The following is a 144179-nucleotide window of genomic DNA, read 5'->3' as shown; positions in this document are numbered from 1 at the left end:
TATAGATCTTACATGTCTGTCTTCAGTTTATAGGGACTTAACCTGCTCTCTAAAATTATTTTATTTTAATATTTAATAAATGTTTTTACTCAGACCAGTTTTAGGTTTGCAAATAGCAAAAGCTACAGTATCTTTAAGAGTTTCTCAGTAAAATCTCAACTCTGGAAATTAACTTTAAACAGTCCCGGTTTTGAAGAGATATCATACATAAAAATAAACATTTAATGTCATTACTTTTGAGTTTCACATACTGTACATATTATTGTCAAATCCTGTTGAAAACCTGAACAGTATTTCATTAAACTTCAAAATTTGACAGGACCAAGGCATTTTTTGCTCAAGAATTGTGGAAATCACCCAGCTAAATCTCAGACCCAGACCTCTTGAAGAGATTAAAACCAATGTGAATTGAGGGAGACAGCTTTGTAAAGGATGCCTGTTAAATAAACAAGTATTTTGAGAGCTAGGTAGTTAATTAAATGAACTAACAGCAGAAGAAAAGGTGAGAGAATATCAATAAAAGACAAAAACAACTATTAAAAACATGTAGGTTCCTAGTCAGAAGAAACAATTTATGTGAATTACATGGACTGGGACTGAAGGTTCAGACAAATTAGGGCAAAAAGGTGACCAGGGAAGTTTGGATTTGGGGACACTATGGTTATAATGTTCACAGACTAATGAGTGTGGATTATAATTTGAGGATATTAAAACAGCATAGTAGTGTCCTGCTGTATATAACATAAGAAGAATAAGAATGTATGAATAAACACAAGAATAAAAATAACATAAACTATTTTATTTTCTAAATGTATAAAGTGAAAAAAATCCCTTTTAAATATCTCCTTGGTAAAATCTTGTGTGGGGAGTAGTAATTACAAATGCAAAGCTACAAAACTGTAGAATTTTAATTTACCTCTCACTACTGAAATTACTTGTATTTTGCATATTTCTGTCAACAGACCTCCCCGCAACCTGTACACTGTAGAAGAACACTGGTATTCAGAGTTTGTTCTCATGGTTCGAGGTATCCCTGTCTGTCCAGTAACATGATGATGGCAGTTTTCAGTGTGGGAGGTAAATTTACTGCAATTCATTTGTCAACATTGTAAACTGTGGAAGAATAAAGTAAGGTCAAGTGCTATTATCATTGACTATATAGTGTTTTGTATGTTTTCCTATGATGAAGGGGTAATGAGCAGCACAAGTTAATATGGTTATTGCCAATAATGTGTTACTTTGTTCCACATTTTCAGCAGTGAAAGTATGTAAATTTATTCTTGACTATCATCTACAGTAATGTGTCTTGAATGAAATGAAACTTTAGAATATTTGCCTTGTGTCCTCTGGGAAATTGCTAAAGAATACTTTAGTGACATTCAACATACCTTTGTGAATTGATTATGCATACCAGCTGAGGATGTGAGGATTTGGTGAGAATCTTCCTTGCATTTCTCCTAGTGCTTTCAAGAATAACACTTAAAATGTTATCCTTTTTTTGTTTTCCTTAAAACATTTTCCTTCCTTGTATCCAAAAGGAAGTTGCTAAAGAATGTAGATTTTTTTCAAGGTAAAATTGTATTAGAAATTTCTTTTAAAAAAGACAGACATGGGAAACTAGAAATGCAGGTAAAAGACCTTGGATTTTCTCCACCACTACCAATGAAAATTATAACAATTCTATAAGAACTAAATATAGGTGTACAAACAGAATAGCTGATAAAATACAAGTTTTGGCAACAACGTTAGGATCTCAGACTTTCTAGTAAATTACAATGCAAGAAAAAGTCATTCAGAAAAATCATGTAATACTGTTATTTTAAGATGAAAACAGTAAAATAATTCAACATCATCACAAAGTTAATCATTTCTAATTTTTTACTTCATTCATTTAAAACCAGAAAATGGGAATAAGTTTCTTTATTCTCAATGGTTGAACTCCAGAGGCAAAATACAGTATGCACAATAGAGAATCTTCCTGGTTAGTCAGATTTCTCTGTGCTGGATTTCTTTTATAATCACCGCATCCCAAATCCTTCAACATATGAATACTGCCATTATTTTCTCAATATTAAAAAGGATAAATAAATTGTTATGCACAAGTTGTTATCCTGTCTCAGTACTGAATGTCATCTTAAAAATAATTTGCATTGCCATAGCTCCAAGGTTAGAGTTCTTAATCTACAATAATCATCCTGACAAGACAAACTTCACAAAAAGCCAAAAGTCCTCTGACACGTGCCTTAGCCTAATCTACAAAACTGAAATCACTCAATGTTGCAGATACACTTGATTCTTTCTATCCTTAGCACTGAATCACTCAGGTTTTGGTAGTAATTTTATTAAATTAATTAAAATTCTTTAAGCCTCAACGGCAGCATCTGTAAATGCAAATGGAGTGATATCAAATCTTCTCTTTATGCTCTTTATAATCATACTCTTTAGGGGGGCAAAGCAAGGCTGTCCTTTATCTCCCTTGTTGTCTTCATTATTTGCCAAAGCGTATTTGAAGTAGCTTTGGCAAATAATTTGTCAGATCAGTAGTGATCTGGGAATTTAAATGGGATTAATCTTAATAAAAAAAATAAAAAATAGCCAAATTAAAAAAAAACTTTCTAACTCCAGTTTCTGCTGCCATATGACATGAACCCACCAAAAATACATGTTGGATGTTAATTGGAATTGTATTCTTGTGTTCTTTAAAAGGTTCTTATATGTGTTAACAATATAATGTGTTAAAAAAAGGCAGGTGAATACATTTTAGATGAACACATCTCTCACGATGGAGCCCCATTCAGGTTGATATGACATCAGTCAAAATCGCTGTATCAGTGACACCTACTGGCTTTTATCTCAGATAAATAATTATCCGGATTGCATGTGAGTGCTCCACAAAATGCTGTCAAAGCTTTCATCTCACAGATTTTTTTTGGAAAAGTATGAGAATACATTTAGAAACTCAACATAACTACATGAACAGATTATTATGCATACCAGCTGAAGTTAGGTGTATTGTGTCAAAATTGTCTTTGCTTTTCTCTGTGTGCATTCAACAGAGAAACAATATGATACTGTAGCGTACAATAAGTCGTTTCAGATTCATTTAAGACTTGTGATGGTTTATTAATTCTAGGGCTGTTTTCCTTAGGTCGTAAGAAATATCTAATAACAGCAACTGTGCTGAATTTTTTCACTTAGTTTGAAACACTGGATTTCTTAGTACTAGCCTTTGGGGACAACATAATCAGTTTAATAAAATACAAAACCACTCAATCTGTAAAACAAATTAGAATAATAAAAGCTACAAAATGCAAAAGCACTATTGAGATGTCCCTAAAAGCTACATGTCAAGTAGGAGCCATTAATGATACTCAGAGGACTGAAAATTACCATCTCGGATATGTCTAAACCAGTAAACTGGTAAACAAGCCTGCTGTTATCAGTGTGGATGATTTGAATCAACAAGGGTGAAAAGATATGGATACTCTGTGCATTAGTGTTAATAGGAATAGATTATGGGGGGATATTTGTGATGTGACCTTCAGTGCACTAATTGAAATAGTATTCAGAGTCAGCAGTGGAGTAATCAAGTTAAACACAGAATCATAAATCATCATGAATAGTGCTGTCACAACTCAGCCATTAGCACCCTGTTTTTTTCTGGGCCGCCTCATGAAAATATCTGCCACACCGATCTGTAGGTTAATAGGAACAGAAATGGCATTTAAAGTCTATTTGGATCAAATCTACTCTGAGGTTGAAAGTGTTACTTTGTTAATTTGCAGGTAATTTGAATTGATGTAGTTAGGGTTAGAGACAGTACAGCTGAGCCCCTACAGCAAAACAAAAGCTCTGAAAGAAGGGATATCTTAGCACAAACATGGTCCATTCTGTTTGGTTTTAATTTAAAAGGTAACTGTGGAGAAGATAGCTGAATGGTCGTAACAAATGCTTTGAAGTGATTGCACAGTGATGAAAATCACCTCTGGCTGCAGATGTCAGCCATGCTACTGTGGGCCTTCAAAATGCTGGCGCATCTGAAATGGAAGACAAAACAATAGAGCGGTATCTAGCTCACTCCTGCCAGAGTACAGTTCAATCTTTCACACATGCAAAAACTTTCAACAATATAAAAAGTAAGTATGCTATTTTAAACACCCTCATAAAAAGTTACTTTAAACCTTACTGTATAAAAAATATGCTCATCCCCTCTCTGGAAAAAAAAAACATTTTGAAAAGAGACATAGTTGTACTGATCATTAGTTTCAGCTTCAAAAACAAATTTAGACTACCAATGAATCCATGGGTATGTTTGTAAATACCGTACCATAAATGCTTTCAAAACTTTAAACTTGTTACTAAATCATATACTGTACAGAATGCATTATTAATATATTCAGATCCTTCTACAGTTTTGTTGATTTAAAGCTTGCAGGTATGACACATTGAAGTAGCAATTCATATGTCATGTACATAATGTATTTGGAACATTCAAAGCAAAAAACAAAAAGAAACAAGGAAATAGATAAGTATGAAAGAAAAATGTGATGATTGTATACAAACACTTTACTGTGGCAAAATCTAAATAAATTTAGATGAACAAAATTATTTGTCAGCTCGTTTCACAATTATTAGATTCTGACTGAACAACTGAACTGTGATTTACACCTTTAAAGGTTTCAGTTTGATAATTCAGATTTTGTATAAAGTCTAAACTGTGACAAGACAACCCCACATTAACTTTATAAAGCCAATGCAGTTAGTCTATCTGTGGATGGGACTATACTTAAGCTTCAGTCAAAATTGAAAAACTTGGGGGTGATATTTGATTCAGGATTAACATTTGACCCACATGTGCAACATATTGTCACAACATCTTTCTTTGACCTCAGAAGTATCGCTAGACTACTGTATATCCTATGTTGTCCCTAAATGTTGCTGAAAAGTTTGTCAACACATTTGTCTCCTCCTGAATTGACAACTGTAATGCCCTACTGGCAGGGGTTTCCACATTGAAAAAAACTATGTCCAGATTTCGGCAGCTAGAATCCTGACCTGATCTTGTGCAAACGATCACATTACTCCTATCCTGGAGTCCTTGCACTGGCTTCCTGTCAGGTTTCTTGTAGACTTCAAAATCCTCATGCTCACCTACTATATAAAGCTCGGCATGACTTGGCACCACAGTACCTGTCTGCTCCCCACCTCACAACCTTCGCTCTTCTAATTCTGGTCTCCTATCTGTCCCCCAAGCCCGTGTACAATCTATGGGTGACATGGGCTTCTCTTGTTATGCCCCAAAGCTCAGGAACTCTATTCCGTGTATTCACAATGTCACCTTCCCTAAGATCTTTCAAATCTGGACTCAAAATCTTTTTTTATAAGGGCCTTTACTTGATTGGCTCTGTTATCTACCCCTTTGCTCCTACTGTATTCCATGCCCCCATCTAATATCTTCTCTTATTGTATATTTTCTTTGTATATACTGTATATTGTGTATTTTTTTTCTTTTTTGTTGTCATTCTGTAAAGCATTTAAATTTTTTTAAAGAAGCCATTTTTTATTACATTTTATCACATTCTCAGATTATTGTTTTACACAATTTGTTTAAACGTGCTATTTAAAAATACATTTTATTATTATTTATTAGAAATCATTTTGTAATTTCACAAAATAGGATATCAAAGGAAGGTTTAAAATATTTTTGCAATGCTTTTAAATGTGGTGATTTCCACAAAAAAAATCTATTGTTTTTACTTAATATTTGGTGTTGAAAAATCAGTACTATTGCCATGATGACTTAACCAAACACTTCATAATAATGCATGTTATAAATGTGGTTCAGAAATAAATTGGTAAAACTTTTTTAATTAAACAATGTAAAAGCAGAGTAGCATAATGCTTAAACCATCTCCCACTGGTTTGGTGTTGATAGACTTACAGTAGTAATTGACTAATAGACTTTTCTTATTTTTTGTATTACTCCAACTTAAAACATATTTAATTTCTAGCTTTAGGCTAAGTAACTCAGTGATAATTGATTTGTCATATGGCTTTGCAAAAATAAACACAAAGGAATTTCACACACAGAATGCCAGTTAGAACATGTTATTGGAGACATAATTTCCTTAATTACCAAACATCTCTTAATACATATACTGTACCATCTTTCAAAGTGAAGCACCTCTTTCACTGTATTACACCTTTTAAACGCCAATGTTTACCCAAGGCTTAAAGCAGTGAACTATGTCAGCATGCGAGCTACAACTACGCAAGTAGAGGTTGATTCCACTTTAAAAAGAAACAGGAGAAAGACACAATGCAATGCTTCAGCTGCAGAGTGGCCCTCAGGTATAAAGGAGAGAGCCGAAGAGCGAAGAGCGAAGAGCGAGGAGCGAGGAGCGAGGTAGGAGCTCCAAAGGGCAACCAATACCAGGCAAAGAGCAAGGGGTTTTGGTTGGTTTAAATATTGTTAGAGGAGGAAGGTGCACTGATTGATGGAGGGTCGTGGTTGGCTGATTGGCAGGAGCGGTGTCGTTTGGAAGAAGTGCTCGGGGCTGGAGCGCAATTAGTGCGAGTGTGCTTCCGTGTGGGAATCTGGTTGGATGAGGGCGTGAAGAAAGTTCTGGGTAAGGAATTCCAAGGGGAGAAAATGTGTAAATGAAAAGATAAGAAAGAGAAAGCAGTCGAGCACCTCATTCTATGTGAGTTCTTTCACACAAGTAAGTTATGAATATTTACATTTCCAGAGTACTAATCCTAGTTTAGTATGATACTGATGATGAGCTGATGCAGGTTGAAACTGCAGGACATGGTTGCTGGAACTGAAGTAATATGCATAAAGCAGAATTAGAATTGTCTTTATTATTTTGTCTAATGTTGTAATCTGGTCAGAACTAATTAATGTGTGTACACCCCATAATACCCCATTCATAATAATGCTCAATGGCATTTCTTAGAAGATATATATGCAGTTAATGAAATATTTTATGTATGTTTTGCAAAACATTCCAAAAACATGTTCAAACATTTTTTTAAGTTTTCTGTTTTGTAGCCTAAGAGAACCAAAACATGTATTCATTCGCACTAATTCAGTAACTCTCATTAATGATAATTTCTCGTCCTCTTTTCATGTGCTAAATTTCTGTGTATTTTAATGACAACTAAAGACTAGTCCAAAAACATCTTTCCCCTCCTAGATTCAGCGGTACATTTGCAGATTTCAATTTGTACATTTCAATTTGTAAGAATTATGACTAATATTCTCTCTAACAAAATTAACCATTCCAAATTGAGATGGATGGTATTTTTACATATCTAAACAATATTTTGAAAATATTTTGCAAATGTATGTATTGTATTTATTTTTAAGTTTTTGAATGTGCTGTCAAATATCTTTATCAGGTGCTGTTGTCTATGTTAAAAGTTTTTTTTTTTCTCTGGGGTATGTAAGGAGTGAAAGTAACAAAATGACACAAGTATAATACTTGGCTGTAACACATGGTTGTTGGAATTTGAGAGGAATAAAATCAAAGTATATGTACAGGCAAGCTCCTTAATTTCATGTAAGAAGACTTCAAAGCACAACAATGAAGGCCACACATGACTTGCAGCCAAGAATTACTGAGTCTGCCAAACACCCATTTCATCCACAGCGCATATTAACAGCTATTTCCAAAGTCTTCTGTGGATCACAGAAACACTTCTTGGACATCACAGGATTAGTGCCAGTATTGTTCAGCTTCCGCTATGTGAAGGAGAAATTCATGATTATCAGCCTCTTCAATGACCATGTCTTGCTCAAGGGCATGTCCAGGCTCAACTTTAATGGGATAACTGATTTGTTCATTGGAATCAGATTTGATTTGGTGATGTGCTATTCTCTAATGAATCCAAATTTAATTCTTATCAAGTATTTCTTGGACATCATCAAATTCATGCTCTTTGAAGGCAATCCCAACCCTAGCAAAATTTGAGTGGGAGTTCAGCCAAGACTGAATGTCAGATTTGAATTTTGATTAATTTAGTGAGGCAAGCAAGAGTGATATTTTATTGGAGATAAAATTAAGTGTGAATAAATTGACTTAAGAATGACTAAGGTACATCTACATTTGGATGTACATCATAATGGATTCATGCTGAACATTAAATCAGAAATAATCATGAGATATGAACTCACTGAATTAATATTTTTAAATTGTAAAATAATTTTTCAGTGTTCTTAATGATATTCATCATGTATTACCCATTGTAAAATAAGGAAATGCAGAAATATACATCTGGCCCCAAAGTCATAATTCCACTTTTTGAAATGTAGTTCCACTGAATACATAAGGATCCCTTCTATGTACCATTAAAATGGAACTCTTAAGATCATTGTCCTGGCATAGTCTAGTCTCCAGATGATGTATTTCTTCAGAGTTTGCATTTGTGCAGATCTGAACATTGCGATTTTGGGTGTGTTCAGAAACCTTGGACACACCCAGTTGCACGTGGAAGATTGTCATTACACTTCCTTAGCTAATGATAACCTCTTGTTACCTACAGTATCTATTTTGATGCAGTTGTCAACCATTATTAAGTTACAAGCAAGGCAGGTAGTGTCAGGAACAGTTCTTTCCAGGCCCTATGCGGACGACACGATCCGGAATAGTGAGGACACAATAGGGAAAAATAGTCATGCAGGAGAAGGGTCTGGAGACGGGGGGCGTGTCCGAGGAGTGCAGGTGTCCAGGGGGAGTGAATCCAAGGCGAACAATCCAAGCGTATATCCAAAGGGGAAATCCAAAACGGGAGGCAGAGTCCAAGACCAGGGGATCCATCCAAAGTAATTAAAAACCAGAACCGGGTCGGGACCTGCAGGGCAGGGAATCAGGAACAGGAAACTAAAACCATAATGGAGCCAGACGTGGCAAGACCCCGGGCTCTCACGAAACGGGATTCAATGAGAAGCGTCGGGGTGACGCCTGCGTCTGGCTTTTAAGGTGGGGCGAGAACTAAAACAGGTGCAGGTAATGGGGCAGAACAAGGAAGGGTTGGAGCGCCCTTAAGAGGGGGAGTAGCGATCGTGACAAGTAGACCTTGGCTTTTCGTTAAATGGCTCAAGCCCACATTTAAACCCAGATGACCCCTTTGTAATTGTAATGTTACATTTACAGTTCCACCAATACATCCACCAATCAATGATGAAATTCAACAGGTTTTCTATCTCTTTACAAGAGGTCCTCTTTAAGTCCTCACTAATCCATGTTTTACCGGGGGTAGCATAACATTGTTGTCCTCAAACTGAGAAAAGAAATATGCACTTACTTTTCCATGAGTACAGATGCAAAGGAGTAAGCTTGTAATGTCAATGTCCTTGTACCTACAGAAACTACCAAGTTGAATGGACAGGCTCTGTCCTATGAACGTTAGTCCTATGAATACCACACTGGTATTTTGAATCAACCAATTGCCCACAATGGTTTATCCCAGAGTCTAACTTGATTGAACCTATTGTATGTAATCTGGAAAATCTTATACATGTTACAAATTGCTGAACCTTCTAAAATTATTTTAGTCTGCAATTACTTATAGAAATAAATCTAGAAAAACACTATATTGCATGTTTCTGTGTATATTGGATGACAGATGAATTTCAAATGTAGCTGAGCAAGAAATAAATTCACATGAAATGGTTGAAACCTACTGTATATATCATTCTACACACTGAGCTTTGTACATTGCTAAGGAACTAAGTGATGCAAAAATCAATCGTGACCAGAAAAAAAGCTTTGAAATATTCTGCTTTATGGTTAGTTAAGGAGGAGAACTAATGGATACAAGCTTCTTGAAGCTATGTCACACTACAGGATATATCAAGCTAACCCATATTTCCCATGATAGGCTTTATTACATTCTCAGATTATTGTTTTACACAATTTTCATTTGGGAATTTCAAAGCAATAGCATTTCAAGAAGAAATAAAAACTTAACAAAACATGCTGTTGATATGGGAACGTCCTTGGAAAAACTACGATACATGGGTCTAATCTTCCTCTAATATATATTAAATCATTTAATTGAGATTTAATGCTACACTGCTAGAGCATTATGTCTGGTTTGAAAGACCATTAACCTGAATATTTGACAGCCTCATCTACCTTAACTGTAGTGAGATTAATGCTAATCAGTTTCTGCAAAGATACAGTAGCTGATATAGTTTACATCCTGTGTTAGATGCAAAGTTTTTTACCTGGCAAAATACTACTTCTTATTTAATTAGCATGTTGTTTCAAAGAAGACAGGGATGTTTTTGTTCTTATAATTGTGTAATGCTTTCAATTTTACTTGAAACGCCATGAAATTACATGTAATAATATTAATTTATCAAGCTCACACCTGAAGAGGGCTTCACGGCCGAAACGTGTTTTCTTTCTTCTCTATCAGCATGGAATAAACATATTACTTGTTCCTTTGCATAATATTTATAAGTATTAAATATAAAAATACATGAGGATAGATAGAATTAAATACGAGGCACTGTTTCCTTTGATTATTTCTGTTTTGTCAAGGATGGAATCTTCATTACAATTAGTGCAATCAAGGTATCAAGATGCACTGCTCTTTGAATTGCAATAAACTAAGAAAAAATGCTACGAATAGTAAGCTTGCGTCAATGAAATGTCTTTCACACTACAATACCCCAAAAAACTTCCCGTCTAAGCAATGATAAGAGGCTGTTCCTGAATGCTTACACGGCATTAATCAAATACCAGGTCTAATTAAAGGAGCTTTGCACAAAGCTTTTTCTAAATGTTGCTCAGGTATTGCAATAATTTCTGATCACCCAAGCCTGGAAGACAAATAATTAGAACTGCCAGAGCATTCTGATGAGTGATGTCAGCATCTCCAAGTGACCTTCCCTCTACTAATTAATTTTCATCTTAAGAAAAGAGACCCTGTTGTTGCACATTATTAATTGAGTTCACTAAAAGATGCGCCTGATTAATTTTTGTTGATAATACTTGTCATTCTAGGCAGCGGTTGTAATCATTTTATGGGTTTTTATTTTAATCTTTTTCAAAGTTGTTCTAAGTCTGAAGCGATGTGATTAACTTACGCGCAGGTAGAATGTAGCTGCAAGGAAAGCGAGTTCCTATTGTGGCATTGCTGCTTTTTTCCCTTGAAAAACAAGCACTCCAGTTGCATATAGACAAACTACACTAGCAGCTAAAATACAAAATATACTGTATTTGCCTCCTAATGATAATAAACTGAGAAAAATGCTCTATTTGTTTCCTGTATTTTCCAAAAGAATTAATAACAGTGGTATTTTCATATAGATCATTGGTTTAGTGTAAGAAATATAATCAGTAACACAATTTTTAGTTTTTTCAATGTTTTTAATGTTTTATTGGACTTCCATTAACTATAATGACTGCAGAACACTTTTTTAAGGCTTACACATGATTTATGATATGAATATTTGTTTTTTAAAGTCTTGTTTACTGTTACTGTTACCACTGTTTACTGGTGGTATTATGGAGCTGTGCCTAGCCTGCCACTTTGTGTTTGGATTCTGGGTTTGAGTCTGGACTGGGGCACCTTCTGTGGGGAATCTGCATGTTAGGGTGGGTTTCTCTGAGTGCTCCAGTTGTCTCTCACTGGCTATTTTCTAAAGACAGGTTAGCATGCTAAGTTAATTGGTCCCTTAATTGTCCCTGTGAGCTCAGGCTTGTGGCCCGTCACAGTATAATTAACTCCAACTCTAGCCACAAAGTCATCCAGCCTTGTGCCCTGTACGTGCTCTGTACTGTTCCAACCCATACCAGGAATACATACCAGTCAATGAATGATTGAGAAGATTAATTGGATGCCTATCATGGAACCAGAGAAGTCTCAAGTCTCTCATTCAAAAGGTGTATTTCTCTTCAATTTTCAAAAACCAAATATCACAACAAACCAAATACACTTTAAAATTCACTTTCATATATATGAAATTTCCATTTTTAAATGATATATTTTCACTTTATAAAATACTTAAGTCTTTGAGCCTGAAGTCAAACGAGAATTTAGAAATCACATCAATTTGTACTCAATTTCAATATGTTATTTCTTTCCCCAATTTGTGTGTGAATTAATACTTTTCAAGCTTGTTCTTATACTGTAAATATGGAAAAAGTTGGAAAAGATCAAAAAACATCAGTGGCAATCACTTATGAAGTTGTGGCTCTGCTGGGCTCTGAACATGACAGTGTTTAGTTTTAACGCTGTATCAGCTGATTTAGTCATAGACATAGACAGTACTGATTGACATCAGTACTTTAATACAAGGCATTGAAGTTTCAGCAACAGAGTAGTATTATGTTTCATTCCTCATGAATGAATCCATTTAGAACTCCTAAAATCAGTAATCCACAGGATGTTTTTGATAAGTGTCTTATTTTCTGACTTTTACAGAACACAACAATGCTTCATGTGAATAAAGATGCATTTACATCATGTGCAGATCAAAACCATTTATATTTGATCATTTGGAAAGTATTTTTGTAAGTTCATTATGCTATACATTTGCATTTCTTTTAATGTTAAATGAAGAGGTGTTTCTGAGTTTGGGAATTTTCCACCTACTTTATCCTTTCCAAAAGAAGAAAAGAGTACTCAACAAAGACCTTTGAGGGTGTGTAAAACATACCATCTTTAAGTACCATGGCGATAAGGCCCTCTTGAATGATATTATTAATGTTTCAGTTCCATGATAAGAAATACAAATGATGATAGATAAGTCCCAGTAATCTTTTCTTGTGAAATGTTAAAGAATAGTGGAAGATAATCATAATTAAGTATACCTATAGCACAAAACCAAGTGTTTGACTGGTGTAATAGGCAAATACTGAGCATGAATTCTGTCAGTGTGTATAAATGCTTGCTGAACGTCGCACAGTACATTATGGCCTTCTAAGTGACTGTATTCCCAATATAGTGCTTTTCAATTCTACTCTTGGAGACACCCTGTGTCATCTGGGTTTCCTTTCAGCAGATCTCTTGATTATAAGCTAAACACTTACATTGGATTCTAAACTTTGACTTTAACTTTTTGTTTGCAAAGAGTTCTGTTTTTCTCTCTCAAACACTGGAGAAGTTATAAATTAGGTCATTATTATAGAGAGTATGGGGTTTTCAGACTCCTCTTATTAGATAAATTATTTCAGTGAACACCACATGTGCAAAACCCAGCAAACTCTTGGGAGTGCTTCATGCTGTGTACTTTCTACACATTATGCAATTTATAGCCTGTTGAGACTGTTTATACAGCTGTAGGAGAGCAAAAATAACTAAATATTTTGAGCATAAATTGAACAGAGAGCTGTAGGTTAATGGCCTAGGCACCATGGCTAAGCTCACATGAATAAACATAAAAAATTGCCATTGTCATAGTCATTGTCATGCAACTATGACGTAGTGTGCACAAATTATGTACACAAAACATGACTTGGGAATGTAACATGTCTGGAAAGCCTGGCTCAAGCCCTTTCTCCTGCTTAGAAGACATACAATCCAATATGCATTGAGATATCTCAAAAGCTGCACCACAATATTTTAACTGTAAAGATATTTCAAACATCGAGAAGCTCTACCCAGAAACCAAGTCTGTACCACTTAAAGCTCTGAGCTTTGAAACAACTGAGTAGCTCCTCCTGACCAAAAACACAAACAGAACCCTGTTTTCTCTTCTGTCATTTGCTGTGCTGCAGTTTCATGCATGTGTACTGTAGGTTAACTGGTGTGAGAGATGTGAGAGATTAAAAAAAAATAAAAAGAGTTCAATGCAGGGCCCAGTGAGTAAGTGAGAACCCAGCTGAGAACAGACAGGATTGCCCAAGTACCAGGGCCTGGAATGGGAGAGAGAAGTTTACATATTGGCAAAATGTTTCTTTGTGCAAGTTATTCACAGCTTGTCCCAATTTGTTCTGTTAGCAGTGAAGAAAAACATGTAGAAAAAAATAACTTACATTTTCCATGCAAAATTATTCACATTTTTTAACAAAACAGATTGCCCAATGTCCATAGTCTTGTATCTTGTGATAAGATCATTTCAGCATGTTGTACGTAAAGCCCATTAAGCATTAATAATATAGGGAACAGTCCTCTTAATCACTCAAAAGAGATTCATGGTGATTTGTGAAATGCAAGTTGTCATCGAGCGGGTATAAATACATTGCTTAATGAGTACATTGGCAATTCTTCCACATTGTCCTTGACACTTTAAAATAATGTGAATGGCTCAGCTCATCATATTGTTATGAAACAATATTAATTGGACCATAATTATTTTAGGCAAATTGTTGATTTTTTTCTATTAATATATCACATGCTGATTTGACATGTTCTGCCTAATAAAGTGCAGCTTAAGATAAAAATAAGACCCATGATTCATACTAATTAGTGAATCATTTGATCTTTTCTAAAAAATAAAATGCCCATAGCTAAAAGCCCATAAAGAATGAACTGTATTTAATTCAGAGTCCTAAAACTCTATTTTTAACATTGTTTAATGAATACTAATGTGATTTCCCATAATTTTTCAAATGAAAAGTATAATTTGACTTTTATTTGTCTCCTATTCTTGCATTTGAAGAGGATGTTTTTTACTTTCCGTTATTTTACTGACAGGTGTTGCCTGCAGTTTTCAATCAATTTTCAGATTATACAGCACTGTCTCACGGCAAACATCAATTTAAAGCCACATAACTTTTGTCTAGTTTCCCTGGAGGATTAGTTTTATGTGAGTGATGTGCACATTTTGTGGAAAACCTTGTGAGCAAGGTATGACTGGCCCAAATAAATGGCTCCAGAGAAGATCTGTTTTACTCTTGTTTCTACACATTCTTAAGCTCCAAACATGAAATTCATATTTATGTTTTACATGTTTTACTTTAAACTGTTTATTGACTCTCACTGTTTCTTCAAGAACAGAGCAGAAGGTCCATTAATATAGGGTGTGCCTAGACTATCATTTGGACATAAGGATGTGTTTGTAGGCTGAATCTCCCAAAGTTAAAAATACTGTATAACCCTTGATCCACATATTTTAGGGGTATGTAGCACAGACCTCTAAGATTCTGTTTCATACATGGCAATCTGAGATATATTAATACTATAAGTACTGTACTAATACTAATACTACAAATCTATATCAAAGTATTAAAATGCATGATGCAATTCAGAAATTGCAGGCTTATGGCATCTACTTAATGCTTCAGACACAATGTCATCTAACTAACAACCATTTCCTCATGAAAATGTTAATTGTGCAAATAATCCAGACTTTCTCTGATTTTTCTGTAAAAACAGCTGGAAACAGCTTTTACATTTTAAACCTTTTCATACTTTTAGTGCATGAATATATTTTTTTTTCAGATAACAAATTTTATGACTTCTGCAAAACAAAGCAAACAAAAATGCAGCATACAATATTTACAGTGCTCTTAGTTTGATAAGAGCTGAAGACTGATACTGTACAAAGACACTTAGTTGAGGTGGGGAACTGCGTCAACATGCATGGGCAGCAAAGGAACAAGTAAAGGTTTATTTCTGCTGAAAAGAGAAGAAAAGAAACACAACGTTTCAGCTATGGAGCCTTCTTCGGGTGTGTGAAGGAGGACACACCCGAGAAGGCTCCACAGCTGAAATGTTGTGTTTCCTTTCTTGTCTTTTCAGCAGGAATAAACCTTTATTTGTTCCAACAACACTTAGGACATATATAAATAATATTGTGTGTGAAATTCTTTAATACCTATTAATTCCGAAAAATGCCTATTTCTTATACTATGAAGTAGACATTTAAAATTTATAAAGATGCAAAATGTATTTGAATCAAATGTTATTTTTACACCTAAAAAACTGAAAATGCTCAGATATGAATGTACTAAAATAACAGTGAAATCTAAACAGTTTTCAAGTTGAGAGACATTGAAATCACTTCAATGAACAATAAATGGTAATTAGTCATAGAATTTAACGTTTACAGTATTTATTCATACATACAGTACCTGACTAAGCAGAGGTGAAACGCTAAAAAGGCTAGTCAGTTAATTGCATCTATAATGTAGCTCTCCTGTGCATCTCAGGTTATTATGAACATGTGAAAACTGCAAATTTCATTTTAATTAAAAGCTCATCTGTTAAGAGGGTCACATTTTATTTTCTACAGCCAACTTCAAGGACCATTAAATTCATTATTGAGGCTGAATACTACATTCAACAAAACAGAATACATTTCATAGTTGTCTTTATCTAGAGTGCAGTGCATAATGTACACAGCAGTAAGTAGAAACATTTACCAAAGGAAACAGAATTCCTTCCCTGTGATTGAATATTGTGAATATTGTAACATTTAAATCATAAGGTAGCCCTTTTTAATCTTTCAAAAGCTTATTTTTGAAGGTAAAAATATAAATTATTTGAAGCTGCATTCACAGACACTTTTATATAAAGAAACTTATAATCAGGGTATAGGGTGTCTGTAACAGTAGCATAAAACAACAACAAAACAAACGGTAAATACATTATTAATTAAGCACTTGAATGTTGAACGGTGCTAAGGCATTTTGGTGCTGCTTGACAGACAGGAAGTAGTAGCATAAGAACATATTCAGTGAGTGTTAGTCACAGACCTGTATGGTACAGTATATATTTGGGCGATGTGGTGGCTCTGTGGCTAACAATCTGCGCCTGTTATATACTTTCTTATATACTTAGGGGTCACTACTATATAGTCTACATGTATTACTGAGTATTTATTTATTTAATTTCACCTTTATTTAATCAAGGGAAAATGAACAATGTTTTTAGGGTGGAGTCTAGGAATCTCCAGCATTCTTGCACTGGACAACAGCAAAACATGTTTCAAAATGAAAGAGTAAGACCCACAAGGAAGTGTCAGAACAATTAAACATTTCTAAATCAGCAAAATGGATGTAAAGAGAGAAACGTTAGAAACAGCATCTTATCATAATTGGAATAATATTGTTTTGTAAGCTCAGGCTTGCACAATCTAGGGTTATTTCAGGAGAAAATACTTTTAACTACAGTGACATTTTAAAACAGCAACCCTTTCATGCAAAAACAGCAAACCATTGAGAATATGACTATTGAGAAGTTTGTGCACATGACATTAACAGTAATAATCTTAGTGAACTAAGAGCTTCAACATTAAACTATCACATGAATTAGTATCAAAATTAAGATCTCTGAGGATTGTATCTTAGAGCTGTTAACCAACAATAAGCAAGCTGATCCAACATCAGAGGGTTTTCCATACATATCTCATAATTATATCTCTTGAAGAGAGATGCTTGGCATTGTATAATTTACACTTTGGATTACCTTGAGACTTATGATTTATCTGTATTTTACAAGACCTTATCTGTGTCTATATCTATATTCTGTATAGCTAAAAATCTTATTAGCTTTCCGTACGACTTGGTCATGAATGGATTTTCTTTTGTGACTTTCTATGAAGTCTTTCCTAAGTCTTGCCCCAGGAACTCCATGGCTGAGTAGCAAATTCTTATCAGTATAATGATTCTTTTTATGCACTGGCATAGAGAATTAACTTTCTTTTAACACAGCTTTGATCAACTTGTTTTATAGAAGAAATATCACCACTTAAAATGCTGAGCTATATCAATATAAAATGTACAGTATCCTTATAAATTAAAACATTCTTAATAATATAAGCATGCCATTTTCAGGAACATAGCTACAACAAAACCACATAGTATTAAACAATACTAATGTCCAGAGATAACTTCAATCATTATAATTTGTGACACATGGGATTGAAAATCATATTGATAATCTTTGATGTCTTAGTACTTTAATTATAAAACACTCTTTATTGCCTTTATTATTGTTTTGCAGAATGTAACATGAACTCTCTGTAAAGGTCTTTTCACATGTAATAAAAACAAAACATGTGCTCCAAATGCAGTGGGTCAATTGCCACTAATTTTTGGATTTAGCAAGGAGCTGTGTGTTAATCATGGGATTATTCTCAGTTACTACTCTAGTTTCAGTTTGTTGAATTGACCTACTAAAAACAATGCATAAAGACAAGAAAAAAGTTGTAGTTTTAATATAGAAGCGAGTGTTAGGAATTTTGATTTTACTGGTTGGACAGGACAGTCAGTAGAGACTTGCTTTTCACTTTGGAACATAGCTTCACCTTTAAGAACACATTATGAATTCAATCACCTTTAACTAAAAAATAACAGAAGCAATAAATTAACAATGAATGTAGCACAGCACACACTTTTGGAAAATTCTGTAAATAAGAAAGGATCACAAGACATTGCAAAATCTTGTTTGAGGAAGACAGTGATGAGCTATAACTGAGAATATGCATACAGTATACTGTATACAGTGAGGTGAAAAAGTAAGAATACCCTCTTAAGATTTTATGGTTTAACATATTTAGACATATTTGACCTTTGCCAAGTCCTCACCAAGTCATAGATAAAACAAACCTCATTTGACAAATAATACACAAAAAATGTACTTTGTCATTATTTATTTTAAAACTCAGCTAGCATTTGATATCTTTGCATGTTTTAAGCTTGATACAACACTTGGCCTGTAAAAACCAAAATACACAGGAAAGTCTGCATTACAAGCTTTTCAGTAACTGAGCATGGATACATTACTGAGACGTTCATTGGACTTGCAGTTTGTCTCTTCAGCTGATGAATGATCTTATGGTTTGCACTGTCTGTACCCAAAAATTCTGCACTGGAGAAATGCTGGAAGAGTGCCCTTATTTTCCTGTTCTCAGACTATATCTTCCTTGCCATTTATAGCAGGCATTACTGTATAAGCTTGTAGGTCAATTTTTGAGATTTCTTTGTGTACAATTTATTGCACTTAACTGGTGCACAGTATTCCCTCGAAGCTGTGCACTTGTGCGCTCGCACACAGGTTATGAAATCAGCGCACATAGGAAAGTGAACTGTGCAAAAAAAATTAAATATAATCATAATAAAACAAACACGATCGTCAATAGAAAAATGCTTAATTGACCACATGAGACTGGCTGCAAGAGGCCCAACTTGGCTGTGTGCGTTATTATTGCTACTCGATAATCGATATCTACAGGTATGATCTCGTAGTCTCGTACCTCCCTGCTCACGCTTGCTCAACACTCAACACTCAGTCTCAATGACTGTCCCGGTCCCGGTCTTTTGGATCTCTGCTTCTATGAGAACACCTATATTAACAAATAATAATTTCAAGTTTACAATTTAACATTGTAAACTTGTGCGCACAAGTTTTTGTCACTGGGGAAAAAAGTTGCACAACTTTTTTTGCGCACACAGGCCATTAAAAATATGAGTGGACTTTGCTGGTTCAGTATGTGTTTAGCAATTTAAATGAAAGATATTTAATTTTTTCCCCACATTTTTTAAAGAATTGTCACTCTTTAGTTGTATCAAACTTTTTTTTTCTAGAAAAACCTTCTACTATTGAACATATAAATGTTTAATCTCTATTAAGTACTATAAATGGTTACATTATAAAAAATAAGTTTCTAAATGTTTTGCTTTGGTAAAAAGATAAATGTGTTTTTGACATAATCTTTAAATATTTTTTTCAATTAATGGATTCATTTTTTTGCATACACATAGCAAAGTAGTTTTGTTATATTTCTGGAAATATGTAATTTGTGGAAATAATTTAAATTAAATGTCATTAAATGTTTTACATTATTATAGTGTTATAGTGTTATAGAATTATAGTGTTGTTTGTTTTATGTATTTTATTTCATTTCAGCCATACATTTCAGATGGTGCTAAAATAAATTGCAAATCATGTTTATATATTTACTCTTAAACTGAATTTACTAGGACTAGGAAATACAGAATTATATTTTAATTCTTCCTCCAGCAAAGTGTGTAAAATTAAGAAAAATTAAGAAATATTCAGTACATTTAAAAAGGGAGAAATTAGTGGCTTGTAAATTGAGGGTTTTGCACCTCTGAAGTGGCAAATTCAAGCCAAAGGCTTCATCATGTGATTTTCTAAATTTACAGTTTTATGTATTTCCTTCAAGCTTGAGTTAATATTTTCTTAAAAGACACCCATTTTCTGAGATAATTTTTGTGCCTTCTATTTTTTATAAACATTAAGAGCAAACAAGATTTGTAATTATAATATCAAGTCAGTTTTTTATGTTCTCTGAACATTGTGGTCTTAAAAGAAATGTCTTGATTGCCCAGACAGTTTGATGCTGTGCAAATATGTCATGCATCAGTTTCTCTGAGTGCTGAATTCCCTGTGCTTACAGCTATTCACATTCCCATTTCAAATACTTCCTGTGTGAGACATCATTTAGACATTACCAAAAAGAAGCATTTTTTGAATGTTACGCTTGAATAAAACATTAAGTGACATAATAAGTTTATGGGATCAATCTGAAAATCTGAAATGGCAATCAAATTCCACTTTGAAACAATTTGTTAAGAATAAGGAGCACACTATTATTAGAGCCAAGATTTACTCTGCAATTTCTGTCATTCAAAGTCAGTCTGCCTGTTGAAAAAAAAGGAAAAAGAAACATGCCTATACAGAAAATCCTTGTAAATCTCTTGAAAGCTTTTAAACCAGTCAGTCAAGCTTAGGATGAAGTAATTTAGGGAATCATAGCACTGAGGCTTTGGGGCCTCACTGTGCACGGGTAATAAATGTAAATGATGTAGCTGTATGTAAAAAATGCAGTGAGGAAGTGGTTAAGTGTTTAAAATGGCTATAGGACTGCTGTGATTGCTGAACAAGAGGTGAAATAGTGGACACGTTTTTGTGCTAGTCAGTGTTGAGGAGTAACTATAACCATGGTTTTTGCTTTAATTAAGTTTGGTAACTGGTTTTTGCATAAAAAAGCAACCTCATTTTAATAAAGAGCTATTGATAATGCATAAAGTACTGTATGAATCAGAACGCCCTTTACTAATTCAATTAAATCCATTAGAAATATTTGTCCAAGGTTATGGTGATTATATATGTAATATTAATTCACTGTATATGAGCTAAACGAAATAAATATTAATGCATCTCCCTTTGCCTACAACAAGTGTCAGGTGTTAGTGAACTAATATTACACATATTATACATAAATTAGAATTTTAGAAATTATCATGCTGAGCAGGATTTAAATAACCATAACCCCCGAATTTTAAGAGACATGCTAAGAATATATCCGAGAACTTCGTATAGTTTAAAGCACCTGAGGTTTTTATTCTCTGGCACAGCTCTGGTGAAAGAATAATAAATTATTATTAGCAATAACAATAAGACATTCTAACTAACACACAAAATAAAACATACATCCAAACCAAAGAGAAAAACCCAGACTTCTAATCTAGTATTAAGAAATCCTATATAATGGCCAAAGTCATAAAATAAAAGAATAAACCTGCATCCTAAATAAAACAAAATACAACTCAAAGCTAAAGCTGAAGAAGATCACTTTATTGGCCATATACAATTTCGTGCATTAGGAATTTGTCTTTTTGCATACCCCAGCTTGCTCTCCATGAGACACACAGACAGGGAGAGAAGTCTTGGGTCAGAGCACAGGGTCAGTCATTTATACAGTACCCCTGGAATAGTTGAGGGTAAGGGCCTTGCTCAGGGGCCCTACGGAGTAGGATTCCTCTGCCGGCTGCAGGATACGAACCAGCAACCTTCCAGCCACAGGTGCAGATCCTGAGCCACAGAGCCACCACATCGGTCTTCTTAACATCTGAATGTTCTAAAATGAATGGGAATCAATGTCCCTATTCTAAAAATGCATCCACTATCAGGAGAGAACATTTTTAACCTGGGGATTTTTTATAAAGGAAATCAGAGCTTCCTAAAATAACAGAACAGCAAGCTCTCTTAAAGCAGGTTCTAATTCTTAGCTAGGATCTAGTCTTTAAGGTGGTTTTGAATGAGGTGCGCTCACCTTAATCTCCTCTCTCTGTTTATTTCCTCCTTCCCCTTCTTGTGTGTGGCTCTATCTTATTTCCTTGCTTCATTCTACCTGTTTTCAATCCAGTGTCCCTGGACTGTTGTTCACTGTTAATGATTTTCCAAGAACATAATTAAGGTAAACTAGACAATTCCTTTTGATCAATGTCTCTCAGACCCCTACAGCTCAGCAAACACCTCATCTTCCATCCATTGTTTCTACTTGTTGCTTTGAAGCCTGGGAAATGCAAATGTTGATTTTTATGACCATTGTAGCATCTGCAACAATATACAATACTGTGATGTCCTTAACATCCTAATCACAGTCAGGAATTGCAATTTATGTACAGTATGTCTATATGAATTTACTGAAAGCTTCCATTAGCTTTTCCAATAGTTTTTTACTATTTATAACTCTGATAATTGTTTATACAGCTAAATTCTGGCAAGAAGAAACCAAGCTTGTCTTTTAGCAGTTTTTAATTCATATTGATCAAATCTTTAAGAACCTGAAAACCCAAGGCAAAAAATACAGGGCTGTTGTAGCTAATTAAATTTACCAATCATATCTAATTGTATTACCACCTTGTTAACGTAATTTGTTGTTCTCTACAAATCTATAGAGCTACTTTTTGTACCACAAAATACCGACTTATCAGGATTAAGTATAAAAAGTAAAATACTTAAAAAAGGAAGAACATTGAGAGAGTAGAGCAGAAAAAACGACAAAGTTGAATGCTTTTACAAACTCGTATGAATTATTATCATAATTTTATTAGAATAGTTGCACTGGACATGTTTTATGCTAAACTAATATAATTTAAGACTCACAAAGCTAAATTTATATGTGGGTCTGCTTTCTCTAACATTTAGTTATAACATTAAATGTTAATACTACTGTAATTTCTAGTTCAGTAGTTTGGCTAGATCCTGGTGAATATGACAGAGGGATGAAAGGTGTAGAGGGGATTTGGCGTGACTCGCCTAGCTGAGGGAATGCAGTCTAGCTGTGAGGACAGGCTGCCCAAACCCCCCTCTCCATAGTGAGGACTGAGCTGGGGAGCTGCTGCGAGGGTGTAGGTGGGGAGGCAGGGGGGATGCATAGAGAGAGAGATACACAGAGAGAAGTCCTGGGTAGGAGACATATATGTAGGGGAGCAAAAGTCTACCCTTCCTCCTGCAATTCTGCTATAAAGTCCATTAGTAACAATAATCATGATATGTAAGACATATGATGATATAAACCTTTTAAGGTAAAGTGCATTATTGAAAATAAGACCTGGCTATCACTTACCAAGTAGGAAATTATAACTGCTGGAAGTCGTGTTTTTTTGTGAAAAAATGTTTTTTTTTATTATTTGAAGAGAATACAAAAATACTGTCCAGCAAAAATCAAAGACAATGTACTGCATGTAGTCAAACAATCGACCCAACAAAACACCTCTTCAAAACACCCTTCAGTGGTTCCTCTCCACCATGTTCCATCCAAAGGACTTCAGAAATTAACTCAGCTGACAAAGGTAGAGGTAGATTGTATGTATAGAATAGCATGTAACTAGAATGTATGCCTTGAATGAAATAAAACGTAACAAGTACTTGACCTTGTCAGCTGCAGCACCTCCATCACTTCCCTTCAACTGCCATGATACAGAGTGGAGAAACCTCCATATGAAAATAATGTAACAAATAGGTTACAGATTTTAAACGCAAGAACTAATTACAATTTTTGGAGTAACTTGTATTGTAACTGATTATATTGGCAAAAGTTGGCAACGTGACTACTGGTTATGATTCTTTAAGCAATATGAAATACAAGTCTAATCTAATGTTATATGTAAATGAGATGGGTACCAGTTAGCTTGGAGCAAAGATCTACAGAGAAATTCACAAACATTTAGATTAAATGTTGGATCTGAAAGAAAATCTTCAAGACAGACTCACAAGGAGCAGAGGCAAAAAGTGAACCAAAGGGGGAAACCAAACATCAAAGGGCCAGGTAATTAAATACATTTTTCTACATAGAAAGAATAAAATACAAGAAATTTACTGCATTAACATCAATTATAATGTTACTGAAATCACTAACAGAGAGTGAAGATGACAAAGTCGTTAATAGATGTTCAGCATTAGGAAGAGACAGGAAAGATAGAAAAGGTGGTAATGGAGCACTATACATCAAAAACAGCATTTGGGTATGTTAATCTAGATGAATGCAGGGTCTCAGTGCCTATAAGGATCAGATTGTATAAAGAAACATTCTAAAACCATAATGCTTAGAGTACAACACAGATCAAATTCATTTATTAATTATACTGCAGTTGTATAATGGAAATCAGAGATGTACAGTATGTGTAAAGGAATTAGTTGTTATCATAGGAGAGGTGAATTTTCCTCACTTAGATTGAGGGAAAAAAAAATGTCTGCAACTGAAATGGTAGTCATGGTTCACAATGTCAATGTGTCAGAGCTCCTACTGCCACGGATGTCGGAAAGGCATGCCGTGGAATGGCAGGAGAGCGAAAAAAGACTCTATGCGTAGCGGCAAGACGGGGGGTAGCCCGGGCTCAGCTGGTCAGACAATGTCAGGTAGAAACCTGTGCCCTTAGGCTGCGGAGAGGACGACCTGGTGCTAGGCGGGTCTCAAGACATCCAAACCCTCAATGCTGAGCCAGGAGGAAAGGGTGACCCGGAAATATATAAACCCAGACAAAGATACACCGGAAGGGAAGCAAAGCACAAGAACTAGGGACAGGACAGAGTAGGAGCACCCTCTAACTGTAGAGGACGTGACACCTACTAGAGCCAATGCCTGTATTGATCTAGTGTTTTCAAAAAATCAATACAGAGCGAGGAAAACACTCTGAGGTGAGAGAACCTTTCGGGATCTGTGATACTTTGAAGTCAATATTATATACACTTTCAGTAGTTTTCTTGATATTTTAAGACAAGAAAAGATACCATTTAGAATTACAAAACAGAGGGCAAGGAGTAACTGAGCATCATCTAAAACTTTGGTTGTTTTTGTTTTTCTATTCTCTGGCACACCTCTAATAATAGATTAATAAGCAGGCCCACAGGACAAAAAATATTTATTAACAATAAATAACACATCTGTACAGTACATCACACTATACAGAGATGTACAACAACACCACCTTGAGACAATTGAGAAATTGAGAAAAATGGAATCCACCCAGGACCACATCTCTCTTCCCAAACATGGATGTTCACAATGAATGAGAGCCAGTTTACCTATTAGAACACTAAAATATGAGAAAACATGTTTAGGATTCCACAGTGAAGAAATTCAGAATGTCCTAAAATAAAGAAGACATCGAACTCTCCTGTTGTAGAGCTCAGATTATCTAGAAAGAATCTGGTTCACTGCTTGGTTCAAAAAAGGATCTCTTCCAGTCACATCTTTGGAGATGGGTGTTGAGTAGGGCAATCAATCTTGGCAGTGAAAACTTCAGCTGCCACCCAGTCACAGCAATATTGTGAACAGGTTTGATTACTATGATATAAAAAAGATAGTGGGTCCTGACTGAAGTTTTCAAAACCCAAAGGCATTGATCGCCTACCTACTAAAAACTGAATAAACTAGCTAGACCACATGACCTCTTCTCATTAGTCTTTCCTTCAAATAGTCTATCCTTCAAATAGCTTAATTTTTTAACTTTTTCCTTATTTTTTGACAAGAAGTTTACTCATGAGCACACCTTCACCTTTATATACTGTATAGTCTGCCAATCTTGTATTTAGCCACTGTGGATTTACTGCTGAGAATTTTCCGTTTAACTTATTCAGAAGGATCCAGTTTCCAGCGGAGACAGACTATGTGGAACTCTAAATTCAGTAACACACTTGCTTAATCATATTAAAAAAATTAACTTCCTGATGTATACTGTATACTGAGCATAAAATGGAACCTATCAACTATTTTTTATAATAAAGTACATGGACTTTGGATATTGATTAAATGTTTTGGGCATCAAAATTTTGATTAGTTGTTGTCTCATGACAGATCGTGACGCTCTCATATAGTGTAACTCTGATAAGTTGATTATCCTTTTTAATGTCAAGCAAAAATCTAAGATAGGGTTCTTAACCTGTTTTGGCTGAAACCCAGGTTAGGTTTTGGAGACGGATTCATTACTCACGGAATTAATTGAAAGGAATACATTTTCTTTTAATTACTTTAGTATCTACAAATGTATTATTAATAGTAACAATTAGGTACTTGTTCAAAACAATAATAAAATATGGCTACTAACTAGTTTATTAGTTGGTAGTATATAACAGTTTTGCAAAACCACAAGTATTAGAAACCCAGAACAAAACTAAAACAGTTATTGATATATTAATGTGAACCTTGACTTTGCACAAGCTGTTGTTCAAAATGTGGCTGTGCATTTAAAAGGCTGTATCTTTTTTCATGTTTTGGCTGCAGTCAGCTTCAAGTTTATTTTTTGTGACTACAAGTGCTGAAAAACCTGTTTCATACAAGTAATTTGTAAAAAAGGAGTAAAACTTTAAGAGCCTCGTTTCACGTTTTTTTTCCCACTCTGGTCAAAAACACACTTAGCCATTCTGTTTGTTTTTCAGAATTGTAGCGTGATGTCTCATCATTTTGTACATTGATAGGCTATTCCTAAAAGCCAGCAATTCTTCGATTCTTCGATCAGCCAATTTTTCTATATCGTGTATAATGGCCTGCAAACCCAGCTGTATTTAGTCGGAAATATGTCTTAATGTTACAAACATTTGACTCAGGAATACTTGATTAACAGGAGTAATAACTGATGTCTAAAATACTGTAGATGTATTATACTGTATGTCATCCTTCATGCTAATTACTTTCCACTAAAGGGAGTGCAACATTATTCGTTTATTCTTCTTAATGAAGATAATACTGTCATGAAGATGCTGTTGTGTTCCTAAACGTTTATTTTTAAACCAAGTTGAAAAACATTTTTGTCAAAGTTTTTTTAAATGTTTTTCATTAGTATTTATTTCATAATAATGCAATGTTATCTCGGAATAACGCAATAATATGTTTCTTCTCCTTGGCACTAAAAGACTTCTATAAAAACATACTAACTGTACATATGAGGACATTTCAATTCATATTATTATAATTCTAATTTTAGTATAGGATTGTGGAGACCTGCCCTAAACGGCACAGTGACCCAATTCTGGGTCGCGATCCATGGGTTAAGAACTCCTCATCTAAGACAAGCACAGAAAGTAACCAATATGCGCTGCATATCAGGAGAAAAACACCTTTCTGTTATTTTACTGTAGGTATGACAGTGGCAGTGCACTCTTATTCTCCATCTGGAGTATTGACAGACAGCAAACAGGGCAATATGTTGAAGTGAGATGCAATACATTCATGATAGGCCACAATCTGAGAGACCACGAATGGGACAAAATATCAAAATCATCTTAAACTGGTGTAAAGCAGTCATTGTAAATGTAAAATATATTGCCTTTCAACAGTGTATGGCCTCTCATTTCTTACTGTAGACCCCCCCGGTAGACCCCCCCGGTTGACCAGCCGAGTTGATGAGAAATCTTCATCACGAGAATTAATTTACCTTTAATCTTGTCTGTTCAATAAAAACTTTGGTGCTATAAAGTTATTTTCCTGGTAATACCTTTGTGAATGTGTTGTAGTTATACAGTATGTGATGTGTTTTTACATGCTTATTACATGTGGAATACGTACTGTATATGTAATGAAGTGAAATGAAAAGGCCCCACTGACTACAAATGAAGCAAACAGCAACAAATAACAGACAAGCCTGAAGTTTAATCAGTTAAATACACAACGTTAATTTAACAGTGCGCACTGGGGGCAGAGTGCTTCTCTCTGCATCTGCATTTTTATCTAGAAAAGCTGATTGTTCAGATTTGCAACAGTTAGGGAAATTTGGTTTTGAATAAAAACAGTTATCAATCATTTGTTTTTTGATTGCCAGCACATTGGGCAGCACTGTAAATAGATATGTTTCGTCTTGACAAACCAGTGAGACTGCTGTCAGCTTCCTTAAAAATTAAAGTGGCTATTAATTATGTACACATACTGTACTTCTCTCTTCTGAAAAAAAGGAAATTACTTGCTAATTCTTCTGAATCCTTTATTTTCACAACATTTTGCAACCATGTCACCTTTATGTCAAAAACTGTCTATCCTGACAAGTGTTAGGATGTCTAAAAATAATATATATATAATTATTTTAATTTTTTTATTTATCAAATATTTGCTATTATTTTTATTTCAATTTTCTGCATTAAAAAGCCATGGATATGTTCATAGAAAATGTTCAGTGGCCATCACAAAAGAGTATAAAGTTCTTTTCACTGGTTTTATGATAGTTTTTGTCTGTGTCATGAGCTAAACTGAAGAATCAGAAGCATCAAAAATATTTTATAAGAGGAAAAACAATGAATAGTTGAAGGGCTTTTTTATTTCAGGATTTGACCATGTTCATATGAATCAATCTCTGTTAATTTAATCTAAATACAGAATTACACTCATCATTGATCATTTCCTGGAACACTTTATTTATTTTAAATAAATTAAGCTGTACCCATTATTTTTACAGGATATCAGTAATGTAAAATGAAGAGCTGTCAGGAGATTAGATGCAGCATTGTTGTTGCACAGGTAAGGAGCACTTGGATGTAGAAATAATGTATTTTAGTATGATGAAATAATATTATTTATCCTAGACATTCCTTTCTTTTTCTCTTTATATGTATTTCTTTTCTTACATACACTTTCATTCCTACATGTTAAAAGAGAAACATGACACACAGATTACAACTTTGGTAACTTGTTTAAAGACACACTTTTCAGGCTGTAATTAAATGAACTGCACTTAATTTCTCAATAGTATTAATATATTTATTTAATAATGAAATTCAAAATATTGACCCTAATCATTTTTCAAGTATAAATGACCATCAGTTGATTTTAATTTTATTTTATCTAATTGAAATTATCATGAGTTTGGATACATTTCTTTTGGACAGTCTCCATGCTAACGTTGGCTTAGTAATTACAGTTCTGTTGTCTCTAAATCATATGTCTAATTTATATATTTCCTTGTGAAGCAGTTTGTTTGTTTGTTTGTTTGTTTGTTTGTTTTGAGTTGAGTAAGAACATCACAGTGTTTTAACTGTTGAGTCAAAAGAGGGCACTGGGGGCATGGAGTTCTCACCATGCCATCTGGAGGAGCCAGAAGAGCCCTGGGCAACACGAAGAGCAAACCGAGAGCAAACGGCTCATCCATTCCCAAATGCCTATACATGTACTTCAGTGCTAGAAGCATGAGGAGTGAAGCAAGAGCAAGATTAACAGCGAACTACGACATTATAGGAGTAACAGCAGCATGGCTGAGCGTGGGTTACTGGGATGAACACGAAAGCAATGGTCACACAGGTTTGTAGAAACACAGGCACTACAGAAGAGGTGGGGCTCAGCGACTGTATATTTAAAACAGTCAGGGTACAATCTTTGTGGGTTAAACTGGAAAAAAAATAACAATTGTGACATCATAGGCGGATGTCTTGGTGAATGCTATAGGTCACCTAATGACAGCCGCACACATACCTTACTGTGTGATGAGATCAGGAAGGCATGTAGCAAAGGTGATGTTATGTTACTGGGAAATTTAAACTTTCCACACATTAATTGGGGTAGTGTGATGGGGGATACAGAAGTTAAAACTGAGTTAAAACTGACGTAGTTGAAAGTTCTTAGCCAAGTCTGCAAAAGCACAGACTAGGAATAATTCTCTCATTGACCTTATAGATGTCTTTTTAACCGTTTTATATGTTTTTGTCTTTTCTTCTACTGTATGTCCACATCAGGACAATGTGAAGAAGTACTAAAAGCCAGCAAAATGCTTGTGTATGAAGCCCAAAGCATAGAATTTAAATTTGTTGACATCATTCTCAAGCTTTCCAAAGCACTAGTAAGAATACTCACCTAAAATAGTGTTCAGTTTTGGTCTCCATACCACAAAACTGATGTAGTCTTAGAAAAAGTGATATCAGGGAATTGTTATATACTGTACAGTCTGGCTAAGGAGGCTAATTCCCTCCAAAAAGGAGAATGAGAGAATTAAATACTTGTCCAGTATAGAAGAGCATAAATGGTTAACCCTGGGGACTTCTTCACACTCAGACGTGAAACAAGGACACTGGATAACAATTGTTAACTGAAAGGGAATTAATTTGGGATGAAAACTCTTCTCTACAATTGAAACAGTGGGTATCCAGAACAAATGTCTCAACCAGGTGGCCAAGGATAAAACTCTGAGCTCATTTTAAAATATTGCCGGATGACATTGGTTTTAATTTAATTACTGAACTGCCAAACAAGCAAGATGGGCTGAATGCCCTCCCCATGTTGACTATAAAAAACTGATAGGAAGGTTTAAGTCAATCTGTGTGTTTATACAGTAGTTTCAGAAATGCATATATTTTGTTCTTCGGAGGCATTGTTTTGTAGGGTGTAATTTCCGAATACAGTATTAAATGCTTAATTGGTACCTTTAAAAAGCTTGTTTGATGTACTTGACAAAAGTAGCAGTTAGTAAAATTAATGTTATTGACATCGGAAATGATTGGCATTTCAAGTATTAAGTAAAAGCTTTAGACTTGCATTGATACTTTTAGTGACAGATTAGAGATGTCATGCCAACCTTTTATTTAATCCTTCACAATGCTTTTATATTTACAAAATAATTTCCTCATTTAACACTTAACTTAAGCTTCCTTTCACTGAACAGTGCCATTTTTGAGTCAGTTTATGCCACATAAAGCAGAGTCGTCCACAATCTCTTCAACCGACAGTCAGTTAAAACTAAGCTAACTAAACAACACACACTCCCTATACGATATATGGTGTCTTCCATCAAAGAACAAGGGTAGGATTGCTAAAACGGTAAAAAAAAATCACAAAGAAATACATCCAAGAATCAGATGTTTGAGTATTTAAGTATAAAACGCTTTGGCTTAAAACGCTTGCTTAAGAGGTAGCCTCGTGGCATTAGGACATGGAGGCTGTGCCCCTTCCTCAGAGAGAAGAGTTCACCAAGGGGCAGCTACAAAGGTGGAGATGGGGTGGAGGAGGGATGAATGTGGAAAAATGTGCTCAAGACTTACTGTATATCCTACATATAACAAAAGCTGGTTATGATTGCAGTATTAAACAGCTGGATGAGATTGGTCTGTCTGTTGCTATCCTTCCTGAATGTCAATTAAGAACGCCCACTTTCACCTCCTTCAGGAGTACAAATGTCAGATGCTCTCAGATAATTCAAATTATCCAAATTTCTTTGAAGGTTCTGAAATATGATCACCATACTGTCCTGAATTGCTATGAATTGATTCCATCAATGGAGTTTGAACATATGAAATGATAAAGAATATGAAATGTTAATGGAGTATATAAAATCGTATTTAAAGAAAAAGAATTTACAAAGTGTGTGAAAACCTGCAATAATCTTTGACATTGCTTACTTGTAAGGAAAACTGCAAGTGAATTAATAATTCTTTTGTTACCTTCTGAGGACTTTGATCCCCTTGATCAACTTGAAACTTGAGACTGGGATCTCTGGCTCTGTGATCATGCAATGAAAACTTGTCTAGTGGTTCAAGTTTAAGCTTGTTACCTGTAGATATTGTCAAGGACATGCTTGTGTCAAGGTAGAGAAGAATGATCTCCCTCAAGCAGTGGGGTGATAGTTCAGTACTTGTCAAGCACAGGTAGGCCAGCTAGGAGATGATAAGCAGGCTGAAAAGCTCTTGTACTGAATGGTCAGCGCTTCTTACATATTGATTATAATTAGGACACTTACATTTAAATCATGAAGGTCATATTCTTCAAACATGTTGAACAGAACCTACTTATATAAACGTTATATAAACTACACTACAATATTGCTAAAATAAAATAGTTGCCTCTTTTAAACTCTATTATTTAACATGTAAATGTAACATTTTTTTTTCTACTTGAAAAGTTCTGTTCAGTAGTTTTCCTTCAGGAGCATTGGATATGTTCTCACTAACTAACTGTAAAAGAGCATTATTCAATGAATTCATCTTCACTATTTGTGTTACATATTTAATGTGATTTTTGCCCTTGCAGCTATATGCGTCTTGCTGTGATAGAACACAGATTCTCACGAAGATTAGGGCTGCATAAATATTTTTTTACATTTATTAGGAACAAAAAATATCTATATGAAAAAAACTATCATCCACCCAAAGGTTGATTTAAAATCTTTGATTCTGTCTTTATTAACAATTTAACGTCCATGTTCTATCGAACAATAATGTATAGTTTTACCATTGTCCACTAAAAGCAACGTTATCTCTTTGCACTAACGATTGTTATCTTTTATAGCATTTCTAGAAGAAAATTATAGCTTCCAGTTTAATATTCCAATAACTATTCATAACTATAATAAATAAAACATAAAATAAAAAATAATAAATACAAATATTGATATTATTTTTATAGCTCACGATCCCTGTTTAGAATAAAATAATTAATGTTGTTTCTTGATGCAGGAAGTGACAATTTTCTTGACCATAAAAAGAGTATAATCCAGTAGGCATTATTCTCGTTAAAACATCTGTACATGTAGATTTAAAAAAATCACTGTCAACTTTCTCTGTCAATTTTCCAGCTCTGTTTCCATTTGAACAAAGCAACCTCTGATTGTGAGGTTTGTACTGGTTCAGTTTTAGCCTCTCTATTTAACACAGAGTAAGTTGAGGAAGAGTTACTAATTTTTCATTGTCAAATCATTGTCAGGCTTTTCTCCCTCTCTTTTGTGCAGCAGATGGAAACTTAATTTCTTTTAATTCCTCTTGGCATGCAAAATTCAATGTGTCCTGTAATTTTATGTATCTACATTATTTTTCTTTAGAAAATGACAAATATTCCAGGTTTTGCTTTCCCCATTGTGACCATTTTATTGTAAATCTGCTTTACTGAATAAGTTAATGAGATATACTGTACAAGTGTTTTAGATGTTGTTTTCATGAGCTGTCCAAAACTTTCTTACAGAAAAGTCATATATTGAGCTGGCCCATTCAAAGAAGCATTGATATACCGAGAGGTTTCTTCATCTTTCTTTCTGGGAAAACAAATTCAAACTAAGAAAAAAACATCTGGAACTTTTACAACTGACAGGTACTGTAGCTACAGTATCACCATGTCACCACCTACTGCATGTTCTGCAATTAAATTATCTGAAAGGGAAATGTACTTATTAAACAGTACTGAAAATTTGCACCTGGAACCACACATGGATTAAAAACAACCATTTTTATCTGATGAAAAACACATTTTACTCGACAGTGATGAACAGAATAAACATGTAGAATTGCAGAAATGAACTCTGGCCCCTAGCGACATGAAGTTCTTGTTTTACAGCCTCATTTAAAGGTCAAATTCTCTCTGTCTCATTGTAAGATATATTTTCTCTTGATTAACAGGTATTAAGCCATATATTATTTCATTGTTTAGGAAACTAGATTAAAAAGACAAAAGAAAAAAATGTCTGTTATCGTTAAATAATGACACTCCTCATCAAAGAGGCAAACCTGAGTATGAAATGGCATCTGTTGCTAAAAGGGGTGTTGTGCTGAAATCATGAACATAGCTGGAAGGGCAAATGAAAAGCAGAAGTGTGTTAATCAGATACTGTAAAGGGCTTTAGGCCATTGTGTTGCATTTCAATTGTAACATTTTATATAAAGAACAATAGCTTTCTTTAGAGTTCCTTATTTCTGTTATACAGAAATAATCTTTAATAGATAAATTAAGTTGTCAAAACAAATATTTAACCATGCGGCCAGTAGTGACAAAGGTAAAGGTGCTATTTTGTTAGCTAAAAGCACAGAACTATGCTGTTTTGTATTTATTGTGGGCAAAGTTAATAGAAAAGAAATGGAACACTGATATTTTTTGCCTTTTTTAATGAAGAATTACTTTATTTGTATACCTGTGAGATTATACCTTAAATGTACCTTATTTCTGAAACAGCAACTCAACAATAAATGAACAGATAATGAATTAGTGTCAGTTTGTCATAGTTTGTCTCATCCGCTTGTAAGAGATATGTACATATATATATGTAGCTTAAAACAAATAAAGTAAGAGCAATGAAAATGCCAGCAGACTTTCATATGAATTCAAGACTTCAGATTCCTAGATAACTAAGGCACATTTGTCCTGTTTTTAAAAGAAATTGTTTCTGTCTTTCAGCACCATCCACTGGACAATAGTTGCAATCACAATCTTTCACCATGAGTGATGCTTTACATTCAACATAATAACTTCATGCACCAATTATGTGTGACACAATGATTTTATCATGCCATTTACTCTCTCCGCCGTTAAATCAAAGTCAACTGGGTCTGTAACTGGATTCGATAATTCACAGAGCACAAGAGCAAGCTGGTAGCACATGCTGGAGAGTCTAATGTTCTCACTGCCTTCAGTTTGGGGTTGGTTGTAACTACATTCTACGTATTTCCTATCAAGCAGTTACTGTGCATAATTAGATATCAGCCCCATTTTCAGTCACAATATGTCAATCTTCATGTCTAATTGTTGATAAAGCATTATTGAATGGTTTTATTTAGGTGTTTTTTTTTCCAGGTAGCAAAGACATCACATTTAACCTCTCAACACAAATTGCATGAGTGATTGGAAACACTTGAATTATGCTGAGCTGAATTATAGTACAAAAGAGAAGTACAAAATTTTAAAAGTATTGTTAGTAGGTGTTATAGTTACACCCTTGTCGTACTTTTTTCTAATCTTAAAGGCATGAAATAAAGTGAATAAACTAAATGTAGCAACCTCAAAAGTGTCCCAGTTCTTGCCTTTTATAACAAGAACATGTGTGGCTGGTGTATAAATACCAGCATAGAGTCAATGTTGGGAGCAGTTGTTATTGAAAACACACCTGGCAGCAATATGGGAGGCATTTTTATTAATTTTTATTTTGAAACAACTGTCTGTATTTAGAAGAATTACATTACTTAACAATCACCTCATGTACAAGGTATGTGTCATTCAAATATCTGAGGAGAATTTTGAAATTTATGGGAATATTTGATGACCTTTATGAAACATAATGCATAATATACAATATTGCTTAATACAGTATATCGCTACTGCACGAAAAATGAAGTTAAATTGGGAACAACTGAGGTTCTCCAAACAGATCACTAGAATATCACATTAACCACACATTTTTATGGAACGCAGTTCACAGGATTTTAAGTCACTTTCAGCCTTGCAGCTGTACTTTGAAGGTTTTACAGATGCATCTCAGGGGACATCAATGAAACATTTTCGAGTGTCAATTTTTTTTGTAATTATCAAAAACACTGCCTTTAGAATATTGAATGTATGCAAGGTCTTTTAGCCATTCTGAAATCTTCTGGCACACAATGTATTATAAAAACAACACCTGCAAATACAATCTTGATTTTGACTTCAGAATTAGAACATAAAGGTGATATGGAAAACCTATTTCAGGAGCCACTTATGAAATAAACAATGGCCGTGTGAAATGATCTAATATTTGTTTCAGTATCCTCAATCCTTCGAGGAAGAAGATAAAAATTTTGCATGGGGAATTGTGTTCCCAAAATAACAATCACAAAATCTTTTCTAAACAACACAATCAATGCTGTCCTGCCTTCCCCATTGTTTAACTTTCTTGTCCATATCTAAGATATCTCTGTGCATGTGCTTATCTTTGACCTTCAGATTGTAGCTTTGTCGCTGCTTCCTTTTAGATCACAGATGACCTTCAAAGAGATATCATTAAACCCTGACCCACTTGATGATCTGCTCATGTGGAATGCATATGCTGAATTGCAGTGGCTTTCACAGTAGGGGTGAAGTGAAGTACTTACAAAAATTCAAGTTGACACGCTTTATCAAATGTGGAAAGATGAAGACAAAACAGCTGCTATTGCTGTCGTAAGCAATCTGCCCGTGATTGAATAAAAGTGTCAAGAAAAGGGCTGCTTGATGGTCTTTTGTTCTCTCCCATCCAGCTTGATGTTAGTTTGAGCTGTCAGGAAGGAATCACAGCTGTGTGATTTATCAATACACTAAGTGACCTTGTAGTTCTGCTGGTGGTGTATTAGAAGACAGCGCCCCCAAATGAAAGACAAGCTAACTACTTGGAAAATGTCTCTTTAGGAAATTCTTGTGTATGGGGAATTTAACAAGTAGAGACTCACGTTCACAAACTTAAAAATGAATTCATATAAATTAATTTAACCTATAATCAGGTCCTTAGAGCAAAAAGATTGTGGTCAACAATCTTAAAAATTTGTTTTCCAAAAGGCCCCAAACAAATTGTGTATTGGAGAGGAACAAGGAGAAAGACATTTATAGAAGTGAATGGGTGATATGTGTGAGAGAACAGAGTGGTTATTGAAATTTCTGGATAATTACTGGCTGTACAGTTTAATGACATAAAAGGTGAAAGTCTGTGATCCCAGTACACAACCACAGCTGGACTGAAGGACAGAGAGATATTACAAACAAATATCTCTCTGTCCTTCATTGAAACTCATATAAATAAGATGTATTTATTTAAACCAATTATTCTATTTTTATTCATAACTATTATTTTAGATACAGTATATTAGAAAATATATGTGATTTTTGTTAACACTAACATATCACTATCATTTTAAATGCCTGTATTCAGAACTGAACGTACTAGAAATATACAAAATCTATTTTAGAGGTTGAAGAGGTGAAATGATTAGATTGTAACATCTAATGCTGCGTCACAACTCTCACTTTCAATATAAACCTTTAGAAGGAACAAAAGGGCACATACTGTAGAGCCTAGAAGTACAACACACCTCAGGATCTAACAGCCGTAGGAATAAGAAACACTTAAAAATTAGAACTACTTAAAATTTTCAGGCTGTCGAAAAACTTTTCCTGGACCTCCATAAAGCTCCGACTAATGTAATCAATGTTAGTGAAAGACGAAATCCGTCAGAGAGTGAGTCCCTCAAATCCCCATGAACTGAATTCGCATTCATCAAGTATCACAGACCCAACTATTCTAAGGGTTTTGGTAACTCCGTGATTATGCTGGTAGTATGGTGTACCAGAGAGAGCCTTGAACGAGATGCCAGTCCAGAGCAAGGCATACAGGCACACAGAGGCAGTTCAGAGACTCCGGCAACCTCATCAGTGTAACTTGGGAAGGCAGGAGAAAACGGGAAACTTTAGAGAAGACCAAAGAGAACATGAAGAAAGCATATGAATGTTCCTTAAGAGTGGATATTTTTAATAATCAATACTATGATGTATTCAAAATACATTTCTTTGGATCATATTAATTTACATCTAAAATGTAAAGAAATTTACAGTTTGAAAATTGAATCATAGTACCAATTTACAGTGTGCTGGACATTGAATATTAAATATACATATACAGAATTCCAATTTCAAATATTTCAAATATTTTCTTTCTGTTTTCCATAAATACTTCCTTATCTCTATGGGGATGGTTTAGGTGTATAGAACATAATTGATCTTATTTTAATCAAATCTAAACAAACTTTAATATTTAAATATTCATAAACCATTCATAGATTAACTATTAAATATTACATTAAGATGTTGATTTTCACCAGGTAGTCTGTGATACCCCCACAAATAACCTCATTCTGCTTAGTCTAATTGCTTTCTATTTATGCCAACATTAACATTCAACTCTTATTTAGACATTACTGAGTGAAATTAAGTATTTGGTGAAGAATATAAAATAATGAGGCATAAGTTCACCTGTTTAAAACATAATTGCTTCAAAACATAATAATTTATGTACAAATACATTAATTACTACATACAGGTATACAACATATTGTTTGTATGTGCAATAAATATATGAAGACAAAATTTAAAAAAAAAACTTTCATGTTGCTTTAGTGTACATAAATATTCCAAACATTTTCAAAGTCCAATCAATACATAATGACTTCAGGGATTTCACATAATTACAAATAGCTTGTAGGTATATCCTGCGAATTCCCAGAGTTAGTAAATTATATTTGCCCTACAGTCCCAATTTATTTTATCTGACCAATGGTTTTAATCTTGAAAGTCTAATGCCTTCTAATGGGATATCTGGCATTTTCTTTTAACTTTGTGAATTCTGTACATTCTGGAATTTTGAACCAGTTCTCCTCAGAAACTTTAAAAATCAATGAAAAAGATTAATAATACAAATGTGAGCAACTGCATTGCTGTTAGGTAACATTGAAAACCCTGGCATTAACTTAGAACTTAGCTTAGAAATTCATGGATAGCCTTACATAATGTGCGCTGGTAGTTTTAAACTAAAAAGATTAACATTTTTGTGAAATAGGTGAGCATAACAAACTGTAAAGCAAAAGCTTTACAGTTGTAAAGCAAAAATAAAGCAAAAATAAGACTACAATTTAACAAATTACCATGTTTGTAAGCTTCTAGCTTGGCTTATGAAACTGGCCTAATATTAGGTTTGGAAAATTCATTACATTTAATATCTTAGTTTATTATACCTTATTAAGCTTATTTTCCTTTAATGAATGCAATTACTGATTGTTGTCCAAGTAAGATATAGATATGTAACTCAATATTTTATGTTATGTTACCTTTTTACAAGTTTTTGTCCTGTTGAAGTTTGAGTCAAGTTTTTTTCAAGATATGACATCTCTTAATCCAATCTAATTGATATAAAGATATGATATGAAGCTTCATAAAACAACTAAGGTACATAGATTTAAACATGCTGCATAGGAAATTATTTCTAGCAACACTGCTTAAATATTCTCTTTTAAAGATACCTTTGTTGTTATAAGCTGCACCAATGAAACCTAATTAATTTCCCCAGTTTCTTGCAAAGAATGCAGAACACGTACTAATAAAAATTGCCTTTAAAATATCCCATTGATTGGCAGGCCTGCTTTTCAAGGGACGTTGATCTCTTTAATCCTGAAGGTGCCCCTTTGTTTGGACTTCATTGACTTCAGAACCATGAACAAAACCCCAGCTGATTTTCATTAAAAACTCAAGCATCTGATCAAAAAGCATTTAATATTTAGATAATAGTCTTGAACATGTAGTTTCTTTTGTTTATTAGATCTGATATTCAGTGTGGAATTAATAAAAAAACTTCAAAGGCTCTGGGTTTCAGTACTGAATTATTTTTCTTTTTGAAAAAATTCATGCATTTTATTGTTTCTATCAATACTTCCTCAGATAATGGTACAATAGTAAGGAACCAATGAAAACAAAGACTGGCACGTTTTCATTTTCTAGAATGCTAGAAAATATTTCAATTTATTTCAGACTTGTTGCCTAACAAGATTATTATTGTAAAATGCTAGCAGAGTCAGTACTCTATATTTTAATGTCAGAGTTCTGTATATTTACTGTTTGATTCAGTAGTAGCTTTTACTAACAGTACATTAGAGAAGTTTGTTTCAAAATGAAAGGTATTTGAAATAAGAGCATACTCTAAGTGTGTTTCCAAAATAATCACATCACTGGCAGAGTTTCATTACAGTATGAAAGGCTATTCAGAGTTATCCAAATGATCAAAGTAAAAAGGAGTTCACCGAGCGTTTTTTCAGTGATTACAGTATGCATACAGGTTGCCTACTGATGAAAGATAGTTTTAGACTTCCTACATCGCATGAATTGTCAGGATTTTACAAGTCATACTCCAAGAAAAATAACCTGCTGCCCAAAGACAGCCATAAAGAAAATGTATAAAGCTGGTTAGAAAACAGTTGTACTAAGTGGGAGAAAATAAAGTCAGTGGAACATGAAAGAGATGTATCAAAATATTTGTTTTTAAAGCAGTGGAAATGTTGTGATGCGGTGGTCAATGAAGTTAATCCTATTTATACAGCACAATGAGATCAAATTTGTCCTTATGAGATTGAAAGATTGATCTTATATAACTTACACGTTTAATAATATGAAATACATTTATAGTAATTCCATCTGTTGTAAAAATTATTTTGTCCCAATAAAACAGAATTGTGATATATTTCACAAAACTTGTTTTGGCTTATTGGATAATTTAAGACTCCATAAACATGTGATTAATATTAACTATAACCAAAAAGTTACACCAAAGAATCTTTAATACATTTCATTTATCACATTTATTAGGATTTACCTGGACTACTAAACATTAACTTTGTTATGATTTTATCATACTCTTATCCAAATCAGTCAATATTTAGTCAGCAACTTTAGTCCAACTTTTATGCCAGCAACACATGGATTTAAAATATTTGAAGCAGATCATACCTCAGTTACAGAGTATCATGAATAAGGCAGTGAAGTGTCGATGAACTTTGTTCACCAGTAGCACAAACAGAAAACAGAACTGGACCAAGAATTGAACCTTGAAGGTCTTGCATACGGCCATTGACACAGTTTTAACTAAATTAAATGTATTAGTAAGATAAGAACCCGAACAAAACATTACCTGGAAATCCCACAAATATTTCAGGGGTATCAATTAAAAAGAATGATTGATATTGTCAAAACATTGTCCATCCAGGAGAATGTATACTGATGGCAAACAGGTCTTAACAGGACAATAACAAAGCTTTTGCCACCTGAATCCGAACTATGCATCCGCTTTCTAACAGCTTTATCCAGTACAGGGTCACAGGAAAGCCAGAGCCTGTCCTGGAAATCACCTGAAGCAAAGTGCGGTACATGTAATATTTTAGTGTTTGGTGTTAACACTCCTGGCTGTGAAAATGACAGCTCTGGTTGTAAGGTCAAGGCTGACAAAAACCCCCTCACGTGTGAGGAATGAACTAGGGAGGCAGCCGCAATAGTGAGGATGCGGTGGAGGGAGGGGGGCTGGAAAAGATGTGCACACAGAGGTGATCTGCAGATGAAGTATTTATGCAGAAGAGAGCAGAAGTGCGATACTACCAAATGACCTCCCAGTCTTGTGTTTAACAGCTCTATTTAGTACTAGTACCAACTGGATTACAAGTTTGACAAGGTGAAATATGAAAAATTTCAAAAAACTTTTGCACAAAAAAATCATGTATAGCTAATAAAATATAAACATTCATGTAAATAAAAACCTGGGGCCCTTTGTTACCCCAGACTTATTTTTAGAATTTCCAGTTTATCTTTCTTGGAGGGTAAATTTAAAACACTTGTATTCCATGTAATGCATAAGATAAAATATTCAGGGTTGGGTGAATTGGTGTACAGTATATTCTCACTCCTTCACAGAGATTTACCATGTAATAGACACATGTAAGATATTAGAAACTCCTGAGGGAAAGAGCTGCTGCTCTCAGTCACCTGACCAGTGACTGGGAGACAATTGGTCAGGTGACAGCTTAAAAAGCAGGAAAATGAGGTTCGTTGCGTCAGTCAGTTGGAGAGATATCTGCCCTCTGGAGGCAAAATTTACGAGTTTGGAGAGTTTGGAAATTTTTTGAAGAGTCTCAGGGAGGAGCTGGGTTTTGAAAAGAGTCTGGAACAAACCTAGCTCTTTGAAGTCTGTAAGCAGCAAAGTTGCCTGGCAAAATAATCAGGTATTGAAGAAGTCAGGAGCTCAAAAAACATCCAGGCTCTTGTTTGATTGATGTTTTTTTTCTTTGCACTGTAAATAAATTGCAGTGTTTTTGTTTTTAAACTAATGGCCGTGTATTGGTGTATCTGTTGTCCTGGACCTGCCTGTTTTAAAAGATCCTTATGGCACACCCAGTGGGATGTGACAATATCCATTGCAACCACATCCTCTTAAAACACACCATACCACTGAAAGATGTTCTTTATAATTATAACTGAATGTATTATAAGCATTTTAACAAAATTTCAAAACCTTATTAAAATGGTACCATGAATATACATTATTCTCTTCTGTTACCATAAAACCAGCCATTAACCATGAAATTTAATTTGTAATTCTAGATTATTTGGTCTCAGACATGCCAAGTGTTGAACATTATTGAAATCTGAAGTAAAACATGAAAAACAAAAGTAAAGAAAAAATGCTTATTGAGCATCAATACTCCAATATTCAAAGCATTACATCTATAGAGAATGCTTTCTTTTTGTGTAATACAAAATAAACATGTTACTTAATACCATTATCGATGTAGTCAAAGGATCTGTAGAGAAAAATTGCACTTTCATGAAAAATACAAAGCCAATATTAATCTTAATTTGTCTGTGTTAAATTGTGACTGTGAGGGTAAAATATTCATGGAAAAGTCAATACTGCATTGTAATTTCACATGACACTAATGAAATGACACAAATGACAATTTATTTTTGTTTACTTGTCTGCCCTTTAATGGATTGATAAATTTTATTAGAATAGAAAACAAGAACAGTGCATACTAGGCATATTTTGTAAAACAATTCTGATTGATTTTTCCTCTGCATTCCTTGGGTAAAAGAGAACAATAATCAATCTCTTTAGACTGATTTTGTCCTCATATTGTTTTAATAACCCCTTCATTTTTAGTAGGTAAGCATATCTCTTAGACACAGTAACAAATCAGAAAAGAGTGAAAGGTTGAATTTACTACATCTTACAAAACAGTTTACATACTATTCCTTTCAGGATAAATTTTAAGTGATAAGCCAAGGATTTATAACACAAGTAATCTGTTGCCATTGGGAACCTATTATATTATTCAAGTACGAAAAGAGTTGTATTCTAAGGATCTAAAGTATCTTTGGAAAAGAATAATCTAGTTTTCTTTTTTCCATAGTTCGAGTGTTTGTTTTGTAATTGTTTTCTCCTTTGTCTTTGTAATGCAGCAGGATTCTCTTTTATTGTTTCTGAGTGTGCAGAGCTCTTCAGAAAACTTAATACCACTTGAGAAGATAATGTTGTGGCTAAGAGCTCATTAATGTGTTATTCAACTGCTAAATAAAATAGATGTGGGGAAAAAGCCCTACCAACAACAGAAACTCTGCTTTGCTTTCAGCATTGTATGAATGCTTCCATATGTGCAGTACATACAATGTTAATGACAAAAACAATGTTTTTCTCTGTATCCCATCATAAGAATAGTGTCACATGTTCGCAGCTTCCATGATTACCAATAAAGTGCAAATTTTTAAAAAGACAGGTTACAAATGAGAGGAGGCCATTGGGCTCATCTAGTCATTTCAGTAGTTGGTAGCTACTGTAATTGATGCAACGATCTCATGCAGCTGTATCCTTAAAGAAACTAGAGTATCAGCTTCAACAAGATGGTTGGGCAGCCACACCCCCACAGCCCACTGGACCAATCTTTCTTGTGAGGAGGATATTTACAATAATTACACCACTGAAAAGTTTTAATAGTATAAATAGTAATTCCAGGATTTTCTCAAATTTTCTTCCACTCTGTTGTTAAAAGTCACTTAATCTTCAAAATATTTTACGACCACAGTGCATTTTGCTTGTACCCTCAGAAGCTAGTACTTCTTGAGCTTTCTTGTTCTGTCAATCCCTTGAAGATCTTCCAACATTACAAAACTGAAATCTTTAAAAAAATCAAAGGTTTGCATGTAATCTTCACAGTCGCATTATACAATATTCACCCAAAGCCAGTTTTATCTGTATACTGTATGTTTTAACTGTAGCATGTTTAAATCAAATGACATGACAGATATTTTGGCTTTATTCCTGTGGTGTTAAATCACATTTCAGGCTAATTGGCAGCTATTATTCTGAATTATAAACATGTAGCTTTAACAAGCTGCCTTGTAAGGCCGTGTATAACAATTTGCTATTCGTTGTCTGTTAGAGAAGGGTTGTGACGAGCATTCAGATACAGTATGCCCTTGCTATAAAGATTTTTTGATAGAATTTTGAGAGGCACAAAGGAAAAAAGAATAAAAAGAATAAAAGTTCTAGTTTCCAAGATTTCTGTTTTAATTAGTGATTTCCAAAAAATAGATTTATTACCAGTTACACAGTGAATATGTATAAAAATATGTCAGTATGTAGTGGTATTAAGTGAGAAGGAAATCAGTGGGAGAACAGGGGTGTTAAGTCATGTTAAACAGTAGGCAGACAATTTAACTTCATGTTAAAAAACATGAGGTCAATTTGCAGACTGCAGGGTGCATTTTTGTGATTTTTCTTGTTTTATCTTGTGTGTACACAGTTCAGGTGAGGTTAACTACACCACACATGTATATATTTGCATTTTGATATTTATTTACATAAACCAAATAGCTTCCAAGAAATACCAGAAAAAAAAAACTATTATTTGTAATAGAATTTGATATGACAGGAAATTGCATTATATTGATAATGGGCACTTTATAGTCCTGCTACCTACAACCAGGACCCTAAGGTTCATGTGCATTCCATGGAAGATCAGCGATGGAGAGGTCAAGTTTCCCCTGTCTGTTTTATTATTTCAGTTTTTACTTTTTTTTTAAACAAGGCACAGATTGTTTGAGGCAGAAAACACCTGTAAGGTGCAAGCCACAGAACAACTCACTTTGACAGACTCCCTCGTTTTAGTCAAAAGGCAATTATTTCTACATATGATAGGGGACTGTCAGCTTCAAACAGACAACATTCTTCAGGCAGATTAGCCCAAATTATGTTTTATTATGTTGGCTTGCTTGGGTGGATTGAACTCTATCTAGTCCCTGCACCAGCGGAATTCAAGACAAGGCTATCACAGTAATGTTTGTGGCATGTTTGGAGTTCCTATGATATTGAGCTCCCTTTATGAAAGAGCTTCAAAAAGTCTAAGATAAAAAGTCAGCTCAATGCTGATGCTGGCTATCATTCAGCAATGATATCCATTTTATCACTGTTTTTGTGCCTGTAGAGAGATTAAATTAAACAGTCTGAACAAATGCATTACATGTGATATTACTCAATATCAAACTGAAGCAGAGGCAAGGAGCCCAGCACAGTTTAAGGATCAAAGGAACAAGAGAGAAAAGGAAGAAATATTAGAAGAGAAAAAATATAATCACCTCAATAACGAAGCAAGGCATTTTCATTTAGAATGCTTTGTACTCTAATAATAGCTTAGAAAATTTAAACTGATGAATGCATCTCAAGTTAATTAAATTGTTTTTATTAAATTAACACATTATACAGAGCAGTGTTCTCCCTAGAGTAAGCTTGGCCTCATCTGGAGATATTCTGCAAACAAACAGGAATCACTTTCCATAACAATAATGTATTTATAGTATTCAACAAGTTAAGATTACAAATATTAAGTATTTTAACAAAATAAGTATTTTTATCAAATTTGATGAATTTGCTAGGTCATCAAAACCAATGTAGTCAAAGAAAATCTTGTCAAACTGTCCTTTGGTTTCAGCAATAAGGACAAGTGATATTTAAAGTAAAAGACCATAAATATCACTAACATAATATTACAGTTTTTACGTGAACTGTAATAAATGTGCAGTCTTATATAGAAGAAAAATGCAATAATTCAAAAATGTTATGCTTACTACATTTTAACAAAAAAATAGGTTAAAAACTAAATGCTTGTGTGAACACAATAATCCATATAATTTCTTGATAAATATACTTCACAAGAAAAGCAGGTTTCCTGACCAGCTTTCTGGGTCACTCTTTAAAAGTCAAGAATCTGTCAATAAGAAGCTAATTGCCTCACTAATAGAAAGAGTAAACGGCATAAAATAGCAGCACAAAAATTCAGATAAAAGGGAGGCAAATGTCCCAATCTAATAACATACATGCATGCATAAGAGGAGATGATTTGACCATTAAGTGAATCTAAAATTGCACCTCATGATTTATTGATGTAGCAGTTTGGAGTTAATCTTCTGGCTGGGAATCCTGTTCTACATTCACACAACTCCTTCTGTATCCTCTAGGATTTTTAATTCATCTCCTTTGATCCAGACTAAAGAAATTTAGTTGTCTGGACATGTAAAATGTCTGTATAGACCTATCCCTGAAGACCAAGACATAATTTCTGTTGCCCTTCTTTTAACTCGAAGGCTATTGTTTTGTGGTATGGTGAGCAAAACTGAACACAGTATTCTTAAATGAGGTCTTACTAAAGTGATCTAAACCTTACGAACAGCTCCCCAGGAATCCACACTTCCTTGAGAACATAGACAAATCTATACGTACAACCTTATCACTCTTATTAGCTTCCTGCAACTCCTAATTACTCATAAAATATGCTTAATGTACTGTATGTCCTGACTTGCTATATGACTTGCTATACTTGCCACATAAGCACCTATCACTGCTAAAATCAATTTGCGTGATTGCACGACATGACTGTCTTTCTGCAATTCCCTCTAGAACAAATTTGAATTTATTGTACATATATTAAAGCGGTTTTTAATTATATTAGCATTTCTTTTTAAGATGGAAAACAGGACCCTGCCAAAATGCTTGAAACTGAAATCACATCAAGCGTATCAATAAATCAGAAATCGGTTATGAAACAACCCATGGTGGGATGAATCATGAATCAAAACATCTGCAGTAACAAAAACAAAGTAACAAAAACCAATAGGAAACCTACAAAACATCAACTTTGGGAACAACCCCTTTACAATGGGATCTGGGTTTTCTGCTCATACATTGGGAACTCTTACCTGATTGAAGGGAACTTTAATGCAGTTTTGCATTTTAATGAAGGGAACATATTGCAGCCTATAATGGCACACAGCAATTTTAGGCTAAGATCACAAAGTTTCATATTTTCACAAGCACAACAACAACGGTCCATTTGACAAGTCAGCAAAAGACCAATTAAAATGCAAGAATGGTCAAGGCAATTAATTTACCTGTCAAAATTATAATCGCTGATCTGAGGAATGCTGCGTTTTGCCAGAGAGATCTGAATGGAGTCAGATGCCAAGTATGTAAGATGTCAAAAAAGACAGAGGAAAACACTTAGGAGACAGATGCTGATAAGTCAAAGCTAAAAAAGTTTGTATGTTTTCATGTAGCCACAGGATGGCATATAGGGTACCTAACGTAAGTGTTTGGACATACTTTTCTTCCAACGCTTTCCTTTTATCCAATATATGATGTGTCTCCTTATAAATATCCACATTTTTTAAAATTATCTTAAAGTAATACTTAACATAATTGGTATTTTTTTTCCTTAGAATGTTTTGTACAGTTTGTACACAGGGCTAATATTTGTTAACTACTGTAGTTGCAGTAACTGCATCGCCCACAAGACACCACCTCCTTGTATTGGAGGAAACATGTTCACCCATCAGTTTTGCAGAAATCATAGCAGATGTATATACATGCAAACAGGTGGTTTGGAACTCCTCAACCCCCCGATTATATTGTTTTTACGTTAATTATTATTAAACTTTATCCTGTATATTGAAATGTTTTAAACTGTAAATAATAAAGTACTACCATAAATGGAGGTACATTCTATTTTAAGGTTCAGATGAATGTCATCTGGCACAAATGTTGTAATTCAGTTTAACGCCGTCTTACAGTAAAAGCTCAATTCTGCTAACGGCTTGCTAGCTGACAGTGAGCTTGCTCCACCCTGTGGTGTTTCTCTTTACTGCTTTCTTAGATTCCTGAAATGCAGAGCAAATTTCAAAATCAAACTGGTCTCTATTCAGAGAACAGAGCTCAATTATATTTTTCTTTATACCAGTAAACCAAACTTATCCATAACAACTGCCCCCACTATTAAAAACAAAAAGATGGGTACCAAATCTTATTTTATTTTATTGGGCAAGCTCATTATTTTGTACTCCATACAAAACTGAAAGAAAACCTGATAAGTACGTTTGTAATTCTCCAAATCACAGCATACATACACATGGTTCCACAACCCCTTCGCAAAAAGAAAATCCAATCACCGATTTAAGAAATGAAAATATTTTATATGTTAAATTAAAAAATCAATTAAATCACAAAGTTATGGCATAAAATACATTTAAAGAATTCTTAATACTGTGCTGCAGGAAGACCCACAACATATTAATGTGAAATTTCACAAACAATGTTAAAACAGATTAAGAAACAGTCCAAGTGAAACAAAAAAACAGTTGAAGAAGACATTATTTCAGACATGATTATAATTGTACTGAAGTACTTCTAGTATAAATACCTTGAGAGTATCAGATTAAGCCTGCAGCGTTCTGTAGATAAAGAATGTAGAACTTTGTTCTACAAAACTGTAACCCTTTTATATGTGAACAAAGAATTCTTTATGAAGACATATCTTCCCCAGCTCTGTGGTTCCATCTTGTCGAAAACGTTTGTTCAAACAAGAGCATCTTGGTCTTTCTTAGCTTGTGCTGTTTTCAGAAGTCTGTAGAAAGAATGTAAAAAATAGAAAACATTAAACATTAGTAAAGCCACAACAAAAACTTCTGAGGTCCATCTTATCACATTATACATGCAGATCTGGAAACTTTTCATTTAAAATAATTTCGGAAAATGGCTTTTTACACAAGTATCTCTACAGACAACTTTGGATTTGTTTTGCATGTTATGACAATAAAAAAACAATTGAAAGCATTTTCTTGGTATTTGGAAAGCCCAATACACAAAAACAAACATCTGTTATTTTGCGTTCATGTATTTATGACTCCAATTACAGACAAGTTTTCTTCTGAAATGCCACTTTACATCACCAGGTTAAAATTAAACACTATTTAAATCTGATTTTAAATAGGCTACAGTCATTAAATTACGATTTAAATCAGTGAGTTGAGTTAAATATTTAAATCAGCCAACCTTGACCTCTAGCATAAAAGCTGTATACTTCAAGAATTAATTTGTCTCAAACAAAATACATTACCATACATTTGTGTTCTTTATAATTGATTACAGACTTAGAACAAATATCATAAGGACTAAAATAATTAATGGTAAGAAGGTCTAAGGGATTTTGTGTTTTAACTTGCTATGATAGCAGTAAACAAAGCTGCAGAGCAGTGGAAGTGTACAAATCCGGTCTATCCATATCAGAAGAGAACTATGCTATGGCTGACAGTCAATACAGATGAGGCCAAGTATCAGTGAATCCCAGGGTTCACTGGACTGCTCCAGTACTGTCAAGTTACTTTATTCTCAACATGAAAACTTTTTGAAGTTGGAATCTGAACTCAGTTCCAAGGGGGTGATCAAATCACTCTGCTAACACAGGAGTTATTCAGGAAGATCACAACTCCTCAAATATGCCTTGAGACAAAGCATATTTACATAGTAATAGAAGCTGAATTTGATTTTCCTTACAGATCTATAACTGTTGGAAGTCTCGAGTCTTAACTTCAGCATACAGTCACTTTCAGCCACAGAAAAAAATAAAATCATTAAACTCCTGATTACAGTAACAGACAGTAAAGACAACAGAATTTAAAGACAACAGAAAATAAGTTACATCTACTTTTAGATAATATTTCTGCAATGTGTAGAAGGCTTATCTTGTTCAAGTATTCCAACTGTGACCGATACCATTTTTATAAGAAGGATCCCATATCCTGAAGCAAAAAAAACAAACCAGTTTCTTTGAACCCAGAAAGAAAAACATTGGCTTGTACCTTTAGTGCATCAGAAGCTTTACGGAGCTCTTTTATAACTGAAGAGAGTGCCTCAGGATTGATTCCTTGTTCACACAGGCGAACACAGATAGAAAGAGATTCCATGTCCAAGCCTGTATTAAGAAGCCTTGATATCTCTAGAAGAACTAAGAATAAACTTGTTAGTTAGGATGTGCAACATTATTTCCATCATTATTTCTGCTATGTTATTTTACTTATTGCTCCTTTGATTCTTTAGGTTTGTGTGTGTAAAACCAGCAGAAAAATCCAAGAAAGATTACAATGCCCATTTTTAATCCATGCTGAGAAGAGAAGAAAAGAAATGCAAAGTTTTGGTTGTGGAGCCTTCTTCGGGTATGAAGAACACCTGAAGAAGGCTCCACAGCTGAAACTTTGTGTTTCTTTTCAGCTGGAATAAGCCTTTACTTGTTCCTTTACTTTACTTGTCCCTACTTGAACAAATGAAAATTTCTCAAGCAAATGTTAAAATAAAAAAACATTCCAAGAACTTCAGTTTTCATCAGACCATTCCTGAATGACAATTCCTGCTTTTTTTAAGCCCGACATCCATACAATCTTAAATTCTGATCTACCATCAACTCTACAAAATCACTAAATAAGACTCCAATTGACATGTATTTTGTTCGGTTTGAGGCCAGGTTAGGTTTCATCTAAGGAATGCATCTAGCAGTTTCTTGAAAAAAGCCAGTGTATTGGCATCAACAACATGGACAAACACAACTTTAAGTATCTTACCACTGAGCTACTGCACTTTAATTTTTATACAGTAGAGCTTAAATCAAGGCTTCTGCTCTCAAACTTTAAATTGTGATCTTTCAGCTCTTAATTCCAATCTTCATTTGTGCTTGACTGTCAGGCTGGTGATCTGGTCTTATTCACTGTGGGAATGGACTACACGCTACTAGGCTACCTTCCTTCCTGTGTGGTATCCGCACCACTCTAGCTTAAATATGACTATTCATGTGGTTTGCATTGCACTTCCAACTTGCACTAGTCGTATTCTTCATTTCAATTTAACTCACTATATGTAAATGATTTTACCTAATACTTTTACCATATACTGTACAAATCCCTCTGAGTACACCTACACAATAATAGTTATACTGCACATAAAACCAGGATTTAGTCATACTTTGTATATAACAGAAAAAACATTATTTAAGCGTTACTAACCTATAAAGTCCCGTCAAGTTTCGAATGGTATTACTTTTTTAAAATACAGGACATTAAAATCGAGTAACAACGACGACAAAACGTAAATAGCCCAATAGGCGCAGTCACCCGCAGCGGGAACACTGGCGCGGATTATATTATTACTAATCAACGAGTTGTTAAATTGGATAAACAAAGGTAACATCGAATCAGTTTCATTAACAAAAATGAACGTCCGATCACGTAAACCACGAAAATCACAATAAAATACAGTGTTTCTCACCGTCCATCGTTTCCCGCACAGCGTTCAGATTAGCAGCGCTTGCCATGTTTACAGTGCTCTGGCTCATTTTAAATTGCTACCCGATAAACGTGAACTTGAGTTCATGTAGGAAAAAAATCAAACACAATTAAATCCTTGTAATTTTCTGTTTTATACAATCTATATTAGCTGTTCTTATAAAACAATTTCGTTCAGAAATTTGTATTAATATCATTAGTGTCACTATTGTATGTAATAAAGTTAGGCAATTTTGAAGGGAAGTTGCGTATGAAGGGTGGGGCTTTCATTCAAATTCTTAGAGAAGTCTTAATTTGATTGGTTATCTGTGCTTCCGGGTATAGTTTATTGGTGGAGAGACAGTACCTGAGGTTACAATTGGTGGGGAGAGACAGAAGAAGGAAAATTAAAGTGAACGATTTACCGAAAACTGTGTGAAAAACAAGAATTGCATTTCAGGCATAGATACGTAAGTTCTATATATTTTATTGTATTTTGATATCGAATTTATTTAAGTGATTTTTTTATGTAATGTTTAGTTTAAGTAACTTTTATTGCTGATCACGGCAATTTTGAAGTGGAGTTTAATGGAATGAAAATGAACCGTTTTAGTTTATCTCAGTTTCGATAGTACACAGGGAGTATTGTTAGTCATTTAGAGTTAAGCTAGCTAATAGAACAACACTGTGACGCCCTCACCAAAGGGGTATTAAGAAGTGTTTTAAAATATTGTAACAAATCACTTTCAGTCAGTTTCATGTTGTATTATTCTACTAAGTTTTCAAACCTTAATTCAATTCAGGATTGCACTTTGATTTGCTATATCCAAGTCTATTGCTTAGTCGTTGGATATTATGTTGAAATGTTAGTTAATTTTGTGTCCTCTTGTTAGATGTTAATTTGTGTTTGGTCACTGTCTCCTTGAATAAATATACCAGCTGAATAATGTTCATTCTCTCTAGCCCTTTAGTGGTTTAGTAGTGAATGTATCCAAGGATCATATCCAACCGCTTCTTGAAGGAAACCATTGTATCGTCTTGTTGTCTTGTGTTTCCCTGTATATTCTGAAGACGTCTGCCGGGGTGTCTTTGTTAATGCCTGTAAGGATTGTGAATACTTTGATTCGGTCACTGTGGCCTTCTCTGTTTTCAACCAGAAAGAATAATTTCCTTCAGACTCTCCGTGTAGGATGTTTTTCTTAAACCATGGAACGTATCTGCTTGCTGCTATTGTTTGGATTGATTTTTAGAGTGGCAATATCACGTGGTAACCAAAATTGTATGCAATATTCTACAGGAAATAAAATGTTACTGGTACAGTAGTAACAATTTGCATTCTACGTTTTAAAGAAACAAACATTTTCCCTTTTTTAAGTATTTTTTTCTTAAGGAGCCTCTTTAAGTTCAGCGTTTCTCATGGTGAATTTTTTTTTGCTACCTGCATGTATTACTTGTCTTTTGTCATTAAATGTAGGTCTTGAATTTTAAGGCGTCCCTTGGCATTAACCCCTGTTGATCCGTATTCTTTCTGTTGACTAGTTCTCCACTCACACATACATTATCTAGAATACATTCTGCCTGTGATTTGCTAATTAATTTTAATGAGGACCTTTATCAAATTCCATCTGAAAATGTAAATATACCAAATTCCATACTCTGTCTATTACTGTTGTAATTTTAGGTTCCTATTTCCAGATAGTTTTCATAACTTTAAATGTAATATAACTCAGGTCTGTTGGTCTGTAATTATTTGGTTCTGTTTTGTCACTCATATGGATGGGCACTAAATTGTGCAAATCTTCCATCAATGGGTCAGTCACTAAGACTACCCCTGTCTTGAGTGACTGTTGGAGCAGTTGTATCAATAACCTATGAATGACATCTCCTGTTTCCTTAAGTATAGTTGGTAGAGTATAATTATCCCCTGGAGATCTATTAATCTTGAGTGCTTCTAGTACTTCACACTTGATGTTAATCCTTTTTAATAATGAACCTTTGTCCTTCTGCTGCCCCAGGTATGTTGTTGACTTTTTTTCCCATGGTGAACACCTGAGAGAAACACTCATTTAGTACATTGGCCATTTCTTTTCTTTGTTTAGAAATTACCTCTTATTGTTGTGGATACAATTTTTTCATTCTTAACGTATTTTGCTGTTGTAGTATCGAAATAACTTTTTATGGCCTCTAGCCTCTAGCCTCTATTGCACTATTCCTTTCTGTCTCTTGACCTTTCTAGTTTCGTTTCTAACCTGCATTTGCAATTCTTTGCAGCCTACACATGCTGACGCAGCCACCTACTTCAACATCTGTATACTATGTTTTATCTTCTGACTTATTCACTCTTGAGTGAAATCTATTTTGTGCTTCAAGCAGAGTTGGTTTTGAAGTGTTGTAGACCAACGTTTCCTATTCAATATTTATTCTATCCCATTTTCTTTCATTGCTATAAATTAACTTCTGATATTGACTCAGTCTGGATAATCTCAAAGTCTATTTCAAAATCGTACCATGTTATGATCACAGTTCCTAAATTGTCCTACCTCTTTGTCTTGGTTTTATGTCTGAAAAGCCAAGAGAAATGAAAGCATATCCTCTTGTAGGTGTGTAAATATATTGAGTATGAAAAGAGCTGTTAACCACATGCACCATTTTGGTTTGTGCTGCTGAGAATCCTACACGTCAGTTGTTCTTGGTTATTTGGCTGTGGAGGAACGCTGCAGTCTGCACCCCCAGGGCTATCTGATGCCTTTGTTCACCTGCTTGGTTGTTGAGACTTCTTTGTAACTTTCATCAGTCTTTTCTGAGTGTCCAAAATTCTCTACTTCAAGGGTCTGCTTCCAACAACATCAGCACACAGTACCTTATGCAGTCTCTCCTAAACTTGCTTGCCTTTATTTCAATTTGTAGAGCTCTTAGTAGTTGATCACTTGATGATGAACAGGCATGGGTGGGGATGCCCCTGTACTATCCTCTCCCACCTCAGTGCTTTTTTGCTTTGTTTGTTCTATTGGCTACATTTCAGTCAACACCCATGAGGCCAGTTCTGAAACTGGAATTGACACAGCATTGATGCCAATAGCATGAATAACTTGGTCAGAGCAAAAATCGGAAGAGACAGTGTTCCTCCCAGACCAGCGCTGGAAAACTGCTATATGGCTGGTGGGCAATGTTGAAGTCTCTGGAAAAAAATATACTTCTTTTGCACATATATTCATAATTTTATTATACAGCGTTTAATTCTAATTAAGATCTTCAGTTGCTGCTCTGTAGCATACTCCTAACAGGACTGTATAACCCTAGAATGTTTTTTGCAAGTATGACCAAGTAGCCTCAACTCTATATAGCCTAAATTCTGAGACTCTATAACTCCTGATCCTGAATGCACTTTTTGATATATAGATCTGCAAGTCTGTCTCTTCTCTTTCCTGTCTCACTGGAAAAATGTGTTTCTAGATAGCCACAGGCGCAGATCCTTAGCCACAGAGCCACCGCACCGCCTGTGCATCGATTTTATTAATCCCGTAAGGGAAATTGCAGAAACTATTGTTACATTCATCTCAGTTGTTCTTGTTAGCTATGTTTCTCTGTTTCCAGTTATATCATAATTGCCTGCTAATATGGTACTGTAGCTTCCATCTCATTTTTTCTGATACTTCTAGCATTTAGGTATAGGAATGTAATTACCTTGTCATTTGTTTCATTTTCCCTTTGGTTTTACTTTTACTTTGCCCCTTATCTTTTATTTTATTTGACTTCTTTCCTTCAGTTCTAATTTTTCCATATCTCTTTTGAGTCCTTGTGACTGGTGTCAGTCTCATTCCAGTGGAAGCTGTTATGTCTGTGCAGATCTTTGCCCCAGAGAGGCAAGAAGTGGTTAAGAAGCTGAGGCTGCCTTCTACACACTGTCCTTATCTGTTAACGCAACACATGGATTAGCGTTTGAGCTCTGTGTGCAAGGTACCTCTAGGTCCTTGTTGAGTAATATGGTGATGAGTTAAATGTCATAATATTTTTCTTCTTCTCTGCAGTTTTGGTTTGATAGTTGCTTTTCAAGCGTTTCAGACTTGAACTGCAGAGACTATCCGGAAGTACTGTTAAAACTGTAAATGGGAGGTGCTGCTTTTCACAAAAGGTTGTGGGGGTTTGGAATCAACTACCAGCCTTGTTGTTGAAGCTGATCAATTAGGTACTAGCCACCAAACAGGCTAGATAGGGTCAAATGGCCTCCTTATTTTTCACCTTTAGTCAGTAAAATCCATGAAAAGTAAAACAAGTGAGAAACTCCAGCATGACCTTCACCTACAATTTCTTTTTAAAATAGTTTTTTTAAACTAACTCTTGCTTTTTTTTAGATTCACTTTGGTTTCCATCTGGTTCTCGCTAGTGTTCTCTGTCCTGTGCAGTTTCATTTTATTTTTTTTTAAATACCTGTGTTTTTATCAGTTGCCTTCCAGGTTCATTGTTTTCCCCGAATGTTCCGGTTGAATAACATGGAACATGTTCAAGATGCTGGTGAAATCTTACCTGAATCACCTGGGCATGCTGCAGTTCTCAACCCTTTTGAGAGCCCCAACGATTATCATAGCCTGCATGAATCCGTCGTCGCTAGCCCATCACTCTTCAGGTCTTCTAGGACATCATCAGCGGTGCGTTTTACTCATTTAAAATTAAAGAAGGCTTTTCGAGGTTAGAATTTTCTGCAATTAATTGAAAAGACCAATCTCTTCTCTTCCCTTGAATCAATATGTAAGGGGCACCAAGATCAGTCAAGAAATTATGTAACTGTATTACGTTACTCTTGAAAGAATGCTGTTTTATTCATGTTGTTGAATTTCAGACCCCAGCAAAATTCAAGTGGTCCATTGATGAAATAGCTAGCCTTCTGCCAGTAGACATTGACCCAGAAGACATCCATCGTCAGTCTCTGTATCTGAGCCAAACCAGGTAAAATGTGATTTTGCTCCAAAGTGACAATTATTTTACACAGAACTATTTCAACAAAAAATACAATTAGAAAATGTTTTAGAACATATAGTGAGAGAGCAAGAGTACAGTGCAGTAGCAAAGTGTGCAAAAGACGAGAAAAAAATAAGTTTATATCCTTACACACTTATTGGTGTAAACACAATAGAAAGAAGCAGCTGTAGTTAAGTGCCGTTTTCTGTACCTTACTCTATTTTGTCAAGCTCACAGCTTTTCATTGAATCTCTTCATCTTTGTTTTTCAAGTTTAGTACTTTAATACTAATAAATATGTTGTGTTAACAACAGTCCTGTTTGCTTATTGTGGTCAGTAGGATGTCCTGGAGCATTTCATACTAGGAATGTCTTTTATTAATTTGCTTTGCTCAGTAGCACAATTCAAGCAAAAAGTTCTGACTGCTGTTTTCAAGTTTATATGAAAACTTGATGCAGGCTTTGCTGAAAATAATTTAATGGGTTTTTCTCCATAACCTATTCATACTTTTTAAAATGTCAATTTAGGACAGATAAAGAAATTGAAGAAAGGCGACAGCATGCGATTGAGCAGGTATGATTGTGTGTTTCCTATATCCTTGAAAGCCAAATTTCGGAAGATGTCCTCGCAAAAGTGTCTTTCAGTTTAAAAAACTATTTTTAAAGGTCTGAATGTTCCAAAGATGTGTTGTTGTCACTTTGTTTAATTTCATCAGAGTGTAAAATAATGTCAATGAGTCAATGGAAAATCCTCACAATTATATTAATAGAAGCCTGTGTATGTATATAAATACACTGTAGTCTCCAAACTCCTACAATGATGATGATATTGATATTTGATAAGTAATGTTGTTAAACAGTACATCTAGTTTGCATCCTTTGTGTTGAAAGTAAATGCTGGAAATGTAATCTTAATATTTTTTAGTCATTTTAGAGCCTCATAGTTATTGCAACCTTTTTTTTAAGTCTCTTTGATTGTTGTTTTCTAATGGCTCCTGGCAAGTATCAGTTGCCCTAAGGTTTACAGTAACATTACTCCATTTAGGTGTTATTGTATTTAAATATAGTTGTTTTACAATCTGTAGCATCTCATGTTTTTGTTTTCTCCAGTTCTTCACTAAGAACACAATTGTTCCTTCGCCCTGGGCTGAACCAGAAAGCAAACAGCCAACACAGTTACATGCTTTAAAATGTAAGTTCAGCTTACCAAATGCTGGTTGGCATTTAGAATCTTTTACTGGTAGATGCTGGCACTATTCTTTTATTGTTGTTTTTCTAATAATGACATTACTATCATATTTTGTGTGTAGATTGTTTGTTGAAGGCCAGTTATGTGATATACTTTGATCATTTTTTAATTTTTTTAAATGTAAAAAACAGTATGCTGTATAGTGCCACTAAAATTGTGATATTACAATAAATCTATGATCTGTTTTGCAACACTACCAAATATAGTTGTAAAAAGATCTGATATGTGTAAGAAACAAAATAAAAAACTGCCTCTTTGTTCTGTTTTTTCGTTGCATTTTTATAGGTTCTATTTCACCAAAGATTCCAAGAGAAAATCTTCCAAATGGAAAAGCCAATGGTTTGTAGTTCTATTGCATTACAAAGGTCGTGCAAATTTACAGATGATTGTTGAAATGATATTTTATAGGGGGGGACACAAAAAATGTTACTAAGGATTTAATTTATGTTAATCCTGCCAGCTACCTAGATTTATTTTTCAATTTGTGTTGAGCACATCCCAGCAGAATCTTTCACCTTTTGATTTAGATTTTTTACATTTCACTCTGGATTTTTTTTAGGTTTTGTGTTTTTGAAGCGGAAGCAGCTAGCTATAAGGTGCTACTTTTTTTTGCAATGCATCTTTATTATATCCTCGGCTTTTTAATATGGTTATTTCTTGTGTTAATTAAGAGGCGCCTATGATTGAAATGATAATTCTAAAGTTCTACGTGCCCAAGCAAGTGCAGTTACTCTGGCACATATTTAGAAAAGGTCATTGTTATAGTGTTAGATTTAATATTGATTTTTTTACACCATCATTAACAAACGCATATGGATGAGTTCTTCTTATAGGATTAAATTAATTTTTAATTTGTATTTTAAAGATAATGTGTGTACATAGCAAACCTTAACGCCAGTTCTCGTCATGCATTGGTTTATGGAATGGCCGTTTAGTATTAGAATTTAATTGTTTTTCAACAATGAATCAAATTCAAATGTATGATTTTTAACTGCGATCACCTCCACCCCACAATGAAATGCGGACAATGGTAGATCTGTTTAGTACTGTTATTTTGCTGAGAAAAAGTGAAAGAGATTAAAAAGAAATAAGAATGTAACACAGCAGTAAAGAAGGTTGTAAACCAAGGAGTTGCCTACTATGACGAAATTCTGACTATAAAAAAGGCAGCTCACAATTGATACATTCTTCAAGGACTCCTTCTCATGAACTTCATCTTATTAAAATTCCAATAAATAGGGTGCATTCATCGTAATATTAATTTACAAAATCGTTTTTTTCTGATGTGCATTTCTGTTTTAGTTTTTAATTCATTTTCATGTGACCCTGTTTAGCATGGACTGATCTGAAACCACCTTATCCTCGTGATAAGCAGGGTATATCTGTATATGAAAATATGGCTTATTCGGAATTAAAGCACTCTGTACAGTCATGCTGAGTTACCACTAGAGGGTGCTATACAAATTTGTGGGAAGCTAATTTTCAAGTAGAAAGGCAGTAACAGTACTGAGTAAAGGTGAACGCTGGTGATTGCATATTAGCAAATTATTTTAATAATGACTGACACAGACTCATTTTCTGCAACTATAAAATGCCTAGTATCGGTGCTTACAACATAGAACACACAGGAAGTCCCCAATTGGTAGAGGCATGCGAGACAAAACCTTTCAGCTGAAGAAATTTCTGAATTTTAAAATGACAAAGGACAGATTTAACAGCCTCAGAAATCAGCTGTTGATGCTTTCGCAGCAGTAGAGTTTTCTGTCTGCAAGGATTCGGAAAAAGTGGTAGCGTTGCTTGTAAAATAAATTACGAATGTTCTAGGCAAGTGGTAGAAAATTAGAGTTATTTGAAAAGGGTGTGCCAAAGTTTTACTTCTGCAAATGAGTTAATTTGGCACTGTGTAGCCATGCTGAATCTTTTAATCTGGGAAATATAGAGCCGATAGAACTTAGTGAATGACAACATTTCTGTGTTGTTTTTTAAGAAGTGAAATAAGTGAATAAATAACTTTATTATAAAGTTTATAATAAAGTTATAAAATAAGTTTATATTCAGAAAATACTTCAGAATCCTCTGATCGGCTTAATAACCCTCCAAGCAAGTTGCACAATTTCTCTTATTTATACTATAGTGCTTACTATAACCACTGACGAGATGTAGGATAAAATTAAGTATTAACAGGTTGCTCTTGTCCTCTGATGTGTATGGAGTGTGTCCGAAAAATCTTAAGTCTTTTCAGTGCAAGTCTACAACTAGAACAGATGGCAAATCATTGTTGCCACTACTGAAAACCACACTGTCAAATCTTGCTGTTGGCAAAAGCAAACTAAGATATCAATGTTATGATTCCACAGCTGACTTTAGAAGTCCTTACAATGAGCCTGCTTCTCATATTTAAAACACAGTCCGTGGTGATGTATGTTCACAGTTATAAGCTTATGTTAAATGTGTGTATGCAGCAATTCAGCATATGATTTGCTACACACCTATTAAGTAATCAACTAAACAACATGTTATCTTTAGAGCTTTACAGAAAGGTAGTTTGCTATTGAGCTATCCATTGAAAATGCTAAAAATGTGTTTTTACCACAAGCTAGCAAGTGGCCTAAATCCTCACTGAATATCCACATTTCTTTTTGTAAGGGTTCTTAAGATTTCTAAAAAAAAGTCTGACGTTTAAACTACTTTGGTTGTAATTTATAGAAACATTGGTCTTGGAGGTTATGGGAATGGCATTATGTCAAAGACTGATATTCACTTTTTGTGCTCTTGTCTCTTGTGATCAGTTTTAAAGCAGAACGGCGTACTCTCAAAACCTCTAGATCGTTGTTAAAAGCTTCTGCAATTGATATGCTTGATTTAATGTGAACGGAAGGCTTCTTGCCATTGCGACCCCTGATTGTGCATTGGGTCACCAGATCTGGCCAGTATACACCAATGTCTGCAGGGTGGATGTGGCACCATTCTTCCATTAGAAAATCAATCGGCGCACGTCTGCTTGACGGAGGTGGAGCACACTCAGTCGTTGTCCCAGAATATCACAGAAGGGCTCGACTGAGTTAGATCTGGTGACTGAGAAGGCCATCGCGTATGGACAGTCAATGTTGTGCCCATGAAACCATTGGGCGATCACATGTACACTGAGGATGGGAGCTCAGTCATTGTTGCCGATCTCCCTCCCAGCAGGTTAGGAATTCTGCAAATGGGGCAAAGACGACCACTCGGTACCATTAAGCAGCAATTAGCGTTGACGTTGCCCTAGGAGGGAATGAGTGTGTCCAGCTCGCGCAAGAAAAATGCGCACCTCAACCTCACAGGATTGCCAAAACCCTTCGCTGTTGGAGCCAAGTACTCAGTGTGTAGAGTGCTTCAGGTTGGCTCCACGTGTGCCTTGTCTGTTGTTAACATGTTGAAGGATGATTCATCTGAATCCATCACATTGCGAGCCCAGGGGTGCAAAGAGCATGGGTAAACATGCCCTGCCAGGTGTAATGAGCGATGCGTTCTCCCTGCAACCTGGTTATGGTATTTTACTTTGTAGGGCTCTCGGTGAACTGTTTTTAATTAAACTGCTCGGACTACAGGTTGAAATTTCACCTGTTTGCTCTTGTTCTTAGAATTAAACGCATGTGGAGTCATCCTGGTGTACAGTATGTACTGCTGCCGGTAGTTGCCCTTTACCTTTGTTGAACTGTCTGGATCACTAAAGCTCCTAGCAAGTGTACACCAACAGTCATCCTTCTTGTGCTAAAAACACCACCTGAGGTTTTGGTCTTGAGGTTTTGATGCCTTTAGTCATCAAAAACTGCAAAGGGGGGTCTGCAGTTCTTTTAAAGCCCAATTGACAATTTTGGACACAGTTTACTTAAAACTTTTTTTAAAAAAAGTTACCCTGGAAACTGGCATGACTAAAAAGAGCCAAACCAGACCATCTGTGTTAATCACACCTATAAGTAGTGCTTTGGGTAAAAGAAGGCTTTTTTGCCTTTCAGGAACATTTTTCTCGGTTCGCGGTAGTAAACAGGGTGGGCTAATTGATTTTTTTTTAACTTTAAAACTTGTAGCACTGAGAGCAATTGGCGCCTTCTGCATTAAAGTTGAATCTACAGTGCTTTTCAGGTTCAGTTGAACCTGCTTTCTGAAATGTTGATTCCGTGTGTGGTTTTTACCCTCCTACAACTTATATTAGTTCTGTCTCTCAAGCCTAGTATAGATTAGCCTTAGGGTATTTTAACAATATATATCTACAGTAGACACCAGACCTGCATAATGTAGTTTACACAGGATAACTTATGATATAAATACAATGATTAACTGCCCATTGAAATGAAGTTGAAGTAATTTGCATCATACTGTTGTTGAAGAAACACTCCCTTCTGTGCTCATAGCAAGGTCATTCATATGATGTCTCTTGAGAAGTGTCTTGACTCACACCAGTGAAGTTTTCTTCTATTACAAGCATTTCTACCTTCATGAATCCCAGTGCAAAGCTTAATGTGCATCACTGAGTGGAGTGTGAAATTGGACTGCACTCTGTTGAGCCAAGTAGCCTTCATTTGCTAAAGCTTTTTATTTCTCTTATTTATAACACATTATTATGCTGTTATAAGTATTTTTGCCTTTGATCTTTGTTCGCAGAAATTGGACGTGAAGTAACTCAATCTGCTGTTTATCATAGTTAAAATCCAATCGAAATGATCGGACAATCTGCAGCACTTGCTCACGACTTGTTTATGCTGGTAGATCATTCTTCTCTTGTAGTACTGTTTATCAGGCAACTTCCTTAACTTCTTATGTCTCATTTCACTAGCACACAAGACTATCAAGCTCATTTTCCCTCCACTATTTTCAGTTATCTTAAATCTTAGTTTTGTTCAGTACAAACTGAAATGATCCTAAATGCCAGTTCAAAACAGCTATCGTATAAGCCAGAGATGAATGTATTGAATAGCAGTAGCATAAATCTTAAATCTAACCTGCAACACATGACATTTTTTAAGGTGGTCTTGATAAGGATATGATTTTTTTCGGTAGCTCACACAGAATCTCTTTATGCACTCTGCACAAAATGTAGTATTGCATACTACATATCTGCAATTTTGTGCACTACATGGGGAGTTCTTTGTGTGTTTCTTCCAGCTTCTAGTCAAACGGTGCTTTCATTGCCTGTGGATTTTGATCTGGAAAAAATATTAGGTAAGTATGAGCAATTGTCCGGGTTCATTTTTCATCCAGTGATTATCTTGACAAGATTCCTAGTCTATAAATATTTAAGTCTTACATTTTCAGGTAGTCTTCATTAACTCTAATAGGTAATTAATCCTACCCAGGACTGTGCAATATGCAGTTAAGTGAAACTCTGTAAACCTCTGTTCAGTTTATAGGTTGGAAAGCTTTCTCTATAGTTACAACACTGATGCTGCATAGACTTGCAAAGGGGCTCCGTTTGTGAGCGTTGTATTATAATAGTGCATCTATACTGTACCGAAGAGTTCCACATATACACGGTCAATGCCCTTGTACATCTTGTATTCACAGGATAAGAAATGGCTTTTAAGGTAGAGGGTGTTATACCACAGCTTGGTAGTAGCTCTGTTTCATAGGTAATAAAATCCAGTCCTGGGAGTCCTCGAGCAGTCTTTTTACATTACCAACACTTGAAGACCTATAAAAATTGAAAGCTAGTGCAGTGAAGCTAATGGTTAGCTCAATTATATCATCAAGAGGTGGAACAAAAACAAAATCTATACATGCTGAGGCCCTCCAGGACTGGTCTTGTACACCACTTGTACAGCAGCATTTCTCAGTGGAAACAGCTGATTGATGGGTTTAGCTAATAACGTTTGATTTTCGGCATGCTTGAAGGCAAGCTCTGCCAAATAGAAAGAACAAATGAAATTCTACTGTGTATATTATTGCTAGTTTGGTTTCAATCCATTTTTTATGCCAGAAAAAAATCTGGTAGAGATCCGTTTGCTTTATTTCCACTTCTGACTCGAGTAGCTTGCAGTGCATATGGGCAGATACTTAGTTTTGTGATGTCGTATGACAGTAGCGTGTTAAAACATTTCTTATAAATGTAAGTAGCTGGATTTGTCCTTTTGGTGCTGAGGCTTAAGACCGTGAGCTGTGCATGTGTAACCACGCAGAGTGCCTCTCTGTCACCTGTGGACAGGGGAATACTTCAGGGCGGACGATGCTGACCAGTCCGGCGAGAGTGTGAACTCCCCGACGCTGCGCCGCAAGCTCTTCCTGGACGGACACGAGTGCGAGTCTGTGTCCCCCCAGGCCAGCCCCGCGCACAGCCCTGCGGCCCTGGAGACGCCCGGCGTGCCGTCCTCATATCACCTGTCACCACTGCGGGGCCCAGCTCCCCTTCAGACCCCGAGCTCTGTGAGTACAGCCAGTACTTGGCAGAACCAGGGGCGTACTGCGTGGCAATCGCTGCTCCGACTTTTCTTGTGACACATAGACATACAAGAAATAGAAATTCCATTGTAATACAATTAAAGCACCCTTTGTTTTATTCTCTGCAGAAGAGGCTGCTACATGCCAGGTAATAGCAAATCTACAAATATTTTATTTCAAATGAGCCAGCTGTATTATGGTAGTACATTTTTTTTCCTTTCATCACAGTGAATCTAAATGGGATCTTGTGCATATTTACTATAAAATCTTTAAAAGGGACTTTAAAAGAGATTTTACACGATGTCATTTCCTTCATTCAGGGGCAGTTTTCTTCTAGCCCGATTAAAGGCAGTCCCAGATGCTACAGTTTGGAAAGTGTGACAAGTCCTGCGTTCTCGGAAAGGCCATCTCTGAATTTAAAGTCTCCTACCTTATCGCCTATTTTTCTACAGCCTGCGCAGACGCCAGTTTCAGGTACGAGCTGTATCCTGATCATGACAATTGGGGTGTTTCTGGCTGATGTTTCAAGATTTCAAACAGTTCTTTTTATAAGATGAGATTGAAAAAACTTGAGCAAAACTTCATTGTGCTTCTCAATTAAAAAATTAGAAAATCGGAATGATATCCATTTATTTTGTGGGCTTAAAGTTTTCACCCCGGCCATCCTTTGTAACGCAGTTGTATTAAATCTAGACATCTTTATCTTAACAGCTGTATTCATTTACTTATCAACACATAACCATGTTTGTACTTGCTACTCTTTTGTCAAAATTAGGACACACCCAGATTGACCTAATTAGAAATGTTCTTCATTTATCAGAAATAATACAACCGCAAATCTTCTTGAAGAAGCTTCATCATGTAATGAATAATTAACTCTTTAGTTTTTCTTTAAGCACCTAAGCATAATTTCAATCTGACACTTTATGGAAGCGTATCTAGGTAAAGGCCAACTAGACATACATAAGACATAATTTTGTGTCCTTAAGACAAATTAAATCAATGCATTTCATATTTTGCTGTGGATTTTAGGATGTATGAAGAGATAAGAAACAAATACATGCAAATTTAACAATGCATCATGCTGCAACAAATTAGAATGGATAATGGGCTTGTTGTAAAAAAAAAAAGTGTTATCAAGGTAGACTCCAGTTTTGTGGGGTTGTAAAGCGTGCATTGGAGGAAATTCTTTCAGTCCAGGACGATTGCTTATTCAGTGCAGTCATAGTTGAATATTTTTATACATGCAGCCAGGTCTGCCAGGTTAAGTCTGGCCTTATAAGGGCAAAAAATGATACAAAATGCAGTAAGTTCACAGGTAGTGAAATCTGAGCTGTGAGTTGCTGATGTTAGCACTTAAGCTTTTTTTGCCTTTTGAAGCAGAGAGAAAACGGCTGAATTTCCTTTCTCCGGATGGCGTGGCAGTCTGCAGCTCGAACACGAAGCCCAGCCGCTGCGCTGAAAGCCCTTATGTTGAGGGGTGCTCTCCCATCAAGAGCTGCTCTCCAGTGAGCTCTGGAGGCAGGCTCAGAATGCCCCGCCGCAGGGTTTCCACCTTCCAGCTGCCTCTCGCGCACGAGTGCACCATCGACGAAAAAGAGACCCTGCCGCTCCCTGACCCCATGCCCCCCATGGACATGGACGCCTGCTCCCTGCATTCTCATTCTGTGGGGAGACCTGAACCCTTGTCTGAGGCCTCTGAGTCGCTTCATGTGGAAAGTGCTAAAGGCAATAACACGGTGAACATGGGAGAGCCAGTGGAGAGTGCCGAGGATGAGAGCGCATGGGCAAAGGACGGGGTGGAGAACGTTCATATTCAGCTGACCAGCTCCAGGACAGGAAGCACATCCAATGCAGAAGGTTCTCACATGTTCCTGTCCCTGCTGGCAGAGAGCAGTGGCATTCCCTGCGACAGCGCCAGTATACAGGTTTGTATTTTAATTTTCTAAAACATGTTAGAAAGGTCTCTGGTTATAACACCTTTAACCTTTTCTTTTTAAACATTTACATTTCAGGGAGAAATGTATGTCTCATTTAAGCTGCAGTCTGACTAACAGATATATTTAACTTCAGCAGCCTCAATAACATGGCATTTTTTCCAGAAGACCTTGGCTTTATTCTAATAGCTGTTTCTCAATTTCTTTTCTATTTCTGTATTCTGATTTGTGGATTTAACCTCTTATCTGTTTTGTTACAGTAAAGCTTTTCATGCAGCTTAGATTCTTAAAGAATATTTGTTTTATATTCTTTATTTGGGTGTTATACTGATATTTTTACCCTAAATGTTTAAATGCAAATGTTTTTTTTTTTAGTGTTTCACGCTAATGTGTTATTTTAAATGTATTTACAGGTAGACAGTGCGTACAACACACAATCAATAGGTGTTAGCAATATCGCAGATGGAACTGGTACAGACATCCAGCAGAAAGACATGCTTGACGTACACCTGCCTGAGGAATCCTGCTTGTATAACAGGATGCATTTTAAGTCAAAGGTAATTTATACTTTATTTAAATTAGACATTGTATCATTGACTTTTGTACCAGTAACTGTAAATAGGTCACTGATTCCACTGTAAATATTAGGGTCTATTTAAAAATGGAATGATAAAAATGATAATTCTGTAATAGTTTTCCCCAGTTCTTTATGGAGTATTATAGTGCTTAAGGATCTGAGGAGAGGGAGTCAATGTGCTGATTTTACCTATCAATTTTTTACAGTTCCTTAATCTACATCATTAGTGGTGGAGAAGCTGATACTCCCATGACCTATGCTGCTGATGTTTGGAAAGGTGCTCCAGATGTAATGAGGAATTGGGTTTGCATCTAATTTTACATTTTGGAAATACTCTGCAAGTCTTAAGGAAATTGTCAAAGAAATCTTCCTGCAATATAATATATTGGAAATGTATGATATGATGAATTTTAGTGCCAACTAGAGTCATTATAAAGGCAATGCATGTGTTAGAACAGTATTTATCCCATTGCTATGAATTATATTGTAAAGTTTCACAGTGGGAAATTCATTTCCTGGTTTTTAACAGTTCTTGAAACCTCTGAGCTTTGTCATCAGTGCAGTTGACAAGTCAACTTAGTCAACAGATCTATGAAATGTGCTGTCCAAGCTAACCTCACCATAAAATTATGCTATTAGAATAATTGGATATGGTTTGCTATATCAAATGTTTTATATTTATTTTAATAAAACTGAATTTGCTGCTGAATTTTCTCATAAGTAAAATGATTCCAAAAATGTAATGTCATTGTGCATTTGTCAGCATTAAGAACTATTGAAAGCTGCATTTTGTCTGATTTGTATGACCGAATCCAGCCATTTAGCAGTATGTCTAATATTACTACATTTAAGTAGTCATTGGAATACTTCTGTAATGACATGATTAATATAAGTATTCAATACAGTAGTTAGCATTTATGATCATAATATACTTTGAAACAAGCACATGTAGAGGTCAAGTCTAAAGGAGACTATAAGGATTGAGAAAAGGGTATTTCTGATTTCATGTACAAGGAATTTACTCTAGTGTACTCGGTGCTGCTAAAATGCTCTTCTTCTACCACACACAAGTAGAAAGTGCACATAAAACTAGGACTTTATTCCTAGGAAAAAAGCTGTTTAACGAGGTGGTTCTGGGTTTAATAGACCAGTAGTGTCTTCCTGAGGGGAGTTTATGAACCAGGTGGTAACCGGGGTGGGAGGGGTCATCAGCGATCTTTCCTGCTCCCTTCTTTACTCTGGAATTGCATGAATTATCAATGGAGGGCAGATGAGAGCCAGTGACCTTCTCTGCTGGATGAACAACACGCTGCAGTTTGCCTCTGGAGCAGGCAGACGTGTTGCCAAACCAAACAGTTCTAGAGGCAGTCAGCATGCTCTCAATTAAGGCTCTGTAAAACTATCAGAATCAATATTTCACTTGGCACACAAGTACTGCTGTGTTTTTTGTGATACTGATGATATTCATTTCCCATTTGATGGGATGAAATAAATATATCCAATAGGAAAATGATAACATTTTAAAGATATTGATCTCAAACTACTAAACAGATTCATCTCCTCAGTAGATAGGGGCCAAAATGGTCAAATAAATCAATTAAAAATAGAAGGAGAAAGAAAGCAGTTAAAGACATAAGGGTATAATGAACTGCCTGCACAAGTTAAAAAATGAAATTGGAAAAGGCCAAGGGAAAGAGAAATGGAAACATAAGTTAAAGGTTTATTTAGTTTTATAACAAGGACTAAGTGTCTTAGAAATGAAAATCAGATCCTTCCAGATAATGGAAGGGTCTGGTGTATTAAATGAATTGTTTTTTCCAAGGAAGAAATAGACAGCAGAGCTCAGACAGAGCAATCGAACGTCTACATTAAGTATTAGTGTAGAAACAGCAGTGTTGCAGGCACCTCTACAAGCACTTGAGCTAAACAAATCACTACAGCCTGATGGTATTCTTTACGTGTACTTAAAGAAACGTGATATGTTATTTCTAAGCTTTTATCAAAACCCTTGGTGGGTAATACCCAGTGGACTAGAAAATCATCACTGTAGCACTTAATCTAAAGAAACGTGATTGTTGTTAATACAGATCAATAAGGCTTATGTCTATTACAGGAAAATACAGATATTTAGATCTAGACTAGAGGATGATCAGTAAGGTGCTGGGATTCTGTTAGTAGAATTTGTTAGATCTTTGAACAAGCAACAGCTGTGAGGGATACAAAGAATATATGGTATATTTATTTTAGGTCTTCTGAAAAATCCTGAAAAGAGCTCAAAGATCAGTCAGCTAAGAAAAGAGTAACCCGATACACTCATGGGAATGTCCTACATTGATAGGTGAAAAGAATTGAATCTTACACAGAGAAAATGACAAGGGAACATGATACAATATTCAAAATCCTTAAAGGTATTGCCTAAGTCAAACCTAAGGAAAATCACCATAGTAAAACACAAGCTTGAAGATGGGTGGAACCTACAGGTAAGCACATCAAAGGCTGAGGAACCGAGGAAGAAGCTGCCCGTCCATTTCGTTGGCCCCAGTGGTCATCTAAAGTCTGTCCTTTTCAGCTGGAGAGGGAGCACGTTTAGCAAGCAGAATGACACTGGAGTGCATTGTAATCAACTTCCAGATCATGGTGTGTGTGTGCGTGCGTGTCTTGATATTTAATTGCCCAGATCACCTCTAGACATCTATTAGCTAAAACTACACCCTATGCCACTCAAGTCAGAGCCTGACCAGATATTTGTTCAGCTCATACAAATGTAGTTTAAAATAACTTAATAGTTTGTACCTACCTTTGGATAAAATACATTCATTGTGACAACATCTAAGAAGTGGTTAAAGAACAATGTTGAAAATGGCATCAACGCCTTGTGTTTCATGTTCATTTTAATCTTGCATAGATGTTAAATAGTAGAAAACCAGTCCAGTTCTTATTCCCTTGTAGTTTCCTACAAAAACAGCACTAATTTGCCATCTCAATTAATTGATTTAAATTTTTCAGGAATAACACTGATGAAAACTGAACCAAAAACATAACATATACAATATACTGTACTGTGCAGTCCAGATCATTGAAATAATTATGTTCCCCTGTATGCCCAGTTAACTAAACAAGGTAAAACAAAGAATTAACACCTCTATACTTAAAAATTTATTTGTTACAAAGTATTTGTACAGTGTTGGAACAACAAACTATGTTTTAAATTCAACATGGTGAAGATTTGAACCATTTTTAAACCAACAACTGGATTTCACTATATAAATTGCATTATCTGTATGTATTTCTTCTGTACAACAGTGTAGCAATATGAACTATGCCAAAACTAATTGCTAATGAGAAATTTCATTCATCTGTTAATGTAAATTTAGCCACTGTGATCTGTTGTCCTCAAGATAAGCCCTTGGGGATGATGCTTCTAATAGCAGTGTCATGTACATCTTACAACCAAATACAAAATGACTGACATACAAAAGACATCTGAACAACAAATACAAAAGATTTCCTAAAATTTGCAGGCTTATCTGTCTCACTTCTTAACTACAAAAATTCAATTTTATGGATCTGTAACGATGCTCTGTTAAAAAACACAATACTTTTATGCTGGAACACGGCTAACAAATTATATATAAAACATCTCTGGGAATACTGCAATGTGTCAGATGAAAGGTTTACAAAAATATTAGTTGTTTGTGCCCTTGACAAACAACTGACAAGGCTCAAACATTACAAGCAATATCTCCAAACAACTATCAGGCACTGAAGCAAAAACTGTCACTGTCCTCAACAATCCAGTTTGGTCTTCTTTGCTTCAGGTTCACGGTCTTGCGCTGACTGAGGAGATACACTAACCCCAGGGATCTGGAAGAAATGTTTGTTTTATATCTATACCTGAGGCATTTAAGTCTACCATATTGTAGGTAAACTACTGTTTAACAGAAAACAAATAACTGTACCAACATTTGGAAAACAAAGTTGCTTTGCTTCTATACAGTGAAAAGCAGTATTTACTCCATCAAGAAGAATTTTTATCTGAGCAGGAGGGAATGATAAAACAAGAAATTATCTTTAATTATGAGCCCTAGTTAAATCTATCACCTTTACCTACATAACATCCATCTTGTCTGAATATCTGGAATTAAGCTGATTCCTAGAAAGGGCTAGACATACCTTAAAATCCTTTAATGTGAAATTTTAATTTTGTTAAATTGTTTAAGAGGTTTTTAGGGTTAAAATGACCAGACTCTAATAAATTTCTTACCACTGGCTCCACAAGGGACATTCGAATCTTCTGATGCTGGATGTTTGAAGAATCTAGACTTATGGTTACTTTCACTTTGTCAAACAGATGAAAGGTGTGGTGTTCCACAGTCAGGGCAGGAATCTGAAAAATAAAGATCACAAGATTTTTTCTTGAAGAAAAAATAAAACTGATGTACTTAATTTATTTGTTATAACTTTTAAAATCAAAACCACAGGAGAATACACTGAGACTTCAAAATGATGTCTGAAAATGAATTAGGTTTGTAAACGGAATGGTTTGTAGCTTTATTAATCTCTATTCATCTTCCAATTTAAATGTGATTTTATTGATCACAAGCTGCAGTTCTACTTTTTGAATTTTTATTTTGATAATCACATTAGATCATAGTACTGACATCTCACAAAACATTAATTGCAAATATGGATGAATGGATGATTATTATAAAGAGGTTTTAAAGTGATACATTTCTAAAAAATCCTTTCTAAGATACAGAAAACACAGACCTAGTGTTATATGGAAAACACAAATTACTGAAACATATATATCTAGAGTAATGACTCAAGAACTTGAAAACATTAAATACCTCCTCAATAAAAGTCAGACGGGGGTTGTGTTTGTCTTTGTTTTCAAAAAACACTGTGCCTTCAAGTCCATATTTGGGTATGAGAATAACGATAGCATTTTTCTTGACAAACAGAATAAAACCTTCTTCATTAAGAATCCCTCTGCTTTTGAAAAATAACTAAAAGAGAAAAAAAAGTGATTAAAATACAAAATTTCTAGAGCACATACAATTTTGATTATATCTTATGAGATTCTCTTTTTTCCAAGTCTAAAAAAACACTGTCACAAACAAAAATAAAGCCAAATGTACATGAGTAAACCAAGAACAGTACACGTAAAATATGGGCTAGGAAACAAAGTACAAAGACAAAGAGCTGTAAATAAAGGCAAACGGCCACAAAATGAGGAACTCATCACATTTCACCAAAAAACAAAACTTCACATTAATTTAAACATTTTGCTTTGCAAAAAAAAAAGTTTAAAAACTTGTAAAAGTGGTTTTAGTATTAATGACATTTCAGAAAAATTCAGAAAAGAGGCACTAACATCAGCTCTAACTACAGTGACACCACAGCGAACACATTGCTTGTGGTTACGAGGAATCGTACCTGTGTGTGGAAGGCAACCGATGCTCTCTGGGCATACTGTGCCATTTTGTGTCGGTAGTTCAGGTTGTTGCTCAGAGCTGCCTGCTTGTGTTTGTCCATCAGGTCAGGATACGTACTGTCTGCTCCTATAGCTGCTGCCAGCAGACGATGCACTATAATGTCAGCGTACCTGTAAGAAAACTCCATAAATCTGCTGCTTGCCGGGACTACACTGTACTAAAGACACGTGTCAAACTTGAAAACGAAAAGCAGAAATTCACAAATCCAAAGGAAATGCTCAGCGCACAAGGGATCGGTGTCGATTACCATTACTCGACCTCCGACCAACCGACCTTCTGATGGGCGAGGTGAAGTGCGTGTAGATGGGCGAAGCGAGGCCGTAGTGATGGAAATCGCTGTCCATTCCAGAACAGAAATACACGGCCTGCATCATGCAGCGAGTGGCCAGGATTCTCAGTAGCGTGTTGAAGTACGGAAACCCCTGTGCTCGGGCCGCATCCAGAGAGTCCGCAAGTGCCTTCGCAGAGTCCGTTCGGAGTTCGAAGCTCTGGCAGAAAAAAATGTCCAAATAAAACAGTGAGGTCAACAGAAAGTGAAGATCACCAACAACACTGTTTTGCTTCGTAACACTGCCACTAATAATTTGTTTAACAATATATTTCTAACACAAAGTCTTTCAGAATTTATTAAGTACACAAAATTGAACATTCGGCACATTTGCATTTTTTTCCTGCTTGCAGAAAACCTTTTGAAATAAAGAGGCAAACAACAAGGACCTTGCATTTTATCAAACCTTTCTTGACAGGAGACAAACAATGCAGACCGAAAGGGGAGAAAGATGTAATCCGAAGATCTTCCAAAAACACTTTTTAATACAAGTCTGGTTGATAAGGCACCATCCCTCCAGGGATTCCAGGCACCAGAAAAAACAAACAAACATAAAACCTACTGAACGATTGTTGTAAAAAAACCTGAAAAAATATTAACTGGTAAAAGCGCAGGAAACAGAATACGCAATGATCTCAAAAAGGCAGAGAACCACAAAGGTAAAGAAAAACTAACAGGAAAAAAAACTTGGTTTAACAGAAAAACCTCTGTGTAGGCTTTCAGAAACAAATGTAGAAAAACAGGAACCACAGCAAATTGATCTAGATGTGAAAGCTGTGGGAAATGGTTAAGAATACTTTCAGCTGGTCAGCAAAATCTTCAGATTACTGCAAAGGACTCACAAAATACAGTAATAAAATAGTAGTACCCAAAACCTTTAATTTACTAATTAAAATAGTTTTTGCATGTGATTTTTCATTTTATGTTTACTTATAAAGATGAATATCTACATTAATTTTGCAAAGACAAGCAGAATGTACAGAAATCCATTTACAATGTGGCTGTCAATGTTTTTTCACATCTTAAATATTTTTCTGAAACTATATCTGCATATGTCTTACTAGAAAAATCAGCTCACAAAGTGCTTACCTTAGATTTTGCTGCCTTGACAAGGATGTCATAATTGGAAGGCGGTGGGGCAGGATGTTTCCTGAGAAGGGCAAATTCGGGAAACTCTTCGTAGATCTTCTGAGCTACCGATATGTTTGCTAACAACATGAACTCTTCAACCATAGAGTTAGTATCCCTGTAAATGAAAATTAAGAAAGCAGAGAAGTACATTAAATTCCAGCAAGAGCAGCTGTGTACAATTCACCTAATTTACACTGAAGCAGTCAAAATTATAATCACAGACATCGGCAAATATAATGAGGAGACATTATGAATCACACTGCACATTCATTCTGAAGTAATATTAAAAAAGAACGTTCATGTAAACATTATTTAGCTTACATGATAAAATAAGTTATAGACTTAGCAAGAAATTTAAAGTGCTGTACAAAGGCATACACAACAGGTAAAAAAACAGGTAAAAAACTACAATAAAAAAGTAAAGCAAATTGACTCAGTAAGACCAGCAGCAAGACTAAATTACATGGTGAAAGATCATGGTAAAAGTTCCACAGACCTGTTCCTTCCCACCAGCTCATTTTTTAAACTTTTCCCTTCTGGCAGTTTTCAAAGCATCAAATGTTGAATGTTTCTTGAATTAAGTAAATAGATCTTTAACCGAGATTTGCAAACAAGAGTACAAAGTCTCTAATGGGTCTGAGCAATGAGTTCCAAGGACGTTGTGCTGCACACAAGAAAGCTCTCTTCTCACATTGTCCAGAATCAGCACAAATTAGGTGAACGGCTAGACTCTACTCATGCATTGAGTCTTTAAGATAAGAGATCTGGAGCTAGTAAAACAAGAGATGTGTAATGCAATATTCTCAGAAAAAATGTCACGGCTTATTAAAATTGGTAAAGTGAAATGGGAAACAACTCACTTGAGCTCCTTGGTTTGCATGTCAATGGGGTCATGAGTCTCACTGTCTATGTGGAAACGTACTTCAGGTGAAGACAGAGTTAACGCTCTGAAATAAGGAAAGAAAAAACAAAACTGAAAAAAAAATTAACCACTTATTTCCTAGAGGTCAGTTTTTTTTCCAAATAATCAATTAATCCCCAGAGTCAGCAAATTAGTCACATGAATTAGAAAAAAACAACTCGCATATACACTTACATGCGTAAGTAAATCATTTAAAAAGCAAAAAGCAAGTATAGTGCAAAAATGTTCTCATGACTAATACATGACTACTAAAACAATTTTTAAAACTGAAGCTAATGAATATGGAATAAGAAAAGGAGAATTAAGTGAAATCAAAGTTTCATATCTAAAAAAGATAAGACATTTATTGAGACTTTGAAAAAAACAACTGCAATGCGGCAAAGCAGGAGACCAACTCACCCGTTTTCAATCCTTTTCTTCTTAAGTATCTTGGCTAATCTGTTCAAACCACGCAGGCTTTTGGTTATTTCATCGTTCATGCTGGCATCATCGATTCTCATCTGGGCTTCAGCGTAAGTAAGAGATGCCTGGGGGCAGAAAATGGTGGCACATCCTTTCTGCATTGTCAACCTTTTCGAATGTTTATGAACAGCTGAACAAGCCTTTGAAACTCTGGTTTGCAACAAAACCTTTATCTACAAATACAGATCTTCTAATTACTGAATTAATGAAATGGCTTGAATTGTCATTATTTTGGGCCATGTTACCTCAGAGCCGTACCCTGAGTAAGGAACAGCCTGGGTTCTGCAGGAAAGGTCTGTGGCAGCAGCTGTGGCTGTAATTTTCACAGGCTGTCATTGGCAAAACTCTGAAGAAATCGCTGTCTTATTCATGCAGCAGCACTGCTCGTCCTTGTTGCAGCCCTTAAAGAGGTTAAGCTTTTCCTGATCGCCAATCACATGATGTCAATACAGGAATATTTTAACATCTAAAGGAGATCCAGCAGCACTTTGCACATCACAAGCATACACAAAAAACAGTGCAACACAGAGGAGCATAATACATCCTTTCATAATGTTAACGTACAACCCCTCATAAATAAGGCTTTGTAGTAAATATATTCACCAACCTTGGAATTGATCACACTTTTGGTAAACCGCGTCTTAATAATTTCAGCGTTGTGGTTCACCTCCCAGATGCAAGAGAACGCGAGCCTGAAGGATCAGACACATTAACAGTTATTCAGACAGAACTATCGTGGAAAGTTCATGTATTGTTGTGTATTTAAGAGGAGCTACAAATGTCCTACCTCTCTACATTAGATCTTAGAGAACATAAATTTGAGCTAAGCAGTTCAGGAACCATGTCGATTCGCTAAAAGAAAAGAGAAACCAATTTTAATTTAGTAGGGAAATTCCAAAGGACTTTCAACAATAAAATGCACTGCAATATTTGTTTACATTACCCTTTCGCAAAGGTAGACTGTGGTCCCTCGGCTCGCTGATTCTTGGTCCAGAGCATTTCCAGGACGAATGAAATGACTGACATCCGCTATATGAACTCCAACCTAGCTCAACGCAGAACAGCAGTACAGTGAATCGTGTTTCTGAAGACATTTTTTACAGGCAACAAGTTCATGTGGAAAATGAAGACGCCTTCACATTTGCTTCAGACCATGTCATGAGAAGAATTCTTTGTTCATCCTAGTAAGATGTTTTAAGTAAGCATTTGAAAACAAATCTGTGTGGAGTCCAGAACCTGATGAACATGATGTGATTTCCACACGACCCTCAGAATTTATGGAATGTGGGCTGATGAAAGTTGCCGTATCTAAACTCCTTCCCTTTCCTTATTTCACCATGGTTGTTATACAAATGTGTTACTGTTGTGTTACAACAGATGTTTACAGCTGTTTATTAAATGTATGTCTGGTTACATTGTTCTTCACTCTTTTGTTCTGTAGTCTGATGAGTTAAACACCAACTTCACTTCTTCACAAAGTCTTCAAGTAGCTACACAAATTACAAAAGCATTAATTTACACCTTCCTCAAGCCTTCCACCACAACAAGCGAATACCTCTAAATTTCCACCTTTGCTAGAACGAGTGAGTACCTCTAAATTTCCGTTCTCCAAGTCCCTGCAGTGAAGTGCATCGTCGATATCCGTACACCCGGGAGGATCCACACTACACACATGTAGGTGTCTCAGGTCTTCACGGTTTTTCATATCCTACAAGAAAGAGACAAACATGAACCCAAGAGCGAACTCATACAGCAAAGGAACAACGAGTGTCACTATCTGAGACTGGGAATTAGCTTCAGCTGAACAGAGCACTCAAGACTACAAATCGGCACCTCCATTTCTCTTAAACCATACTGCAAACTAAACAAACAGCCTAGGAGAGCGGACACAGAGCGAGGCGTCTACCTCCTCTGTTATGCTCCACGGCATCTTGGGAAGGAAGCTGAGGACGGCCTGGGAAAAGGCCTGATGAGGAACGTCATGCTCCAGCAGGAGCACTTCCGTCTCTGTTCCTTTGTCCCCGGCGCTCCCCAGATTTCTCACAAAGTGGCCCTACAACAACCAGGGAGAAAAGACCCTTCTTATGTGACACTTCCATCACTATGAACATGGTGGTTTTGAACTGTGAAACGCCGTTGAAAGACGCTGTTGAAATCATTGTCTTACATTGGGATATCTAGAATTTTTAGGCCAACCGTCAATGGCAACGATAATCCTCTGTCCTTCTAAAGCAGAAGCCTGACGAGTTTCTATTCGGATCCGGGGGATCCTGCGGTCAGCTGGAGTGAATAAATGCCTTGTTGCCTGTAAAATAAAATCATCATAATACATTAAAAGCCCCCAAATCTTCATTTCTGGAATGGATGCAAGATAGTTTTTAATTTGTTGTATCCTTCAACTGTGAAATAAAAAGCAAGCATAAAACACAAAATATTTTGGTGTAATTATCCTTACTAGAAATGTAATAAGAACATATCACTTTCCAGATTGTGAATAATATAAAGCATGTCACAAGAAATTCGGCTTTTAACGAAAACGACAAAAATCTTTCTTTCAGCTTGGTTTTACCTCTTTAATATGTGATTTTGAAAGCATTCCGCAGTACGGTCTCCAGTTGCGCTTTATAATGCCCACGACTCTCCCAGTGGGTTTCAGCATCTTTTCACTGGCTACAGATTTGAGCTGGAAATTACAACAGAAAAAAGTATCACAACCTTAGATCTGAAAAGTACTGAATAACTAAAACTCGAGTGTTCATTTAAGGGGTTACTAAAATATTTTTATTAAATAATGCGCGGTCAGAATAGAAATGAAAAAATGCATCAAGCAGCGCATGGCTGAAATTTGAAAACCTAATAGCAGAGGTGAAACGAGGATATCCTCTTTGTCATAATCTTTGTGACACAAAGCTTGCACCATACAAAGAATCCCATCACTAAGAATCTACTTGAATCGCAGCACTACAATGAATGCCCAAGGTGTTATTTAGTGGGGCTCCTTATACCGTTGTCAGTGAGTGTATCAGGCGTTACATCAAACCCCATCAGACACCACGACACTGCAAGAACACATATTGTATTTATTAGAAAGCTATTTTTTTTCATTGTATGAAATATGTAATGCATAAAAACAAAATTGTTTTATGGATAAAAGCACTTTGTTTAGTTCTCACCATATTTTCCTTTTCGTCTTCATTCTCATCTTCCTTAGGGCCTTCGTCCTCCAGGACAACAGAGGAGGGGGCTGCCCACTCGCTTTTGGGCAGTAACTCCAAGGCCACCACATCCTGGTGCACAGCCCGATTCAGGCTACTGAGTCCCTGGATCAAAACCTGGGGAGAAAACCCTAGGAAGGTCACCTCCGAGTAAGACCTTCTGTCCATTTAACACCTAACTCAGCACGGTAACTATCTGAGAAATTAAAGTGCCTAATTTTCTTTTCTAACATGGAAACCAATTATCATAAACGAATCCTTCATTCAATATCTTTTATTGTATACATACTGGAGAGCAAAAGTCGTAGACATCCTAGCAGCATTTGTAAGTTTATGTGTTTTATGAGCATCAACTATTTACTCAAAACCTGTTGTTAATGCAGCTTATTGTGAATGAGACAAAATCAACTTTCCATTTAGAAATCTATAATTCACACTGAGCAGAATCTTCAAAAGCTAGAGATAAACTATAAGAGCTGCTAATATTAAGTAGCTAATACACCACATTTATCAATCAAATGTAACTGACTGACCTCAGGAGCCCCTCGTCATTAACATCATTTGTTCCTTCGCAACAACTCCATAAAGCGTAAAGGTTAGTTCTGTACTGCAAAACGCAGATCTATCACGATTAGCTGTTAACTTAAAATAAAATACCTACACTTTTAAGAGATTATCAGAGAACTGCATTTCAGTTTAAAGAAAGACACTGAGTGAAGATAGCAGAAAAATACAAATCATCTCAGACATTTGGGCAGCAGTGTGTTTCATTTCAAAGGAACTATAAAAATCTGACACAAAAATTGATCGAGATCTCATAGCTTTATACTTGTCACAAATTCCCCTTCACTTACAAATGCTACCTACAAGAAAACAGCAGTGTCGTATGTAAGAATAAGCAGAAATGTTTACATCCTGACATCCACATTACACCACAAAAGAAATCTGAGATACACTTGCAGGACAGTTCCTTCCACAAAGAGAGCAAGACCCACCTCTACATCTTCCTCCCCGTCTCTGTGGACAAACACACTGGCCTCCAGGTAGTTGTCTCTGTTTGCACGAAATGTGCCCTGGAGCAGACGCCCAGACTTGATCCCAGCCTGTATTTTGGAGAGTGGGAGATGCTCTGGAAAGAGGATCTTACTCCTGTCACTTTCATTCTGTGGGGGTCAAAGAACATACTGCTGTTTAAAATAAGCTGCAGCAATGTCATCAATGCCAATTTTAAAACATCCCTCCTTGTCTTAAAAAAAAATAAAATCCCCAGACTGGTATTAAACAGATTTCATGTCATGTCTCAGACCCAGTGGTGTTTATTTTTAACCAAACTTCAACATTCTATTAAAGAGTAACCGGTAATTCAAGAATGTTTATTTAAGAACAGCTTTGATCCACAAGCAGTCTGATCTCTGCTTCTTATACAAGCCTTATGCAGACATGCACGAGTGTCTACATCACTCAAAACAAGATCACAGCGGTGCTGACACCTACATTCTCTTCCGATTTCAAAGCCAGGCGGTCCACAAGTTCGGGGTTTGCAATCAAGCTCTTAATGTACTCTTCACCTGGAAAAGAAATATATATTCACTAACACATTCTGAATTTAAGTGATAAGATCTAAAAAACATTCTATTAAGAAACAAGCACTGAAAAAAATATTATTTTACTAACGTAAGGAACCTGTCAATAATACTATTCTGTTTTTGATACAAATTGCGTTGATATCTCTGTCTTATCATTGATCTAGTAATGCTTTTCATTTTTTACTAAAAGCTATAATTCTACTTGCTGTGTGTAGCTCTACATAAAACTTTGACCTTAAATGAAAGGCCACCTTTGATCCTACCAACAAAGCAAAAAACTAATTCAATAAATCACACTGCCAAGTTCAGCCTAAAACAAAAAAAAAAAACTTACAATTATATGACACCAAGCCAATCTCTTCAGCTTTCTCCTTGCACTTCCCATCATGTGTGAGCAGAATGATTTTAAGGTCCTCAGCTGTCTGGGCCTTCTTCAGGTGCTCAGTGTACCACTGAGCCGCCACACGGATCGCCCGGTCGTGCAGCTCTGCGGCGCTTTCTCCCTGCTCTTGCTCGATGTAGGTCTCCCTGTCCGAGAACAAAGGAGACACAGGAGCTTCTGTTTACTCACTTCTGCTCAGTAAACACACAAAAAGACAGCTCCCTTAAAACAATTACAGGACTGTTATTGCCAGTAACATATAACATATACACATAAGCCTGCCTAGACATGAGCGATCATTCTTATACTATTAAAATAACTACAGCTGGCTCAAGAATTATTTGTGCCCTTGATACAATGTAACTGATAGTTGGTTTGAGCAAAAAATGCTGACATACTTTAATAGAGAGTACTAGATATCACAGAATCAAATCTGTCTGAAGTCATGCTGAAAATTATGCAAGCCCCACATGTCAGAATTCTGTTGATCTATCTTGGGTTTGAGTAACAGACAGGCTTTGTAACAATTTCAGACACGTCTCTGTGGGGATTCATGACCGCTCCCCCCAATACATGAGCATTTCATTGCACTTGTGCATATGACAAATTACACTGTGTGGACTATTAAACTGTTTTTTTTTTATTCAAAACCAGCATGTGTTCTGGTTGAAGTCTGGGAATGGTAATGAACCAAACAAGAACACTGATTTCAGGCTCCCTTAACCATTTGAAAGTAGATCTGGTGGCGAGCTTCAGATCATTCTCTGAAAAGTCAATCTGCAACCATGTTTGAGCAGAGGGAACTAGAGTATTAGATAAAATTGTCTATTATCTTTGAAATATATCCTTCCCTGAATTCTAACAAAGGCACTGGGAGCAGAGGATGAAAAAACTGTCAAAGCAGAACAGACTTAAGTCCATACTTCGCTGAAGGGATGACTTTCTCTTCAAACATGTGTAAATCCTACTGGTGAGACTTCCTAAACACTCTGTTTCCCTTCTACCAGCTGCATCACGTCGTCCCATTTGAAAAGTCCCATCTTTCCTTTTCATGTTGCTACAGACATGAGATTCATGAGGTCAGCCTCGTGGGTGGTCTTGAAGACACTGAATCCTGATAATGAACCTTTTGTTTCAGCACGTCGCAACAAATTGCCAGAGTGTTTTACAGATTTGTGTGAAGAGTTTTTCCCCAGTACTCCCCACTTTTGGCCTTGAGTGAGAGGCAGCCACTTTTCCAACTACACGTTGGGAGAAAACGTTTTCATGGCAACTTCCCGGTTGAGTAGTACCTATCCCATTAGCCTTGAACATCTGGATGAAGGACGTCAGGGTCCAAACTAGTGTCTTATCAGTGTTTACATAACTGTCACTAGAGTAGCTGAGGCTAATAATTTTATAACAGAAATATCCAGACAGTTTTCTCTGATGTACTTCTATCTCCCCCATGATGTTGAGATTTTGAGTGATTTGCCTCCTTTACGATCCAGTGGTAACCAAGATGATTTCCAGAAGCCTCTAGAAACCTTCTGAGTTTTTGTGAAACTGACAGATACCTAAAAGTATTTAATGATTTTTTTCAGCATTTATTTTTGATGACTTGTTACAACCAACATTTCGTTACACCGCGTCAAGGGCATGAATACATGTGGATCCAAATATCATTTTTGTGAAGAAATACATTTGGAGCCAATTCATTTTTGTAAAGAAACATATCTGGTTAATTTATTAAATTATCATACCTGTTATAGAACAAAATTGGACCAAGCAGTAACAGCAAGAAATCTGAAGAAAACACCACTGACAGAACATTGTCTTTTCAGCCTAATATTTACTTGCCAAATTCTAACAAGGAAGAGCTGCTTTTTACCTATGGTGTTCATTAGTGAAAGTGTAGAAGTGTTTCTCCGCGTTATGAATGGCATCTTTGATCCTCTTGTAAACTGGAGCGCTTCTGTGTCTTACTTCTTGCAAAACCGTCTGCAAGATTATCACGTTCCTGATCAGCGGATCTTCAAGGATATCGATCTGGATGGAAAGACGGTGTGTGATCAGCTACATTTCTGTTCAGATACACTTTCAAAACAGGTTCCATTACTGTCAAAGAATCGTCAATAAACAACGAAATAAAAGTAAAATAGGCCTTTGTATGACTTGAAAACATGAATACACTAAGGAGGAAAAAACTAACACCACCGGTCTCTGACCGGTAAAAGGAAAGGAGTGATGCACCGGATGTTTAGCATGAGAATGTCCTGGGATTGTAAATCGTTAATGCATTCCTCTTTTCATAAACTCAGGGTTTGAATTGTTTTATAGTTCCATAAATGAGAGATACATTTTGATTCTCCTACACAACGAAAAAGAAAGAGAATTGCAGTACCTGGTGTAAAACGACATTCGTGTCTGGAATTAGATAGTGAGGAGAAGAGCACAAGCTACTCTCCATGTAGGCATTCCTCTGCAACACCGTGGAGTCCTGTTGGCACGATTGACAAACTTCGCTTCCACACCAGATATCATCTCTGAGATAATGCTCTCGAACAATCTTCCTCACCCCGCCGGACCGAGTCTTCTTTACAAACGTTTTAGACTTCAGCATCTTTATTTAAATTAAAAAAAAAACTTGCCTAAGAACAAATCATAAACACTGAATACAGCAGCTAAACAGGGGGAAAACACGTGTCGGCGGGTGGCCGAACACTACTTTACCTGAGTTTCCTACCTCCACACAAACGCTTTTACAAGATTGAAAATACAGTTAAACCAAGTGTAAGCTTTTAGTTGGCCATCTGAACGTGATTCGTCTACATTGAGGAAGGACAGCGCCCCCTGGCAGCCGGGCTGTTATACTGCAGTTTCGCACGGTTTCTCAGCGGATGACCCAGCCTGGTGAAACGACTACCTCCCGGAAACCGGCTAGATGGCGCTGTAGGCAATTATGATGTCTCTGATGGTAGAGCATCTCTTTCCAAATTCACCGTTAGAAAATGTTTTGCAGCAGAGTTGTTAACATCCGGCGGTTTCTAGGGTGATCGGGACAGGCGGGAGGATAAAGTAATGCTGTCGTGAAAGGAATAGGAACAATAAACGGACTTTATAAAGATTGCAAGAGTAAACGATCTATTGTGTGTCAATTATTAAGGTAAGCAACATATTTTTAGCTGCAAAATGGGTTACCGTTTCAACTGCAATTCTTCCCACTGTGTAACAAAATGGGATACCCTAAGTTAGCTACATCTTATTGGAAGCGCCTTGGAAAGCTCAGGACTTTCAAATGTGTGAAATACTTCCTAAATTTATTTTTAATAGATCCGTTGATTTGTTTTCTATGTAGGCATATTTGTAAGGCTGGTTTTCAGAGTTGTCCCCCAGCACACGAATGAAAAGGCTGCTCTTCAGGAAATTGTGTCCCGTTTCTTGACTGGAGAATTCAAACAAGCGATTTCAGTGAATATCGAACTCATAACGAACAAGTGTGGTGCTGCAAGTCTGCTTGGCAACAGCAGCTGACGATGCCTCCCAGGAGACACAAAGATGCCAAGGTCAACGTGTCCAGCTCTCTGGAGTCGGAGGACTTGAGCTTAGAAACCACGGTGCCTACCGAGGACGTGTCCTCCTCAGAGGAGAGGGAGGGGAGCACGAAAGTCACCAGGCAGCTGATTGAGAGGAAGGAGCTGCTGCACAGCATCCAGCTGCTGAAAATAGAGCTGTCGCAGAAAGCCCTCACCATCGACAACCTGAAGGTGGAGTACCTCACCAAGGTGAGCTACTGCAAAGGGAAGACGGGCAGATGGAGGTTTGATCTTAAAGTATTAACTACTGTAGAAATATAACATCCAGCGCTGGGTTGAATAAGAAAACAAGACAGTCAAGAGGAAATCTGTCTGAGTGTGTTATCACTCCAGCAGAAGAGGAGTGAGCTGGCAGGCACCTTAAAGACATCTTAAGCTTCTTGATCACTTCTCAGGGCAGTTAGCTGCTGTATCACATTAGATGATACGTGTAACGGTATTTCAAAACGTAACAGTTGGTAAAGGAAAATGAGTGAGCAAGTGTTATGGAGGACAAAGAGCTGTACAGGATTAGACTTCTCTGCTTTTGCACGTAGTCCCTTTGTTGTAGAACACTTGTATCCAGTGCCTCCCTGAGATTCTTGAAACTGTAAGATTTTCATTGTGGTATCAGCGAAACCTGCACCGCTGTCTCAAACTCAAATAACATCCCAGAGGTGAAAATCACATTGGGAAAGGTCAGGCTGTAGAGAGAATGTAGCGAAACTTTAAAGCTGTTTGTTCAATCTGGCATTCTTTTGCTGAAGTTGTTGCATCTATGTGTGAAAAGCAGACAGTCACTTGTAAAGTGCAGAACCCACAGCAACTGTATCTAATGTACAAGTTAATTTGGGTGCCATCAGTATAAGTGAAATATAAGCTCAAGATGTCTAATAATCTGATACAGATACTATATATATAATAAATTATAAAGATCCCAGCATAAGAACCCTGTGGAATACCTGATTGGCGATGCCTGGATCATCATCAGATTCAAAATTGCCAAGATTTATGAATTGGGTGCTATTTGCCAAATAGGTGACTAACCATCAAAGTGAGGTACCAGTAAGTCCTAAATAGTTTTCCATGTGATGCAGTAAGACAGTGATTGACAGCGCTATAAGCAGCAAGTAAACCAAGAATATGATTTGATCCTTTTAGCAACCATCAGCAAGCAATTAACTGCCTATCAAATACTGCTTCATTATGATGTCTTTGCCTAAATCCCCACTGGAAAGGTTAAAACAGCTCATCAGATTCAAAATATGTTTGCATTTGAGACGCAAATACCCTTTCCAGAATTTTTGCAAGAAAGGGCTAATTATGAAGGTCATTATTAAGCACTTCAGGTCTAGACCAAGTTTGTGTTGAAAACATTGCAGACTCATATGTAATAATTGTTATATTTGCAAATGAATTTTGAAACAAATTCTCTTCGATTTTCAAAACATTAAAGAATAGTTCAGAATTTCTCTGCTGCAAAGGCTTTCTGCATTGTGATGATGCTGCTCACAAGGTAAACGGTCACTGCTTACACATTTATGTAAAGCCCACTTTTTCTGAGGAACCCCACTCTTCATCCAATCATATTTTTATAGACAGTATTTATCTTCATTTTTAATAACTGTTATTAAATATATGACACATTACCCCCAAAACCTTGAAATCTAACTGCAGTATAAATTCTGTAGATTGAGGAGCTGGAGGAGAAACTCAATGATGCCCTTCATCAGAAACAGTTGCTAGCCTTACGACTAGACAGTCAAATCAAACTACAACAGGAGGAAACCAGGTGAGAATGCATTTATGTCTGGAATATTGCTTAGCTCTTATTGCTAGTAGCTACATGAAAACTGAGATTCCTATGAGCGGCTGTTTGCTAAAAATACTGTGTCCATCCACCCGTTTTCAAATTGCTTTATCACATACAGGGTCGTGGGAGAGCCTATCCCGGCAAGCAACGAACACAAGGCAGGGTTCTCCCTGGATGGGATGTCAGTCTATTGCAGGCACACACTTTCACACTGGGACAAATTTTCCCAGAACTAACAAACATCTTTCAAATAAATACAGATATCTCTGGCTGTCTTGTATACAATTTCTGTTTTTTAAAAAGATGCATTTATCATACTTTTTTTTTTCTAATCCACAGATGTTGCTTGTAGCAGAAGTATTACTGATGTGGTGTGCATGTGCTTAGCTTTTGTGGAGACCGTGCATGTAATTTCCCATAAGATCCGGTTAACCAAGCGGCATTCTTCTTTCGGAACAGGAAACAGCAGGCTTTTAGAAAGCAAGAAATGGACACCATTATGTCACGACAGAAACAGCTGGAAGAGACCAACTTGCAGCTGCGTGAGAAAGCCGGAGATATTCGACGCAGCCTGCGTGACCTGGAGCTCACCGAGGAGCAATACTCCCAGCTGAAGGAACTCCCAGAGGACCAGCTCTCCATCCCCGAATATGTGTCCGTGAGTAATTTATTTCGTCCTCCATAGATACCTTATGATTGGAAGAACTAGATTTGTATGTAATTTGAGCGTGGGTATGTCCACTTTTACATTTTTTTATTATTTTTTTTTAAATCAACAATACTGTGTTTTCATTCATAAAGTTCAGTGTAAACTTATAATAGATTATGTGCATTTGAATAACATTAATGTAATCTAATTTGAGTTAATATTATTACAGTCATTCATGTTAATATGTTAACTGAATTTGCAAGTCCTTTTACAAAGTCACAAGGGGGCAGCAGTGTACCAGAAGAGTGAATAATGCACTGTATTTGACATTGTGCAAAATAAGTACCAACAAGAGATTCAATTCTAATAGTTACTGTTGGAATTTTTATTTAAATAAAAGAACATCACAGATGGTATAATTTTTTTGAATAATGCCATGAAACCTTAAAAAGGTCTGTGCATTTAATTCAGTAATATTTCTTCACAATGTCATGTATTACAGATAGGGTTATGATAAACTTAAGGGACGCACTCAGCATTAACTGGGTAGTTGTTCCAGTACAAAACATAACATGTTGAGCCAATTGTTATGTTGAAGTGCAGAGAGTCAAAATGTTATATAGTTGAAGGAAGCACTTTTGGGTGTGATTGTGTGTATTTGAATAACATTAATAGGATTAACTGTAGTGGGGTTGAACTAGAAAGTGTTGATATCCTTTATTAAAATATAAGTATTTTGTAACCATTTCTGTGCACATTAACATGGTTTATATTTTGTAAATAGGTAAGATTTTGTGACGCAGTTAATCCATTGAGAACAGAGGTTAATGAATATAAGACTAAAAACCGCAGCTTGTCTGAGGACTTGAATAATTACAGAAGTCAACTACAATCAGTGATGGAAGTAAGTATGTACCGATGCATACAATAAATGTTGGAAGTTTAATATGTTAGGTCTTAGTGGTTGTGCATACTATGTATAATTTTGCTTTTGTTTTGGCTGAACATCATCTGTCCTTCATTGCATAGCTTTAAATAATTTATGAGGACTGTCATCATTTAGAAATGTAACGAGTAAGTATGTTACCGAGTCACTAATTATTAATCACCTGTAAAATTATGATGGGTGGAGGGCTTTTCATTCAAAGCAAATCATTGAATGATGCAAGCAGGAAATTCAGATCATTCTGGTTCTCCATACGTGGCCATCACAAATTCATTAACCCTGACATTTATATAATTGTTCAGTCACTCATAATTGTTAGAAAATAAAGTAAAATCTCTTAAAATACCAGAAGAATCTGTAATTTTCTATGCTTATACATTAGTATGTAGAACACCATACCAAGCAGTAAAACATTAATTTTTTAGGATGATTCATATTTTTTGAAAAGTATGAAAGATCACACTTAATCAGTTTATCCGCTCTCTCCCTCATTCCCCCACATACTTGAAGAAATTACTACACCAAACTATTTTTGTTCTTTCTGCTTTTCCAAGTGGAATTAATGTCTGCGTGTTCATGTATATATGTGTAAAGAGTTGGAAATGCTTTAACAAGCAAGTATGACTATTCAGACAAACACAGACTCTGTAATCTAGACTTTTATAGTTTGTGACTGGACTGAGGATGTCATTAGCTGGGTGATAGGCATTCCCCAAGTAGGAATGCACAACTGGTCCAGTGCCACCAAGATTAATTAGTTTTGAGATGGTCAGAGTGTCCAAAGCTTGTCCTTTTAGTAATACTTTAACTCTCTCATTGGCACTGTTAGTTTAAGGTGTGAAAAAGAAGTTCCATGATCAGTTCATCTATCCATCCATTAACAGCAAGTTGCTTAATCATAGTAATGGTAGGTGTCCTGGTAAATGTTTGTGTATATTGTGCTTTCCAGAGTTATGAAGAAGAAAGAAGAATGCGCTCAGAATTAGAAATCAGGAGTCAGCGTCTTGCTCTGGAGCTGGCAGACACAAAACAGCTCATCCAGCAAGGTGACTACAAGCGAGAAAATTATGACAAAGTTAAACGGTAAGACACAGTTGAGGTGCTTCTTGGAGTGTGTTTGTCTATATATTGAGCAAAAGAAGAAGCACATCACACCTGGACAAACTCACAAGGTTTTTATCAGTTAAATGACAATTGCTTTTCCAACAGGTGCCCTGATATTTTTTTGAAAAGATAAGACAAATTCATTATGCTGATTAACATTTATCAACCAGGTGTCTGTTGTGAAGGTCTTAGGCTAATGTCATATGGTCATACGTGGCCACTTCTGGAACAGCTTTGCAGCAGGTTGCAGTAGCTGCCTTGTGGGATTCTGTCCCTTGACCATTGAAAACATGAACACGTGTCGCTGTTCAGTGAGCTGTCAGCCCTATATGCCCACATGGAACTCATGTCTGTCAGGTCAGGCTTTCTCATATTGCATGAAAGCCATTGTCACACAGGCTGCATAAGGATATGTGATGTCCTGTTGGAAAGGTATCGCATCAGGATGAACCCATAGAAAGTGAGGTTCCAGGACTTGATCTATTTCAAGGTCAGTTGGTCATCTGTTACTACAAGTTGAGCTCTGTAGTGACTAGTAACTCCTCTCCTGACCATCACTGAATCAATTAGTCTGTGGCACACAACAATTAGCATTTTTCAGCAATTAACATTTCTGACATGCATCAGGGTGGTGCATGTAAATCTTTCGTTTGTTGTTTAAAGAGGACTTGGTTCCACTGTAAGCAAGTTGTCCGGTTTCCAAAATACTGATGTCATAAAGGTGTTCTGATTTTCACCTGTATTGGCATTCAACAGGTTAAACGCTTTTGTCCAACCATCTCTCCCACTCATGAAGTGATTTATTGTTTATTGAATAAAGTCACTCCATTGCAGCAGTATTGCATATTGCATTAGGTTTTATATTTTCCACATTTTGCTCATTCCTTCATGTTTGACATTTGAGTCATTTGTCTTTGTTTTCTTTTCTATGTCCATGAGATCTGACTGTTTAGTGATACTTATTGTAATGCTTTACTCACTAGAAATACAGTATATATATAAAAAATATTTTTGTTTTATAGTGAAAGAGACAGCCTTGAACATGAAATCTCTGACATAAGAAAACGCTTTGAAATACTTGAAGTAACACACAAAGCACAAACAAAAGAGAGGAATGACTTGGGAAAAGAGGTAAAATAATTGCCTTTATGTTTTTTATATGCAACAATACATAGATATGAAAGTAAATTTGTCTTTTGCAAACACCTAACATAACTCAAATGTAACTTTATTATGAAACAATTAGCAAAGGCAACAATAAAAATATATTTTGGGGGGTTTTGTCTGTGTGATTTTTCTGTAAAGAGAATTTTATTTGTTGGAATAGCTCATAGGATAAGATTTTGTAAAAAGGCACAGGTAAGATTTTGACTTCAGTTTAATGGCTTTAGAACAGATTTTTGTTTAATTATTGTGAACTTTTTACCCTTAATGCATTAGTAAAGCAGTTAAGTAATAGATGTTATTACACCTTGGTAACAGTTACGTGTTAGGGTTTCTTGAATCATTAGGTTACAACCTAGAAACACATCAAAGAATTCTTAATTGTTTAAATGACTTTTATGTTTTTATTTACTTGCAAATGACTAGAATATTTCTTTGTATTTGGTATTTTTCTTCTAAAATTTGTTTCTTTATAGATGTCATTCAGATATTACTTATAGATATTATCATATAGCTTTTGAGAATTTTTTAAAAATCCTTATGGATTTTTTACTTATTCTCATACTGTTAAAAAAATCCATAGTAACAGCAGGAATAAATAAATCCTCACAACCATAAAGATGTATATTGTTAAGTGCATATTAATAATAAAGAAGAGTGGACAGTATCTTGGCAGAATTGTGTTTATATGAACTTCTCTTCTCTGTTTTCTTTAACCCCCAAAACATTGGGTTAGGTGGCTGCACTGCAGCAGTCAGTCACATTACTTCAGAAAGATAAAGAGTATCTGAACCGTCAGAACTTAGAGCTCAGCGTCCGCTGCGCTCATGAGGAGGATCGCTTGGAGAGGCTCCAGTTTCAGCTCGAAGAAGCAAAGAAAGCTCGAGAAGAAGCATATGAAAAATATGTTGCATCAAGGTAGTGTAATCTCTCTCTAAAAAATCATGGTGGAGGTTTGTTGGAATGGTGTCAATTTTATTCAGGCTTTTTTACTAAGATGTATAATCCGTGGATGTAATATTAGTTTAGAATATCTTATGTTTGTTCATGTGTCCCAGTATTGTCCCTAAGGCATTGAATTCATTTCCTGGTACACTATAGCAACGAAGTAAATTCCTAATTTCTAGAAATTATCTTTGCATATTAGTTGAAGAAGGAATAAGTTTAACTTTGGCAACAAATTTGAGTTTTTAATGTAATGACAAGTGCTAGCCTCACCATATTTGGTCAATTTTTATTGAAACACTTCCCTTAAACATTTTCTGCCTTTTCCTGTGTACGTGTGCTCTACCATAGTCAAGTAAGACTGAACTTTTATCTAAAAACATTGCCAGTATGCAATTAATGACCATTGTAGAGGCAAGTCATGAATGTACTCAGGTATGTGGGCATATCTCACATGATGTCTAGTTGTGGTAGCTTCCACATGTATATTTTATTCTTAAAATTTGTCACACAATTTAATAATATTTTACTCTAGGTATATGCTATATTCTGTCAGGAAGGCAGTATGGATTTTACTTATAAATTCATATATTGTATTACAGTTAACCAATTAAGCTGGATTTTGAACCAGTTTAAGAAATTATAAAGTGGTTCAAAAACATTTTTTCTTATCTGTGATTTAGAATAATATGAGTACCTTTCTGATGGATTTGATTTTAAGATACATATATGTCTACAATCGCATACCTTATGTTACCCAAAGACTGGGAGGAGAATAGTTTTTTTGATAGGTTCACTGTAAGGTATTACAAGTACTTAATAAGAAATTAAATGTGCAATAATGCAGCTTTTCATTGAAAATGTTTTTCTTTAATTTTGCACTATAGAGATCATTACAAGACAGAATATGAAAACAGACTTCGTGATGAGATGGAACAAATCAGAACAAAAACTAATCAAGAAATAGAGAGTCTTCGGAGAACTTCCAAGGAGATGTATGAACGTGAGAACAGGTAAGGATGGGTAGCAGTAATTGTTAAGGCTATTTAATGCAATTATTTTACTTTTATTTTTGGGGACTGTTTGTTAAAACTAGTTCCATTGCATGTCTACAGAGCATTTCTATATAATTGTAATCCTTTAAAAGACTAACTTTTTTTATATTTACCAAATGGAAACATATCATTATAACAGTTAATCTAAGATGACACAATCCGCATGGCACTTTCTCTCTACAAATATGACTTTTAAAGTATTACCACTAAACCCTCTTTGTGATGTGTAAAGATTAAATGATCATGCCAAGCAAGGACACTATGACTTGTTCTAAATAGTCTGACAGAGGCAATTAATTTATAAATTTTACAATAGATATATAATCTGTCATTTCACCATTACCTACTGTTATCTTTCGAAACGTCATGTCTGAACTGGAATAACGATTGTGCCAAATTGTCTTAATACTGAAAAACAGTATTTTTGACACTAGACTGTGTGCGACATTTGTGCAGATCTTCTGTATCCTTCAAAAAATGTTTATCCTGGAAACTAAAATGGAGTTTGCCTTATACATTTTTTTTTAATTTTTCCAATATTTGAAATTATTTCAACAGAGGTTGCGCCCTGATTTTCTCAAGTTTGTAGTTTAATTTTTCACGTGTGTGAAATTGAATTATCTCCCATGTACAGGCAGTAATAACTAGCTTTTACTGTGTTAATGCTACCATTGGCAGCTAAACACCACCTGCTGCCTTCTAAGATTTTGTTCTAAGGATTTAAGTGATAGGAGTAAAATAAAAGGTATTTTTTAAAGTAACTTTTAACTTTTATTTTTACTAAGATGAGACAAGTTAGATTTGTATCTGTGGCATTGGCAAAATGCAGTTGAAATGAAACAGAATTGGTGACACATGTGTGTCATTAAGATTTCTTGCCTTGTGGCAGCTGCAGGTCTGTTTGTTTCACACTCTAGAACTTCACACGCGTAATTTTTGTGTCACAGCATCCATTACCTAATGCCCTGTCGTCATACAAACCCACACTGCGTCAACATTGATACATCTTTCATTTATGATCAGAATACCTGAGCATCTTTTTAAGATAGTCTTGTGGATTTTTTAAAAGTTTTGGAATTGGCAAATTTCTCGTTACTTCTTGCAACATTGCGAACCCCACCAAACTGGAATTGCCGACTTTTATTGTCTCGGCTCACACTGATTGCCCTTGTTCCCAGACAGGCTTGTCTCACTCGCCCATTAGCCTAATCACTCATCTTTTCACAACGAACAAGCTCAGCGTGCTTTACAGTAGAGTTCCTGCCGAACGGAAGAGTGAAATATAGTTTAGTGGCATTGCTGCTCTGGAAGCCTGCGGGCGCACAGGAAGTCCTAGGAGTCGCTGTGTCGCGGGGAGCCGTGAACTAATTACAGGCCCACACCTAGCAGCTTTGATCTTGAATGACATTGTATGACACTGCCTGGGAAAAAGCATTCTGTTTCACTTTTAAACAAACTTCTTCACATTTAAGATTGGTATTCCCAGAGTCATTGGTGAAGACCATTTAATGTTGTGAGCAGTAAAAATTGAAGACACGATTTTAATCAAACAATGTCCACCAAATATCATCCCAACCTCTCTAGATTTAATGGGGCCAGGAAATATACCTTTTTGAATACAAGTTAACCTGCTCAACAAATAAAACTGATCTTCTATCTTATCTATTTTCTATCTCACCCTGCGGTCCATGTGGATCCTAAAGCCCCAGTATAGTGATGGGGACACTATACTGTAAACAGGCGCCGTCCTTCGGATGAGACGTAAAACCGAGGTCCTGACTCTCTGTGGTCAATAAAAATCCCAGGGTGTTTCTTGAAAAGAGTAGGGGCGTAACCCCGGCGTCCTGGCCAAATTTCCCAATGGCCCTTGCCAATCATGGCCTCCTAATAATCCCCATCTATGAATTGGCTTCATTACACTGCTCTCCTCCCCACTGAGAGCTGATGTGTGGTCAGTGTACTGGTGCACTATGGCTGCCATCGCGTCATCCAGGTGGGGCTGCACATTGGTGGTGGTGGAGGGGATCCTCATTACCTGTAAAGCACTTTGAGTGGAGTGTCCAGAAAAGCGCTATATATGTGTAAGCAATTATTATTATTATTATTATTATATTAGCTATCTTATCCTCTAACTTACCTTATCAGGCATCTCAAACTCAGTTCTTGGAGGGCCTCGTGCCTTTTGTTTTTTGTTTATTCTGAACCTTCAGTTAAGTACTTTAATAATGTAATTCACTTCAGAATTGTAAAACTTCTAAACAAGTTAAGGTAAAGTTATCGTAAGCAATTCACAGATTACAGAACCATCCTTAAAGTAAATGTTTTGAGTAATCAATTATAAAAAAACATCTTTTAAAAAATTGTCTAAGAAAATAATGAATTGCTTAATTGACTACTCAAGTTGGATTAAAAACCAGTCCTTTAAGCAATATGCTGACACAAGGCCATCCAATAAAATTAGAAGGTACATTAAAATCTGAGTAATTGATATTGTCAACGTCCCTTCTGAAATGTCTAAATTTGCATATCTGTATATATTTGTCTTTGTACATCAGATAACATTACTTTTCTCTTTCCTAGAAATCTGCGAGAAACAAGAGATAACTCAATTGCTGAGAAAGAGAGAGCCATTCAAGCAGAGAAGGATGCTTTAGATAAATACAGCCAACTTCTGGAACAGTAAGTTTTTTGTATGTAATCTTACATATTAGGTGCCAAATAACGACCCAAATAAAAACCCTGCTGTACTTCCATTTTTTTCACGAACCATTATTTTGAAATGAAGGAATTCTGAACATCGCAGAGGTTTAGAATTGGGTGGGCCATGTTGTGCCATGTCCTTAACAAGGTGATTACTCGTGTGGTTTGGCCTTGTCTTGGACTTGGCAAAAAACATGGAGAGGATTTCTTTAATGTTGCTATATTAGAAAGTTTGCATGCATAAAATAGCTTTCGTCTTAGGTCAAGATTGTTCTGTGAAGTATAACATGATTGTTCTGGTACGGTGCTACCTATTGTAAAACATCACCTGCAACATTTTACAATGATTGCATGCTGAAACCATGGTGAGTCAGTGCTGCTCTATTGCATGTTTCAGCCAGTCCATTCCGACAGGTGCCACTGACCTCCATCGACTGCACTCCTTTTGCCTTCCCACAGCTCCAGATTGAGATTTGTCTTCCTGCTAATTCAAGGAGAACCATTAATCCATGTTAAGCATGAATGCTTGTAATTTTTTATCTTTTTGTTAAGGCTAAAGTTACTTCATTTTCTAAATGTTGAACCCATTTCTTAAAAAAGATTGATCACATTTGCCGAATAACTTGCAAGAAAAGCATAAAATGCTTTCCGTTGGTTTTGGACACACAGCCATGATTTGAGATGTTTTCCTCATTTCTATGCTTGATGTCATACTTCTCCTTAATAAAATAAGAGGAATTATGTCTTTATTTTGGGAAAACTCTATTCCCATGATCTGTTTGGTACCCCTTTTGAGCAGTCTCTGTAGTCATTTAACATTCTGTCTGGCCCTGATGCTGGGTTGTTGGGCATTTCTAACACTAAAGGGTCCAATGTACTTGCTTGCCTCGCGGGTCTGTAACACCTTATCTGTCATGTCGCTGTAGGGCTCTGATGCTCAGTGCCTCCGTGACGAGGTCACCCGTACTGGGATGGCTTCATTGGGTTGCTCCTCAGCCTGTGGGAGCTTAACCGCTTCCATTAATTTTCAATCTTTGCCCGTTCTTTCGCTACAATGTTTAGCGACGGAAAAGAAAGTTAGTTTAGTATGGATTTCTAAACTTTTACCTTTATAACATTTAGCTCAATTTGGAATGCTTCATGGTGCACAGATACATTTTGAAAATTTTAATCTCCCCTTAAAAGTCAGTGCACATCCCGGTCTATTCATTCTAAATGAGCTGGAGCGTGGGGTTGCAAACTGACTGAAACTGAACCTTTTTGACAACCACTAATAATATTTATGAACTGAGTGGACTGATTGAATTGAAAATTAGTAGTACATTTTGTTAACAAATAAAGCCTTTTCTAGTTTACACCTGAAAAGTTGCTACAATGTTTTTTATGCCCACAAAAAGTTGCATTATGTTTATTCAGGTAGGGAGCTGCGTCAGCATGCGTAGGCTGCAAAGGAACAAGAAATAGGTTTATTCCATGCTGAAATGCAAAGAATGAAAACACAACATTTCGCCTGTGGAGCCTTCTTCAGGTGTAAGAAGAAGGGTTACACCCGAAGAAGGCTCCACAGCCGAAACGTTGCGTTTTCTTTCTTCTCTTTTCAGCATGGAATAAACCTATTACGTGTTCCTTGTGTTTATTAATGTAAGATGTTTTTATATTTGTACAACAGTCAGTGTTTAATTGTTAATATTTATCCATTTAATGTAAGAGAATGTTATTAGTGGTGGGCAGTGAATGTTGTCGAAAATGCACGTGTTTATAGACGCATATGGACTGGGTCTTCTTTCACTTCAGTGTGCATTAGATGCAATTATTAATCGGTTAATAGCTGAGTAATAATTGTAAACTAGATAAATTGTATTTATTGAAGGTTAAAGTGTATGATTTTTAAATAACTTTACATTTATTTGTATTTTGGAAAATTGCATAGAATTTTGTTTTTAAGCTTTTTCCACATGGAGGCTTGCTTTAAGAGTTTTATTGATTTTATTTTAATATGTATAATTTTTTTTACAGTATAGATAGAAGGTATAGACAAAGACGTTTTGTAGACTTATGTAGTTCACTTGAGATAATTAAAGATGAAGAGTTTTCTAGAAGAATGCTGAAACCAGATTGCCCAGATGCCTGTGTGTCACCAAAGCAACATATAATGCCTCAAATACTCTGTCTTATTGCCTGTTGGCTATGCTGAAGCATGTTAAAGTAATAAGGGGTGCACCCAAAATTAAGAAATGGTATATTTTCTTGAGGTGTGTTATACCAAAATCCAGATCTACCAGTTTAAATACATACCAGATGAATATGTGAAAATGAAGCTTCCATGGCAAGCCAAAATGATTGCCTGAGATTTTTTTTCTATGTTGTTGATAACATGGCCCATAATGCAAGACCTTCCTGTTTAACATCTGTTTGGCCAAGTAAAGCGAAAGCTTAGTGTTATTTCAGTTAGCACACAGTTCCTGATTAAAGCAAAATGGCTTCTTGAATCCCATTTTGTAAATGAAAGTGTGTGAGCAACCACTTTATCAATTGAGATAGAACTTGGCAGGTTTAATTATGTGTCACACAGGCATGCAAACTGGTCCAAAATAAAAATAACCATGCCAACTTCATATTGACATAGTAGACTACTACTTGCCACTAGAAAACTATGAGTAGTTTTTGAAGTTAAAGATAGTACTGCTTGGGCTTATTTTGGATCTGCCTTTTCAAGCATATTGAAAGCATGTGCATTGTGTAGATAATTTGATACACTAAAATCTTTCATATTATTTCAAAACAAAACCTATTTTTACATGTTCTCAAGATTATTCTTATTCATTTTGACAAATATCCTGAGTGTACCTGAACCTTTAAATGGTTTTGTATGTTTTCACATGCTGACAGTTTCTTTGATTTTGTGAGATGTTTTCATTAAATTATAGTTATAATTTCTTTGATGAAGAATGGTGTTACGGAGAATTACATTTGGCATATGTGCTCAACAGGTTTTTGTTCTTTTTATTACAGAAGCCAAGGTAACGGCTTCAACAGAATGGTTGGATAGCTTGTGCCAATTTCCCACAGCCCTTTGGTTGTAAAGTGCCTCCAGTTCTCAGTTTTAAATGCACTTCCATATAGTTTCCACCTTTGACATCTGCTCCATGTTTCAGTGTTCTGAAGAAATACTTGTATTTCTTGTATACTTGTATCAGGTCCCCTCAGAATATTCTTGTTTAAGGTTCAGTTCCTTAAGTCTATCAGTGTAGGACATTTGCTTAAGCCCCAGAATATATCTGATTGCTTTTCTCTAGACTGATTCTGGAGTCACAATAAATTTTATGTAACCTGGTGACCAGAAATGTGCACAATATTCTAAATGAGGCCTCACTAGTGTGTTACATATTTTTAACATACCGTCAGCTGATTTAAATTGATTGTTTTTAACTAGCAATTTGTTTGCCTTCTTAATTGCTTTCCCACATTGTCTAAAACAGGTAAATGATGTCAACATAAACACAAGTCTTCTAGCTCAGCATTTCCCCACTGTATAGTTCATCTGTATGTAATACCCTGCACTCGTTCACATTAAAAGTTTCTGGAGTTTGCCCAGTTGTCATTTTTAGCTTAATCGTTTTAAGTTTCATTTTCTGCTGCTACTACTGCATTTGCTGAGAGTCCATATTAAGTATCACCTGCAAACGTGGCTACTTTACTATTCCAGAATCTAGACCAGGAGATGGCAACCTATAGCATGTATGCCAATATTGCATGCAAAGGGATTTTTAAGGGCATATGCAATGAAAATGGCACATGCAATAAAAGTCTAATAAGCCAACAGGAAATTAACTTAAAGAAAAAGATAAGAACTATGCAAATATGTAGTTCACTAAAACTTGCAATCCAGTGAAAACTCTTTGGCATAGAAAAAAATATATTTACTTTGTTTATTTACTGCATTATTTTTAGAGCCTATTGTATTCATAGGAAAGCTTGCAATCTGTGCTCCTGATAACATTGTTCACACTTAAGTGTAAAGTCAAACATTTTGGACAAAATATCGGTTGCTAAGAAAGCAAAATTAGATGTTCGCTCATTTCATCTCTTTTGGAGAGATGAAAATGGATTTGCTCAATATAAAGTCTGTGCTGTTTGTGCTCTGAGTTAGCAATTCTTGAGAGATACTGTGACTCAGATTGAAAATTGAGAAGAGCTGTGCTTCCTTAACCTCATGCATGGCACAGGCACAGCTAATGGGGACAATAATGCAAAGACATTTATTAATTATTGTGAGGAAAAGAATTGTCTCCAAGAATTTTTTTTCTGTGACTACTGACAGTGCAACCACTATCGACATTGTGGTTGGAAAAGAGAAGGGAGTCATAAAGATCACTGCAGATCTCATTTTCCACCCCATGGTAAATTTTCACTGTATCATACATCAAGGAAATCTTTGTTCCAAGATTTTTAATTATGAGCTGAATAATGTGATGACTAGAGTGGTGAAAATATTAAATATATCTACACTGCTACGAACCTGAGACATGCAATGGTGCTTTTTAATTTCTTAATTTTAGATATTATATTAATCAAATTGTTAATAGGGCTATTTTTGATATTAATAAATATCAATGGAACACAAAAAAAAGCAAGTGCAAGAGCTTATTCTTGCTACGCCCTGTCTGATCTAGACCATTGATATAAAAATGTATCACAAGTTACACCTCTACTCTTTTCGAGACACACCCTGGGATTTTTAATGACCACAGAGAGTCAGGACCTCGGTTTTACGTCTCATCCGAAGGATGGCACCTGTTTACAGTATAGTGTCCCCATCGCTATACTGGGGCATTAGGACCCACATAGACCGTAGGGTGAGCGCCCCCTGCTGGCCCTACTAACACCTCTTCCAGTAGCAACCTTAGTTTTTCCCCAGGAGGTCTCCCATCCAGGTACTGACCAGGCTCACACCTGCTTAGTTTCAGTGGGTTGCCAGTTGTGGGTTGCAGGGTGATATGGCTGCTGGCTGCTGTGTAGTTTGTTGTCACTTTCGAAAAGACAATAGCACAAATTTCTCACTTCTCCAACTGATCTTGTGGAGTGCTGCACTTCAGCGGTGTATAAAAGAGTTACTCTCTTAGGTGTATTATTATTAATAATAATAATAATAAATAACAATAATAATATTTCCAAATATGTGACAAGGTAAATACCAATGGACAATCTGGGAAACAGTGGCTTTGGCTTATACATGAGTGACTGCAGAAAATAAGTCACTTTGTCAGATGGGCGTTGTGGTTCTTGTACCTAGAAAACTGTGGAGACTGACATTCTCTGTTATGAAACTGAATTGACAGTTGTCCAAATAAAGATATAAGCTGTCAATCATTCCTTTTATTGCTAAACATTCCTTCTCAGTTGTGAATTTATCCTTCTTCTAGGGTACTAATTTCCATACAATGTTCAAGGAAATTCTTAAGAAATGCATAAGAATGAAGATACATTGTATATTAATGAAGGTTTATTCACCTCATTTCTATGCATTGGTCAAAATGTCAGTTGTGTTCTCATCAGTTTAATTGCAAGAGATTAATTCATCATACGGATTTCATTTAACTATAGGACCAAACTACAAGAGTCAGATCTGTTTAATTCTTGCACATGTTTTGACTAGCCCTGGTTTTGGCCAGTACTTGCAGTAATAGACATGTCGTTCTTTTTTATTAGAATTTTCAGTGTTTACATACTCTGATTCTTAAATGTTTTTTTATTAAGAAATCATCTTAAGATGATCTAAGAAGAAAAACCAATTCCCAAGTATAATATCTGTATTCATGTTGCTTTGTTACTCCTATGCTTTGCATTCCTTATTTGCTCATGTTAAGGGAGAACTGATCTGCATTGCAGTAAGCACATGCCTGGGATTCCAGCAGATCCTCAGTCCAGTTGTTGGGCATACTCTGAGTTTTTATGCTAGGGAAAAAGATTGCTCACATTCACAAAGGAGCTGGATTGTGAGCCAAAAATGACAGATGCTCAGCTGCAGCTGAATGTTCAACAATTTAGGGAATTGCTCACACAGTTTTTTTTAAAAGAACATATTAATTCTTATATTTCAGATCACTTAAGCCAGGTCTAGTGTTGATTGGGACGTCTATAAATAAAATGTGAATTTTAGAAATAGATTAATTTGTTTTCATGCTAAATATGTCTATTCAGTTGCAGAACAAGAAATGACATTGATTTCATAAGCTGCAATTTATAAGTGATTTTGTAATACATTCTTACATTTGTTTTAATTGTCACTCCCCTCTCAACTTTCTTGGAACCTTTTACTAGAAAGTAAGGAAACTTTATCATTATGTTAATCAACATATGTGTTCTGCCTAATAAGTGATAGTTCTAGAAAAATAAAATTTCTCTAATTTCCTGTAATAATGCATCATTTATCTGAGAGCACTCGTGGTATTTCAAACTATGTACTGCTTTCCCTCTAATGATTTTCCTGGTAGGTAATATCAAAATTGATCCATTTACTCAGAGCCTGTTTATACTGTATAATGCTTGCAGTTTTATATTATTGTAGAAATGCATACTGACTTTAAGGCCACTTTTGGTGGTATGTAAATGGTATAATTTGCTGTGATTAATTTTTTGGTTTCATCAGTGACCCTGGAAAGATTAACTTCAAATCAACAATTAAGGCCAATGGTCTTTTTGCCATATTTTTAGAAGTGACATCTATGTCACAGTGGGACATGGATGAAAACTAGAGATTTAGATAGATTAAAACTTTGAATGAAAATTATTTACTGTATTTTATAACAGATTTCAAACTATTATAGTTTTTTTGAAAACTAGAAGAGGGAGAATGTTAGTTCAGTGTTTTTTATTTATGTTTGAAAACAGATGCATTCTTTCCTGCACTAAAATCATCTTCAAAAAAAGTCTTGGCCTCTCTTGATCTTTTTTTTTTACAAGTTTGGTTGATGACCAAACTTCAGTGTGTTTTTTATTATTGTCGTGGTGTGAAAACATTGTTGTTGTGGGCCCTTTCACTTTCTGTCCTGATATGAAGAAGAATTTTGGTTTAAACGCAGTTTGATATTTTGATATTTTTCTCGCTTTAGCTTGAAATACAGTCATACTGTTATACAAATTAGTTCACTTTGTACAGCTATATGAAAAGCAGGCTTTAAATTATCGTGCTTGGACATGTCTAATCCTGAAACTGACACTACTGCATCAGGGGAAAATGCAAAACACCTTCAGGCCTTTTTGCCTGCGTCATTTTAAGTTTCTGTGTTGCAGCCGCGTCACTTGTCTTGGGAAATAATGTTCTAAGTGTCATTTAGTCATGATTTTTATTATTTGATGTAATGCTAATAAGAACTAAGTTGGATAAAATGTTCAGATTTAATTTTTATTCAATTCTTAAATAAATATTTGTGCTTTATACATATTATATGAATGCGTTATTTGAAATTTTCCTTCTATTTTTTAAAATATGCATAGTCTTCCAGGTATTCTGCATTTACAGTATATTTTAAACTTATCTCTGGCAGTGTCTGTCTTCCAGGTAAAAGCACTCCTAATCACAAAATAGGATGAGCTGCTTTTCACTGGACATCTCAGTTGCAGAGTTCTGTGCCACATCAATCACTGAGAGTGTACAGGTGACACTGATCACTGTTTAACTCCCATTTTAGTCCTGCAGTTAACTGCTGGATAGTAATATATTTGCCTCCAATTGTGGATTTATTTTTTTCAGCTGTTGAATGAGACATCCTGGCAATACTCTTTTCGACATAAAAGGAATGCGCATTATATAGTTTACAATGATCATTTCTCAAGTATTTTAAGTAATTATGTTTATAACGATAAAATCTCATTCTGCACTTAAAAGGCAAAAAAATAAAATCCGATGAAGATACAATGATGTCTAAATCAAACGGAGGTGTGTCATTGTCAAATAAACAAAAAAAACATAAACACTAAGTTTACATTACAATAAAGAAGGGTGGTGGTCACAATTATGTACACCTGCACTAAGAAGTTGTTAGTTTGAATTCGACAACATAGTAAAGTTTGTTTCTTTCGATAGGATTGAAATTTATAGCATGTGAAAAAGAATATCATAGCAATGAGACACACTTGAAAAATCCATAAATACAGACAGTGCTGCAGTCTCTCTTGTACTTCAATTGCTTGTGCTAATCTTCATTATCTTATATTTGTTCTTTTCATTTATTGGGGCTGATGTGCTCATTTGTAACCTAAAAAATGGTTTCTTCACTTAAAATCAGTTAATAACCATGAAAAAACATCTGATTTTACAAATATATAGGAAACCACAGTCAGGCTTTGTGAAACATTTTCTGCCCTTGTAGCATGTACTGTTATTTTTGCAACTGAGCAAAATGAAGTTTACACTGCCTTTAGTGCCTATTAAATGTGCATCTTTATGATATTTATATTATGCCTTACCACCTCATATTTGCAGTCTTCTATTTGGGGAAAAGACAGCTATGAACTTAATTGGTCGAAGTTTGTTTTCCGGTATAGCGATTTATTTGAATATTTTTGCTAAGTTAGTTCTCTGGCACTGAACAGGAAAGTACCATCGAAGCTGATGGCAACACATGCCCCTGCTTGTTGCTCCCGGTTCACACAGCTGTAATTCATCTTTGCTAACTTATAGGCACTGTGGAAAAGCCAATAAAATGCAAATAAATGTTTGGTTGTATGTGTAAAAGCATGGAGTACAAGTGCAGGCTGGTCATAATGAATCTGTATATTGTACCTCAGGAATAATTGTTTTCACTTCAGAGAGGTTATAAAAGCAGGACAGCTTGTCATACTGTGGGTCTTAATGGTGTGCATTATTACGATAGATATAAAGAGCTGGATGAAATTTATTTAACCACAGGAGATAAAGGCAGAGAGGAGACTTGAAACAGGCTTTAAAATGCTGAAAACAAGTATGTACAATCCGCTGATGAAGGTATTCAAAATTAATCTTAAGACATTCTTGTACAAGTAGATACAGATCTAATAAAAGGAGATACCACTTCCTATTAAATGCAATTGATTAATGGTTTTTCAAGCACTTTAATATCATTACATATCCTTCAAGACTAACATAAAGGTTATGCTAGGTTCACTGAGCATAAAAGGCAGTTGGTCATTTTTCTCTAGTTTGTTCTTATTTCCCCTTATATAAAGTAGTCCACTGCATTTTCTGTTACCTTTATTTTCATGTCTGTTACTTTTTAAATGAGTCATTGCATTTAAGTGTTAGAGGCAATACTATTTAAAAACTACTATCAAATATCAATTAAATAAAATTTTAAAACACCTCTAATGTTATCATTATAGTAGTATTATTCAACTTCTTTATAATCTGTTCCACATACAGTATGATTGGCTTTACCAATGAATACATCATTTGTAGAAAATTAGAACTAGCTTTCTAATCCATAGTCTTTGATTATAATAACTGATTGTTTTTTTTTTGTTTTTTTTATAAAAAACTGAAATTTAATTTATCTCAGTTACTCTCAGAATCAATTATAGTATATTACATATTTTACAGTACAGCTGAATACAGTCTTCATATGGTGTTTAAAGATGCATGAAAACAGTGGTAAATGTTAGGCAAAGAAAATTTTGGTCATTCAAAATTTAGTTTACAATGCCCTTTTAAACATAAGATATTGTTTTAAGTACTTTACCAAATACTGTTATCTTTCCTGATAAACCATGTGTGTGCTTGAAGCATTTGAGCAAAGCTTCGATATCTGCTTTGATGGGTGGCTGAAAACAAGTATAAGAGGAGGCAACATAAATTAAAACCTCCCTCATATGTCCTTAAGAATCAGAATAAACATCAACAGTTTAGCTAGTCAAACATTTTTAATTCTCTTGACTAGTCATGAAAACCGCATATTTCTTTCTGTGAGAAGGCTTTGCCCATTCTAAAACTTCAGTCTCTACTTGCAGTGATTTCATTTCCCAATACATCTTTGTGCAGCATTAATATCTCTGAATAACTGCTGTTATTATCATCCTTTTTTAAACCACAATATCTGCTTCTTGTTCTTCCAGGTTCAGACAGCTTCAGCTCGGGACAGACAGCAGAGTTGCTGAGTTGCTCAACCAAGTGAAATTAAAATCCTTTGAAGTGGAGCGTGCTCAGATGATACAGGAGGAAACAGCCAAGAATCTCAGCCAGTGCCAAATAGAATGTGAGAAGCACCAAAAAAAACTTGAGGCAAGCCATTCATTTGTTTAAGAACTAGGTCTTCCCATCTTTTTTTTTAAACAATTATAATATTCTTTTGCCATTATTAAAGTAGATTATTTTGTTTACTAAAACAAAATGTACCTTTTACAGGTTGATTTGGTCAAATGCTTAAGATTTTAAAATGCATACACTGCATAAAAAGTCGTCCTTTATGTTTTTTTTCTTTAACTTTTGTAAAGCAAAAGATGCAGTGTTTTTCTGATTTGAAGTATTCCAGTCTTCATTACTATAAACGTGCATCCCTAGACTTTCTGTCTAGAAGCTAGCCAGGCTAGTCACAGCAATTAAAATGAGGATCTGGTTTATAAAAAGCACTCTTCTTTGTACTACAGAAGCTATCGATTATTTTTGACAAATAGTGAACACAGAAATAATTCTACAGTGTATTTACCTTAAGAGTTATTTTACCAGGTGCTACCCTAACAATTGTACAGACACTTGCGTCCAATCTGCTGCTACAGCTTTTAGTGGGTCCAGTTCTGATTGTTCATCCATCCATTTTCTGGCCACTTAATCCAATTCAGGGCTGCGGGAAAGCTGGAGGCACATGGCAGTCCATAACAGAGCTTTGTTTTCTGATTTATTTTGGTACTTTTTCATATAATCCTTGTGTGTTAGATCATGTTCCGCCACTTGTCACTACAGCCTAGGAGATTATCAGAATCTTAAAAAACGAGTCGGTACAATGCTGTATGCAGCTTTGTAAAACTTAGAATATCCATCCATCCATTTTCTACCTGCTTTATCCAATTCAGGGTCGTGAGGGAGCCAAAACCTATCCTGGCAAGTAATGGGCATAAGGCAAGGTACACCCTGGATGAGACGCCAGTCCATTGCAGGGCAGACACAAACACACTTATACAAGTGCCAGTTTTCTCAAAAGAAAATTAACCAGTTTGTTTTTGGGCTGTGGGAGGAAACGAGAGCACCCAGAGGAAACTCACACAAACGCAAAAAAGGACAAACATATTAACTCCAAATAGTTAGCAGCTCCAGAAAATAGAATATATAAAATACAGAAAAGGTTAAATGGTTTTGTAGTAGAAGTACTTACATTAATGCAGGTTCATGTTATTTTTCATGTTAGGTTTGTTAAGTATTAGAGAAAAAATACCAGGTGTGAAATCTTGCTTAGAGACACAAAAATTTATAACTACATTTTTGTTCGTCAAAAACAGGTCTTGACAAAGGAATTTTACAGCCTTCAGACATCATCAGAGAAACGTATTACAGAGCTGCAATCACAGAACTCCGAGTACCAGGCTCGACTGGAAACCTATGAAAAATTAGAAAAAGAGCTTGACGATGTCACCCTGCAAGCTGCAGAAAGTATGTGCTGAAACACACACATCTTGCGAACATTAATTGATCTAAATCATGTTATTGAATCGTTGTTGCTTTATTTTTGGAATTTGGAAGTACAACATCCAACATCTTCGGCAAACAATATTGATTTTTTGAGAAAACACTTCGCGATCATTTCAGAGGGCCTGTGCAGTCTATTGGGTTGATAAAACTAAAGCTCCATAGCACTTTTATACTAGCTGGCCTGTACCGTGAGGCCCTCATGATATGAGCACCTTCATGCTCACAAATAAATCGAGCTAAGTCAGAACAAAGCTGCCAGACTTTGGCTCTGTAAACTGTTAAAAACTTGGGATTGCAACATACCATTCACAAGCAGAGTCTTACAAACCATAGCAATAGAGCTGAATACAAATAACATATGCAGTATTTCAGGTGGGTAGCTGCATCAGCATGCGTAGTCTGCAAAGGAACAAGTAATAGGTTTATTCCATGCTGAAAAGAGAAGAGAGAAAACACGTTTCGGCTGTGAAGCCTTCTTCAGGTGTGAGCTGAAGGTGCTCACACCTTAAGAAGGCTTAACAGCCGAAACACTGTGTTTTCTCTCTTTTCTTTTCAGCATGACATATGCAGTATGTACAGTATGGCCACCATAATACGTTTCTATTGGATTTAGCTAGTATATAGACATAGTTGGCCTTAGATATTTCTCATTCACTTATCAGTGTCTTGCAGGACTTTGAAAGCAGCCATCTTAAGGTCAGCTGTATCAGCTGTGTACTGTCTTGGATCAAAACCATAAACATGGCATTTCATATTTGTGAGAAAAACATTGAAAAATAAAGCCATGCACACGAAAAAAAAAGAAAAAACTGAGCATAACTAAACCTTCATGTATTGCAGTGTGTTGCTTTCTGCACCAAATTTTTTAGAATTTTTTCAGCTCTTTTAAAATCTAATCTTACAGTGGACAATGAAGATGAAGCAGAGAGAGTCCTTTTTTCATATGGCTATGGTGCAAATGTTCCTACAACTGCTAAAAGACGACTGAAACAGAGGTGATTATCTTTGCCTGATTCTTTTTTTGTGTATATTGTGTCAATGAGAAAGAAAAACTGTACTGACATTTACTTGAATTATAGCCACGTATGCTTGATTGAACCTGTATGGTGTAAAAAAGATCTGTGTTTTTGTAATGCAGACTTTTGAGTTTGTTTTGAAAGTCTCAAACTAGATCTTCTTGTTTCACAGAGGCATAAGATGCAGTTAAGAATAACATGACGAATATAAAGTCTGCATAACTGTCATTGTAACTTTCTTAAGAATGATGTATGAGGTCAAAATAGTGAAGGGAAATCAGAGATTTTGATTTGTTTTTTTTCTGTTTTTCATTCCATCTCTTTAAGCTAAAAAAGAGGAAGTCAAATATCATAATTACAAATAAACAAATGCTGGCAGGTATAGATGCAGAGAGTTGGGGCATGTAAGTGCAAACCTCTGCGTATCTATTCTAGGTCCATTCTATACAAATGAGAAATAAACCACTTGTTTGGACCACATTTAAAAAATATCAGAAAACAATTCTTACTATTAGCAGTAATTTGTTGAATGCAATTTTTGCTGACACATTAGCTATATCTTAGAATGCATGATTTTTTGTAACATATCTTAAAATAAGTTCAAGATTTTGCTTTCTGCCCAACTTGATTTCTGCCCAAGTTAATTGAGCAGTTTGTTTTTATTTTGCTGTAGTGTTCACCTAGCGAGGAGATTACTACAGGTCGAGAAACAGAACACCTTACTGAGGAGAGATATGGAGCGACAGACAGCTCGGGCTCAAGAGCTTTCTAAAGAGGTAACCCATTCAGTGACCGTGTAGAGTGTTACAAACACTATTGCTCTTCCCATTTAAGAATAACTTGAGACATTTCATCAGTAGCAGTTTCCTCCAGGGGCTGGCTTAGATAACCCGGAAAGATCTGTTGTTGGAGAAGGAAGGTGCACAATTTCCTTACAAGGAGATCAAAGAGAGAAAGCATAGATGTACCTGAGGGTGCAGAATCTTTTTTTCAGAAATTGAAATTTAAAATTATGCATTTGATCATACGTTTCAATCCAAAAATGTGCTAACCTGTGATTGATTTGTGCCGTAGTTCAGCTCCCATATGTCTAAGAAAAGCATCGTCAAACTTTAACATTCGTGTTTGAAATTCAAAGATGCCTTAAAAGTAGACTTAAAGTATAGATAGATAATACTTTATTAATCCCGTAGGGAAATTGATGTGTTACAGCAGTCCAGCCCAAGACAAGCAAAACAGACATCAGAATAGTTATAAAACAAAAGACAAACAAAATAAATAAAAATAAACAAATACATAGGTGTGTGCAAAATGTGCTGATCATAGTCGCTGTAAAAACAATAAAATATGTGCAAAATGTGCATAGGTTTATACAGACTGATAGTCCAAAAAGTACAATGGAGTAAACATGCTGTCCATAGAGGAGCAAATGAAGGGCTAACAGTCCTAGCCTAGGGCAGCGTTATGCACCCTGACAGCCGCCGGGAGGAAAGACCTGCGGAAACGTTCCCTTGAACACCGTAGCTGGAGCAGTCTGTTGCTAAATGTGCTCCGCTGCCCAGTAACAGTCCCATGAAGCGGATGAGAGGTGTTGTTCATGATGCCTGTGAGCTTGTTCAGCATTCTCCTCTCAGCCACCATCTCCATGGGGTCAAGGCTCATCCCCAGCACAGTGCCAGCCTTCTTGATGAGTTTATTGAGCCTATTTGCATCTTTTGTCATGATGCTGCTGCCCCAGCACACCACAGCGTAGAAGATAGATAGATACTTTATTGATCCCGTGAGGGAAATTGCAGAATGATGGCCGCCGCCCCCACTGATTCATAAAAAATGTGTAGCAGTGTTCCACACACACCAAAGAACCTGAGTCTCCTAAGAAAATAGAGTTGGCTCTGACCTTTCTTGTACAGGGCATCAGTGTTACCAGACCACTCCAGGTGTACCCCTAAGTACTTGTAGGAATGTACGCCCTCTATGTCCTCACCCTGGATGGAAACAGGGTTCAGCGGAGACTTATTCCTTCGAAAGTCAAAAATAATTTATTTGGTCTTGCTGGTGTTAAGCTGGAGATGGTTAAGATGACACCACTCCACAAAATTGGTAATCAAGCTCCTATATTCCTCCTCCCTCCCCTCTCTAATACACCCCACAATTGCAGAGTCATCCGAAAACTTCTGCAGATGACATGTCTCAGAGTTGTACCTGAAGTCAGAGGTGTAAAAGGTGAACAGGAATGGAGCAAGGACAGTCCCCTGTGGAGCCCCAGTACTGCTAACAGTCTGTTCGGACACACAGCTCTGTAGCCGTACATACTGTGGCCTGCAGGTCAGATAGTCTATAATCCAGGACAGCAGGGGAGTGTCCACCTGCGCCGCCCTTAGCTTATCTCTCAGTAAAGGTGGATGGATGGTGTTAAAGGCACTGGAGAATTCAAAGAACATAACCAAAGTCATAAGAACAAGTATAAAAACCAGGACAAGACAAGGAGCCTTGCAATTAGCTGTGCATGCTGCCAGTGTGGAATTTATTTACATAGTTGCAGTCAGTTTTGCAGCATTGACTAGAATGGAGCGGCAGACTGATGTCAAACCTGCATTGGGGAAAAAACTATTTCCTCTAAAATCTGAGCCGGTGCTGAAACAAACAAGAAACGGACAAAGCCCCGCGCTGCTGGCAGGTGGCAGGTGTGAGGCGTGCTGCCCGTGTTGTTCAAACTAATGACGATACGCCAGCTAACGGCACGGCTGTGGAAAAGGAGAATTGGGCAGCGTCGGGTGGTTCAGGAAGTGAAGACGATATGAATCACGGTAAGAAAATGCACTTCTAACAAGCATTTGGACTTCTGGACAATTGGAAGTTCATCAGACCAAACACCCAAGGCTTATATGGAGGAAACTACTCTAGGCTGCGTGACATGTTGAAAGTTAGGCTCTCTGACACCAGAGAAGAAGGTGGGCATGGAAGGGTGGGTAACGTGCTCCAGCGCTAGATGCTTGATACACTTAGCTGCATCTGGTATTTTTTCAATGAATGTGATTGATATGGGATGGATTCTGCATTCCAATGTTGCATGCTCATACACTCAACAACACATTTCTTCAGATAAATTGAAAGTTGTTTGAAAGGGTAGTGGTAGGTACTCCAAAAATCTAGCTAACACAAGATTATGCTTCTGATTTGAGCCAAAATGTGCCTTGATCAGGTTACACGCCTGTTCGTTCCTTCATTAAAGCAAAAATGCATTTCAATCAGTTTTATTTTAATAATGGAAAAGATGAGAAATTTATCCTTTAAGTAAATTGAAACATCTTTGTTAATATGGTTCCGCATGGGTAAACATGGAGCGTGTAGCTCGGCTCTGCCCCTACCGGGGCTCAGCAGCAAGCTCTACTGAGCCAGAAACTGGCCACAGCGAAGCTCTGCAGTGCCTAGTTTTTGTGGGAGTGTAACGGTGTGGAATGGGAAGAGCCCCAGTGAGCACCAGTATTTGTCAACGCCTTGTCTGAGGGGGTGGGGGCGCTGGTGTGAAGTTAAAGACGATGTGCCGCTGTACACAGGGAGAGCAAGGCCACAAAAAAAAAATCTCAGCCTGTCCTGGTGGAGATGCACGGTGGAATAAGCGAAAAGAAAAAGAAAATGAATGAAAAATGTGGTCCTATGCTCAGTCACAAACCCCTCCGGGACTGTCGCTGGAAGGTTCTGCTCGTCCCTGTGGGAGGAGCTCAGTGCGTCTTCAAGGGCCCCACAGCGGCGGCTCGTCCTTAATCAGCCAGGGCAGCTGTGGTTGCTAAAGCAACATGTCGCTCCGCCTCCACACTGAACACGCCCCCGCGTTGTGCCTTAGGAGTGACGTCGCCTCTGTCACGTTGACATGTGTGAGATCATACAGCTGAATTCTGAAACTCTGCAGACCCAACAAAAAGTCCATCAGAGTGGAAGTGTTCCAACAACAGAGAAGACTTCATAGCATTAGATTATTGTATGTGAAATTAATGATTAAAATGTTTAACTTGTTAGCCTGTTATTGTCAATGAAAATGAAATGAAAATACATCAAAAGTGTTATGGGCAAGACACTGGTGTTATATAACCTCAGAACAAACAGTAAAGTCATCAGGTAGAGGCCCAGTACCTCGGTTGCCTCTAATTTATCCACTCTCTCTTGTTTGTTCACAGGCACTTTGACTATTGCAAATTAAACTCTGGTGATAATGTTGCTTAGTGTTTTTACTCAACTTGCTTTCCCTGTACTGCTCTTTTGGAAAGGCTTCAAAGTAACCATGAACCCTGTACACAATTATAAACTGTAATTTATTAAGGGATTTAATTAAATCTGAGAAATTGCTTAAAGCATTTGTGATTTAGAAGCTTTTAAATTTAAAATGCTACTTTAATTGTGCACTTTAGCAGCTGTTTTTCTTAACACCAGGGTATTGGGAAACATAGTGGTTGTGGCATCAGGAGGTTTTAATACATTTTGCTGACCTTTCTACCTTGTATTCAAAAGATCAATCTTTGTTTTTGTTTGCCTGAAACAGTGGGCTCTCCTGCTTTCTGATCTATTTGATGATGTGAACGCTGAACTGCTTCTGTTTCATATTGGCATCAGTAAAAGAATATTTGGCATGCATACCTGTCCTGTCTGTTAGATTGGAAGTTTGGAATTACTATACAATTTGAAAATGTAACACAAACCACAAGTATAATAAACATAATAATAAACTGAATTATAAATCATTCCCTCCCCTTTGTTAAGTTGTTCAGCCTCCTAAGTAAGTTTTAGAATGTGTCAGCTGCCAAAATAAAAAGCAGAAGAATACATGCCGAAAGCTAAATGGAATGAATTGAGCTCTTGTGGTTTGTTATGTTAGCCTGTCGCTCTCACGTGGAGTATATTAGTGATGATACCAAATCATATTGCAGTGGATAAATTGTAGGCTTTTTTCAGGCAAAACTAATTCTGGTTTGTGCTGCTAGGCCAATCTCACATATGCAATGGGCATGTGTATATTATATGTAATGTAGATAAGAGATGGGCGGAGTGGTGGCACTGTAGCTAAGGATCTGTGCCTGTGGCTGGAAGGTTGCCGGTTCAAATCCTGCGGCCGGCAGAGGAATCCTACTCCGTTGGGCCCTTAACCCCAACTGCTCCAGGGGTGCCGTATAAATGGCTGACCTTGTGCTCTGACCCCAAGCTTCTCTCCCTGTCTGTGTGTCTCATGGAGAGCAAGCTGGGGTATGTGAAAAAAGACAAATTCCTAATGCAAGAAATTGTATATGGCCAATAAAGTGATCTTATCTTATCTGTAATGTAGTGCCCTTCAAGTGTATTCATACCCCATGAAATAGGAACAGAAAAAACATTGCATGTAGATATAGAGATACAGATTAGTTAATGTCTGTTCTAAAAATATTAAAATATTATTATTTAATCATAATAAAGCAAAGTCATTTTTATAATACCTGAATTCTGGAATACAAGAAGGTTATATTTAAGCACAGGTCTATGTATTCCTTTGTAGAAAATCCATCACAACAAAACTTCATAGCACACTACTTGAGGTATCTTGTCAGTATTCCATGCCTGGAGGATTTACATAATACTAATTACAGAGGTGTGAAAAAAATTAACACTTTGTTTTTTTGGATTGTATTTATGAAACATACAACTTTCCTTTACATGCTGCTATTAATTATAGTGTCATTACATACATATTTTCTGATAATATATTTATGTATGTCTCATTTTTGTTGCATCTGTTTCATCTATGTTCTGAATCTGGAGGGTTTTGTATTTATACTTGGAGAGTATCCTGTTTTTTATTAGACTTTTAGAGTACCTTTAAACGTTTAGAAAATAGTTACCTAAATAAGGCTAAAGAAAGGTCAGCAATTGATTATTTTGAAGGCCTTTTTTATCTCTAACCTTTATGTGCTGTAATAGTGGAAGCTGCAAAGGGCAAAACACTACCTTACAATAAAATAGCTTGGCAGGCATTGTTTTGAAATATAATTATAAGTAGTAAATAAAAAAAAAAGTCCAAGTAAATTTGCAGATTGATTTTTAATAAAGCAGAAAAGCTCTTTGCTGTCCGTGAACTTTAGATGCTTGAAGTAAATGTGTTTGGTCATTGCTTCAGCTTTGCAATAGCGAAATGTTAAAAAAACATTCTTTGCCAATGAATATTTTATTTAAAGGTAGTGAAACCAAAGGCTGTGCTGACACAGAGTAAAGATGTGTGTCTATTTTTTTACAATAGTTTGACTGGTTATAAAGAAATAAAGAACGTTGAAATCACTAGGAATCTTGTATGTACCTTGATCTAAACCAATTTATTGCTCACTATAACAATTTATCACAGCTGTCCTCTAGCATGAAGTGATAATGGCAGATAAATTCCTCTGGACATTAAGACATAATATTCCATTTGTTCTTAAGTTATAGTGTGCTGTCTAATAAAATGTGTGTTTGTTTGTACTTTTACCCACTCTGTGAAAAACCTCAGCATTACTCAGGTTTCGAATATAAAGGCTTATTTTATAAACTGAACTATTATCAGTACTGTAATAAATTATAAACAATCTGCTAAAAGTGTCACTGAAAACACTGTTTGCTCAGTGTTGCATCCATAAACCAGCAGTTATTTTAAACTGTAGATGTTTGTTTGGCATTTGCAAAGGAAAGGATCCAGACATTTAGTGAAGGTCTTAAAACTTCTTACCTTTAAATTGATTGTGCTGGAATCTATCAAAATGCTTCTGATTTTAAAATAGCTGTATGCAATAGCTTGGACACCCCATGTCAAATTGCATGTTTCACTAAATTACATATTTCTGCACATTTTAATGCACAATTACTATTTATTTCCAGTGAATGTGGAATGTACAAAAGTTTATTTGATTCATTTATACTTTTTTTCTAAACTTGTTTGACTTAGGCCTTAAAATAAGCCAGATGAATACTCTGGCCCTTCTGACCTCTCAGGATGTTGTGCCTACTCTCCAACAACCATGGGCTCCTCTTCGCAGCTGACTGAGGACTTGAAAATAAAGTTAATTTACTCTGTAAAATATATCTAAATGCTTCCAGCTTAGAACTTCCACTGTGAGAAACATCATTATAAAATGGAAGTTAAGGGGAACTGTCCAAGTCAAGGCAAAATCTGGAAGACCCAGAAAAATCAGACAAACCGGCCTGTAAACTGTTCAGATATGCAAACAGAACCTACATGGCTACATAGCCGACAATGGAAAAATGGTCCACAGTATAGCGTTACTTACACAAGAATGATCCACATGGTAGAGATGTCAAAAGGAAACCTATCCTATGACCTTGTCACAAAAGGCAACATCTGAAGTACACAAAACAATATTTAGGTAAGCCAGAAGCTTTTAGGTACAAAGTGCTGTGGACTGATGAAACAAAATGTAACTTTTTGGCCACAGCCAGAAAAGATGGAGGAAAACAGGTGAAGCATTTGAAGAAGAGAACACCTTGCCAACCGTTAAGTATGGGAGTCGATCGGTTATGCTTTGAGATTGTGTGGCAGCCAGTGGCACAGGAAATATTGTGAGGTTGAAAGGAAGTATTGATTCAACTACATATCAACAAATCCTAGAAGCTAATGTCCCAGGGTCAGTGAAGAAATTGAAGCTGAAAAGAGGTTGGATGTTTCAACAAGACGACAATCCAAAACATACCCCAAAATGAACCATGAAGTATTTACAGGAACGAAAGGTGAAGGTTTTAGAATGGCCTTTACAGTCCCCAGAGTTGAATAGTATTGAAAATCAGTGGGGAGATCTCACACACGTAGAGGCATAATTGAAAATCTAAACAGAAAAAAGTCCTAAATCAAGAATCAAAAACCTCTTAGCTGGCTACAAGAAACATTTGGAAGCTGTGATTTCTACCGAGGGAGGTGTTACTAAGTACTGACTGACAGGTTGCCTAAACGTTTGCGCATTCCACATTCACTTTTATTTTTTTTTAAATCTGTATAAGAGCTGTTGAGAAGAGAGCTATGGTTGTGTTAACCTCTTTTCACTTAGAGATTCTGTGAAACATGCAATTTGACCAAACTTTTGCATACACCTGTGTCCAGAATACATACTGTATGGTGATGTGTGGTGAAAATATACTACAACTACTACAACACAATGTAAAAGAAAGTGTTTAATTTGCACATTTCAGTTGCTTTGGGTATTGGGTGTAACTAAACGAGAATGCTAGAAAGAGTTATGTGTAGTTCAGTGGCATTAATGGTTTTCATTAATTTGTTATATTTATTTGTGCACTTCTAGCTGGAGAGAGCCAATTCCCTCCTAAACCAGACCCAGCAGCCTTACAGCTACTTGATAGAGGCTGTTCGTAACAGAGACGACCAGATACACACGCTGGAAGAACGCATCTCACAGCTGGAGAATGATGCCAGGTACACTTCTATGTTTCCATTCTCTTCACTTTTCTAAATCCCTCAGTTATTTTTTCCGTCCGCCAGCAATGTACAGTACTCTTCTGTACTTGTAAGCAAGAGTTTTCACTTTTACAGCTCTCCACTCTTCTGAGTTTTTGTGTTTAAAAAAACTGCAAAAGAAATAAGGGGATTTTGTGATATCTACAGCTACCTGCTTATTTAGAAGTTAGATTACTTCTAAGTTAGTAGCCAAAAATTTCCCATGAAGCCTATGTGAAATGGGAAGTCTGTTCACTTAAATCTTGATGTTGCATCCTTCTTGCACTAACGTTTTAATGCACGTCTGTTTAAAAGTTTTTTTTTTCCTAAAAGTGTAATCCTTCAAGATAAATGGCTGTATAAACAGTGGTAATCCATGTTTTCAAAAAGTATACTACTTTTGGGGGAAAAAAAACTTTTTAACCTGTTTGCATTCCCACAAAAAGCATGAGAACCTTAAACATGTTTTTCACAACAATAATAAGCTCCATATCATTGCCATATCCATTTATTAGTCCAAGCCCAGATTAATTTACATCCATTCCTAAACATAAAACATTCATCGAAGGAAATTTCAATAGAAATGTGTTATTTTTTAAAATTAATATTAAATACCTCAGTTTAGAAAAACTCTAGTGACACGTTATTGTGACGGAGCACTAATAATGCAAACAATAAACCTGATTTCCTTCATGACCCCTTTCACAATGTGTAGCCAAAGATAAGAAGCCTATTCAGATTGTTCTAATTCAGCTCTGAGCACCCACACAAAACTGCTTTGTCATATTTTGTCATATGTTATGGATAATTTTCATCTGTAAAACGCTGTTGTTTAAGCAACTTCACCAAGCCTAGGGTGGTCTAGTCTTGTTTTTCCTCTACAGAATTAAATGTAGTTTTGCAATTTTAGTCCAGTTACAAGATTACAATTAGTTTAAAGGTCTTATTTGGACAGAGCCTTAGCAGAAAACTTTTTTCACAGTTTTATATCTAGTCATAGATTGTTTTTGTTGTATTAAAATCCTCATAATAATGAGAAAATGAACAAGTTATAGGTTTATTCCATGCTGAAAAGAGAAGAGAGAAAACACAATGTTTCGGCTGTGAAACCTTCTTCAGGTGTGAGAAAATGTCATATGCCTGTTTTAGACTTGGTAAGGTGGATAATTTGACTTATGCAAAGCTAAAAAATCAAAACCCTAATAACTCATTATTATTAATGAAATCTGTTTGAATTATTCTCTTGCTTATGTTTTTCCTCAAGATGACAAATCTATTGAAGGTGAACTCTTATAACCGTAGAGCAAATATAATAGCTAACTTTTCTTCTCAGTTTTATACCAGCTTCATTTTATAATCTATTAAGCCACCAGTGCACTCCTTTATCATTGCAGTATTTCCATTTCCTTAATTAAATCCTAACGACAATACTTCTTATTCAGTGCTGTGAGTGGGAGTATGAAAGTCTTTTAAAACCACTGAGTAACCACAAAGAAATCTTTCGATCTCTAAACCATGGCACGCAAGCTGGTTACCTCACAGTTTGCTGTTACAGCTTGTGCATTGAGTCATCCTCAGGGTAAAGAACAGGTTCCTTAACGGCACATAATGGCCACACAAGGTAAATTAAGGACCTATATACTGAGTACTGTACTGCTTAGAATAGCCTGTACTTGCACTGACGAAACTAAGTAGCTAGATAAAATTGCAGATACTTTATAGAGCCCCCACTGTGTACTCTGTACTGTGTACATGGAAATGACAAGACAGATTATAATTTCCATTGCTTGTTTTTTTGTTGTATGCATGTGTGATTTAAATAGTTTGTTTGGGGATATCCATTGTTATCCATTTATTTCAATTCTTTATAACAGAGCCTACTCATTATTCTCAAAAATCTGAGGGATCTGGGTTTTCTTTTATTTCAGAACCCTAAACAAAGAGAACAGGGCTCTGCAGAACATCAAGAATAATATGGCAGCAGATTTAGAAAGACTTCTTAATCAACGTGAGGTAAACATTCTCAATAACATAGGTGTCTAGTGTGTTTTCATGTATAAAAGCGAGCTCTGTTTGACTGTCATGATTTTATTGTGGTTCCCTAATTTCTTATTTTTCATAAAAGAAGATTAATAAGAAGGTCCTGCACACTACATTAGTGAAAAATCATTCTGACATTTAAAATTGACATTTGACATTTTGACAATTTCATCAGTCTGATGAAAAGCTTTGATCAAATTGGCAGCTGTTCTGCTTTCTGTGCTGTCTACAATAAAGTAAGAGTTTTACATATCTCAGTTTGTGAAAGTTTTTTTTACTTTTTTGTGTTTTAAACTATTCTTGTAAACACCTATAGAAAAAGGTAGTGTTTGGATGTTGTATTTTGCTTAATCTTCTTTTCACATACAGATTGATGGGAAAGCTAGAGAAAATAATTGCTATGAAGGGTATATTACATGAGAGATTGATACCATTACATTTTAGTAAGATGTTGCTAAAACTGAGCTTTAGACTAGCTATATTTTTCATTATTTTCATTTTGTAAACAGACTACTGAAATTTAAAAAGAATATACAACTTTAATTTATTTATTTTAATTTAGTTTCCTCTGTACTATTTAAAATTTAATTATTTGAATTTGTTTAGTTGCCATTTTTGAAGAACAAATCTGAATATCTTTATGGAACAAGTAATAGGTTTATTCCATACTGAAAAAAAGAAAAAAGAGAACACAACGTTTCGGCCGTGGAGCCATCTTCAGGTGTGAAGAAGGCTCCACAGCCGAAACGTTGTGTTCTCTTTCTTCTTTTTATCAGCATGGAATAAACCTATTACTTGTTACTTTGCAGCCTACGCATGCTGACGCAGCTACCCACCTGAATATCTTTATAGTTGTTTTGTTGTTATCTCTGAGCATTAAACATTTTTACTTGTATTTTTGTATTTTTTAATTATTCTTTTGACTGTTTTGAAAATTTAAAGAGTTAAGAGCTTTTTGCAAAACATTACTTGTACAACCTCAAGCCCTCAAGCAGGATTTTAAAGGTCAGTTTTAGTGACCAGGAGGTGGCCATTTAGAATCCTCGAAACCTGTTTTTCAGGATGTGCAAAACAAATTATTGTTGCTGCCATATGTAACCAAAGCAAAGAAAAGCATCCGGGTATTTTTTTTTAAACTAAAATTAGCTTTTATTACTCTTGATCACTTCAGGAGAGTTTTGTTTTTTTGTTTTGCTCCTCCTTTTAAACTCACAAATAAGCTACATCTAATTTTCCAGTTCTATGTTTAAGTGGAGAAAAAATATTTTCCGTGTAGAGATTTTCATTGCAGACAGATCTGCACCTTTGATCATTCACCTGTTTCACAGAAGCTTCTCTTGACACATGAACTGCAACATAAAATTTAAAAATATTTTCTAATATTACAGTATATATGTAATATATATATACAGTAGTGTGTACAGTTATCAAACAAGCCAGTGAGTTATGTGCTTTCAGTTTGTTCAATACATCTTTTCACTTTGTCAGTTCTAAAACAGGTAGATGATGTCTGTAATATTTATATTTGTAAGAAGTAGTGTTAAGTAAAACCATAATCAGTCAGTGCATTACAAAACATTGAGGTTTTCCAGAAATCATAGTCCCTTGAAAAAGATAATTGAACTGACAGTGGGAGGTTCTCTTGTTTCTGAATGTCATGAAACTCACATTCCTTTCAAAACTAATATGAGCTGTTCAAAGGGAAGCCTCTGAATACTGAGAAAAGTGCTGGTGTAATTATCCCTTATGTGCTTTTGGCTTTGTCCCCATTTGACTGCTGGGCAAACACATGGACTTCTATAAAACTGTATCCAATATGTTCAAGTTACATTACACTGAATTATGCTTAATGTTTATTACTCTGCTTCTTGCACAGCTCATTTTTTATATTGAATATTTAAAATGACTTATTGTATATATGTATTAAATAAAAGCACCCCATATCCATTTGGCTACCCCTACAGTAAATAAGAAAATTCGGTATTTTAACAATTATAATGCAGTGTTATACAACGAAACAAAGAACATATGTGGAAACTAAAAAGTGGCTGTCATAGGAGATTTGCCTCGCGTAGATTTAGAAAAACCAGTAGGGACATCAGCAGCTGATACTGAAATTGCAGACATGGTTAGCGACCACTTTCTTACTCCATTTGTCAGAAGGTCTACAAGAGGGTAAGCCTGTATTGATACAGTAAGAAAAACAGAGGTGAGAGAATCTGTGATCACAGTCTTGTTTGCTTTGAAATTTATTCTGAAATAGTTCAGGTAGAGTCCAGAATAAGGGTTTAAATCCTCATGAAAGAATTAGAGTTTCTCATAGAATGAGGAACCAATAGAGAATTTATGGAATCGGTTTAAAAGGTATTCTGATAAAAGCATAAAACAGAACACGGGTAAATCCAAGCCAAGAAAGTAGTAGTTCTAAGGGTTATACAGTATATCCAACAATAAACCGGATCCACTTAAAGAAAATGAATATAATGGATTGGATTGGTGAAGGGGAATGGACAGGTGAAGGGGATATTAAAAAGTCCAAGAGAGTTAGAAACAGGTATTGTGGTGGAGGCTAAAATAAACAGCATTTTGTTTCAGTGTTTTAGCAGGAAACAACAGTAAAGGATATACTAAAGCATGTCTAAGGGGAAATGGCTGATATAATAAATACATATTTCTTTTAGGAGTTTGCTAAGCAAGAAATGGGTAACATGCCTTAAGCAGAGGATAGACAAAGTTCTGTATTAAATAATATTTACATAGAAGAGGCAAATAACCCAATCTCCTAGGCCTGGTGGCATTCTACCAAATGTAAAGAAAGATGTTTTCCATAGTCTATTAACAAAAGTCTTCTCATAGTCTCCCAGAAAAATAGTCATGCCAATTCATTGGCAGTTTGCTAATGTAGTACCCAGTCCATAAAATGTGTGACAAAACTGAACTGCATAGTCATAGACCAAAACTTATTCTACTACAAGGTTTTAGAAATTATAATTAGAGCTAAACTAGAGTATTGTGCATATCACACTCTCGATTCTAGAGCACTGTCAAAATCAATTTAGGAAGGGTAGTTCTTATTTAACTTTTTAGATTTTGAGAAAGACTCAACAAACATCTGGCAGATGACATTTAATGAAGGCCAGTGCAGACCATGACATGAAAGTAGCAAAACCATAAACTGTAAATGTAAGATGAGAAACATGTAGCTTGAAGAAACTACTTATAAAAAAGGCTGTTTGTGTTGAAATGTCATTGTCTTGAGAAGTAAATCTAGGGACAAATATAAAGGCAAACAGCATTACGATGTGCAGTTTAAAGTCTTTGAAGAAATGAAATCGCATGATGTAATATTAAAAGTGTACAATGAATGCCTCATGTAGAATAATGTGTAATTCCGGTCACAACGTTACATAAAAATTGGTGCTCTAGATTCAGTCCGGAGAAGAGCCAGCAGATACATTCCTGGTTCTAAAATGTATTGCAGGATAAAGGAACAGTTAATTTTGAACAGAGAAGACTACTGAGTCCAGTATTCAAAAATAATCGAAGGCATTGATAAAGTAAACCCAACCGATATCTTCAGAATCAGCAGTGAAAGGAGAACCAGAGGGCACAAGTGGAGTATGTGGGGAAAGTGGGTTTTAAACAGAACAGGAAGCACTTTTTCACAATGTTTTGTGGGATCTGGAACAAGCTAACCACGGTGAAGCTCATTCAACCCTGGTTTCTTTCAGGAAATGGTTAGATGAGATTCTCTGATCAGTAAGGCAGTAGCTACTGAGTGAGCTAGATCCTCCAAATAAATTCACATTTGTAAACTTTCCTATATGCTTAATTTATTTGTCTGACAGCTTTACCCAGAGCAACCTACAAAGTTTCAAATCACATTTTTACATACAAATGTATTCATACAGTATTTATGTACCCATTTATACAGCTAGGTTAATTGGAGCAATCTGGGTAAAGTACCTTGCTAAAGCGTACAAGTATGTCACTCCCTACCTGAGATTTGAAGACACCATTTGAACGTTTTACTCCATTTCAACTATGTTATGCATTAAATTCGTGACATGAAAATTTAAAAGTTTAGGGAAATAAAAAAACTAAACATGCAACTGTATTTAGTTTTGAACATCTTGAAAGACAGGTTAAGAGGATTTTGTAAAGATACCATCTGGCCATGAAAATTGACCTCATGCTTTAGCGCTTGAGGTGGTCTAGGTCTATGTTAATTATATTTCATATCCTGAAACCTACAAGAAGCTCTTGTATTTTTTACACTTGACACACAGCATAGTATTGAAAGATTGTTTGTATTATACTGTGCATATAATGTGGGTTGGGCTTTTTACAACTTCTTTCACCAGATGTTTGGCACAAATTGTATGATTATGTCCTGTTTAAGTCATAGAATTGAAGAATTTAGTGCACCATAATGCATGCCAATCAAACAGAACTTGCTGCAAGTGGTATTTAATACTTGATCTTTGTATTCATGAATTAAGAGTTGTTTTGTGCATTGTTTTACTTTCTGACTACCGAATCAACATTCTAAAACATCCATTCATTTTCTAAACCTCTTTATCCAGTGCATCTCAGGGGGCACCAGTGTGTAACCTGGCCAGCAGTAGGCGCAAGGCAGGATACAACCTGGACTCTATGCAGTCCATCGCAGGGCACACACAGACACTCATACACTCACACCAGATCCAGTATCCCCAGAAGCCAATTAACCGATCAGCATGTTTTTGGACTGTGTGAGGAAACCCATGCAAACAGGGGAGAACATACAAACTCCATACAGACAGCAGCCCAGGTCTGCAGTTGAATCCAGGGCCCCAGCTCTGCGAGGCAGCAATACTAAACACTGCGCTACTGTGCTGCCCCTATTTTAAAACAATTCTAAAGTAATAAGACAATGCTATTTCATTGAAAACTACAAGTAGAATAAAGGCTGGAAACTGGGAACAAGTAATCAAAAATTCAGGGCTAACTTCTTTTTTTCAGAACATTATTACAGAAAGATATTGAGCAATGTATTCTATTGTTTAATGCTGGAATTAAATGTCTGCTATTGTGAGTTTAATGCTGACCTAATGGGAATGCCTCACTAAAGAAGCTCTGCCAAGTCAGTGTTCGTTCTGAAGATATATTGTTAAAATCCCCTTTCCCTCTCAGTCTTCCTTCGTACTAACATCACACACAAGCACTGTTCACTGTTTCATTTTTTTAAGAATGTTTTGGATTTTAATCCTTAATCATTTCTGACATCATGTGGCTAATTTTCATTTGGTTGATTGTTTTCATCAGTAGTTCAAAACCAAGGGAAATTGGTGTCATTCTGATTTTCAATAATTTGAAAAAAAAGTTCTAATATTTTTAAAAGGCCTTTATTAATTACAGATGAATAATTATTCAGATATCTTCCTGGTTTTTACATTCAATTTATTAAAAAAAATAAGTACACTAAATCGTTTATATAGCGCACTTGAATGACAACAAAATGTCTGAACTGCAGAAGTATTTGTGAATTGAAGACGCATAGTTTGCAATGGATGTTTGAGTTATTTTCATCAAAACATTCCCTCAATGCATCTCCTTGGCATCATCTTTGCCGACTTCACAACTTCTAGCAGCATGTTGGCATAAAGCATGCAGTCCTCGTAGACAGCTGCACCGCAGTTGAGCTTTTTACATGCCAGCACATATGGCCAGGGGAGATAAATAAAAATATTAAATGACCTCGACTCATTCTGCTGAAGACACGTCTGAAGTTTTGGTGATGCCTTTCCTATGTTTATGAACAATACGTTTGTAAGATTGCCACAGAAAGCAAGGATGTGGACCCTGAAAAAACAAACGTAATGCCTCTCTTTTTTAGAGTTGCCATTACGTTCCTATTGCAAATTCGCTGTGCGGGAGGTATTAAATAGCGGTTGGGCCCAGTCAGAAATGCTGTACCCACCTTGCTGTTTCTCAAAGCCAGCTGAGTGGCACTCAGAGGGACAAGCTTCATTCAGATTGAAGCAGCATGTTGGCATTTTCGTAGACCTCCATTAATAAAAGAAAGGTCTAAATAACTGTTCATGTCTCTTGACCCCTGTGCATCCTCTGGATAGCTGTGTTGGGATGATAATTTTTTTGGTTTGTTGTAAACTATTCGCTTAAAAACACTCCAGTTGAAAACCTGTCTAAGTTTGTGAGAACAACTGAATTGTAGGGTTAGGGGATTGTGTATAGAGATGTGTGGATGTTTGGGAAATCACAGAAGCTCCTGTGTTTTTAAAATGGACTAATCACGATTCTATGTTTTATTGTAGGTCCCACCAATTTTATTTAAATGTTTGCAAAATGTCGTTTTTAACGTGACAAGTACATAAAATAGTGGACATTTACTTAAGTTTGAATGTAATCTTAAATGTACACAACCTTCAAGTTTCTATAGAAGGTTTTAGTGCAGTTGTCTTTGAGAACTGTTGTAACAATTCAAGTCTTTAGACACAGACTAATGTTTTCTGGTGTTCTTGACGAAATTGTGCTCAAAATAACCCATTTATTAGTGGGCTGTTCCCTGCCAAACCGGTGGTTTCGCCTATTCTGAGGCCTCATAGTATTTTCTTTAGTCATCTCTGAAACAGTTAAAGAATGACAAAGGGAACAAAAACTCTGAGAATCAGATTTCTTTATTTCCATAATAAAATACATTTGTTTTAGTCCCCATCTTCAAAGTAGAGGATCTGATGAAAATGGATGGCTTAATTGCCTTGAAGTTGATTATTTCTTGTTTTGTGTGTGTATGTCTGACTCGTTGACTGATTTTTGGCAAGTTTAAGAGGAGATTATTTCTGTCTACTCATCTGGATTTATGTTTTTAGATTTTAATAGGAATAAAGTCTCTCTGAAACCATTGTTAAAGGACCTGCAGAGTGCTATGCTCTGTTTTAACTTTCTTTTATTTTTTATTTTCATTTTAGTTTGGTGTCATATTTGATGAGTAATCTGAATCTCAGATTCTCTTTTCACCATGTGCTATGTAGGAAACTTCCTCAACAGTTATTTGTTGTCGGGATTATCGGTCCTTGTACAGGAATATAGTTCACTAGCTGTTTGAGTTACTAGAGGCAGAGGGTTAATTGTACTGTCTTTGTTTTATAGTGCTCTAGGCCTTACTTAAGAGTCAATTCATAAATGTATGTGTGCATCCAAATTACAGGTGAAATAAATGTAATTTTCCATCTATATAGAATGATTAGTGGAACAATATGATAACACTGAACCCAAAAATTCTTTGTGTCCAAATTCTAATAAAAAGAATGGTTGGTGGAATATCTTGTGTAATTCAAAATGAACTTTGCTTTGCTATAAAGTGACTTTCTCATTATTTCCATTTTATTTAACAGGAATTGGCTATAATGAAACAAGTTCTGATTAATATGCATCAAAAACACTATGGTGAAGGGGCAACTCATCTTCAAAATGAAGAAACCAGAAGAACAGCAATATACAGACCAGAAGGTCTCATTAACACAGAGGAAGAAGAGAATATTCTCAAACCAAAACCAACTTTGTTTGTAAGTATTACACACATTTTACACTTAATTCTCAAGAAAGTGTTTTTTTAAATTATTGCTTTTATGTAGTCAGTCAAACTATGTGGAATAATAATAATAGACACTTCCCTGAGTGTTTTAACATGGTTAGAAAATATTTGTTGAATTTTTTGCTAAAAGCAAAAGTGCTTAGAATAGTTTCTGAACGTCAGATATTTGGTAATTCTTTGTTTTGATGATGACAGATGAACAAAGTAAACGAGTGACACCGTGATTGGCTGTTCAGTCTGGTATGCGTATGACTTTTCTTTGGCATTTACACTGAAATGTTTTGTCAGACTGCTTTTTTTGAGAGAGTTCATTATGTACTTTACTTTTGAATGAATTAACTGAAGCTCTTTCTGGTTTTTTTTCCAGACAAATAAAGAGGCTCCTGAATGGTATAAAAAGCTGAAGCATAAAAATAAGTGACAATTTTCTGTTGTCATCATAAAATAAATCATTGTGGTGGTACTGTTAAAAAATAAGTTTACCATTATTTATTGCTGCATATACAGTATTTTATATGATAATTTTGCTGGATTGATTTAGTAAAATCTGTGTATCTTAATTCTTTGTCAATCAAATGTCTTGTGAGATGCCTTATGTAATAAAAATCAGTAAACAACGTTGCAGAAAATGCATTGTATCTCATTATTTAATGGACAGATCTACAGTACAGTACATGCATTTTGTGTCCCCCAAACTGCTTAAAGACATTATTCACCTTACAGAGTTATTGATTGATGAACCTAATAAGATAAGGTTATTCACAAGATCTAAGTTAAAACTTTAGTTGATATGTTTATATTAAACTGTGTTGGTGGTATTTTGTTTTGAGGCAGTATATTAGAACATAAGAGAAAATGGAAAAGAAAATTGTATTGTGTCTAGTCTCTAATATGAGCCTATATATTGCAGCCTATAAATATATTGCCTTTTATATTGCTTTTTGAAAAACTTTGTTAAAGATAAGGAAAACATGCATGTAATGTTTTGATGTTATTTTTTAAAGATGACCAGTAGTAATCATAAGTGCACAGCAGAACCTTAAATGTTTTCAATTTATTGAATATATGATTTCTTCACTATACTCTGCTTTAAGTATTGCTGCGTAACAAATTAATTAAACTCAGAGCATGGTCTTCTTGTTCACTTTTAAATTATTTAAATTTGTTTAAATTACTCACTATTTCCACAGTTTGGAGCTAGAATTGTACTGTTGCTGGGAAAGGTAATTAACAAGGCTTATCAGTATAATTAGGGGCAGGGTGCTGCACTAGTGCTTTGCTACCTCACAGAGCAGAGACCCTGTGTTCAATTCCCTACCTGGGCTGCTGTCTGAATAGTGTGTATGTTCTCCCCACGTTTGCCTGGATTTTCTCCAGCAGCCCAAACACATACTGGGAGGTTAATTGGCTTCTGGGAAGATTGGCCCTGGTGTGAGTGTGTGTCTGTGCGCGCTCTGCGATGGACTGGTGTCCCGTCCATAGCCTCCAGCTCCCCCACGACCCTGAATTGGATGAAGCGGTTAGAAGATGGATGGATGATTAAGTGTATTTAAGGAAATTTGGACGATGCTTTTCTCCAAAGTATGTCCCACAGATTTTAATATTGTGTTTTGTTTCATGCAAATTAATGCAGTCTCTGTTTGGTTGGGCAATCGGATTAACATATTATTCACATACATGTACAATGCCAGTGTACCCCCTACCCACCTGTATGGAGTTCAAAGTCCCAACTGCTACACTATACATACAGTGGTGTGAAAAAGTGTTTGCCCCCTTCCTGATTTTTTATTTTTTTGCATGTTTGTCACACTGAAATGTTTCAGATCATCAAACAAATTGAAATATTAGACAAAGATAACACAAGTAAACACAAAATGCAGTTTTTAAATGAAGGTTTTTATTATTAAGGGAAAAAAAATCCAAACCTACATGGCCCTGTGTGAAAAAGTGATTGCCCCCTAAACCTAATAACTGGTTGGGCCACCCTTAGCAGCAACAACTGCAATCAAGCGTTTGCGATAACTGGCAATGAGTCTTTTACGTTGCTGTGGAGGAATTTTGGCCCACTCATCTTTGCAGAATTGTTGTAATTCAGCCACATTGGAGGGTTTTCGAGCCTTAACTGCTTTTTTAAGGTCATGCCACAACATCTCAATCGGATTCAGGTCAGGACTTTGACTAGGCCACTCCAAAGTCTTCATTTTGTTTTTCTTAAGCCATTCAGAGGTGGACTTGCTGGTGTGTTTTGGATCATTGTCCTGCTGCAGAACCCAAGTGCGCTTCAGCTTGAGGTCACAAACAGATGGCCGGACATTCTCCTTCAGGATTTTTTGGTAGATAGCAGAATTCATGGTTCCATTTACCACAGCAAGTCTTCCAGGTCCTGAAGCAGCAAAACAGCCCCAGACAATCACACTACCACCACCATATTTTACTGTTGGTATGATGTTCCTTTTCTAAAATGCTGTGTTACTTTTACGCTAGATGTAATGGGACACATACCTTCCAAAAAGTTCAACTTTTGTCTCGTCAGTCCACAGAGTATTTTCCCAAAAGTCTTGGGGATCATCAAGATGTTTTCTGGCAAAACTGAGACGAGCCTTTATGTTCTTTTTGCTCAGCAGTGGTTTTCGTCTTGGAACTCTGCCATGCAGGCCGTTTTTGCCCAGTCTCTTTCTTATGGTGGAGTCATGAACACTGACCTTAACTGAGGCAAGTGAAGCCTGCAGTTCTTTAGATGTTGTTGTGGGGTTTTTTGTGACCTCTTGGATGAGTCGTCGCTGCGCTCCTGGGGTAATTTTGGTCGGCCGGCCACTCCTGGGAAGGTTCACCACTGTTCCATGTTTTCGCCATTTGTGGATAATGGCTCTTACTGTGGTTCACTGGAGTCCCAAAGCTTTTGAAATGGCTTTATAACCTTTTCCAGACTGATAAATCTCAATTACTCTGTTTCTCATTCGTTCCTGAATTTCTTTGGATCGCAGCATGATGTCTAGCTTTTGAGGATCTTTTGGTCTACTTCGCTTTGTCAGGCAGGTCCTATTTAAGTGATTTCTTGATTGAGAACAGGTGTGGCAGTAATCAGGCCTGGGTGTGGCTAGAGAAATTGAACTCAGCTTTCCAAAGATGTGATAAACCACAGTTGATTTATGTTTTAACAGGGGGGGCAATCACTTTTTCACACAGGGCCATGTAGGTTTGGATTTTTTTTTCCCTTAATAATAAAAACCTTCATTTAAAAACTGCATTTTGTGTTTACTTGTGTTATCTTTGTCTAATATTTCAATTTGTTTGATGATCTGAAACATTTCAGTGTGACAAACATGCAAAAAAATAAGAAATCAGGAAGGGGGCAAACACTTTTTCACACCACTGTATACCGCAGCCTTCTTATAGGCCTTCTTCTACTGAATCACCTTCCCTAAAAGGGTCCATTTTTAGGAATCTTGATTGATATTGACAAATACAATAACTGTCTCAGGACACTCGGGAACTTGGGTTTGAAAAATAAGCAATCCAGTAAGTATTTACAGACTCAGCATTGTTCGTTACCCTGTAGGGCAGTACATTCTTACCGTTAAGTGTGTAGTTCTTTTAAGCAGAGAACATACTGTATAGTAGTAAATACCTCATTCAATACTATATATATGACCTCAAGTAATGTTTATTCAAAAGTAAATACTTTTAAAGCTCACCCAAGTATTTAAAATCCTCAAAGGCACCGAGTCCAGTGAGACACAAACCAGAGGAAATAACATGGAAGTGCAGTTAAAACTGAGAGTAGGAGGGAAATCTTTTCACAGGGGCTGTAGGATTGAGTAGCAAGTTGCCCAGCTACACTTGATGCCACATCCCTGGCTTCTTTCCAAAACCAGCTGGATGAAATCCTGAAATCGACCAGCTACTAACTACCAAGCAAGCCACGGTGTGTCAGGGGGTCTCTAAGCACATTTCTTGGAATGTCTTCTCATCAGATTTCCGTTCCAACCTGAGCAGAGCAATTAAACATGATTGTTTTCTGAATTTTGCGTATATAGAGTTTTTCCCCTACGGTCTTTTACAGTTATTATTCACTTCCTTAAATGTACAGTTTCTGATAAATAACCTCGGAGCCTAAAATGTCAGAATTATGCAGCTAATTAAACAATCAGACCAACAAGGTAACTGGGACCGTGGATCTAACATAAGCCATAATGCACTAGACCCTTCAGAAATTCATTGAGACCTTGTGCTAGGCGGTCCTCCTCTGGTTCGTGTCTTTTACAGTGTTTTCCGTCATATGATTATAGTTTCTAAAATATACTGTAGAAAATACGGAGAAATACATTTTGTCTTGACAGAATACAAATCACTTATTGCTGTGTTACCGATTTAAATTCTCTTTCAGAATATTTTTTATTTTCTTGCCACTAGAATAATTTCCTTTCTGTCATTCGGGTACAGCTTTTTTAAATGGGTGGATGAAGCAGACTTAAGCTGCACACTTTTAACCGATGTGGGGAAAGCAAAAAAAGTATTAAAAAAGTTATAAAAGTTTTGTACATTTGCATTTTGTGTATTTCTTTCCAAAGGTTTCCAAATGGGATAAACTGCACCTGCTGTTAAAGGTTGGGGAAAAAATCTGGCACATTTTAAATAGCAGGAGCGCGTTGTTATTTAATAAGGTCTCAACAGGACATTCCAAATATAATAAATTGCAGTTATCAGTTTACATGAGTTTTATAATATCTTACTGCTGAGCTAGTTTTTTTAAAAATATATATGTTTTACCCTGCGAGTTTCTATTGATGTTCCTAAATTGCATTAAATGCTGAACTGGTGGACTAACATACTTCACTTTTTTAAATACTGACTTCTAGATACACAATCATGCGATTGCCAGTATGTCGGGTGTTTCACCTGACAGCATTTATGTCGCCTCCTTCTTGGAAAGAAACAAAGAGGCAGCATTTAAACAAATCCCCTGTTCACAGGTCCTGCGAACTGTACTTCACATCTAGCACGCAAACGTACTGTAGCAGGTTAAATGGAAATGGGATCGCCCGGGGCGTTGTTTTCAAATTTATCTGGATGAAACTACACACCCAAACAAAAGCGGGGTTAAAATTGTTTTTAAATGATGTATATTAAAGATGCAGTTGGCGAAGGTTTTACATTCTAATGGCTATGGTGGTTGGTCAATTTTAGACGTTGGGACGTAATTCAAAGGACATCCTTTATCCCTACATCATGAACGAAGATTTCGGCATTTGTGGGAGCTAAATGGATAGGATGGCTTTGGAAAAAAAAACGTGCGAAATATTTCTAACGCTCAAAGTCTCCCGGGTCTTGATTTGTTGCACACACAGCGTTTAAAAATAGGAATGCATTCCTTTATCATTAAGAGTTTCGAGCCGATCCGGGTCTTCTAGTTACCCTTGGCCCGAGGTACTCAGAATAAACTAAACTGCTGTAACTGGAATTCCCCCCAGCTCCACTTTTGAAAGACAAAAAGATACAGTACTTCGTTTTCCAGTACACTACATAAATATTTTTTTCCACAGTTTAGGGGACAAATGTTGTCACGTGTAAAAACAAATACGTGCCACCCTACTCGCACGTTCACTGACCTGCTGTGGTTTGAGTCTGATGATGTTACTATGTGGCACTATTGTTACTTTTTGTTCCCGAAACGATGTGAATCATATCCAGACCTTGTGCATTTTCGCTGAAGAATGCTTCTGAACACTCCGCAGTAGACCAAACCCGCTGAGTAATAAAGTATTCTTAAGATTTTCAATGATTGTAATCCCTACTACGGTTTATAGTAATTGGCCTCCCCCTTGTCAATCCGATCACCTTGGCTCCGCCCCGAGGCGAACCAGAGAAAAAGTGACCGAGGCGATGTTAGATCAGAAAAGTCCAACAACGGCGAGCTGGGTGGAGCGCCGCGCTAAATCTACCGGAGATCTTTCAGTTCGTGTGATTTTCCTATTTGCACTCTGAAAGAATAGCATAAGTAAAACCTAACTGGAATATACCACACTGGGTATTGCACCCTGTAGCTGACATTCATGGCCACTACCACTCTGTTAACGATGACTGCAGGGCTGGGTCCGGGGCAGGACGAACCGTTTTATGCCCTTCTTAAACCAACGCTGTCTGAAGGTAACCAGGAGAGAGACTTGTCGCTGTTTGCTGGAGACATGAAGAATACGGCCAGTGCCAGGGTTTTAACGAACGATTTCATGCAGGTAGGACATACTAAGTTTTAGATTTACAACTTTTCAGTGAAGGTTCTCCTGGGAGCTACAAGTTAAAAAGTCAGGCTTTTTGCGAACGCCTTCTTTTGCACTGTTCAATAGCTCTTAATGTATTTGTTTAAAACTTGGTTTGCATTTTAACAGTCCCTTCGTCTCCTTTGAAGGCTGCCTAAATAGAACACGACATTCTAGTGACGATATTTTCATTCCTTTTCAAGACTTTTTAAAATAAATGTCAGATAAGGTGTGATGGTCTAGATTTTTTTTTGTTTAGATTGCTATTTTTGTATTTTATTTTTCCCCAAAGAGAGAGCCTGCTAAAATCGCGCAGAATTTGAATGGTTTCGTATCATTACTAAGAAAAGAACATCCGTAGTTGGTACGACTGTAAATATATGTATGAATAAAGGAAAATAGTATGTAAGTGAATCTAAAAACTATGTTTATTTCCAGTCCGGGGTAGGAATGAAGGTGGGAGGTACTGTGTGGGTGGAGGGCATTTTTAGCTGTTTGGAAGTTGGAAGCCAGGTCTCTGGCATGGAGTGAGCACTCAGTACAGTTGCTGTACGGCTGTGTGCACTTGACCACCATCTCGTCGACAACTGACTCCCCTCGCCCACTCGCAGCGCTGGCTCGCAGACTGGGAGAAACTTCCCAGCAACGCAGACCTTAATCAGAAAACCGTTTTGAAAGAGATACTGGGCAGTGAACAGCTGGAAGATCTAAATTCAGAAATAGCTAACCATAGCCTAGCAGAACACTTCTAGCGCTTTGTTCCAGTTTAAAGGATTTTTTTTTGGTTACTTGATCATATCACTTACATTAGAGAAATTAGTGAAATTTCCACAAATTATTTGGACAGAAGATTAGTTTTGTTTTAACGCGATCAGGGGACATAGCAGAGTGGTATGAAAAAAGCTTAGCAATTTAACTTATTTTCCATTTGTCAGCTGATTCTGTTTTGGGATTTGGTGTGAGCTGCGTTTTTACAAGAGAAGGGGGAATGTAGCATAAGCCCATTGAAGAGTACTTGATAAATGTTTTGCTGATGACTGTACTAGTAACATATCAGCCTCCTTCCACCCACACGCGCTTTAGCTCAAGCACGGAATGATTACAGTTTAGGCATCAAAATGTCAAGTCTAGTGTTACAGTTTTATAGCTTGACATTATACCCTGCTGAAACGTGGAATGAGAATATTTAATCTGTAATACGCACGCGAAATACACCATGAGACTTTATTGATTTGATAGCTCACATCCCAATGCATGGCTTCCGAAACTTTTTTCGAGATTTTATTAATGAACAACAAACCCTTTTGCTTTCCTTCTGCTACTTGTTTCAAACATCAGGTAGAGGCTGAAGGACGGAACAGTGCAATTTCTAAAGCTGCCTGAAATATATTATGGAGAGATGCATATAAAAGGAGTACACTGGAAACACTGGAATCTGATACAGTTTTGTATTGAAATGTAATAATAATCAGAATTGGCTGTGAGAGAGGAGACAAAATGATTTACAAAAAATCAGTTACACATTTGGTGTCTTTTTTTATTGGGCTTCCTTAAAAACGTCATGTGTAATATGTGCCACCTGCAGATTTAAAGGTCATAATATTAATGTAGAGAAAAAATGATCAGAAGTATTTATACTGTTTTGACAAAAAACAAACCCAAATCATCCAAAGCTTACTCTTGGTCAGATCTTAAAATGGAAGCACTCACTATTTTTAAGACGGTAATGCTTTATGAAATGTATCAGTAGCAATTTTATAGACCTTATTTTACATTTATTATATTAATTTTGTTTATTAAAAAAGGTCCAAAGGGAAAATAGTGCAGTTTTTTTGGTAACAGTTAAATCTTCAGTAGTAGTTTAAAGATATATCTACATCATAGATTGGTTCCAAAGAAATTGACTCTTTAGGCACACAGAAGAGTGATTATGATGAATATAATTTGAATATACTGGGTGTTTCCATAGTGTGTCAGTTGGACTTATGATGTTCAGATTTAAAACATTTTTACACCAGTCTAGGTGAATTTTAAAATCTAAACATTTTTATCTTTTGAGATATTAAATTTCTTCAACAGTTGGTGAAATTAAGAAAAGCATTGCAATCGTTTGTCAGAGTCGTTCCTCTATGCCTGAGAAATACACTAATTTCTTCTCGGGGATTTTCTTGGTTTTTAATTCTCAGACAAGATCGGAGATGGACAAGTACCTGACGCCACAGCCTCCGCCGCCCCTGCTAACACCAGAAGAAAAGAAGTTTCGTAGAGATAGTGCTTCTGTGGTGGACCAGTTCTTTTGCGAAGATGAAGGGTCACCGTACAGCATCAACATGAACGTCTTTCTTCCAGACTTCACGTACCTGCGGACTGGCTTGTGCAGACCCCAGAGGCCAGTGGTGCCACAGATCAAGACTGAGCCCATGCACTGCTTCGTGCACCCGAACAGCCCAAGCACCAGCGCAGCACAGACCCTCCCCGAGTTTACCAGTGTCTTCAGCTCTGCTGCAGGGGCAGACATCAACAGTATCTTCATCAAACAAGAAATGCCTTCCCTTGATATCCCTCAGGAGGGTCCCCTGTTTCAGCTCTTAAATTCCCCAGAACTGGAAGGGCACATTGCTGGGAGCCAGGCCTGTGCTAACCCTCATAGCAACATTCCCATGGCATCTGCAATGCCCAATAATAACAGCCTTCCTTTGGCCACCCAACAGTCTGCTGCCAAGCCATTCTGTAACTTGCGCACTGGTCCCTATTCCCTGCCACCCCAGTTTGTTCAGCAGCAGCAGCAGCAGAAGCCCACCTATCTTCCCCCCTCTCCTCCGAGCTCGGAGCCAGGAAGCCCTGACAGGCAGACAGAACTGCTACAGAACCTGTCGCCTCCCCCCTCTTACGCTGCCAGCATCGCTTCCAAACTGGGCGTCCACAGTCCAACTCTGGCTCCTGCCTTGCAGGGCCCTCAGCACTCTGTACCGGTCCGGTACGCCCGCAGGACAAACCCTGACCTAGAGAAGAGACGGATACATCACTGCGACTTCCCAGGTAAAAAAGCACCATTCCTCCGTTAATGAGTAGATCCAGCAGGGAAGAGCCAAATGTATTTAAGAGTTTTTTGTTATTGTTCATAATGGAGATTTATGTTTTGTTTTACCTTGTCTTTGCTCTGAATTATTTAGTTGAAGCACATTGCCTTTTACCAACTCCCAACAAATGCAAGGAAATTGCTGTCAAATTATTGAATACTGTTACCTCAAAAGGTCCTAGCAAATAAAAATGATTGAAGGATACAGACATTAAAAGGCCATTTGCGCAGAATAGTTTATTTCAAAAGCTAGAATAAAGTGCTTGCCACTTAAAAGAGTACATCAGTTTCGGGTATTATGTAGCCTAGTATGAACAGTACTATGATTAAATACTGTTATTTTTTCCTTTGTTTATGTTTGTTAAAGCTTTATTTTTCTCCAAAAAAATCTATAAGTATGTATTTATTAAGAAGGTATCACAGATGCAATTTTAAATAAGCCAAACTGTTATCAAAATAGTTATTAGTTATGAATGACTGTTTTTTTTACTGTGTGTTTTGAATTCTATTCCATTTCATCTCTAATTTAGGGTGCAAGAAGGTCTACACCAAATCTTCTCACCTGAAAGCACACTTGAGGACTCACACTGGTAAGCATTTTAATTATCCAGGCATCATATCGTAAAACTTTCTTTTAAAAGAGAAGGGCCATTTATTCTCAAACTGTTCCATGGCAATTTTCCAGGTGGCAGACGTTCCTTGTTGGCATCATTGTATATTCATTTTGTGATGCCTGAAGATAAAACTATCCCACATAATTTCATTATCCTTCAGATAAAATGGAAAAATTACACTTTTTCATTTGATTTGCACTCTTAATTTTTCCAGAAAGTGGAAAAAATGGAAGGTATTTTGTATTTTCCGAGAAAAAAAGAGAAGCAAACCTTTTGGAAATTTCAGGCACAACTATATTTCTGTTACCTTTGTTTTGTGTTATAAACTGGTATTCAATGAAATACTGCTTTTTTGTTCTGAGCTATGCCAAGATGTAAAGTAATTAAATTTGATGCCTTCTTTAAGGACTAAATTTGCACCCCTTTCACAAAACATTGGTGTTTTTCAGTATAGTAAGTATAAACAGTATAATCTGTTGATGCTGTTCATTGATAGATTTCGGTTATATTAGTCATTGCATTTTCTCTTTTTGTTCTTAAAAAGGGGAAAACTGCTTTAAGTCCATCCTGAATGCAAAGCAAATGTTTGAACTGCCTTCATACTGCTGCTATCATCAGGCTGAAATGGGCCTGTTGATAATCTCTGGATTTGAATGTCAGTTTTGCTGTTTTCCGTGAGAAAACTGTACCTTTATCAGTGGGCTTATCCCTACTTGTCTGATTTCTTTTTCACGTAAATCCTTTCATTAAACTGCAAAAAAAGGCAATCAAAATATTTAGTTAAAAGGTTGTGAAGTTAAAGTTAATGCTGACACCCTGGTTTATTTTGTTAACCTGTTCTTTTTATGTGCAGACTTGATAAGCCAATGAGCTTTCAATACATCCAATAACCAGATAAGAGGGAGATTATCAGTAGTTGGCATTCTAAATTATTTGACTATTATGAATTGAGATTTGAGTTTCATAGGTATTTTATAGTGTTATTTTTAAACAATAACTATTTTGCGCAAATAAAAACAAGGCAATTGTGCAATTGTGCAAGAACTGTATTTCACATTTGTGTATGAGCATTAGAGCTTGGTGAATTTCAATATGGTGATTATGGCAAACCTGCTGTTACTACAGAACTTAGTTTAAGGTAAATAAGGAAGTTATCACTTTCATTTCTTTCAGCCTCTATAAATCTAAACTGATGTCATAGTTGTGTTTATGTATGGGGATAAAGTTCATTTTACTTAACTGCTGGTGAATAACTCTTGTTTAATTTGCTTGATTTATTTTGTCTTGGGGTGGGGCAGGTAATGGTGAACCTAGATGCTTTGCTCTTGCTCAGTATAAGGCTTTTATAATGGAGCAACACATATCAACACGATTACAGAAAACCCCTCAACACAATGGGGTTTAAAACAAAGTTAGATTCTGTATTTATTCATTTACTTCCATTTCAGAACTTACTGGGAGGCCCTGCAGTATTTCTCTCAGCATTCATTATCTTAAGAAATCCCCAATTGTTTGAAGAAGAGGGGCTTTTTTCTAATCTGAAAGGGTCTAAACAATAGCTATATAATCGCCTGTGATGAAGACAATCTTGTCTGTCTTTTAAGGTGAAAAGTGCTTTAGGCACAGTTTGTCTACCATTAGTAGTCTAAACAAGTTAATGCACATCCCCTTTGTTGGTCTGTGTTTACCCAGGCTTCAGGTCCACCTTAAGCTGCTCTGGGGGTTTTTTCTATGTCTGTCCTCCAGTTGTCTCACATTGTATTTGTGGAGGGTGTATGGTATGTTAGAAACATTGTGTGGAGGTTTAAAAATTGTTTTAAGATGCAGTTGAATGAAATTTCAATTTTAATTGGTACTATTGTTTTAATAGAGACAGAAGCCGCACATGCTGTCCAGCAGAAAAAAAGCAAATCTATTTTTTTAAACCTGGTATACTGTAACCATTTAATTTATGTAAAGTATTTTTAATAGTTTAATGCAATCCGCTTCTTTCTCTTTGGCATATATTGACAGAATTAATTTGTGTCTCTGGATATGCAAGTAGTTGTCAAATATTGCTTCATCTAGAAACTAAAATGCTACTTTAAAGTTGCACTGTAAAAACTGCTTAAAGGATATATAAATATATTAATATCTCATAGGTGTTAGGTAGATTCATTGAACGCAAGCTATAAAAGATTTAGTACTATCTTTTCTGACCCCTAAACCTACTGATTTTGGTTGCAAACATTTACATGGATGGAAGGTAAATTTCTGCTGGTAATATGTCAGCACATGAATGAACGAAACAAACTTTACAAGAGAGAAATAAGACTAATAAGACTAATAAGAAAAACATTAGACTAATTTGCTTGCTCTAGTTTGATTCTACTTGTGTGAGGTCAGTGGTTAACTTGTGTTAGTATGATTTTGGAGATTAGAACTCTTATCCAAAAAACTGAAAAAAATATCTATTCAAAGTAAAAACTGTGACTTGATGTGTGCTAGCAGTCTCATGATTTTAATGTTCCATTAATTGTTAGGAAGTTTGTTCACTCTCGCTAATTAATAAAGTTTTGTGCATTTTCATAACTGTTTCTTATATGTAAAGGAACTGTAAGTTCTGCAGTTGTGTAAAGGGGAAAATTGAATAATTAAAGCAATGCTTTAACGTACTAGTGTTATGTGAGAAAAGTTTGAGAATTGAGAATTGTGAGATAGATACATGTATACATAGATATATACTGCAAGGAGAAATCTCTGCTAAAAAGGAACTTTCTGAACTCAGTAGTTACCCACATACCCAAAAGGGTTTAGAGGAAAAAAAACTGGTAAAGCTGGATAATATGTAATCATACCAAGCCACTACATGATACATGCTTAAACTGTATCATTAAATCCCCCAAAATAATTTTGCCATCTGTCATATTTCAGAAAAATTGATTCTAAAGCATAACACACATTATCAACACTTTGTAAACCTTAAGCTATATTGAAGCAGCATGTGAATTCAATTGATAACATCCTTGCTGAGTGTTTATTATGAAACCATAGATACAAACAGTCAGAAATGAGAAACATTATAAGGACAATTGCAGCCTTGCCAAGTTTCTCGTGTAGCACATAAAAGCATTTATGGAAGTGGAATTCCTTGCTTTGTTTGAACAAGAGTGTATCTGTGTTTTGAAGGGCATTTGTCAACATACATACAGTATTCACTAAATGAGTATAAGTGTTTTCTTGACTACCGCGCCATCCTAATGAAAGTCTGGCTGTTCAGAGAAACACCTTGCTGTGAGAGCAGCTCTTTATTACTTTTGCTTGTTTTTACTGCTTCAAGCTGAGTGAAATTTGCTCTTTTTGCCAATGAATGTCACACTGCTGGGGAGTCACACACTTAGGCCTGCATCTCGCATTCTGCTCAGCTCTGTCAGTGTGCCACTCTGGCCCATGGTCTCGAAGGCAAAGGCAGGGGTAGGCTTTTCCTGCTGTTTAACGAACCCAGGCCACCCTGTGAATTGCTTTGTTTCCTTTCCAGGCGAGAAGCCCTACAAATGCACCTGGGAGGGCTGCGACTGGCGGTTTGCGCGGTCGGACGAGCTGACCCGTCACTTCAGGAAGCACACCGGCGCCAAGCCCTTCCAGTGCGCCGTGTGCAGCCGGAGCTTCTCCCGGTCTGATCACCTGGCTCTGCACATGAAGCGCCACCAGAGCTAGGCCGCGATGCAGGTCGCCCGCATTGAGTGAGAAGCCTGAGCTGTGTCTGATCAACCATTTTCACATTAAGCTTTGGGGGAAAACTGGAACTTTTCAGATTTTTGATTCATTTTTTTTCCCCAAACATGACAGAGGTGCAAACCCGAAGAATGTTTTTGTGTTAATTGATTCTTGCGTCCCCCTTGTTTAAGAGTTCTTGGAAGAAGAACAAAAAGACTTCAAGCTAACACAATTTGAAAACCAAAGATTCTTTTGTGTTTTGACCAAAGCAAGCATCACTCTTATGATAGTGTTTAAAAAAGGGCTTGGAAATCCATGAGACACTGTTAAAGAAAATAAAAGATAACAGCCTTACAGAATTGGATTTCAAACCAAAGAACAAACCTTGGAAACTACTTGAAATTTTCTAAAATGTTTTACTTGTATTAAGACATTTCCATTACTAAAATACCTTTATGAGATTACTGTGTAGTAACAGATATGTTCTACAGCATATATATATATTGCAAAGGGCTTGTTCTGCTTTTTAGCATTTACTTAAATGAGCATGGCAAGCTTCAAAACCTGTTTAATTTGCCTTTTGACTGAGAATTTGTCCGATGTCAGTCTAATAATGAGCTACTACTGCCAACACTATATTTGCCACAAGACCTATGATTTTATCTTGGTGTAAGACACATGACAGTTGGGAAACACAAATTTAAAAAAATCATAAAAATTGGCACAGAAATATGTCATTTGTTAATAATATGTTTAAGTGAGTTCCCGAATAGTCTTGTTACAAAGCATGGATAAATTTTACTTTGGTTAATTAGAAAATGTTTCTCAGAAGCTAAACTGGAAAAATGTAATTACATAATTTTATGTATTGTTTGTAAGCACTGGAAGGGCACATTTATTACTGCATATATGACTGATCAGCACTATCATAAAGCTTTCATTTTAAACTGGATGTCAGATTACTGAAAATATATTGCCTTAATAATAATAATTGATTGTACTGCTACTGGATTTTTTTAACATAAGGGAGCGAATAATTAATTTAATATGATGTAAAAAGGAATTGCCCAAAATGTGGGAATAAACTGGTTCAAGTAATGTATCATTTGTACAAACATAATTATTTAAACTGCTATGCATGCCTTTCTATTTTATACTGTTCATGTTTGAAGCCATATGAATGTAAAAAAACCTTAAAGTTTTCTGTAATAAGCTTTATGAACAAAAATTTCATTACAGGTGCCTTCAAGGCCTTTTAGGAAACAAACATTAAACTTTAAAGTTTCTCATTAGATTAACTAATTTGTAAAGCAATGGGACAGGATTACTACCCTTTCTTAGGCTAGGCTAATGTGAAAAATAGTGGCTTGCTCTTTGGTGTACATGTTCTTTTTCTCATTTTATTTATTAATGTAGCCTAGTATAAGGAAACTGGAAGAGTAAAAGTAAATTATGTAACTAAAATGCCTTAATGTAAATACTTGGCATCTGATGTACATATCATTTTTTTGGTACGATGTGTCAATTGTTATACTCTATTCCTGAAAACAAAGGGGCAAACCAGGCTGCTGTCCTGCTCTAGCATTGTGTGTGCTGTTACATTTTTTGTCTTGTGTTTTTTTATTATTATTTTGAAATTATGTATAAAATGTAAGATGACGTTCACAAAACAGTTGTATTCCCACCATGTTTTGGGACTGATCAAAATATCTAATAAAACTTTGATGTTGCTTAATAATGACTTTGCATCAGTTGTAGTTGGATGTAGTGGCAAGACCTCTTTTCAGCTGTTTCTTTGAGTACTTGTTTTCAGTTTGTTGAAAGTAATACTCAAAACTATGCTTTAAACATTTCATAGTTTTCAATCAATTAATGGGATTGTTCTATATTTATAAAATACAGTATGTATTGAAATATTGATCAAACATTGTTTTTTTTATTTTGTTTAATAATCATTTTACTTGTTGACAGAATACTCTTAAGGCTGGCCAGCCCACTCCTGGTTCTTATCGCTCAAGAACCAGAGAACACTGTTCCAGCTGAGGGTTCTGTTACTTCATTAAACCCTTAATTGAACTAATAATTTGCTAATAAGTTGAAAATTGTGAGTCATTTATACAACAATGTAATTAATTGGAAACATCTAGGACTTTAAAGCACAAAATGACAATGTAGGTCCAATCGACCAAGTTATCAGTCAATAAAGGGCTCGACTACAGTAGGTAATAGTAGTTCAGGTGTGTAGCTGCATCAGCATGCGTAGGGTGCAAAGGAACAAGAAATAGGTTTATTCCATGCTGAAAAAAAAACGCAACGTTTCGGCCGTGGAGATTTCTTCAGGTGTGAACATGAATATTACTTGTTCCTTACATTCACGTATATTTTAAAGAGTATATCCAAGTCACTGTTACACTACATTTTTTATTTTGAAGTATACAATTTTGTAATCACTACAGAAATATTTGTAACACTCGGATATTTCAAACTTAAAATACACCATGTATGTATTAGGAAACATGTTACCAAGTTGGTAAAGATTAAGTACCTCACCAGTGTCCAGTCATATTGAATAATTCTAGTAGAAGGTGAAATAAAGCATGGAACTTTGTTAAGCTTTAATATTTTTTTCTTGCCTACCTGATCTCTGAGTTGATCAAAATTGTCATGAACGTTATTCAAAATAGCTAATTTGGCTGAATATGCAACCTGGATGTTAGAAGGTCTTTGTTGAGATTAGGTTTCTGCACATACAGTAAGTCATTATAAGCCCTTTACTTGACCACAATTATGGAGAGACCTCTGTTCAAAATACTCAAAACTAGATTTTCTTGTAATACCCAATGGCAGTTATACTATGAAGAAAGTGTGTGGGTGCATTGTTTAAGAAGGCTTTCATCATGTTCTTCTCCTTACAGGGAACTAGGTGGGTGTTGAAGATTGCAAAGCTATGGGAGCTGCACATGTCCCACAGCTTTACTTGCTAGAGCCTCCCTGATACGTGTTCGTGGGCTGTAACAAAAAATAACGAGCAGCTGTTGAGATGGGATGTTCTCAGGCTGGTGTAGTCAATCATCCACATAGGAGTATGGTTGCTCAAAGGGTGTTTTTTTCATCAAGGTGGATGCTGCACATTGGTGGTGGTGGAGGGGATCCCCATTACCTGTAAAGCGCTTTGAGTGGAGTGTCTAGAAAAGCACTGTATAAGTGTAAGCAATTATTAATTATTATTATAATTATTTTTTTCCACTGAATGGTGCTCATAAATTAAATATTGAACCTGAAACAAGGATCAGGCTGCTTTAACTAAACCACAAAACTTATCCTGTTTCTGAAGAACTGCCAATATATGCCTTATAACACAGTTACCACACATCAATTCTGACTCCTACTAAGATTAGGTTTAACCAAAAATGTTAGTAGTGTATTGCCAAGCAAACATGGGTCAGCATCATCACCATATGGAAAAGGGCTACTATGGCTGTCCTCTGGTTAGAAGAGGTAAAGAACCTTTTAGATGTGGATTAAAGGGTTTACTGCCGACTATGATTCAGCTGACCGTCACCAATAACCATTCGGATTGAGTGACTATGGCTTTTGGTGTTTGCTAGTAATTTGGGATACATTTAAGATCCCCTTTATTTTTTATGGAATATGTATACAGCTACATCATAGTAAAACCCAGCTATTTGATTCAATCAATGAACTGTGGACTCGAAAAAACCTGCTGGTAGTCCGATTTAAGATCATCCTCATTATTAAGTTCGGCCAATTATAGATTTCTATGAAAACTTTTAAGTGCCTGGGCTAAAGTCCAATCCCTTTTCTGCCTTTAACACCATTTTAAACATAATAGCGAAGGTATTATTCACACACCAGCTGCCAATTTTCTGTTAGTGATTAAATATTAAATAGTAGTTCATGTTTGTGCTTGGAATTAGCTGCTGCAGAGCAAACTACTACCGTTATCATGCACCACATGATTGATGAGCACTGCGTGGCAGGGCATGAATAGTTGCTAGGTTTTAAGCAACCCTTGACTCTCGTGGTTAATTGGCACACATCAGGGAATAATAGGAAATCCTTAAGATAGAACTATCAAAACTAATCTATCAATTATTCAGATTAGTTGAGTGTGTACGTATGGGTACTTATTTTTTTTGCAGTCGCTGAAAGTGTTTTTATTACAGTGCTTAAAAAGTTAGTTGAACTGTTTTAACATCTGTATCATTAAAAATTCATGTCCCATAGATCATGGAAATTCAATATACATTGAATGGCACCACAGGGAACACATGTCTAATGGCAGTCTACACCTGGGGGCAGTAACACGACCACTCTACCACAGTCCTTTGGTAGCCTAAGAATACTGTGCACCATCTGAGGGACATGATGTTAGTGCTGTGTGGATTGCACTGTCGCTATCCGAGTGAATGTGTCCCTAGTGGCTTGCGCTCAGATTTAATTCTGCTCTCACGTCTGGACTGCCGTGAGGATGAGCCACACACCTTGGCCTCTTTCACGAACACCTGGCTCGATGAGATCCTCATATAATCTCGTGTTCTCATAATTAACAGAATTCTCAACAGTATAACGCTCCAATGTAAATGTACTCAAGGATTGGACATTAGAATATTATTTTTTTTCATCTACATAATAATTTACAACAGAACAGCTGTAAAAAATTTGTTAAAGGGGAAGCTGCAGCTGTGTACTACCACCACCAGTCATATTTATACCATTGGCCTCTCTTTCTGTCCCCTGCTCCCGCCTCTCACTCCTCCTCCCTCCCAGCCTTTGTTCTCCCGCTACATTACCTTTGCCTATTGCCTTGTCTCTCTCACACCTGAAGAAGGCTCCTATTTATACCATGTTGACTTATACCAAGTCATAAAATATGAAGATCACTGTGAGTTTTGAGGACCACACCTGCCAGTTTCTCAGCTCTGCATCTGATCTACTGTTTGGAGTAGACTCTTGAAGGAAATGGGTAGCATTCTTAAAAGTCGTTAATTCACTGGAATGTATAAGAATAGCTTCACTTAGCAGCCAATAAACTCTGTATAAATAAAGGAAGAAGAACAAATGAAGACAAGAGAGCTCACAGGGCAGCAATAGTGCCCTTTTCTGCATTCCCTATTTCACTTAGCAAATATGCTTCACAAAATGTTGAGAACTGTTCAAATCCTTATGCTTCCATTCCACCCTTCCTGATAATACAAAAGCATTTTCAAAAGCTAATTTGATCAAACAGGCTAGATGGGCTGAATGGCCTTCTCTTGTTTGCAGTTTTTCTTTTTTATTTACCTGCACTCTTATCATGGCAAACAGCAAGGGGTAGAAGAATAGACAAATGTTTGGCTATTGTATGTGCAAGAAGTAAGAGAGTAAGAGAGTCACTACAGCAAGGAACAGATTACACTCCTTTAAGACTGCATATACTGTATTATTGCATTTGAACAGCATAAAACTAAAATATGTTTGACAGCTGGTGTTCTCGACATAGCCGTCTTAGTAACCACAAAAAGCATGGTACAACTCATGCAACTTAATGACATGTTACACTGTAATATAACATTATACTTCAAATACAAATGTTGATTTCACAAGCTACTGAAAATAGAATACTTTATTAAACACATTTTGTATCTTAAAACTCTTGAATTTTCTTTTGATTTATCATTAGCAAATTTAGCAGTGAAGCTCATTTTGAAGATTTATTATTTCTCCTCAATGATACTTTTCAGTCTCAAACCATTGCAATCATTTTCAAATTACTACCCCATAAATATTCATTACCATGTAAGGTATTCTGCTGCATGAAAGGATGTAACTTTATCGCTAGAGTTACATATTACAAACAAAAAGAGTTTCAACCTTCTGAGCCCTGGTGTAACTTAAACCCATTTAATTGTTTTACAACTTTGAAATGCTCTCCAGCAGCATCTGGAAATATTAAACAAGGAGGGAAAGCTAACATTTTTTGTTACAATATTGTAGTGTTGGTGTTGTTTTTTCATTTGTTCTTTTTAACTAGTTGTTAATTTTGAAGACAGTTAATTATAAGTAATAGGATTAAAACATACAGCATTGGAAATAATTGTAGAAACAAAGGAAGATGTAAGTATCTGTAGTGT

At 36.0% G+C, this 144179-nt stretch overlaps 5 protein-coding genes across 8 annotated transcripts; 3 read left to right on the top strand and 2 right to left on the bottom strand.

Moving 5' to 3' along the window:
• Positions 1 to 47761: 47761 nt before the first annotated feature.
• mzt1 (mitotic spindle organizing protein 1) lies at positions 47762 to 51295 on the bottom strand. The gene is made up of 3 exons (XM_088914827.1): positions 51057 to 51295; positions 49601 to 49746; positions 47762 to 48366 (listed from the first exon to the last, which is right to left on the bottom strand). Exons 1-3 carry the CDS (start codon positions 51121 to 51123, stop codon positions 48343 to 48345), a joined length of 237 nt encoding a protein of 78 aa, XP_088770953.1. The 5' UTR covers positions 51124 to 51295; the 3' UTR covers positions 47762 to 48342.
• A 178-nt stretch (positions 51296 to 51473) lies between these two features.
• bora (bora aurora kinase A activator) lies at positions 51474 to 66796 on the top strand. Its single transcript, XM_088914826.1, has 12 exons — positions 51474 to 51522; positions 55496 to 55698; positions 55890 to 55996; positions 56536 to 56581; positions 57118 to 57199; positions 57542 to 57595; positions 62399 to 62455; positions 63435 to 63652; positions 63988 to 64141; positions 65048 to 65595; positions 66018 to 66161; positions 66388 to 66796. The coding sequence occupies exons 2-12, from the start codon at positions 55525 to 55527 to the stop codon at positions 66406 to 66408; spliced, it is 1605 nt and encodes a 534-aa protein (XP_088770952.1). The 5' UTR covers positions 51474 to 51522; positions 55496 to 55524; the 3' UTR covers positions 66409 to 66796.
• A 2530-nt stretch (positions 66797 to 69326) lies between these two features.
• Positions 69327 to 82395, bottom strand: dis3 (DIS3 exosome endoribonuclease and 3'-5' exoribonuclease). Its single transcript, XM_088914817.1, has 21 exons — positions 82089 to 82395; positions 81576 to 81733; positions 79658 to 79851; positions 79232 to 79305; positions 78733 to 78900; positions 77696 to 77854; positions 77092 to 77205; positions 76690 to 76827; positions 76429 to 76575; positions 76114 to 76230; positions 75466 to 75567; positions 75310 to 75374; positions 75130 to 75214; positions 74460 to 74587; positions 73999 to 74085; positions 73097 to 73253; positions 71953 to 72167; positions 71621 to 71789; positions 71032 to 71190; positions 70446 to 70568; positions 69327 to 70045 (listed from the first exon to the last, which is right to left on the bottom strand). The coding sequence occupies exons 1-21, from the start codon at positions 82305 to 82307 to the stop codon at positions 69968 to 69970; spliced, it is 2856 nt and encodes a 951-aa protein (XP_088770943.1). The 5' UTR covers positions 82308 to 82395; the 3' UTR covers positions 69327 to 69967.
• Positions 82396 to 82695: 300 nt separating this feature from the next.
• Positions 82696 to 125028, top strand: pibf1 (progesterone immunomodulatory binding factor 1). Of its 4 annotated transcripts, XM_088914819.1 has the most exons (19): positions 82696 to 82850; positions 83043 to 83469; positions 84951 to 85051; positions 85532 to 85730; positions 86506 to 86625; positions 87617 to 87750; positions 88794 to 88902; positions 89672 to 89853; positions 90768 to 90893; positions 93516 to 93614; positions 103725 to 103890; positions 105102 to 105252; positions 106196 to 106286; positions 106981 to 107083; positions 114611 to 114741; positions 116691 to 116775; positions 124200 to 124370; positions 124595 to 124639; positions 124767 to 125028. In XM_088914819.1, exons 2-18 carry the CDS (start codon positions 83221 to 83223, stop codon positions 124613 to 124615), a joined length of 2238 nt encoding a protein of 745 aa, XP_088770945.1. In that variant the 5' UTR covers positions 82696 to 82850; positions 83043 to 83220; the 3' UTR covers positions 124616 to 124639; positions 124767 to 125028. The 4 variants fall into 4 exon arrangements, with proteins under 4 accessions (XP_088770945.1, XP_088770944.1, XP_088770946.1 ...); XM_088914818.1 differs by lacking the exon at positions 124595 to 124639; XM_088914820.1 differs by lacking the exons at positions 116691 to 116775; positions 124595 to 124639; positions 124767 to 125028 and having other exon boundaries at positions 124200 to 124343.
• A 5264-nt stretch (positions 125029 to 130292) lies between these two features.
• klf5b (Kruppel like factor 5b) lies at positions 130293 to 139777 on the top strand. Its single transcript, XM_088914831.1, has 4 exons — positions 130293 to 130632; positions 132843 to 133695; positions 134266 to 134325; positions 137867 to 139777. The coding sequence occupies exons 1-4, from the start codon at positions 130453 to 130455 to the stop codon at positions 138043 to 138045; spliced, it is 1272 nt and encodes a 423-aa protein (XP_088770957.1). The 5' UTR covers positions 130293 to 130452; the 3' UTR covers positions 138046 to 139777.
• The last annotated feature ends 4402 nt before the right edge of the window (positions 139778 to 144179 follow it).

Source organism: Atractosteus spatula, chromosome 4, assembly GCF_055471065.1.
Source record: "Atractosteus spatula isolate fAtrSpa1 chromosome 4, fAtrSpa1.hap1, whole genome shotgun sequence".
Lineage (NCBI taxonomy): Eukaryota > Metazoa > Chordata > Actinopteri > Semionotiformes > Lepisosteidae > Atractosteus > Atractosteus spatula.
The sequence above is the reverse complement of the archived record's forward strand: the minus strand, read 5'-3'. Positions and strand labels throughout refer to the sequence as shown.

Coding starts and splice junctions, on each gene's coding strand:
- bora (XM_088914826.1), top strand. CDS start 55,525: ATGTTCCGGTTGAATAACATGGAACATGTTCAAGATGCTGGTGAAATC. Junction 55,997..56,535: donor CTGTATCTGAGCCAAACCAG/GTAAAATGTGAT, acceptor ATGTCAATTTAG/GACAGATAAAGAAATTGAAG. Junction 57,200..57,541: donor ACAGTTACATGCTTTAAAAT/GTAAGTTCAGCT, acceptor GCATTTTTATAG/GTTCTATTTCACCAAAGATT.
- pibf1 (XM_088914818.1), top strand. CDS start 83,221: ATGCCTCCCAGGAGACACAAAGATGCCAAGGTCAACGTGTCCAGCTCT. Junction 85,052..85,531: donor CTACAACAGGAGGAAACCAG/GTGAGAATGCAT, acceptor CTTTCGGAACAG/GAAACAGCAGGCTTTTAGAA. Junction 88,903..89,671: donor GGAATGACTTGGGAAAAGAG/GTAAAATAATTG, acceptor ACATTGGGTTAG/GTGGCTGCACTGCAGCAGTC.
- klf5b (XM_088914831.1), top strand. CDS start 130,453: ATGGCCACTACCACTCTGTTAACGATGACTGCAGGGCTGGGTCCGGGG. Junction 130,633..132,842: donor TAACGAACGATTTCATGCAG/GTAGGACATACT, acceptor TTTAATTCTCAG/ACAAGATCGGAGATGGACAA. Junction 134,326..137,866: donor ACACTTGAGGACTCACACTG/GTAAGCATTTTA, acceptor TTTCCTTTCCAG/GCGAGAAGCCCTACAAATGC.
- mzt1 (XM_088914827.1), bottom strand. CDS start 51,123: ATGAGCCAGAGCACTGTAAACATGGCAAGCGCTGCTAATCTGAACGCT. Junction 49,747..51,056: donor TGTGCGGGAAACGATGGACG/GTGAGAAACACT, acceptor GTTTATTCTTAG/TTCTTCTAGAGATATCAAGG. Junction 48,367..49,600: donor AAGCTTCTGATGCACTAAAG/GTACAAGCCAAT, acceptor TTCTTTCTACAG/ACTTCTGAAAACAGCACAAG.
- dis3 (XM_088914817.1), bottom strand. CDS start 82,307: ATGCTGAAGTCTAAAACGTTTGTAAAGAAGACTCGGTCCGGCGGGGTG. Junction 75,375..75,465: donor CAGTCTACCTTTGCGAAAGG/GTAATGTAAACA, acceptor CTTTTCTTTTAG/CGAATCGACATGGTTCCTGA. Junction 72,168..73,096: donor TCAAGGCAGCAAAATCTAAG/GTAAGCACTTTG, acceptor TTTTTCTGCCAG/AGCTTCGAACTCCGAACGGA.